Below are 144179 nucleotides of genomic sequence, written 5' to 3' on the forward strand. Positions count from 1 at the left end.
TCGGGTGTACAAGGCTTATATATTTTTGTGTGTGTGGCTTTCACAATCTTCGTCTTTGGCTATTGCGAGATTTGTAATCTTTGAAAAATCTGTGTTTTATCCTTCTGCGTGTGCTGAAACTGGTTCAGCAAACCTGCGTATGCGAACAGCACCTTCCAATGAATAACTTTGCAGTTCGGAGCTTCTGCGTAGGAACAATCCTTCTATGAGTTTTGAACAGAAGTCAGTTTTGACTTCAAGTGACTTGTCTGACTTGCAGAGTTGCATACTTATGTGACTTGCAGAGTACCAGAACTTACAGAACTTGAGTGATTTAGCAAACTTGCAGGATTTGTAAACTTTATAGACTTGCAAAACTTTTGTGGCTTGTGTGATTGGAAGCTTAAGTGATTTAGCTTATAGCTTATATGGTTGAAAACGGTGAATTTTAGGGGGGGGGGGGAGGGAGGGGGGGGTTTTCACCCGGCGAAAATCTCGCGGACCTCCTCTGATGCGCCGATTTGACGAATTGAATAATTTAAGCTTTTTAAGCTTAAACTAAGCTTATTAAGCTTATGAAGCTTACTTAAGCTTTTAAACTTGTGGATTTTGAAGACTTATCTCTCTGTGTAACCACGACTTGTATGAGAGGATGTAGGAGTGGTCCTCTGCTGTTGCAGGCCGGTCCTTCGCGATCTGAGGATGGAAACAGAGGTTCTTGACCGCCAGGAATCCACCCGTATCGACCGTTCGTGATGAGATTGACCGTAGAGCTCGATCGTTCCAGGAGCTCCGCCTTCGCACAAGATGGGTAGCGATTGGAAGCTCTTGATCTCAGCTTCGCTCTGATACCACTGGTGCGCATATCGGATGCCGTATGCTTGCGTAGTGAATGCCGGAAGGTCCCCAAGAACAAAAGAACTCTACTTTTTGCACAAAACTCAAGGTAAAAAGCATGCACGACATGAACAAGAGACCAATTGGGTGCAATCTCCCCCCATGCCTTGTGTGAGCGCTCCACAAAGCATGTATTTTATGTATTAATCATCTTCAAGCTCAAATAATAGCCCAAATTACAAAATAGCAAGCTTTTGGCTTTTGAGTTTGCTTTAGCATAAAATAGAAATAAAGCTAATGGACGGTGCCCAAAGAGTCAAGTGTACCCAATACAATGTCCAAGTAAAAATAACATAATCGTGTGCCCATGCGCATACAAAATAATAAATAAATATCCAACGTCTCAATAAATAGGAGCGACAAAATATAAGCGCCATGCCTAAGGTATGTGCCCATCAAAATATAAGTGATAACTCAAATACTCGCTATCCTTCAATGCTTTCCTCCGCTACTACTACTATCTCTACAGATCAACTGAAGCATTCACAATCGTTAGTAAAATAATACAATTAAACCGACAAAAGTGAATGCCTAGTAGTCTTCAGCTACATAAATAAATCAATTGGTTAGAAATCAATCCTAACCTTAATTTATTACGAGTGTGCACTCTAAACTCATAAACGTTTATTAATTTAATATGCATTTTGCGGAATCACCCGCTATGGAATCACCCATGTACACACTAAATTAATGAAACGCCGGAAAAGGATAGGCGTCCCTATCAACTTCTCACACAAAGAATCCACTTTGTGTATGAGCCCCGATCATCAAAGTTTACGGAATCCACCGTAAAACCTCACGGAATCCATCGTGGCACGGAATCCACCGTGAAATATGCCTCCTGGCATCAATAACCCTTACTTCCACTTACATGCTTCCACTCCGGCTCTACCTTTCAACTAATATTATAGCCAACCGGTCGAGGAGCTTCTTCATCCTTTGTTTCACCTCGGATTCAAAGCTTCAACTCAAGGTTTCATGGTAAGCATTATTTCTTCCTTTGGAAGTATGCATTGAGTCTTTCCTTCTTCCAACTTGTTTTAGCTTGCTCTGCGCTTATTGAGGAGCTTCCCGAGACTTAGGTGAGCCTTGTTGAGTGCTTATTGAGTTGAGCAATAGCCATTTTATCCATTTTGAGTAGATACAAAATATGTTGTAGAAGTCATAGATAGCTATTGGAGCTTGACAACACTATCATATTTTGGCCATAACATTTGCATACGGTATCGGATTTAGGCATTCTATAGCTAGAAATGAGCGCAATGAGAGCTACACATTTAGGTACTCACATATTTAATTATATGTAGTTTTCTATTCTCTATTTCACACAAAATATAACAGTTCTAGTTTGGATAGCAAACAATAAATTCCATAATACATGTTTGATGCTTTGAGGATGCTATTTTAGTGCTTAGATGACATAGTTGTACTTTTGGAATTGATTTGAACTTGAAATAGCTCAAATTTCACTGTCATTTCAGTGCTATAATAATATAGCAATAAGCATTTATTATTGAAAAGATTGTATCTAATACTCATTGATGCTTTACGAGATAATGGATGCATTACTACTTGAATTGTTATGTATTATTTCCTATATGTTATGTCATGCTTTTGAGTTGAGATTTAGGATCCATTACATTGATCTTGGCTATGGTTACTTCGATGGCTTACGTAGTTATGGACTTGAAGAATCTATTGGACTTTACACTCCCAGCTTATGCTTCATGTATCTGGGATACTCAAATGTCATGTACTTGATGTTTTGAGCTTGTATTTCTCATTTGGTATTCGATTTTATTCTAGTGGGAGTTACATGCATTAGTTTGGACATTACATAGAGCTTTGGACTTATGCGGTTGAGCTTGAGTTTACTTTCACTGAGAGACCATGAAGCACTTACTTCATGTACATACTCTCTTGATATGCATTGGATGCAATTACCGTACAATGGGCTAATTTGATCACCCACTTTAAACTTGGCACTTATGTCTATTAGTGTGTTATTAGTGATATTTATATGCTTCTAGATTATGTATTAATCTTTGCTCAATGGGTTATGCATTTGGTAGCTCTTTTCTATTTACCCTGAGATCTCCTATGTGCATAATGTATATGCCTATCGCATGTATGGTTATTGACGCACTGTAAATGTGATAACTTTTAGTGTTGATTGTTCCTAGTCTTTTTTTCTTGGTTGCTCACACTTGGTTGTTGGCATATTACTGCAATCTATTACAATAGACCTTGTCATTTTAGTTTTATGCATTCTATTTGAGGGCAATCACTTAGATTTAACAATTACTTGATTACAATTAGTTGAATAGCTTATCCTTTTGGTAGTTTCTCTTACTCAACCCTAAATTTGGCTATGATTTTAGGATTGTTTTGCTATCATTTACAATAGCCTATTTATCTTGGATTATGCTTTCATCTCTTGTATTATATGGCTGTTGGGTCAAATAACAATGCTATCTTTAACATTAAGAAGTTGGATGACACAAATTACAACTATTAGAAGGCATAAATCTGGTAGGTTCTAGTGTACTTGATGAAGCCATTGTGAGACATAAGGATGTAAAACCCAAACGCTTTGATGCACAAGATTGGGTTGAGCTAGATGAGTTATATAAATCTATAATCATTTTGTCACTCTCTAAGCAAGTCTACTATATAAGATTTGCAATGTCTATGGCAAGCAAAGCAATGCCTCTCACATGTATTGACTGAAGTAACTCATGGACCTTTGTACGAAGAAGGGGACCTCTATGTCTGCCCACTTGAATGGATTTCATTATATTTTCAGCCACTTATCTTCACAAGGAATTGAATTGAAGGACAATCTTTATCTCTTGTTCTCGTTGATTACATTACATGAGTCATGGGACACATTTCGTATTGCTATATATGCAGATATACCTACTGATGGGCTGAAATTGTAGGAAGTAGAGGGTACATTCTTGAATGAAAATGCTCATAGAAAAATTATCGATGCTTCCTATACCTTTCATAGTTAGAGGTAATAATGGTAGAAGCGGTAATGACTATCGCATGAGAGACTCTTAGAAGTCTCATTCTTAGTCATATAGATAGACTCGCAATAAGTTCCATGGCCATAAGTCAACATTGACTTGTCATTATTGTCGGAAACAGGGTCGTATTTGGCCACAATGCCATAAAATGTGTGATGATATGGAAAGAAAATGAAAATGATAAAGTGCATGAAAAGAATGATGATCATAGCATTGTCCCTAGCAAGTCAGTATCAAAATTAAAGAGATTAATGTCATACAAACTGATTCTAATGACAACCATATACTTGCAACTTAAAAATGCCTCATCTATTTACGCTCAATGTTGGCTTCTTGATTCAGAGTCTTCATTTCATGTCACCCCTTTTATCGAGTGTGATTCCACTCCTGTCACAACATGAAAAGATCTGTCAGATTGGGTAATGACTTGCTGGCATTGTATACTATTGGTATTAGAGATGTCCAGCTATGGTTTGCTTTAGGCAATATATTTGCTTTGCATAATGTACATCATATTTTAACTTTGACCAAAAGTTTGCTTTTGGCTGGACAGTTGGATGATGTAGGTTATGTTGTATCTTTTGGTGATTCCTCATGGAAGCTTACCCATGTAGGTCATGGAAATCTTGTTCTAGCATGAGGTGCCAAGTTTGGCACTCTTTACCCCTTGTATATGGATCTATTGACCATATTTTGGTAGTGGTGGCTACAGTACCACATGTCTTGTTATGGCATCGTTGCCTTGGGCATATGTTATTAAAGAGAATGAAAATAATTACCCATTTGCAATACCATTCACCTCTTGATTAGAAGTGTTTTAATTATTGTGATCTTTGTCTTTATGGTAGGCAAACTCGTAATTTGCATAAGAAGTATGGCATTACACACATGGGTGAGCCTTTGGTTGTTATTCGTTCTAATATTTGTGGACATATGCCCTATAAGTCATTAGATAGTGCAAAATATTTTGTTATTTTCATTGATGATTACTCATATAAGGTATGGGCATAGCCCATAAAGTAGAAATCAGAAGTCTTGGCTACATTTTAGTGTTAGCTTGCTTTCTTTGAGATCCAATCAAGGTATAAGCTCAAATGCTTACGATCTGATAATGGGGACAAGTGTGTATCTAAAGCCTTTGAGCAGTTTTCTAATGAGAGGGATATTAACATTAATTGACTACCTTGTACACCCAACCCTAGAATGGTATGGATGAGCACATGAATAGGATGATTCAAGAGTGAGTTCATAATATGCATAACTAGGTAGGCTTACTGTGGGACTTTTGGACTAAGGCAGTTACTACTATCATACATTTGATTAATCAATTCCCATACATTACTCTTGACTATTGGGTTGTAGATGAGGTATGGTTTGGAAAATCTCTATCATATGCTCTTTTGTGTGTCTTTGATTGTGAGCCTTTCTACCATGTTTCTAAGGATAAACATAATAACCTTGATTCTAAGTCTGTGAAATACATCTTTATTGGTTATGGGGATGTAGGTGAGATGGGCTACGCTTATGGGATCTGCAGGCTCGGAAGGTCATCTACAACCATGATGGTGTTTTCTATGAGGAGAAAATGCGTAAGTAGCCTAATCAAGTTATTGAGGTATGTAAGGTAATATTTCAGGAGGAGCTTTCTATTACTGTTCAGCAAGCTAGATAGCCTGCAACAACAACTAATGCTCTAGTGGCCCAAGACCCTAAGTTTAGACAGGATATACATGCCCCACAATCTATTTTGCGACAATCTATTAAGATAAATGTTAGCCTGATTAGTTTGTGCCCTCTATGGATCATGCTATGGTGATAGGATATACAGACCCCATAGCATGTTTTGCAACGATCTACTATAGATAGATGTTAGAATAATTAGTTTGTGCCCTCTATGGATTACATTATGGTAACGGGATATACAGGCCTCACAACCTGTTTTATGGTGGTCTACTAGAGATAAATGTTAGCCTAATTAGTTTGTGCCCTTTATGGATTACATTACGGTAACAAATGCTGGTGAGCCTCTTACCTATGATGAGGCCATGCACAAAGGTGATAGTCACTCTTGGGAGAGGGCCATGTAGTCAGCATACAACTCATTGTTGAAAAATCATACATGGGATTTGGTTCCTTTGCCCAGTGGAAAGTATGCTTTGTCACAAAAGTAGGTGTAAAAGTTGAAAAGTACCCTTCGATGTCCCAAGCCACAGCCTATAAGGCCAAATTGGTTGCTAAGGGTTTTAAGCAGGAGCATGGTGTTAACTTCTCTTATAATCCAGATGACTACCCCTATGCTTGGTATTGGCTTCGATTGCATAGCTAGATCTGGACCTCTACCAAATGGATGTCAAGACGGCTTTCTTACATGAGGATTTACATGATGAGATTTATATGTAGTAGCCTAAGGGCTTTGAGAAAAATGGTAAGGAACACCTAGTGTGCGAGTTGAGAAAGAGCCTTTATGGCACCACAAGTTCCATGCTTTCATGCATTCCTAAGGATATACCCGCCATAGTAATTTGGATCCGTGTTGATACACAAAGAAGGCCCGTGATGGCAACCTTATGATTTTGGTACTCTATGTTGATGATACGTTGATTGCAAGGAGCCCTCATGATGAGCTAGATGCCTTGAAAGATCAACTCAAGGAGAGCTTTGAGATGGACATAGAAGATGCCTCACATATTCTCAGGATGGTCATTATGTGCAATCACTCTAAGGGTCTCCTTTACTTGTTGCAGAAGGAGTACATCCAAAAGGTTCTTGAGTAGTTTCATATGCAGGATATTAAGCTTATTGGCTATCTTTTACCTTCTCATGTGAAGGTTAGTCAGGCCAATTTTCCATATTCTGATGTCAAGATGACCAAGATCCCTTATGCATCTACAATGGGCACTTTGATGTATGCCATGATAGCCACTCGTATTGACATAGCATTTGCAGTGGGAGTTGTGGTACACTATATGGATATACTTGGTAGCGAGCATTTGGAAGGCTCGCAACAAGGAGGCTCTCTAGTTAGGCCGTCTGGTCATGTAGACCTTAGTATTATTGATGTGTTCCTTATACTACATTTGAATTTTATGAATGTCATTTAGGTGGCCAAGAATTTTGGTCTTCCACGAAAAGACAAAGCACATTGAGATGTGCTATCACTTCGTCAAGGAGGTGGTAGAGGACAAGTCTATTGAGTCAAGATCTCAACTAATGATATATATATATATATATATATATATATATATCTCAGAGCATGATATGTTGCATAAGGATCAAGTCTTAAGATCAATAATACATGGTTGTTGCAAGAAGGCTAACACAACACACCTTTGATGGTGGATGTGATCTCTCAACTTCGCTAATCATCAATCCAATAGGTAAGAAACACTCACCAAATTCTTCAAGTAGTTTTATGTTTCTATTGCTATCTCATGAATCTAGAGCTTGCAAGCAAGCTCTAAAGGTACGGTGAGCTTGCCGTGAAAAGTGCATTGTTACTCTTGTACAATTTCATTGTGGTTCTTCTTCTATCAACACAAATAATCCTTTCAAAGTTGGAGACATGTTGATGAGTTCTTTTTTATTTTGTTCAGTGCCAAGGCATTAATCGAATGAGGGACTTATAATTTTCTTTGTGGTTTGTTTGATGAGTTGTTGTGCTTCTATAGGTTGTTTCAGTGAAATCCTAACCCTTCTTGAACAAGTTGATTTGGCAATCCCATTATCATCAAGCTAAAATAGGGAATGAAAGCAATCTCTCAAATGTGGATTGAGCCTTGATAGTGTAATGATGAGATTGAGCTCCAGGCCCCATCACTCAATAGATGGATGGGTACAAGTGTGCCATTGGTTGGTACTCAATATATTTGTAGCCTCTCTCACACCATCAATGATGCCAACTTCATTATCTCTAAATCAGTTTGGGACCTATCCATTACTATACTCACAAATGTATAATGTATGCATCGATGCTAACTTTGGTTACACTACTTGCCTCTGTTAACCAAAATCTCTCTCTCTCTCTCTCTCTCTCTCTCTCTCTCTCTCTCTCTCTCTCTCTCTATGCATGCAAAATAAAGAGATTTTATTTACAATAAGATAACCATCAGTGGAGAGGAGAATAAGGTACATCTATGAGTTAGATGAAGATACAAACTCCACAAATAGAAGACTTCCCTATTGGCTCACCTCATATCTCTCTAAATGGAATCATTCGTTACTTCTCTCTAGATGGAAACCATTCTTCATTCTCCATTTTTAGCACTAACCTTCTCTTTGAGACGTTTCATGTTTCCAATGGAGTTTTCTAAGAGTACAATTCATAACAATTGTTGTGCTTTCTAACTTTGACAAAGAAGCTCAATATGTTAAGGAGCCTTTTGACTTCTTCCACTTTCCATATGTTGAGCTAAGAGCGTTCCTAATCTATGTTTCAGACTTTCTATTATGACATGCATCACATTAACTTGATGGGGCTGGCATGTATTGGGTCATTATTGATACATAAGCATTTGAATATGTTTTAATGTGGGTGTTTTGGTAGATGTTAATACTTTTTGTATGGGGTATAGGCTCTATTCTCTCACTAACAATGTTCGTGTGTACAATGGTGAGTAGTAAGATATTTAAAAATATTTATGCACTTGGAAAGGTGACAATCACTAAACTAAGACAAGTACTCATGCTATTTTTCAATCTACTATTAAGGACAAGGTTTCCCTTTTAAACAAAAGTTTCAAACTTCTAAAACTTGCATGATATTGGTATGAATTGAGCTATTGGATAGCTTAATGTTGACTACTCCCCTTTCTCATGCAATTGCCACAACTTGGAATGTGTTGTAGGATTGATGATATTCACCATTAAATTGCTATTAACACATGCATTCAATGTAACTTATGATGTATCTTGAATTATAGCTTTGAGAAACACTTTTGAATGTGTTATCTGTGCAATGAACTATAGTTTTGAGCCACCAGTTATTGGTTAATGTTGTTTATGTGATGATTTGAAATTCTCCCACTTATTGTACCTTGTTCAAGGTATCATCAACGCAATGCATTTTGGAGACATTCCCAATTGAAGGTTAACTTGGGCTCTCTTTGGATAGGCAGATCCACGATTTGGGTAGAAGGGGACATGGCAAAAGTTTATCCTTTGAAGATATTCCATCACGGGTTGAGCTCTTAACAACGTGTCTTTTATGTCGGAAGGTTTCATGACCTTAAGTTGCCCATTTTCAAAGGTGGGTTTAGGCCTTGACAAAAACATGCTAGTTGTGTCATAATCATTTTAGGGACGTACTTCAAAAGGGAGAGGAAATGGGAGTAATACCCATCTATTGGTAGGCTTTGTTGCCTTAGACAAAAAAACTCATCCATTTTATGGATATGATAAGTTAGAGACGTATCTTTCATGGATGACTACCTTGATTTGTCCCAAGTTTGTGATGACTCAAAGGCAGCCTTGTCTTGATACCATTGTTTCCACCATAATTGGGCTTTACCAGTGAGGCATAACTGAGTGATCATAGCTTGATTAACTAAAGTTGTTTCGATTGCAAAAAAATAATCTTCCATTTGTTTGATCTAGGTTTCAGCATTAGTTTCTACCCTTAAGCATTCGTCATTAAATTTTGGTGGCTTAAACTATCTTAATAGAAATATATTTTCTTATTGATCGATCAAAGAAACTAGTAGGGGGACATGAAAGATGTAAAATATCCTTAGATAAGGTTATTCACTGACAAGATATAATTACAAATTTCCAAAGCTCGAGTTTTACTACTTTAATATGTAAAATATGTAGTTTATGAAGATAGCTTTGATACATTTAAAAAGAGGATTTAGTCATGAAACTTGGATGCTGGTATTTCTTTACACACACTAGCTTTTTATGGACTAAGAGGAGACAATAATGACTTGGTTGTTTAGGAAATCCTTTGATGATAGTCATTCTGTTTAAGCCTTTCTAGGTGAGCTATCCTATTTGGGGATAGAACATTAGTAACTCAATTAAAAATATAGCGGTCTTGATGGACTCTTTTATTATCCATAATTATGATAGTTTTTACACTCCTTCAAACAGAAATATCCTAACAAGCTCTTCTATCCATTGAATTATTTTGAGGTTAGCATTGAGATAGGCTAATCTTTTAGCATCAATGAAGCAATAGTCATTGTTTACTGCAAATTGAAGGAAGCAGGAACCGAGGCATAAGCAGGAAAAGCGCAAGGGAAAAAAAAAAGAAAAAGGCGCCCTACAAGAGAGTGGGCCCGGAATAAATCTAAAAGCATGGGAACAACCACCAGGAGTACAAGACGCAACCATGGAAGCTGCAAAGTAAGAAGGCACACCTTTAAATATGAAGGCGCAACCAAAGTAAGAAGGCACACCTTTAAATATGAAGGCGCAACCATGGAAGCTGCAAAGTAAGAAGTCACACCTTTAAATATGAAGGCACAACCAAAGCTTTTGTAAAAGAGCACCGGGCTCTCACCCGTGCGCAAATTGTAAAGGTAGATGGGCGGTAGGAAAGAAGCTAGAAAGATAGGAGAATAATGGAAAAAAGGGCCTAGGCTATGCCCAGGGCCATGTAAAAAAAGGGATAATCGCCCAAGGGAAAGAGGGTTTTGTATACAAGGTTCAAAAAGTGAATGAGAGGTCATTTTTTGGTGCATGGCAAAGTGGACTCTTCTTCTTCTTCTTCTCCTCTTCTTCTCCTCTCTTGCTTGCTTGTGAGTGCTTGAGGAAGGGAGTGTGAGTGAGTGAGGGAGTGAGTGTGTGAGAGTGAGGGATCTTGGAGGTGACTCTCTCTACCATCTCCCCTCTTCTTCTTCTCTTCTCTTTTCTTGCCTCGCATATGGTTATGGAGGATGGAGCTTGGAGGAAGAGGCTTGAGGATGCTTAAGATTGCATCACAAATTGTGGAGCTATCAGAGTGCTTGAGGGAGGAAGCAACTCAATCAGGCATCAATGTAAGCTTACTACACTCGTAGAGAGGGATAGCGCGTCGGCTATGTGAGAGGTAGCCATTAATACTCGCTTGAAACACTTGAACAATATGAAGGGGATGTAATGGCAGTGGAGAAGGAGAAGAGGAAGACACGGGAGAGAAGAGCACACACAATGTAGGCGCTGTCAAGAATGATATATGACAACCTTATTGCACTATCTCATATATATGAATAAAGAATATGGGCGGTCAGTGTACATGGGTAGGCCCAAGGGCCTTTTACCCCAACAACCTTCCACTGAAAGGCCAATGAGCCAGGGAGTGAAAAAACAAAGAAAAAAGGAAAAGAGACAAGGTGAGGAATCATGACATCTCACCCAACGTCCAATCGGAAAGCGAGCTGTGCAATAAGCGGGAACCTCTGTGAAGAAGAGTCAAGCATCCCCGAGTCGATCTTGTAGCTCCATACAGTGGAGCAATCCAAGAATGCTTCTATTGAAGCAAGCACAACTCATGAGTGCAAGGCTGTAATGCATAAGCATCAGAGTAGCGCATAGCATCAGCGTGGCACATAAGAGACAGCGGAGAGCACATAGACTCTCCAAAGTCAATCATAAAAGAAGGGCCAGCATCTCGAACACATGGCAACGGGGTCTCAAGATAGTATGCGGACTTAGTGAAGCGGAAGACTGACATATGACTGTAGCATCAACCATAAAGTGCACTAAACGCGCATCAAGAGGCTTGAGAGATGTCTGTGTCTCATAAAAGATAGAATGACTACTGCATATAACTTGTTGGGCATCCAAATCCCATAACCTATAAGCCTGAAAGTCACCATCTCCATAACCAAGGAGGATACATCTGCGTGACATAGGCATATCTGGCATGCATACAAATGTTTGGCAGCCAAACATCCTCAAGTAATCATAGGAGGGTCTCATGCCACTCCATGCCTCGTGTGGTGTAGCTCTTTATACAACCCTTCTAGCTTCTTGGTGCATTGTTGCATCATCACTAGGAACTATTTCTCCTCATCTAGCCTTGCCTCCCACTTTCCTTCTTTGCCTTCCTTAGCTTTGAGCTTTACCTTCAGCTCATGTACTTCTTTCTGGCACATAGTTGCTTGGTAGGTCTTCCTCTCTAATTGGAACACCGTCATGGACTCCTTTTTGGCTTCTAACTTAGCCACTGCCACCTTCTTATCCTCCTTCACTTTCTCTAACTACAAGAGAAGCTCTTTGACATACTCATCATAGTTTGTAGGTGGCGTCATCATTTGGTAGACTTGAACTTGGACAAGCGGTACCCATCTAAGTGTGAGTCGGCCATCCAAGGCCTGAGGTTTGACCGTCTAAGGCTAGGTAATTGGTCCGAGTCCAAGTGGACTATTGTCTTCCAAGTTGGACGTCCGAGTGGACTTAAGTGGCTTGGACATCTGAGCCCGATGGAAATTCGGCCATCCAAGGTCTGTGGTCACCATTCGAGCATGTTAAGGAAACACACCGAATAACATGAATATTGATTTTATTGACTTAATGAGTAACCTCCAATGCACCCAATGTTCTAACCTAATACAACAATCATCAATGAATACTCAAGGCATACATGGAGCCCGAATGTAATGATGCCAAGGATTGTTGCTACTACTACCTCTAGACTATAGCTCTTTGACTCTCTCTCAACAGCCCTCTCTCTCAATCTCACAGTTGCAAATGAGCCCTCTCTTCCCCCTTTTCACCTTTTGTGTTTTTTTTTTCACCCCTTACACTCTATTTTCCTTTCTAGACATAAAAAACATTTTTCCCTTTTTTCTTTGTTTTCCTATTTCTTGATTATACAGAGACTTATCTTTTTCTTTTTTTTCTTTATTTCCCAAATATTTATGTATCAAATCTAATCAAAACACACTTCTTCTACTCTAACCAATGCAGAAAAATCTTTCTAAACCTAAACTAATCCAAGAGAGATCGAATGGCCTCCAACTCCCTCACTTCCTACCTAAAAACAAGTGTTGCTTCAGAGATAAACTCTTACTCAGTCACTCGATTTGGAGTATGCAAGCACTTAAGATTGAATCCATTGGTCATGGCAATGGAACCAAAATGTCACCACTCTCATGAGCAAACCGCCAAGACCCCCAAACCACTTGTTGCTTCAAGCGTTTCAAGCTAAGAGCTATGGCTACCTCTCACATAGTTGCGTGCACTCTCCCACACACAAACGTAGTGAGCTTACTTTTGAATCCAATCGAGTTGCCTCCTCCCACGAATCTATTGATAGCTCCATGAACCAAGATGTGCTTCAAGAAAGCTCCAAGCTTTGACCTTCATAGTCATGCACATGAGAAAGGAGAAAAGAAGAAGATGAAGATGAAGAGAGTAGGAGAAGAGCTTCTCCATGATCCCTCACTCACACACATACTCTCTCTCCCTCCCTCATACTCCCTCTCTCCTCTCTCATGCACAAGAAGGAAGAAAGAGCAAGAAGCAAAAAGGAACAAATTTAGCCACATACCAAGAATGAGCTTCTTCATTCACTTTTTGACTTTTATGCATGCCCTCTCCCCTCCTTGGGTTTATCATCCCCTTTTTGGCGTAGCCTTTGGCCTTTGTCCATTCCTCAACTCTCTTTCCTCCTCCTTCCTATTAGTATAGGCCTTAGTCCGTGCCTCTCATTCTTTACAACTTGCATAGGAGAGAGATCAACACTCTTTTACAAAATGAACTATAATGTGAATGGTGCTCTTCTTGCTAAAATATTAAGGTGCGCTTATTCTTGGGCACTTCCTTCTACATTTTGGAAATTTTCTTATGCTTCGTGTCTTCAAAAATTTTTAAGTGCACATGTGTCCTTCATCTTCCTCTTGATTTGGGACTATCTTCCAGTTCTGATTTTCTGAACTTTTTCATTCTAGTCTTCCAAGGGTTGACATCAGAACATCAACATAGTTAGATATCTCTAATTGCTCCTTCTTGAAAGCTGCAAGTAGGCCTTTGGCTACACTAAGTTCCAAGCTACTTCTTGTGGATGCAATCTTGTCACTATTTCTCTTTTGATGCAAGTCATCAATGTGTAGGGCCATGTTAAGAACCTTATTGATCTTGGACCTATCCAATGTAGAATTGCTAGCCATTGCTTCATAGATCGTTTGTTCTCCCATTACCTTGACAAAAGCTTTTGTAATAGCCTTGGTGTTTGGCCTCTCTTCTATAGAGATTCTTTAGTCTAGGCTTTAAACCTTGGAGACATAATCTTGCATATTCTCTCCCTCTTGTTGCTCTAGGTTCATGATTATATGATGAGGTTATCTCCATATCCAACTTCTACGAATCGCATGATGAATAGGTCTTTAAGGTTAGAGAATTGGAAATTCTTAGTCACATCCCAACCCAATGAACCACATTCCTCCCTTATCATTGTCGAGGCATAGCCCTAACGCTTGTGGCTTCTTCAAACTTAAGGTGAGGTTGATACTTGTTAGAATTGCTCTATGGGGGTCATCCCCCGCTCTATAGTTTTCTAACTACTTGGCTATTTAGGGAACTTTTGCTTATTTTTTGGTTCAAGGTGTGACATCTAGCCCCATAAGCAGCATATTGGCGACATGAGTCCCAACCTGCAAGGTGTTTGAGTTGTCAAGAAACTTTCTTTGCACAAGCTTAGTAACCGAGCCATTTGAAGGTGATGCAAATCCAACATTAAGTAAAAGTCTTCTTATGTCATTGATTTCTCGTTGTATATTATCTCTCTTCTATTGAGCTAATATGTTTAGATTCATGAGTTTGTCAAGTGTATACTTGCTTTGATCAAGTGACGTTTGGTATCACTATTCTATGTTTAGTTACTTTGGTTGGTTGGTAGGGTCTTTTCCAATTGTAACATGGAAAGTACCCAAGGATTCACTCAATTTCTTAGGCATATTCTACAATAGCAGTTCCTTCTCCATATCAAGTATCATGTATCCTCACCTTTCTTCTTCGACGAGTCAAATTACCTTCTCTATTAGAAGAGTTATTGGCATCTAATTGATTTCTACTTTGTTAAGAGCACAATGAGGTATGAATGGTTGGCAATTAATCCAAAATGTAGAGTTTATGCAAGGATGTTTTGCCAATTGCATGTTCAATCAACATTTGGCAATTTTATTGGTTGGCTTTAGGATCATACTAATTGTGTAAAAGAATTCATGCACTTCTTAATGCTTTAAGGAGATTTGTTATAATCCAAGAAACTAGCTTACATATATTTGGGATGCTATTCATTTAAGAATCTCTTTGTTGATATGCTCATAATGGGCCCATGTGCTTGTTCATATTGCAAAAGAATCTAATGGGAATTTATCCTAGCCATTTTAGAGCTCTAATGTGTCGTTATGTGAAGTTTCTCTATAGTTACTTACTTTAACATTCACTTGTCTCGGTGGTCAAATTTTCATTTTTCATTGAACTTTTCAACCTACCTTGTACTCTTCTTTCAATGAGCCCTTGTGATACATGACCTTGTTTTCCAATAAATAAAGTTTGAAACTGTAGGAGGCTCAAATACCCTTATTCTCAAGGCAAAGTCAATTTCTTCCCTTTGAATGCCGTTGAAAAGCATAGCAAAGTATTTAAAGGGTGCTCCAAAGTGTTTGGTTACTAAGAGATCAAGATATATTTTAGTGGGCCACTATAACTTAGATTTAAATAGCCAAAATTTTCATGGAAATAGCTTCTCATTTGGGTTAGAAGTCTTTCACGGATCAATGAGTATGAAATAACCATAACGCATGCTTTTTTGTGCTAATTAGGATAATGAATCGTGATGTGATAGGTATGGGAATAATATGAAACATGTAATGTAATTCTATAATATTTTCTTTGACCAAACTTGTTATGTTCATATTGCACACCCAATTTCAATTTGCTTCATGTCAATATCCAAATTCATGCTTTCTCATGCATCCCAAATTGTTACACTTCAAAATTTATGCACCATGAGTTCCTATCTATTAGATTTTCTCATCCATACTCTTAACACAACATTTAGGCATGGTCTCTTGCATAACCCTTTGTGGTCAAATAGAAAACTTTGTAAGCCAAGGAAAAGTATGATTCAAAATACAAGATAAATTCTTAAGATGCATATATTCTATTCTATCTAAGATGTGGTTACCTTGCAAAGATGTGGTTGTTGTATGAGTGATACAATAGTCAATTTAGTACTTATACTCTTTGCAATTTTGCCTTTGAGCACCTTTGTGTAACTCCAAGTGAGGTGTATACCATTATGTTGAATAATAGTTTACATAAAATCCCATTTCTTGAGGTATATGAAATCCAGTTAGTATTGCAAATTAGGGATTTATATCAAAGTATACACCTAATGTTGAATAAATTTTCTCATGACATGTGATTCCTTTAGGTGTATGAATTCTAGGCACTATTGCAAGTTAGGGATTTATATCAATCTCACATAATCAACCAATTCTCTCTCTTGATATATAAAACACTCAATTACCTTCTGAAATGTACCCAGCCCTTCTTCGTAGGGTGAGTCATTTGATAGTTTATCTAGGGATCCGATCCTAGCTATTAACATCTATGCTACCCATGAGCATGTGGATTTTGGTGACTAGGTGTTCCCTAGCTCTACCTCACAAGCAAACAACTCCGACCTTCCCCCACGAGGATCAACCTACACATCTCCGACCTCTAACATCATACTTGTATCAAGCTAAGGAGGTTACTATTTATCTCAAGCCTTCTGACACTAAATCTCATCAGGCTTATATAGGTTTTCTTTCCTGATCAAGCATTAAGTCACACATCTAAGTGTGTGAGATTTCATTCTAAGCTAGAAGTAACATCTTCTTATGACACTTAGGGTTTTTGCATAGCTAGGATGTCTGACTACTAGGCTATCACGTGCTTTCCATAAAATCTTATTTTTTATATCACAATTCTTAGGTACATACAATCTTTGCTATTATTACAAAATTTCACCCTAAAGGTAATCATTTTTAACCTAGATTTCCCTGGAATTCTTCTTTTCTAGTTGGATAATCTTCTTGATCTCAAGATACTCCAAGTCATTAAGAGCTTCAATAGGGCCATAGCATAAAAAATGTGATTGTTGGGTATAGAAATGAGACTTGCAATTCTTCCTTGTCTTTAAGGGTCTTTAGCTATTAGGGCATTTAAGAAGGGTTTGCAAAACTAAGAGCATGCACAACATTTTCCTTGCTAGAGTGGTACTTAATCTTGAAGTAGAATATGCTTAAAAGGACTTTGATGCATATTCTTTGTCTCATCTTGAGATCTGCTTATTGAATATCTACTTGAGACTCTTATGATAGGTGATGAGAGTGGAACTTTGAATGACCAAATAAACACTGATGCCAAAGTTTGAGGAAGTCAATAACCACTAGCACCTCAAAATTATGAGTAGCATAATTCTTCTAATATGCAAGGTTCCCTTTACTGGCTAATTTTCATCAATTAGCTAAAACTTTTTATATTTTCAATTTTATTTTAACATTGAGCAGGTTGGGTGTCTACTTTGAGATTTTTTATCCGTTCATATTTCTAAGGTATCTTGAGGTTATGAAGGCTCTTTCGACATTCATGTGAAAGAATTATTCAAAGAAATAGGTTAAATTCACCCCAATGTTTATATGTTTTGGGGTATATCTAGAAACATTCACCACATTGTCCTATACTTAAGGTTTATATAGATATTGATCAATAGAGAAAGGATAGCTTTATTGATAAAAAGATAAGGGATTCTTGTTGTGAGAACATTAAGAGTAAGAATCCAAATTGTGAAAAATATAGATGGTTGGGGTTTGTAGGAATATTGATGGCCATATATAAAAGGCATCCTCCAATAGAGCTCACATACTGTCTAGAAGTCTAACTAAACTTACGATACATACACCGACCATCATTGCTCATGTAAAGATTTTAAGATGTTTGTGTTTTAACTACATTACATTATTAACTCTTCCATGCAGAGCTCAAGATTATTTCATATAGCTCACAAAAGAAACTATGTAGGTCAGTGTTAACTCAACTAAATTTGGAAGAAATTTAATATATCAAAAACATGAAAATACATTTGAAAGTTGTTCCTAACTATATGAGTAGCTTGAAGCTTTCCCTTTTATACATGGACATTGCTTAGAGTAATTAAGCATAGAGCCGTGAAACTTATTTTGGAAAAAATTGTGTTTAAAGAAAACCGTAGGATGACACTAGTGTCATTGAGAGGAGATTGAATTCGTAGAAGACCATTACCATGAAGATAAGCTTGCCAAGTTAGCATGCAAGTTTATTGTACTATGGCTTAATCTTAAGCTCTTGGAGCATCTCATTTTTTATCAATAAATGAGTCTCCTTGTAGGAGGCTTTTTATGATATTACCTTTTTGCCAATGGGAACCTTTGAAACAAGTATCCCTCATGTCCAAGTGTTGGCTCTTTTGTGAGTCCTTAAACTACCAATTTATAATAGCAAATAAAAGTACATGAGAATATATTTAGCTAGTTATTGTTAATCACTAGTAGCTAGTGATATGATACCTATTAATACCACCAAGAGCAAGAAATAATTCTCCCTCTTACCCTCTTGATATGGGCGAGCCACATTTTGGGTGGGGGGATATGAGAGCAGGGCAAGGGGGTATGTACAAGGGCAACACTCAGGGGTGTGTGGCAAAGGAGATTATGACTAAACTAGTAGTAGTCTTTGTGGTTATACGATGCAAGAGAGAGGAGAAACAAGAGGTTGCTAAAGGAGAAGACAATACAATGCTACTTCCATTCTGATAGTCTTGAATTCATAACAAGCCAAGTGTTTTAATCTTAGAGTAACTAATTTCCATTTAGAGTTACAAAATAGTTAATAAAGAGGGGAATCGTGGTTAGAGAATCAATCATGCTTTCTTGTATCATAGGTATACTTTGTTGGCACTAGACTTCCTTACCCTTCGCCTAGTTCATGGACATTAATGCTGAATATTTTCAAAATATCTTGATAATTCCTAGTTTTGGTGAACTTCATTGTATCCAATAGGTACATGGTTATGATTCTCTATTTGAGATTTCTTGATTTTCTCTCTTATGAATGGAAGAGGTGGTCTAATGGATTCTCACCTTGAAAATAGGTTCTACTAGAGGTATGCTGCAATGTGGGAGGGGAACCATCTTGTTCATGGAGCAAATAGCATCGATGCATGGCTTAACTAGTTTTGCAGAGTTGGTTGAATTTCTTGTCCATTGATATATAGGAAAATCTATTTTCTCCCATATTATAGCATTTTCTTGTGGTAGATATTCACCTAATGATGGTTTAAGGTCACAAAAAAAGTTTTGGAGACCAAAAATGATTTCCATGATATGTCTTTATAGCCAAGTTTATGATTTTGCTTTGGATATTTGTGGGGTTTTTGGTTATGAGGCTTCATTCTTGTGTGTTAGATGAAGTGTAAAGCCATTGGTTTGAGGGTTTCTCTCTTTGCTATGGTTGTGTCTCATTTGGATCGCAATCCTATTGAGTATTATATCACCTTGGTCTTCTAAGTACTTCCATGACTACCATGAAGAGCTAAAGTGTAATTCATTGTTTAGAGCCTGAAGTAGTTCCATGAAAATTTTGATCCAATTTATAAAGATGCAACCTGCTGTTTGGCTATGTGAATGTACATGTACATGTCAAAAAAAAAGTGTGCCAACAAGTGGTGTTTTAGTTCTTCTATTTTGATGTTTATTATGCTAATAGCATGTGGAAAGTTTCAATAAAGACTCTCTCACAATGCTTGGCTAAGGAATTTCAACCTCAAGGAATTGATGTGGCTCATGTAATCATGAATGGTTTGATTGTCTCTCAAAGGTCCTTATGGGGTCTACTCTTAACCCAAATTTCAAAATATACAGCTTTGTCTTAAAGAGAGAGCATGACATTTGTATATTGGATTGTTTCCTGATGTACGAAAGTCTCTTAGTGTCGGAAAATTGGCAATAACACAAACCTAATGAACACAAATGCCATGCTTATTGGCAGTACAATGTGTACCATTCAAGTGCATAAACTCAAGAGCTTGATTTGTGGCCTTTCATGGAGTGATTCTAAGCTCTTAGCTTGTAGATTGCCATTCATCTTACTTATTTAACCATGCTTTATTACTCTTTTCTTGTACATACAACAAAGAATGCCATAATCCAAATCAAACTTCACTCACAAGGTTGTAGTGGTGATTCTTGCTAGGTATCCCCTATTAGAAAGAGTAACTTATCATACATGTCAATGAGAGTTTGACACCCCCCTTTTCAATTCCTACCCAACAAGTGAAACCCTAGATGTTTCTATATAGTGAGGATTTTCAAGTATATGTTTCTAATACACTCACTAACTAAGTCTTTAGAATATCTTTGCAAGCATCACACTTGATGTGATGTCTAAAGTTGTAGGGATTGTCATTGAGGCACCTACTGAAGATTTTCTAAGAAGTAAAGGGAAGTAATGAGCTCATGCTTTCAAAAGTATAGAGCTAAATATCTATATGCTATAGCTTTAAAGGCATTCCACTTGACATTTGAGAATACTATCAATGGAAAGTTTTCAACGGACATTCATCAATCAATCATGGTGTAGTGGTTTGGGTGTGGGTTGAGTTTAAGGGGGGTGAGTTCAAATCATGCACGGCGCATCCCCAAAGACATATTCAAAATATCTATTTACTTGGAACAAACACTCATCACTCCTCTTCTTGCCACTATTCTTTGGCTAATGCAAAGTACCCCCCCCCCCCCCCCCCAAACACTTTAGCCATGTATGCTCTAATTCCTTTTGCATATAACATTGTTTACTATTAATGAAAAAAGTTGGGTTTCAATTTTAATAACATCTTGTTGATCATCAAATTAGGAGAAAGAGTGTTGATTATATATCATTTTGTAGCAAGGTTTTTGTAGTTTTGAACATCTTAGTGAAAGCTATCAAACCAAAAAAATGGTACTACAATTGAATCACGAAAGCTAGTTGGTCTTGTAAGACTAATAGGCATTAGAAGTAATTTTCACTTTGGATAAGCACAACCATTGTTTATAATAGATCCTCGACATGTTTTCAACATGATTTAATAGTCCAACAATATGATGCGAGTGTTTTGGGTACCAAGCACAATAAGGTTTGGTGTGTTATTTACTTTTGAGGATACATAATTGCACTAAGCATTCAATCTTAGCTTATCTTAGCAAGAGACTTACATTGTTGTCATTTTTGTTCACTTGGAATACTTGGAATGAGGATAGTTTATGGTGTCAATCCATTGGTTTGTATTTGTGGCATTGGAGTATACTTATAGGTATACATTTCAGTAGTAGTCTACTACAATGTTTGAGCCCATTTTCAAATCTCATCAAATAAGGATTGAGGATCTCTATTGTTGCTAGAAATGAAAATTTCAAATCAATCATAGTTGATACCTTGATTTTGAGTTTTAAATTCATGAATTTTCGGCTTTCATATAGATGAGAGTCTCTCTTCAATGTTCTTGTGGCTAGTTTTTCCCGATTTGTCAAATTGTGCCTTTGGTCTCCGGTCTAGATAATACAAATTGTTCATGTATACATATAGAAAGCTTCCAAACCTTCATCATTGTGAACACCTCTAGGTTCGCACTTGCATAAACATCAACATTCTACTCATTTCATATGGTGCAAGGAGCCTTGTAATCTTGAGATTAGTATCAAGATTCATCCAACAAAATTAGGCCATCAATATTTAGGCACCACTAAATGGAGAAGAAAAGTAGTAATACACAAACTTATCTTTCTTCCTTTTTTCTTTAGGAGAATTTGAAACATATCCATGATATAGGCTATAAGTTCATATCTCTAATTCATATTGATGCACGAAAGCTTTATTACAAGCTTTCTTGCTCATGTATTTCAATTCTATGGTGTCCATGAATTGTTTATAACTAATCAAGGTACCGAATGTATTGTAAAGAGCAATGAATAGTTTGAGTTCCAACTTATTGGCACATCAAATATACTTGATAGCCAAGATTTTACTATACAGATAGACGAACGAAGTAGATCATGTCTCATTAGCATCAAAGTAAAGTGATCTTCTCCACAAGAGAATCTTTAAATTTCTTAATGTTATCACTTTTACATTGCATTGTAGTGCTTATATAGCCCTGCTCTCCCTTCTCTTGTTAAGAATATGCCTCCATATGCTTTCTTTCTATCCCATGATAAGAAAGCTTTAGATGAATCTACAATCATTATCAAAGTGAGACAGTTCAAGGACTGACTAAACACATTGACCATGGAAAGAACATTCCTAGCTCATGGAGATTCTTTGGAGTGCTACCCATCTGTGCACAGGGTCTTCTACAGAAGGCAATCTAAGTGGAAACACTCTTTCTGCAACATCTTCATCATCTCCACTTCATTTTGTTGGCCACAATGTCGGTCTATGTAAGTGACCTATTTCTGGCTGATACTACAGATGTTTTTCTCCATAACATTATTTGCCTAGTTGTTTGTGGTCTTTCCCTATAGTTACTTCAATTTCCACCTTGTGATTCACTATTTCACAAACTGCCCAACATCTCAGTCATCTCTAGCATCTTAACTCATTCCTAGTTGTGTTTTGCTAACATGTCATTTATAGCAAACAGACTTGCATTTTCTATCTAGGCAAGCCGCCTTACTGTTTACATAACCATTTTTTGTGATATGAAATGCTAACATTGTCATCACATTGGTAGATGAATCAATGGCCGGTCTCTATCAACCCCAAGCCAACACTATAGAAGAAAAGCCAAGGATCACAAGTCTCAGGAACAACTTAAACCCTACACACTATCACAATCATGACCTCTTAGGTGTCCAAATCCAATGACCACATATATCAAACTTGATCACAAATAGGCTGCTATATATAGTATTGACAGGTTGAATCTGCACATAACTTTTGTTGGAAATCAAAAAACATTATTCAATGAAGTCAAAGCCTACAAGCTATGCTACAACTCTACAAAAGAAACATTTTCCTAATTTTAGAGTAGGTACCTCGATTTTCGCTCTGTTCAGACTACTGTCTAAAATTCCTGCATGTTGTTTTGTGCAGCAATTCAACTTCTAAGCTTCATAACTTGCAGGCACATAGTCCAAATGGTACCAAACCTAAAATGAGGATTCATAAAGTGCCAAGGATTGTTGAATAAGCATCTAACATGCTCAATTTTCTGTAACATGGGGAAGACCTATTAGTTCAACAAAATAGACTTTTGCATGCAATCTCAGTGAAATCAGAGTTGTTGCATGCTGATGGCTTTTGTAAGAAAAATGTCTTGCAATTTCTGTAGTAACCAGCATTGCTCTAGCTCATAACCTCTATTGCTTCTTCTAGTATTACTATTGTTCAAGTAAGAGTTGTAAAAACACATAAATCCCACATACCAATGCTTTAAACTACTGCAAGTGATTAGATGAAAATAGACTTCAACATCCCTCAGGCATAGTTCTTCACTTGTCCAATTCAGCTTACATGATTTTTTCCAAATACTATAGCCAATGAACTTATACCTCTCTTCAATGCTCTTATACCTCTTTTGGAAATACAGTTTTGGCACTTGGCGTCTAACGTACAGAATTTACTGCTGATGTTTATGTTGCATTTCAGTTTCTAAATTAACTCATGCTATCAAGAGGATGAGGATGCGTGCAGTCATTTGTTACAACCACTTTGGGCATATCTTAAGATCAAATTGGTCCTTTACAAAGTGTCAAAAAGTTAGATACAAGGTACAGTATGTGGCTGGCTCAATTCTGTAACAGAATTTGCAACGATGGTCAGCCAGACCAAGCTAAAATGGTTATCAGAAGCTCTTGTGCAAGTTGTGGCACTGACTCCAGACATGCTCCAAAAATTTTATGTGAATACGCATTATGGCTATCCCAATGAACACTCTTTTTCTTCCTGATTATAGCAGAGAGCTGCGCTGCAGTAGATGCCATGTAAGGGAGCTTTTGCCCCAGAACTTCTCAGCCTCATCGACCCATAAACCATGAGCATAGAAACACTAGAGCCAATCATAAACAGCATGCCCAAGACCCTGGGGCCAGGGCCTAAAAAGAGAAGACCTTAATTAACTGTCTTGCCTAAGATTAACCAGGCAAGGTACTCAGGCCACTGAGCTAGCACAAACTCCAGAACCATAATTTTTCAACACTGGCCTTACCCAGCTGCCCAAAAAGAAGGCTGTATACATTCCCTAAAACAAACAAGGGGTCTTTCCTCATGTGCACACTGTCACCACATAGAGGATAACTTGTCCCTGCCATTTACCATCATTCTTTAGCAACCACTTTACTGTCTATTGACATTTATACAGTTTCAAAGGTCCTCTCTATATCCCAGCTTGCAATCTTCAAAGATACCAAAACTCCCCAACTTCTAGGTATTCCAATTGTTAAGTACTCTGTGACTTCACAATTAAAAGGGGTTCAAAACCTATCCATAAGCACATTCATGTATTGCTACGGTGCGTTCTCATCAGTAATATTGCTACTTTGACCTTGGCATTCAATCCATGTTAGCTTGCTGTAAGCTATGGAATTGCACGAAACAGATCACAAGAAAGCAGACCCATCACCAATGCAAATTATATCTCCATCACCTCCTTTGACATCAACATTGCAGACCATTGTTCTTCTGTTCCCAAGATTGTCACAACACTGCAAACCACAGGGAAAAGTAGTATCTACCAGACCAAATTACAGGAACGCAAACCTGAATTTAGCATTTTAATGCCATTTTTGTAACTCCACAAAGTGGATATCTTTAAAGCACAAAACAAGTCAGGTAATTATCAGGCATAAGGAACCCAATTGCCTGCTGAACTCCATACATTCAACATATAACCATGATCGACTGAACCATGAGGCCTTTCCATGCCACCCAAAGGGACGCATATCATCCAACAAAAGAGAATAACTTATCTATATGGATATCTATGCTGGACCTTTTGAACAGAAAACTAGTAGCTACATACTAATGACACTTATTTGACAGGTCCCAGCACCCTATGGAAGCCAATCTCATTACATGTTCTCGAGCAGAGAAATTACACACAAATTACAGAATCCAAATGGCTGAAAAGCCAGTGTTGGGGGTAAAACTGAATACACTGAGATGGGTGAGGTTGGAGCCCAAGCGCGCTGCAGAATGGGATACATAAGCTATTGAAAGAAAACAGTGTTATCACAAGGAGTTATTGTTTAATCTGCCATTATGTGTCCTGCCAGAAGAACTTGGGACGTCATTGAGAGAAGAGACAGAGAACTAGACAGCTATGGAAATACGATGCAAAATTATCTTGCATCAATGGACTTGATCATGGTGGACTTTCAAGGTCTAGATAGGGCCCACTCATGGCATCACAAGCAGAAGCTTCAGCCATAGGACATCCCCCTACAAAGAGTCATTCTGCAAACATCAAGACGAGAAGGATGAAGGTTGAATATCAAATCCTTGCTGGGGCCTGATTGAACCTGGCTGGTTTGTAAAGGTCATTGAAGAGCTGCTGTTGTTTTTATCGAGATGAAGGAGCTGTATCAATGACAACAAAACATCAACTCGATGTACGTCCCTGTTTGCCTGTATCACCAGACAAAATTGTCAAATTTATTGAATCAAGACTTTATAACATGAAAACATTTCATCAAGTCTACAATGTTCTAAAACCAAAAGAAAATGCAGAGAATGAACAAAATTTTACAGGCATGTTGGCTTATTCCTTATTTTCGTCCACCATCAAAACAGTTTCCTTAATTGAAAGGAGCTGAAGCAAAACAGAGGTCTTTGTTGAAAAGGGGGGTTGGTTAGGCAGGACTCGGGAGATTCCTGTCAAAGACTAGGCCAGAAGAAATAATGTCTTTCCAGAGCCTGTAGATGCTGACGATCCCTCTATGACCTCCACAAATACTTGCATGACATTGTTTCATAATCTCAGTCTTTGCTTCATCACATTTCCTTAATCAAATAACGTAGCTTAGGATCTCCCTAGTGCAGGTTTTCCAAACCAGTCTCTAAGATAAAGCACCAACCAACCCATTATGTTCCCGCAAGCAATGTCAATATCAGCAAGACAGCATACATAGAAAACTGTAAAGAGTATAGAGTCTCATAAGAATGCAAATGCATCGATGCACAATGTAGGTTCAGAATTTCCCTTCAATGTTGCCTGAAATCTAGGCACTGTCACCCTTCCTACCATCAACTCAAGCTCTGACCTAAATATAACACTCACTCTCCCTCACAAAACACCCTTGCACTAGAATGGACAAAAGACGTTGCTACTTTGAGGAAAATATAGGAATAATCCAATCTTCACCAATGGTAAGATCCATTCCCAAATAATGGGAAACAATCTATACATCAAGTACGTCTCTCGATAACTCTGGCCAGGCCAGATAATGTGAAAACTATTGGACTGGTACACTGACCAACTTATCAGCCTGCTCTCTGGCACCAGTCAGACAAACCACATGCAGCTACATGGCCCTGCCAGCCATCAAATCCCATCTTCAGCAATTTTGCAGCAAGTAGCAGGATTGCATGTCCATCATTGTGGCATTTGCATATTGTTGTTAGGCTCCATTACCTCGTGGTTGCAAGCAGGACAGTGCACACCCACAAACAGTGCCAGTGTTTGGGCCTGTTTCACCTGTGCCTAGAGTAGTGGATTGCACACTGCCCCTAGCAAGATTGTGTGTGTCAAAGCAATACTGTCAAACATCCAGTGCATGGAATATAAATTCAGGGGTTCTTGTATGTCAAGTGATAAGTACTAAAGAAGTGCATAACTGGAAATTAAGTTTTGAACTTAGTTCAGATTCCATAGACACTTTTCTTCCAAATAATCCTCATCTGTTACAGAGGATTATCATTTTACCTTAACAAGAGACTGTAAAATTCTTGAGCACATGTCAACAGACCTTTACCTCAACAACAAATCGAGCCCAGATCTTGCCTTTCTGTGATTCCATGACACCTTTCAAAATAGTCAGGTCTAGGCTGCGAATAATATCTGCTATCTCTAGAAAGAGGCCCCTGTCCTCGCAAATCATCTGAAACTAAATTTTATTAGTTTGGAACAGAGAAAGCCAGAACCTGAAGCAAGTTTTGTAAGTGGCTTAGATGCAGAATAGCATACCTCTACAAGCATCTGACGAGGTTGACTCAAGTCCTTCACAAGTATGGGACACCCAGTCTCATGGCCATCCAATTCCAGCGCCCAGCTTGCCCCATTCTCCACATCATCCTGCATATACATTCTGTTGGTTAATTGGAACCCAAATTTAAAGCCTCTCAGAGATTGAGAGAGCAAATGTGAGCCCATGCTCAATATATTGTTGATACTAAGAGCAAGTAGAACAGTTCAAAACCCACTCAGCTACCTACTTTAATTTTTTTCTCACACTCTCCAGATTGTGCAAACTGTTCTGTGCTTTTTAATAGTACTAGCTTGTTTTGCTATTATAGGACAAGCAACTGCTTCATGGACAGAAATACTTTCTTTTTGAAAAAACAAGGTTTGAGAGGCCTGTTAAAGATTACAATCAAAATTCTAAATGGTTTTCTCTGTATGTGTTAAGTTATTTATTGTCATTTCACCTAAACAAATCTTGACCTTACTAAGCTAAAAGCTTGTTTAACTTTCAACTCCCTTCATGCTCTATACTACCTGTATTATAGCATTATATGTGCGTCAATCTATCTGGACTCATACAATCACATGCCTTTCAGAAAGTACGAGAGACATTCATATTTACCAATAACCAGCATATTTGTTAGAAGTGCAATAATCCATGCATGGACACATAAAATGGTTGAGATAAATCCAAGGAAATAAGGAGTTACAGGAAAAGTTGACATGAAACAGCTAACTGTGTTTGAGTGTCCTGTCTATTATATCAGCAATGTCAGTTGCATAAGGTAATGTGAGAATGCACAACAGGGCAGAAACAGAACAGAATTCACAAGAGAGACAAGAACACAAGATATGAGGAACAGATGCAGCTGTATAAAAGAGCAATACCAACATGGAAGCTCCACAAGACTCCACCTCTCCTGTCCCAACTCTCTAGGCATTGACCATGATAAACAAGAGGAAGGGAGGGGGCTCATATATGGCCAGAAGCCACAAAGTGGGCTTCCCTAAAAGTGTGCTAACAAATGTCTCAATAGCATTTTTCTGAAAACTGAAAACACCTAGTCAAACTATAGTTAGGTTTGGTTTTTGTTAGCTTGGTTGTTTGCGTGACAGTTTGTGTTGGCGTTTCGTAGTTGAATTTCCTGTGTTTATCTAGCTTAGGATTTGTTTGTGTCATTTTGTTTGGGTTTGTTGAGTGTGGAAACTTGATAGCCTTAGTCGAGTTTGGTATTTTTTTGGACAAGGTTATCTCTGGAGATTGCCAATAGCTGTTGAACATTGTGGAACAAGTTTGTTTTCTTGTCGAGACTTTTGCACATCATAGGGATTATGGGTTCGTAAGCACTTCACATTGCACTTGTTAGTACACTGCACTCGAGGGTCGTCTCCTGATCTTTCAAATACTTCCATGCCATGGGTTGGGTTTATGTACATTTTTCACCATCGTTGAGCACTTGCACGGCATGAGACCCGCTACACCTATATACAGTAAAGCTTAGTTGTACACGCATCTAAGAGAGCACCTTCATTGAGCACGCACAGTTTTCTACACGCACAAGAATTGGGATAGATCATCACCAAGTTAGGAACTTCTGGTTGAGTGGGAAAGGTGGTTGGATGAGTTCAAGGGTCGTGAAGGACGCCGCCAATTGTGAGACAGGCTATTTCTTGGTCAATATCTTGAGGACCATCGTTTTTCCTAAGTGACTGTGAGATTTTGGGTGGGTGGAGCAGAGATTGATATTTCTTGTTGAGTGTTGAGAGGTGAGGATAAGGATCTTAAATAATCAAGGAATTTTGTTTGCATATTGCATAACACATGAGCACATGTAGATAGGCTAGGCACGATTCTTCAATGCATACATTATTTTTGTGTGAAGCATAGCTTGATTGGTTGCATATCATTGATTTGTTATTGTATATTTTCTCGAATCATGAATGGTTAAGTCCATGAGATGCTCAACGCACAAAATAAAAGTGTGCTAACAGACGTCCAATACAAGATTACATAAAAGTTAAAACCCATGACATTCTCAATACACAAAATATATCAAATTGAAATAACATAGGGAAAAATGATGTGCAAAAAGATAGTGAATCAGAGGTACCTCGGATCACAGGAGGAGAAAAGAGCCAACAACAATGTCAACTGTACACAACACTAGTCAAACTAGTCAAAATACTGCACATACAAAGAAACGCGCAGAAACAGCTGTTAAGCAATATGAAGTTTGAACATGGCTAAAGTCAAAACACTTCAGTTTGAAATGTCACAAAGCAACTGCTAACACAACCAAGTGACAACTGTTGATGCAAGGGGGGCAGCCAGTTGTCAATGATGCAAGGATGATGCTGAAAATCAAACTGATGACAACAGCGACATGTGACAAAAGCATCCCATGCACATAAACGATGTCAGTAATATATGACTGCAAGTGTAAGTGCAGTGATCATGACCACAAGCAAAAACACAGGCTGGGTCAAACCCAAACCCAATGGATAGAGAAATTGCCACTGACACCTGTCAGTCAGGTCAGAGAAGCAGCCAAACATGTCACCATGGCAGCGTAAATGTAAACAAAGTCAAATGCAATGACACACAAGGTCAGGTGTCAGCATAGCAGCCTCAAACGCAAGCATAACTCCCAACATTGAAAACTGTTACCATGTGAGAATCCACAAAAGAGTAGAAGCAAAACAGTGTCAAGAACATGGACATGATAAGAAAGACGAGTGCAAGATCACGAGCAACTCATCTATAATAAGCAAAGAGACACAACAGCACACAAGAACCATACCAACATTACCATTCTCATCCCCCAGCTCTCCAAGCATTGATCATGAAATTAAACAAGAGGGAGAGAGGGGGTTCATGTGTATAGCCACAAGCCACATAAGTAGGCCGCCCTCACATAAGTGGGTGCCCATAAACATGACCTAAAAGTGCCCAAGCAAATGCGCCAATACAAGGCATACACAAAGCCACAAGATGCTCAACAAGCACAATGCTAACAGATAAAAGACACAAGACAAAAAATAAGCTCTGATCAGTAAAAGCAAGAGATCCAACACAATGATCAATACTACAGACATTGTGTAAGCAATAGAACAACACCTCCAATAGTGAAATGTCATTAGAATGTGGTTTATCTCTAGGGGCAATCTTTCTTTACATCCAGATGTAGGACCACTCTAGTTCCATTGTTCTATTTGGTTTTCTGTTGCTGGATTTCAGTTTTAAGATTAAGTGCTTGCAAGTTGATTTCATTTTCCTTTAACTTACCGAAGGCCAATTTCAAGGTTCCATTGCCAAGAGATAACCAACTTCCTCAAAGAGGGGAGTCCGCAATTGTAGGCTATCTCATGGTCTATGCATTGATGCCCTTTGATCCATGTGCCGAGCTCCCTACACATTTGAATTGTCATTAACATAGTAACATGGGATGGGTTTTGGGGCTGGGGACAGGAATAGGAACAAGGATAGAGACGGAAGAATTGCCATCCTGTGTCACCATGAGAGGGGGTTGTAACATGGGGATGGGACTAGGATAGTACAGGGACGGGATGGGGCTGGGAGGTGATGCTAGAAGATGGCCGTGCCCTAGGTCATTAAACACAGTTTTCGCTCCCTAAACACCAAGTGACACTAGGGTTAGGATTACAACTAGTGTCATGAGGACGTGGAATTTTAATGCTTTGCTTAGCATTTGATTAAAAGTCAACCAAATGTGCAAATGTGACTTGCACATGTGAGGTGCAAGTGCAATATTTCTTTAATTGTATTGCTCTAACTTGAAGTACAAAGAGTTATAGGCTGATCCCTCTTCAAATTCAACAAAATGGGCTGTCATGAATGATTAGCATTGCTTGGGCACAATTTTCCCCTTGATAGTACAACAATCTAAGCACAGATTGGGTCGCAATCTCTTGCATGCAAGCTAGGATAATTTAAGAATAGTTTATCCCTTGGTTCAGCTGCAAATATATTGCCTTGAGCTGTTACCCTAAGTTCTAGGTCTTTAGTAATTGGGCACAAATCCCAAAGTGTCCGTGGAAACCCTGATTTCTGCTACAATTTCTGCAATTGCTCTTCACCGCAAGCTGGAATTAGTTGAGAACTGCTGAGGCCTGATTGGTAGACAAGAGAAGATCAGCTGAAAGAAGTATCGTTGATTGATAGCTTTGATGGCAATTCTCATGGCACCAACAACTTCAAGGGGGAGTAAAACTCTAGTGCAACTGGCAGAGAAGAAACTGACTGCCCTTGTCCTCTCGCGTTGCGCAATCAGCTGTTGCCTCCCTCAAAGCTCATCCCATGGCTGCTCCTTCCTCCCTCAACACGTCAATCAACCCCCAAAGGGCCCTTCTCTAGTTTGCACGGGACGTTTTGACAAGTGGCAGCCTGTTTTGCCACTTAGCAGCTTTCCAAAGGTAATTTCCAGCTTTACTTTATTAATTTTCAGAATTTAATTTCTGAAATTTAATTAATTAAACCATTTGACCCTGCCCAAGAGCTGGCTAGTGCCCATTCACATCAATTGTGCTAACCCCTACTAAACATTTAATTGTCCCACACATTACTTGGCCTAGAACTAGCATTAATTACATAGTTAATGCCTAGTCCCAATGTCACCATTGGACATTTAATGGCCCAAATAATGGCCTAGACCCAAACTAAGACCAAGCGCCCACAAGTACCTCCCCAAACTTTGTACAACCTTTTGCCAATGTCACCCACTAATCACTTGGGTCACTAAGGTATTCACAGTCAGTCAACTAACTTTGCACTTCACATGTGCACCTCACATATGCACCAATGCCAAAGCTAAGCATAAAAAGACATGTCCTCACGTGACACTTATTCTCTCCCATGGCACCTCCCTACTATTCTACTGATGATAAGCTTCATCGTCTTGATTCCTTCAAGCATTTTTTGCATAAAAGTGCTTGTGGTAAGTGGTTTCAGAAGGTATTGTGCATTCTCGAATTCTAGATCCTCTTCCAAATGATTGGGACCACAACAACTATGAGGAAGCAATTCTCACATGGGACATGGATGATACATGTGCATATTCCACATTCTTTGATAGAAATGCAGGTCCTTCTGGCAATTACCTCTTGTCAAACAACTTTTAAATGTGTAGCAGAAGTTACAAATGTTGTTTGAGGCTCCATTGACCATGCGAGTGTTGAGAAACCCTTCACCCGCAGTTTGCGTTTTCTACGCTTTTGCATTTTGCATTTAGGGTTTGCAGCCCCAAAAAGGGGCGCCACCCTAGACTAGCTGTGCCTATTTATAGGCCACTCTCTCACTCATTCTTTACAACTGATTCATTCAATCCGTCACCTCTTCTCTCTAGCCTCTCCACCGCCCTCACACCCCTTCAAAGGACATTGTGGTTTGTGGTTCATAGCTGTCTTCATCATCTTCCTTGTGCTACGGCACCCTTGTTCCCTTGTATCACATTCACTCCATGATTCAGAACTTCATCATTCCATTCATCAGAGTTTCTTCTCTCTTCTCTTCTCTTCTTCATGTTTGCCGAGTTCACTCCGCATTCCTCCCCGCAAACCCTATTGTCTCGATGGTACGTCATCTTTTGACGTGGTATCAAAGCTTGATTTGCTCAAACAACGGCAAAGATCCTCCATTCCAGTGACGGCAAAGACCAGTGCCGGCATCCACTTCTCTTCTTCTTCCGTTGCATCAAAATCTCGTTTTTGCAGGATTCAGGTGTTTTCAGCTTGGTGCCCAACCCTTTTGCAGAGGACATCGCAGTCTCGGTTGTCCCTTGCTGCCATCTACAGTCTTGGCGCCTGTTTTCAGCCTTCTACCAGCAGTTTGCAGCTATTTACAGCAAAGCGACTGTTGCTGATCACTCTCTATTCAGAAAACAATCTCGTTTTTGCAGATTTCAAGTATTTCAGCTTGCTGCTCACACCCCGGACACAGAGCAAATCGTGGTCCAAGCCGGCCATTGCTGTCTACAACAGTTTGGCACCTGTTTCCAGCCTATCGCACACTGTTCGGAGCTGATTTTAGCATGTTGATTGTTGTTGCTGGTTTTTCATGCGTTTTAGTATTTCTCTCTCCTCACCTGCATTTTTCTAGTGGTTGCAACCTCTTACTACTGGTCGCATCCTCCTCTCACTGACATCTCACTTCCAGCCCTTCCACTGCCCTCCTATCCCTTGAGGTGGACATTGCAGTTCATGGTTCATGGCTGACCTCTTCCTTCTTCAGCAAGGCACATTGCTACCCATGGCTTCTTTACCAATAGACGGCCAGACTACTGGGTGCTCCTACTATGGCATCACCGGACACACTACCGATGCTTGCTGACTTCGACAATGATTGTTTAATACCATCTCCTCGTCACTCCACTCCTTCGAGAGACAATGACTGCTTGACTCCTTCCTCTTCTTCGGCTTCCCGGTCCACTCCATTGAGAAGCAGCGACTATTGCCCACTCATTGCTCAATCTGAGCCCCACCCTCGCCTACTCCATTGAGAAGCAGCGACTATTGCTCACTCATTGCTCTATCTGAGCCCCACCCTTCACCCTCGCCTACCCAAGTTATAGAGGCAAACTCTAAGCGTTCTTCACCACCCCAGATACCTTCTTCGGCACAACCAGCAGCACTTCCTTCATCCTCAGACATTTCGAAGACCGTGATCCATGAGCTTTTGGATTCCCTATCTACCTCAGAGGAGGATTCAGAGGGGGCTAATCTTTCTTTGCCCTTCGTGGGGGCATCTACATCTACTACGACTTCAAAGGAGGCTGCTATTTCTCCAGTTTCAAAGGGGATCCCCACCCACCACTCAATCCTTCACACACCCTGGCAAAGGCCTTTTACCTTCTTCTTCTACCCTTGGATGGGGTGGCTTCCTTCCAATAGTCATCTCACCTATTAATTCCCAGGATCTCGAGGATCTACCTAGATCGAGGCCTTGGAAGTTCAGCCGCAACTTGGTGACGAGGCCTTCATATTCGCTCTTGCATAGATGCATGGAGCTAGTGGCTTCTCTCCCGAGGTTGAGTTTCGAGTTTTCCATTTCACTCTGTCTACTGCTCTTTACTACAAGTTCCTTTTCAGGTGGAAATCTTGGATCTTAGGTATCCACTACATCTTCTTTCTCCTCTTCTTGCCTTGGTCACTTGGTCAGTATGGAGCCAACTCCTGAGATCAAGTACGGGCATATCCTCATGGTTCTCGAATCCACACAAAGTCCGACATTCCTCCTATGCATTGCATGTTTTCATCATCTTTGTACTAGGGAGCTTGGGCAAGTGAACAATTTTCCCAAGAGGGACACTTTCCAAGTGGCACCTATGGCATGAGCATTCTTCAACATGTAGCATTGCATCTCCGCCTCACTCTTCTCTTATTCCCCTTTTTGGGCCTAAGAGGGGGTGTTGAGAAACCCTTTACCCGCTGTTTGCGTTTTTGCATTTTTGTGTTTTGCATTTAGGGTTTGCAGCCCCAAAAAGGGGAGCCACCCTAGACTAACTATGCCCTATTTATAGGCCACTCTCTCACTCATTCTTTACAGCTAATTCATTCAGTCTGTCACCTCTTCTCTCTAGCCTCTCCACCGCCCTCACACCCCTTCAGGAGAACATTGTGGTTCGTGGTTTGTGGCTGTCTTCATCATCTTCCTTCTGCTACAGCACCCTTGTTCCCTTGTATCACATTCACTCCATGATTCAGAACTTCATCATTTCATTCATCAGAGTTTCTTCTCTCTTCTCTTCTCTTCTCCATGTTTGCCGAGTTCACTCCGTGTTCCTCCCCGCAAACCCTACTATCTCTCTTGTACGTCGTCTTTTGACAGCGAGCTATGACCCTCTATGGTCAACTCCAACAAATGAAGTTCAAGCCGAAGGACACCATCCAATTATTCCTACTTTGCATTATACACATCCACAGTCAGCTTCGACACATGCAATCTGCGCTTACAAAGGCTCCCTCATGGGGATTGTACTCTATAATCTCCCTCCAAAGTTTAATGGACTAGCCAACACTCTACATGTCTAAACATCATCAGCACAAGTAGCTTTACTCATATATCCTCCATGTTGCTTGAGCGTGAGCTTGTGATTATAGGAAAGGCTTCCATCCTGGTATGGTAGCCATGACAAGGCGTTTGCAGCTTCAAAGAGGGATGATTGGAAGAAGAAGAAGCCCAATGCTAGAAGGGACACCTATGCAAGGAATACAAGGAGCTAGCAACATTGCGGAAGAAGAAGAAGCAGCAGCAGCAAGATACAGGCTCCTCTGACAATCCTCATAATCCTCCAACTCTGTCTTAGATCCTCCAGCAAATGCGAAGGCCAAGGCACTGACGGATTCACCCTTTTGGCCAAAAGGGGAAGGGCATGGCTGCCCCTGCTATTGCTTTCTCATGTTGGTGATGCATTCATCCCTCACAACTCTCTAGTGCCAAAGGAGTGTGAGAGGGTGGTGAGGTGAAGCAATTGGGCCTTATCTATATAGGTATACAAGTGCACATGATTCAAAGAGAGCTATGCCCTAATGCATCACCTGAAATCTAGCAGGTTTTTAAATCTTGGAGTTGGGATTGACGTTCATGTTCACAATGGATTGTTTCTTGACAAAGAGGGGGACTGGTTCCTAGTCTTCCAGATTTGATGCTGCTACTACCTATCGTCAGCCTGTCCCGACATCTGCCAATGTGTCACCTAGTCTTCCATCTAATGCATTTGGTCTTCCACCTGCCCGATTGATCACGCATCCCTGTCACTTGCACCACACATGTGATGAACAACTCCAGCACCTACAACCAATAGTCCCCATGCCATAGCCAACAAACTGCATGTTGTTTCTGCTATGTAACAGCCTGTATGTGTGACGAAGCAGTCCCCAACAACCTACACCACTTTTTTTTAAAAAGGCCCAATACTTTCCATGTTCTAAACATCATTAATTACTAATCCTTAATCAGCTTTTGAGTCCCACAAATCCTTGTTCATGTGCAACCTCCCCATAGGCACAAAATTTGTGGATTTTTCAGCAACAAACATTAACTTCCACCAAAAATCTTCAAAAAATTTTGATGCTTTTGTCCAAAACCCCCAAATTTCACCAAAATTTTGGGGATTTTGTGTTTGGTGCACAATATTGCCCAATTTCATGCAAAAAATTTGGGGCTTTTCACATTCAATCCCAAATTTCACCAAATTTCATCAAATAAATTTGGGGCTTTTGCAAAATTTGTCTAAATCCATGAACATGGAGGTCAATTTCATCACCTACACCAACATTCAAGGAGATTGAAGCCTTTTCAGCTGCCAATTCTTCGTCAACACTGCCAAATATGCATAAAATAGTAAGTTTTTTAAAATCTTCCTTGTTTTTTCATACTATTGCACCTCCAAGTACACATTTGGCAGCCGTTTAAACTTTTCCTTGTCTTTTCATACTACTGCACCTCCAAATACACATTTGGCAGACATTGTTACAAAAATTCAGTTGTAGACAGCAAGCAATGGCAAGCCAAAATGACTTGCTAAACATGTTTGGGGACTCCAACAAATGAGATGGCAAAAATCACCTAAAGTAGGCATACATGATGAAGCATGTTTTGGTTGCTTGGGGTTATATACCTGGTTCAAATGTTAGGCCTACAAGCCCCGTTGCACAAAATGTTGCAAGTTCATCCAATTCATCCACTGTCACGAGTGGGTCTTTTGCTCAAGCTCCTAGCACACCTCCCACTGCTGATCAATTAAGATCGGATGGGAGAGATGCCTAAACACATGCTTTGATTGCATTGTCCTGCAAGAGACGGGTTACTCTGCACGTTCGATTGTTCACAATTCTTTATGTGGATGATATGATGTTGACTAGACTTCATGAGACGCAGATTGCAGCCTTAAGGCTAAATTTCAGTATGCATGATGCATTTGATGTCATAGACCTTGGCCACTTGCACTACTATCTTGGTATACAGTTTACCACCAGTAAGGGGGGATTGTTTTGTGATAGCCTAAGTACGTTGGGCGGCTCCTTGAGTGTTTTTAGATGCAAGACTTGTTTTGCGACAATCTAAGTATATTGGACAACTCCTTGAGCATTTTCACATGCAAGCCCACCTATCTACTCCAGTTGAGATAGGCCACAAGTTTACACTTGAGGATGCAAGAGATCAATTTAATGCTTCTCTATATCAGCGAGCTGGTGCCTGCCTATTGTATTTGTGCAATACATGGACAGATATTCAATTTGGGCTCTCTCAATTGGCATGCTTTATGCACAGCCCTAGTATTACACATTAGCAAGCAATCAAACATGTCTTTTGCTCTCTTAAAGATACTTAGACATTGGACCTTTTCTATCCTAAAGGCACTTCTCTTTGATTGCATGCATTCACAAACTATGAGACTGGGCTGGATATGTAGGTGTCCACTAGCAGTAATTATTTCATGCTTGGTAGTTCATGTATCTCTTGGCTGAGCAAGAAGCAGTCTACAATGGCCACTACATCTAGGTATGAAGCTAGATATAGAGCAGCATTTACAGCTACATTGGAATGTGTATGGCTCAAACACCTTTTGATCAATCTTAGTGTGGGACAACATGTCAGAAGTGGATGCAACAATGGAAGCATAAATAGATGCCAAAATAAACTTCTGGACACAAGGACAAAAGAGAAAAACATAGAGGAACACTCCAAAGAAGAGAACTCAAAAAAATGCTCAGAAAATGAAATCCATATACCAAACACAAGAATGACATGTACAATAGTGAGTCACTAGCTCGTAGGCATTAGCATTGCCTCCCTCTCTCCAATAGAACCTATGGTGATACTTACGCCACCTCACCACCTACTCACACTCCCTCTTTGGCACTTAAGAGTTGTAAGAGATGACCACATCACCTACAGAAGAAAGTAGAAGCAGTGGCTACCAAGCCCTTCCCGCGACTTGAAGATGTCCCTATCCATGCCTTGGCCTTGGCCGGAGGATCTGAGTCATAATCTGTATCTTGTTGCTACTTCTTCCCCTTCTTCTTCCTCGAAGCCGCTAACTCTTTGCAATACTTGTGCAAATGTCCTTTCTTACCACAATGATAACACTTCGACTTCTTCTTCCTATCACCCCTCTCTCAAGCTATAAAGGTCTCACTAGAACCACCAGACTGCGATGAAAGCCTCCCCTGTAACCATAAAGACATCTCATGCTCAAGGAGCATCGAGGACATCTGTAGAAAACTAATAGGTGTTGATGACACTTGAGCCCTCAAAGCATTGGCTACTCCATCAAACTCCGAAGGAAGCTTGTAAAGCACAGTCCCCACAAGATGAGCCTCTAGAAAGGCGGACTGCATGTATCAAAGCTGGTCCTATACCTATGTGACACAATATAAGTCCTATACCTATGTGACACAATATAAGAAAGACCGAATAGTATCCTTCAACTTGAACTTCATCTACTAGAGCTGTCCATAAAGAGTGACAACATGCATAGGTAAATGAGTCTCGTACAACATCTGAAGCTTCACCCAAATCTTTGGAGTAGTCCTGCAGGAGGTGATTGCTAGAATGACTTCTTTAGAGATACATCGAAAAAGAGTAAAATAAGTATGAGCATCATCATTATCCTGTGTAAGCACAACTTCTTCATAGTTATCCTTGTCAAAATCAACTCGAAGAGCATTAGGACGCTCACAAGCTCCAAACATAACATACCATAACTGCTTCTGCACAAGCCAATCTTTCATAACATCACTCCATGTAAGATAATCATGGCCATGTAATTTGTCATCAATGGAACAAAAGGAGGAGCCATCTGAAGATAGAAATAGAAGAATAGGAAAGAAGAGGAGGAGAGAGAGAATACAACCAACCAACAGCACAAAATGCACTACAAAGTTCACAACGCAATGGATGCATACGGATCACAAAAATCTCAATGCTAAAATCAGAAAAATCTGCATAAATAATAGCCGAAAATATGTCACCCAGCACTGAATGCAGTATAGGCAGGAGCTGTACGGCAAAACACAAATTAGGCAAGCATTAAATATAGTGAATAAGTAAAAACATCAGCCAAAAATGGAAATGCAACCAACTGGAGCATAAATGCAGCCTGCAAACAAGGCGATTGAAAGAAGACAACTATCAGTAGACTGGAAGGAAGGGGCAGCAGTCAATAAATGATCAGCAGAAGCAATTTGCAGACCTGTGATCAGTAGAAAGCAGCACGCAAAGAAATCCTGAGCTCTAATACCATATCAGAAGTGGATGCAACAATGAAGCATAAACAGATGCTGAAATAAATTGCTGAACGCAAGGAACATAGAGGAACACTACAAAGAAGAGAACTCAAAAGAATGCTTGGGAAATGGAATCCATATACCAAACATGAGAATGACACGTACAATGGTGATGTAGGCACTAGGTCCAACTCCCTCTCTCCAACACAACATATGGTGATGATATGACTAACTGAGGAGGGAGACCAATATATAAGGACAAAAATAATACCAAAATAGCAACAAGTCAGCCAGCAATAAATGCCCAAATACACATCATAATGACCTCAGAAAAATACCTAAAATGCCTAGCTATGCCCAGCATAACATAGACTCACACATGAGCTATCCAAACTACTAACACAACAATCACCCACTCCTATCTATATTGACAGCCAGAGAGCCATGGCAATTGCAAGGAATCTAGTATTCATGCTCGCACTAAGGACATTGAGGTGTATTATTATTATGTTAGAGAGAGGCTCCATGCACGAGAGATAGACTTGGTTTATGTCCCTACACAGGATAACTTGGTTTATGTCCTTGCACAAGACAACTTGGTAGATGTGTTTACAAAATCTCTCTCTAGAGAAAAGTTTGAGTCCTTTCGCAAGGCTTTAGGCTTACTACCATTTGAGGATTAATCTATTGATCCCCTGTATACATTCACATCATTCAATCGAGAGGGGTTTGTTACAACTTACACTTTTCATATTACTCCATAGCTTTGGTATGAATGCTTTCTTATCCACAAGCACTTTTTACACATCTGTTAGTGGGTGTGCTACTTTAGTACCTTAGGGATTGTTGTACTTTTATTAATCATTCTCACATAGCGGATGTGACCTTCCAACAACTCTCTTTTCTCTTGCTATTCACTTGTTCATGTAGGGACCAATTAAGCACAGTAGATCGAGGCAGACAGTCGTTACGCGCAATGAGAGACAAAGAGAGTGCGAGAGAGCAGAGTAGAGAGTGAACACGTTTTCAGATACAATGACAAGTGTGTACCTTTAGGTTTTTAGATAGATATATATGTGTAAGTATAAGTGCTAAAGATGTGTTCACACTTGAGCACATTTAAAAGGCACCAGGCCTTTAATCCCAACAATCTCCCACCTAAAGGCAATGTGCCTTAAGAGGAGAAAAGAATCAGCTAAGTCTAGGGTATGTACAAAGCTGAAATACATATATCTATCCAACTCCCATCATATGTCGCCAATGAGCAAAACGCTCTGCCTGCTGGAAGACCCTTCGTGAGAAGGTTTGCAGGATTATCATCTGTATGCACTTTGACAAGCTCAATGCTTTTGCTGTCAAGTACATCTCTAATGAAGTGGTACTTCGCCTATATGTACTTTGTCTTTGCATGAAAGACAGGATTCCGTGGTAGCATGATAGCACTCTGACTATCACAATGGAGAACAGATAACACTCTAATGCCAAGCTCTCCCACCAGACGTGAAAGCCATATAGGTTCCTTGCATGCTTCAATGGTAGCCACATAATCTGCCTCTGTAGTAGACAATGCAACACACTTTTGTAGCCTGGAGATCCAAGAGACTGCTCCTCCTATGAAAGTAGACACATACCCAGAAGTGGACTTCCTGCAGTCCGCATGACCAGCATAGTCTGCATCTGTAAAGCCAACAACAGATGCCTTCTACTTTCCAAAGCAGATGCACAACTCCTTTGTGCCTTTGAGGTATCTCATAATACCTTTCACTGCATCCCAATGCTTCTTGCCAGGGGTTGCCATGTATCTGCTAACCACTCCCACAGCAAAGGCAATGTTAGGACGTGTAGCAACCATAGCATACATCAAACTCCCAACAGCTGAAGCATATGGTATCTTGGCCATTTCAACCTTCTCATCATCGGATGTAGGGCTGTCCTATGCACTAAGTTTCACATATGGAGGCAATGAAACCCCAATTGTTTTTGTCGCCCACGCCTGCGCTCTGATACTAGTTTGTAGGGATTGATTAAGCACGGAGATCGAGGTAGACAGTCGTTACGCGCAGTGAGAGACAGAGAGAGTGAGAGAGAGCAGAGTAGAGAGTGAGCACGTTTTCAAGTAAAATGACGAGTGTGTACCTTTAGGTTTTTAGGTAGATATATATGTGTAAGTACAAGTGCTAAGGGTGTGTTCACACCCGAGCACATTTAAAAGGCACGAGGCCTTTATTCCCAACAGTACACTCTAAGTGTGTGTGAGTATATGTGTACTAATGAACCCTAACCTAAGATTCAAGGTCCATTTTGATGGTCACTATTGTATGCAGTATGATGAGTCTTTATCATTGTATATTGAATTGTACCAAATCACCAATTATCTAAGAGAGTAGATCAGTCAAGTCATGAGTGAGTCTAAGCATTCAATGGGCAACTCATTTGTTATTATCTTATTCCATGTATTTTAGGTGTCAATTTTATAAGGCCACTTGGAAGGGCCCAAACTTTCTATAAATAAGTATGCTCCCCTCCATTCAGTGAAAGATCTCGTTTTTGTAGGTTTCAAGTGTTTTCAGCTTGCTGCCCACACCCCTTTCGCGTAGAACATCGTAGTCTCAGCTGTCCCTTGCTGTCATCTACAGTTTGGCGCCTGTTTCCAGCCTTCCACCCGCAGTTTGTAGTTGTTTACAGCAGAGTGACTGTTACTGATCACTCTCCAGCTGCCGCTGCTATATTTTCTCTCTCCTCCCTGCTGCTGCTGCTGTTTTTCTCTCTCCTCAGCCTATCACAACAAATTTTCTATCTCCACCGCCTGAGTTTGCTGTTTTCTCTCTCCTGCAGCCCGCGTTTTTTAGTCTTTCTCTCTCCTCACCTATGTTTTTAGTCTCTCTCTCCTGCACTATCGTGTGCATCAGATCTAGCCTTCCTTTGCTGTGTTTTCTGGTGTTCGACATCTGGAGGCTGCATCCATTCGAAGTACAACACACTCTCCAGCTCATTTTTATGTTAGTTCATGGTTGAGTCTGTGCATGTGATTCGGTGGGCTAGGGCACCACAATATTATCTTGATTATTTAGGCATTTTTCCTGGAATTTTATCATGGTAATTTTAGCATTTATTGCTAGCCAACCTAACATGATTTATGGCATTATTTGGCCTATTTATTCAGGCTTCTCCTGTCAAAATGACTAAGTGACCAGAGAAACAATAGGGTTTGCAGGGGAAAACACAAAGCGTGTACAGCAAACACTGAGAGGGAAAAGAAACACAAAAGATGATGAAAGATGAATTATGCTAATGAAGTGAATCTGATACAAGGGTGTCGTAGCACAAAGGAAACCCTGGAGTGCAGGAAGACTGCCCAAGAAGCCTCTGAGTCTACAAACACAAGATGAGGAGGTGTCGCCTGGAGCAGAGAGACTGCTGTCGAAGGGTGAGGAGCCGCTGAATCTGCAAATGCAGGGATAAAGAGTGGTACCTACTAGCAGGGAGACAGCTGATGAAGCCTTTGTCTGCAAACGCAAGCCTAAAGAGCTGACGCCAACTGCTGGGAGTGATGCTAGGTGGTGTAGGAGCAGTCAGGAACCAAAACGCAAGGTAATGGAGCCGCCAAGATGAGGAGAAGCTGATGCCAAGCTGCCAAATCAGCAAACGTAGGATGTGGAGTGCTGCCAACAGCTGGATGATGATCGCCAGGTGAAGAGGAGCAAAAACTCCAGCTATCTGATGACGCCAACAAGTGGAGAGATGACGCCAAGCTGTGGGAGTGACACATGGAAGAGAGGAGCTAACGCCAAGAGTGTGATGGCTGACACTAGGTGAAGAGAGCACCAAACGCAGGGAGGATGGGCTCAAACAGCTTCAAAGATGGTGGAGGCTAGTGCCTAATGGTAGGAGATGAAGGTGATGGAAGGAGAGTGTTAAAAGACTGATGGAGAGAGTAGGAGTGACGGACTGAAGGATCAGCCGTGAGGAATGAATGAGAGAGTGGCCTATAAATAGGCACAGGCAATCTAGGGTGGCGCCCCTTTTTGGGGCTGCAAACCCTAAACGCAAAACACAGAAACGCCAAAATGCAAACTGCAGGTGAAGGGTAAAGGGTTTCTCAACATCTCCTCCACGTTCATCATTATGATCATTCATCACCTGGCTGGTTTTGGTGGAGGGAGAGGAGCATGTGCCAGTGCCTTCACAGCCAGTGACTCACATTGGTTCTGTATTGCCTCATATCTTGGTATATGGATTCTATTTCCCAATTATCTCTTTGTTTTTGAGTTCTTTGTGCAATCTTCTCTTCTTTTGCAGTGTCTCTCTCTCTCTTTCCTTTCTCTCTTGTGTACAACAGTCTATTACAGCAGTTTTCCGCACACTTCCATCACTGCATCCACTTCTAACATGATATCAGAGTGCAGAATCATTGTTCCTGCTCTTGTTTTAAATTGTTTCAAGTCTGAGGTTTGACTTATTGTCTTCTAATTGGACCCCTTCTGATTGTTGTGACTTATTCACAGCCTGGGCGACCATCTTCTGATCATTTTCGGCCTGTTTTCTCAACATATTGTAGATTGCCATTTTCGTTTTCAGGTTTTTGGGTCTGTTTCAAGGCTGAGGACCTATTACTGACCCTTCCAAATCTGTGTTTTGGTGTCTATTGCCTACGTTTCACTGATCTGCACTTGAGTTTTGGCTGTTTGCTCTTATGCAAGGTTGGGCAACAGTATTTTCAGGCTGTTTCTTGTTTATTTTGGTTTGTTTTCTCACTGTGGTACACTGCTCAACTTTAGAGAGGGTTCATGTGCATCCAGTTGTCATGTTCTCATCACTACACTCTAGTTACTCTGATCTTTTGTTTATGGGCTTTCTTTACTACTTGGAACTCGTGCAATCCTTGTGAGTCTGTATTTTTGGCATATTTTTCTCCCTAAAGATCTCATCTTTCTTCATCTTCTCTGTATCTCCCTCATCATGGCTCCTCCGACATCTCCTCTTAATGGTCAACATGAAAATATTCTTTACTCATCTACAAGTGTTATGTTGGAGACATGCTATGTTCAGCTTCAAGTTTCTGTGAGAATGCTATCACTTGGTGCTTCAAACGTTTCCATTTCAGAGAGGGGTGCCATCCGGCACAAGAAGAAGTCTCAATGCTATTATTGTGGCACGAAGGGACACCTCCGAGAGGACTACAAGACATTAGCAGCTTTACGATAGGAGAAAGTGCGAACAATGACGATGGATGACGACGCTCCCGGTGAGTCTTCCTCTTCTCCCCAGGTCCCATCTCTGGGCCCCAGCGATGTCTGCAAGGGTCTACCTTCCAAGCTGCTAGTACAGGTGATGGGATCATCCCTCACAACTCTCCAATGCCAAAGAGGGAGTGTGAGGGTGGTGAGATTGGGGTAGGTGAACCTCATCTATATACGTATATAGGTGCACATATTCTAGAGCAAGGTTTCCCTGACGCACCAACAAAAATCTAGCAGGTTCAAATCCTGGAGTTGGGATTGACATTCAAGTTCATGATGAGTTGTTTATTTGACTGCAGAGCAGGATTGGCTCCTAGTCTGAGCTCAAAATGAGGGGACACTTTGGCAGTTTGGCCAAAGGAGAGAAATCCATGGTCACATATGTCCAGAGGCATTATTGACAAGATGGTCTTGTATGCTACTACGAGACATTGTTGAGAGATATTGAGAGTTGGTATGCAATCTCTATTTTCAGAAGCTAATACGATCGACTTCGACATCAAGTTATCTCCGAGGCACCTTGGTGGTGGCTTGCGTACCCATTGCTTAGATATCCATGGTTCTACTCTAGTGGTCCTTGTTGTATGTACTATGATGGGAGATTATCATTGCATATTGTATTGTATCAAATCACCCATGATCTGAGAGAGGATGTTAGCAAATATGTCAATTCATGGCTCAGTCTATGCATGTGATTCAATGGGCTAGGGCACCAAATATTATCTTGCTTATTTAGGCATTTTTCTTGGCATTTTATGATGGTCATTTTAGCATTTATTGCTGGCCGACTTAGCATGATTTATGGCATTATTTTTACCTATTTATTCACGCTTCTCCTCCACATTCATCATTATGATCATTCATCACCTGATTGGTTTTGGTGGAGGGAGAGGAGCATGTGCTAGTGCCTTCACAACCAGTGACTCACATTGGTTCTATATTGTCTCATATCTTAGTATATGGAATCCATTTTCCGAGTATCTCTTTGTTTCTAAATTCCTCATGCAATGTTCTTTTCTTTTGCAATGTTTCTTTTTCCTCCTCTCTTGTGTACAACAATCTATTACAGCGGTTTCCCATTCGCTTCCATCATTGCATCCACTTTTGACAAATATTGGCCTCAAATACTAGATGTTATTTTAAGGATTTGACAAGCTGAAGTGTTCGTTCATATTAGTGATTGAAGACTCTACAATTGATTGGAGACCCCTTAGATCAACATAAACTTGAACCTTCGGTATCCCACTAATCCTAGGCCTATATACTTTCCTAGATCCTTCCTCATAAGCATTTCAATTACTTCCACATGTTTACCTACATCCTTAGGTTAAAATTTATTACAGCTTTACCTTGTTTCAGTTGGATCCATCGACTTCAATCCGAGCTCAATCAAGCTCAACAAAGTGCAAATATAGAGCATTGCATGATATTCAAGAAAGAGGTGGTGCTCCTACTTTCTTGCTACAAATATGCTCACGAGCCTAAAGGCTACTTGGAGATCTTTCAAATTCTATATAGACACTTCTATAATCAGCTTTACTAAACAATAGTTATGCTTGACTATTTACCAGTACAAAGAGTAACATTTTAATCATTGCAAATTTGTATAGTTATGATTGGTTGTATACTAGTGTAGTAACTACCACCTTGGAAAAATATACATTGTCAATACATGGAGTAATAGCAATGTGCTTAGTTACTTGGAAACATGTATGGATAATTGTACATTGACAATATATAGAGTAATAGCAATGTGCTTGGTTACTTGGAAACATATATAAAAAATTGTACATTGATAATCCATGCAACAACAATAGTATGTTTGGCCACCAAGAAACATATTTTGGTCATTTCGTATGCTATGATGCATCTTAACTACATCCAATTGGAGTTGCTTTCAATACTTCAATAGGGGAGTATGTCAACAAAATGAGAAGAAAACTTAATGAGTTAATTTATCTTTACAAATATTTTTAATTTAAAATAACTTTAATTCTCATGCTCCTAGCTCTTGGCATGGTGACCATGGCACCGACAATGAAGAATTTGACATTGGACATGCAGTGGAAAAATATACAATCTATGTGATACAAAAGTAAGACAAAAGTAATAAGACGCAATGTAAAAATTTCATTACATTGACAATTTGCAATTGAAAGTTTCATCCAATAAGTTGTTTACTTACGATACTTAAGTTATAAAGCAAGCCTTGAGTTTAAGTTTGGTCCAATGACCAACTCTCTTATGATTAATGACCAAGTTGTTAATTAGCCTTGAATCAAGAACAAGATCTAATTAAGAAGCAAGTAATTACTCATTTAGAAACTTGACCTTGCATATTTCGAATCTCCTTTTTTTCATTTGAGCAACCCAAGATTTGAAAATTTGCACCTTAGAATTGAGTAACATTGAAGGTTTCACCTAGTAATAAGCAACTCAATGTACTTAAGTTATAAAGCAGACCCTGAGCTTAAGTTTGGTCCAATGAAAACCTCACTTACGATTAATGGCCAAGTCATTAATCAAACTTTAATAAAAAACATAGATTTGATTAAGCAGCAACCGATTACTCGTTTACCACTTAACCTTGGCTATTTAGAGCCTCCTTCTCTCTCATTTGAGCAAGCCAAGTTTGGAGTCAACCATTTTTCTCTTCTTTGCTGCAGAAATGTAGATTTCAACCATGGAATCTAATAGCATGAATGGAGTATGGTGGATAACAACCAACCTTCTCCTCTTGATATAAAGAATCCACTGGACAACTTTTAAACTCCATTTACAAAACTATATACTGTTGTTTTTAATCTAAATATCAAAAAAACAAGTTATTACAGCATTATGGACTGACATCCATCTTTTCTCCTTAAGATCTCAAGCCTATTGTACTCTAGATAACTTTGTAGCAAAGAAAATCTTATAGTTTCATCACAAGAAATCCCTCTATTTGTGAGAGGAATAGTATAGGATTTCTGCTTAACAAATGTTCCGCAAAATTGGGCTCAAATACTAGCTATCATTATTAAAATTTGGCAAGCTAAATTTTTCATTCGTATTTTTGAACACTTTACAACTGGTTGAAGGCCAACATTAAAGGTGAAAATGTCATTGTATACTCCTAGATCAATTGTGTCACGCGAAATCATTAAAATAAAACCATTTATAACCAACTTCGAGTATACTTCAATAATCAAATGAAATACCAAAACTAGTGCCAAGCTTTGGAGCCAACAAGTGTCATCTTGGTGTAGGAGCTCTCTAGCTAAAGTTGTATGGAATTTTCTTGCTGAATTTATAGTTATGTTGAATTAAGTGCTTGCTAAAATTCGGTGTATTGCCCCTTTGGACATCCAAAAGCCATTTTCAAGTGACTTGGCAGATTAGAATCATATGTTACAGCTTTACCTCAATGCATTTCAACTTGAGTGGCCTTATATTAGGCTTCTTCATGTTTGACAAAGCAAGAGGTCTAAAGTATTACCTGATACTAAAGGGGGAGATAGCATTTTCACTCCTCTAGTGATGAACAGCTAACTTATATAGTGGATCTTGGATATACTTAGTCTACATCCAAGTATTGTTTGCTAACAATATTTCTACCAAGAGGTCAATGTTCAACTACTAGTCACAATGGTTGCTACACAAATGATATAGTTTTTCCCATGGCATTGAGATTATACATTTGCATCGGTTATCAGTGCTTTTTTGCTGATGTGATTGGATAGGCATTGTGTTTGCTCTATTTATGTTTTGGTTTGCCTAATGGATGCATTCCATATGATTCTAACAATAGTTATGATTTATGTGTGTGAATATAAGTTGGATTTGTTGGCTGGAAATTTCAGCATATGCATTTGATATACACTTGATTAAGCAATAGTTGTAGATATTGTTCAACTATGATTCCACATACTTTGCCAATAGTATTCATATGATCTTGCTGCATTGTAATGCAATCGAGGATGATTACAAGAATTTAAGGGGAAGGTCTATCGAGGGGACATGAATTTTCAATTCAGTCCTTTAGCATAATTAAGTTAAGCCCATGTGAGGTACACATGTGAAGTGCAAGTTATTTCGGACATAGTAATAATCTAAAAACCTAGTTGAGTTGTGGGGAACACTGGCAAAAGTTGTAAAAAGTTATGTTGAATACGTGCTAGAGCGTGCCTGGAGACATCTTGCCTCTAGGCATTAAATGAGCCCTTAGAAATGACTTGTGGTATCATTGGGGTGAGAAAATTAAACATTTAACGCTTAGACTAAGGTCAATAAAAGTTAAAAAGACTTTCAAGTTCAAAGGGCTTAGAACATTAAATTGTAGATCTGTAGTGACAATATTTCAAGGGGCACCAGTTTTGGGGCCAGTCAACCTTTAGTTGTCCAAGATTTTTGCGGTAAAGTTTAATTTCAGATTTGTGAATTCATTTGCTTGCTGTAATGTGTGTTAAATCAGGTTATCTATCACCCTCTCCACGAAGGAAGACTGGTTTCACACCACATATGCAAGGCATCCAAGTATAGATGCAATCATGAAGGCACTTGAGTCTTTCCTCTGTTGGCCAGCTTTGAGATGTCAGGTTGATGCCTTTGTGCATACATGCATTGTATGTCAGAAGGTTAAGTACAACCGACAAGGAGCACCAATTTCCTACATCCATTACCTATTTGAGGTAAACTGCAAAATAGGATAATTATGGATTTTATCTTTGATCTTTCCACAATTCCTACTTGGAATGATGGGATTTGGACCAGCATATGCAAGTTTAGGAAGCATGCCCATTTATTCAAGTAAGGAAAGAGATAAAAGCACATCATATGGCAAAGTTGTTTATGTATGACATCTTCAAGTATCATGGTATTCCATAGTCTATCATCATTGAAAAAGGTCCAAGCATGGCAAGTTTGTTTGGAAGAGGGATTTTTGAGAATATTAATAGTTCTTTTAAGTCCTCATCTTTGTTTTATCTACAGAAAATGGACAGTCGAAAGAGGCAAACTCTACTATTTTAGAACTTCTGAAGTGTTGTCTTTGAGCTTAAGACTACATGGGAGCAATTCCCTCCAATGATAGAGTTTACTTGTCACATCATCATTCATAGTTCCACTGGCAAGGCTCCATTTGAGATAGTTGAGGGTAATAAGAAGATTCCACCTATTTTGTACACAAAAAATCAACTCTTTGATGCATATAAGTACATTGAGAGTATGAAGAGTCAAAGAAAGGTTCCACCTATTTTGTATACAAAAAATCAACTCTTTGATGCCTATAAGCATATTGAGAGTATGAATGAAGAGTCTAAGAAAGGAAAGCAAGCACACGCGTACATGTGTGCGCACACGCATGCACGTGTGCTCACATGCTTACATGTGCATGTGGGTGCATATCAATCTCAGGCTGAAATTGAATACATGGTCCACCTAATTAACTCCTATGTCCTTACTGTACACAAATGCAAGGCAATTTGAACTTCTGTTTTCTCTAATATGTATTGACTAGTAACCTACAGCAGAAAAGCTGCACCTACATGAAAGACACTTAACATAATTTCAAGCATATAACCAGCACAATGTACAAACTCATGGAAGCCACCTGCACCTGACATCAAAAATTTCTTACCTTAAGCTCTCCACTCTCCTTCAGTTTGTCAGCATGCAGAGTAACACTTTGCAAGAAAAGCATGTGCTTTATAGTTTTCTCCAACAACGCATCAATGCTACACTGCAATTACTGATGAATCAGCAGGTTTCGGACACAAAATCTAAAATGACATTTTCCCATAAACTCATTCTAGTAATACATATAAAATGATCAATTTTAAACTAACCTTAGAACTATTTGGTACAATCTCTCGTAACTCTTTGACACGATCCTGAATCTGTTGTCTATCCTTTGGGCGTGGCCTGTTGCTTTCACCAGGTCTTGCTCTCTTCTTACTTACTTTCCCAACTTCCTCTAGCTTCTTTAGTTGGGAATGGCGACTGTTATCTGACTTCAAACTATGCCCATCACTCCAGCTACTCATCACTATCTTTGAAGATGAGTCACTTGACATGCAAAAGTTCAACTGTCCTTGCGAATCGTTCAGCTGAGTTGTAGGGTAAACATCTTTCTTCTTTTTGTCATTGGGGCCAGCATCTGCATTGCTTTGCAGAAAAGCAGCACTGCATCCTACACTTCCAGATTCTGTATTTGCTGTTGCAGTAGGCGTACACATGCCACTGGTTACTCCAGAAAAAGTACTTCTACAAGAGAAACTGTCATCTGCTCCTGTTGATACAGAGAGGTGATTGCTGGAGGCATTGCGTACTATGGCATCTAACAAAAATTCTGGTTTGCTGTCTGAAACCTCATCCCCAAATATACTGGTACTAAGATTGTCATTCATGAAAGTAGGGTCTACACCCCATTTCTGGAACAATCCAGATGTGACAGATTTCGGCATACTGTGGATACTTCGTGGTGTGCTGTCATCTATTGCACACAAGTTTTGATCCTTCCCAGGAAAAGATAATGGCTCTGATATCTTGTCATGTGACCTTCGAAAGGCAGGGCCCAAAGCTTCTGATAGCTCATCTCCAATGGCAAAGGAGTAATCACTGATGGCATTTTCATCCTTTGCATTAGACACCAAAAACTTTTCAAAATCATCCACAGCATAAACAGCAGCGTCCTTGGTGCCAAGGGGCCCTATGTTCTGTTCTTGATCACTAAACACAGCTTGAGGCATACAACCAGAACTAATCACACCCTTGCTATTGTCCCAATCATCTTGGTTAGGGACCCTGCATGAAGAGTACTGCATTTGAGGCATCTTAGTAGAAGCAATCCCAGCCTGGGCAGCTTCATTGAAGCCTCCACGATTCCTCATCCCTTTATTATCTGCCAGTGGGTCACATAAGGCACTCTCTTTGCCAAATTTAAGAACACTGGTATAGACAGAGGCTTGAGTTTGAGCCAAATGGTGATGTTTAGGCATATTGGTAACATCTGCACCAGACTCAAGTGATGGGTATACGCTAATAGGCACATCTGCTTTCAATTGCTGATGAGTACCCCCATCATAAAACACTGGAACACCCTGATCTTTTATGGTGTTGAGCACATGATCATGTGAAAGTGTTGCTTTGCTGATGGCACACTGTGGAAGGTTCAGTGTGCTACCACTTATTTGTGAACCCTTTCCTGGCATCAAATCTGTGCAAGGTGGCTGGGTACTCAGTATTGCAGAATTACTTCTCATTTCATCTGCTTCTATTTTGGGGATGAAAACATTTCCTCTTTGATCATAAGATGATATGAACTTTTGATTGAAAATTGATGGCCCATCAAACTGCAAGACCATAGAGCATGGCTGTGAGGCTTGAGAGCTTGAATGTGCACTCGCTCCTTGAGCACGTCTATCAAACATATGCCCCAGTTTGGGTTGAAGAGGCACTGCTCCAGCAGTTTCACTTGCTTCGCTTATAGACTTCAAATTTGTCCTGTTTAACAATCCGGAAACTGATTCAGGCCTTCCTTGGTAAGTGCTTTCATCTGCCTTTGGTTCAGTAATGGTATGCACAGGTTGACTCTGCCGCAGAATATTTTGCCTTTTCTCTGCCGCAGATACATGCAAAGAATGCCTCGACAATGCACTTGATAATGCTCTCTCTGCTTGACCCTCCACTGTAGTGCCTGGCAGAGTTTGGAGGGTTCCAAATATTGACTTGATTTGATCAACTAGCTCTAAGTCTTCCGCCACCTATAAGAAGCAACAAACAGCAGCTTAGAAGCATAGAGAATTGAATAACGACATTCTACAAAATGCATAATTGAGACTGGTCAGCAAAGCAACTATATTTGTGACAAGTAACAATGTCTTAAAATCTCAGTCGAGAAATCCTAATGGGTGTAAGGATAGAAGGAGAGTAATGGTAAAAATCTTCTACAAGTATGGTCTATTGAGTCACCAAAAATTAAGAACAGCATTCAGACCAAATTATCATGCATTAAGTCCTATTTTACTTCAACAATTTCATTTGAGAAGGCTTTTTATTTAGCAGTAGGACAAATGCCCAAAAAACCCCTATATAAGGGCATGTTGTAAGCATCCATCCTCATCCCCAATCATTGGATCACTGCACTATCACCTTTACCTTCGGATCAGCCTTCCCTCTGCAGTCAGTTGCTGCCACCCTGCTGCTGCACCCATCCATCCTCATCCCCAATCATTTGATCACTGCATTATCACCTTTACCTTCAGATCAGCCCTCCCTCTGCAGTCAGTTGCTGCACCCTTTCGCCATCATCCAGGTGTCACCAGCCTCTCCAGGTGCCACCCAGCTGCCACAGGAGCTCCCACTGCAGTTGCCCGCCGCAGATTGTGCCACGCAGCCTGTGGAGGTCTCCTATAGTCTGTGCATTCTGCTTCAGTACTCGTCTTCTTCATCCAGCTGCTGGCATCCACCACTGGTGGACTTTCGAGCTGCTGCATTTCCATCATCAGCATACATATTCATCATCTAGGTTAGCTATCTCCCTTCCTTGGAGGCTGTGTTTCTTGATCCCAGGCTGCTGTCCAGAATCCACATGTGACATCATCTACTGCACAGTCACCTAGTCACACTCCAAGAGGCCTGACTCTACCCTGCCCGCCCTATTCTGCCTACCCAAATCACTGCCCAAACCTGGCGACTGCCGGAAACTGCTGCCTGACCTGCTCTTGTACAATGCAATGCTGCACAAACTGCCCTATACATGCCTATGCCCATTCTAGAGGTAACCAAATCTCTAGCACCCCCTCTCAAATCCTGGACACAGCATAAGGCTGAGGGATTGGGAATGCTAACAAAGAACAGCCTGAGGAAGTGCTTTGGCGAACAAACATGTCAGATTTTCCTCTATATAATACTCCATATCAATGCTCCCATCCAAGATTTTCTCACGAAAAAAGTGATACTGCATCTCCATGTGCTTCGTCCTAGCATGAAATATGGGATTCTATGCAAGGCTATGCAACTGTCATTGTCACATAGAAGTGTAGAAACCCTTGTTTGAGAACAGCCAAGCTCCTCCAACAATCTCCAAAGCCACAAGGTCTCACAAGTGGTAGAAGTTAGAACAAGCTGCTCGTTACTCAACCTTTGTAGATGAAAGAGCAGCTATAGGCTGCTTCTTAGTGCTCCAAGAAATAGCACATGTACCTAGAAGAAAGCAATAGCCTGCCATCGATCATCTATGATGATCAACATCACCAGCCCAATCTGAGTCTATGCAACCTCATAACACCAAGGCCGAACCACGTATAACTACAAGATAAAATAGACCTAGATTGGGAATCCCCCTTAGGAACCTCAGTATCCATAAGGCAGCCCACAAATGAACCTGTTTAGGCTCACTCATAAACCTGCAAGCAAAGCTTAGCAAACCAACTACAAAGCACAAATCAATCCTAATATTCAAAAGACAAATCAATAACCCAATCAACTGTCTATAGCAGGAAGCATCTACTGCAAGTGATCTATATGAGTTGTAACCTTCCAATTCAAATCCATGGGAGTAGCAATGAACTGACACTCCAACATCTCAAATGTGGCCAAGAGCTCCTACACATACCACTACTGGGAGAGAAAAATCCCCCTCTCAATCTGCCATATCTCATGACCTAAGAAGAAATGAAGAAGCTTCATATATGTCATCTCAAACATTGAATGGAGTGCTTCCTTAGTCTACTTGCCCATCTAGGTATGGTCACCTATTAGAATGATATCATCTGCATAAAGCACAAGCATTGTCATCCAGTTAATATGTGGACATATAAAATTGGATTGAAGGTAGATCTCCAATACCCCAATTATCTCAAAGGAATGAGTCTATCTTCTCATTTCAAGCACAAGGAGCCTGTTTGAGGCCATAGAGGGCCTTCTTTAACTTGTATACCTTACCATCTGAGATAGAAAATCCAAGATGTTACTCTACATAGATCTGCTTGTTTCAGTCACTATCCAAGTACACAAACTTGGCACTCGCTAGTAAACCAGCCATCTCATATGGCTAGCAAAAGCAAGTATTGTCATAACGATGGTCATATGAGCTATGAGGGCAAAAGTATCATGGAAGTCAACACTTGGCCGCTGTGCAAACCCTTTGATAACCAATCGGCCTTGTGCTTGTGGAGTGTGCCATCACTAAGATACTTGGTCTTCAAGACCTACTTGACTCCAATCACCTTCCGATAAGCAAGAGAAGGACAAGGTACCAAGTGTCATTCCTCTCAATGGACTCCAACTCTTGCTCCATGGCCTTCTACCATCACATTGTAAGGCCTCCTTTGCCAATATCAGCGCCCTATTGTGCATTACATGGGTCATCAAACCATAGTAAGTGCAAATAAGCTCGATGGACTATGCCTAGTTCCTCCAAGATCGCCACGCGCCATCCTATGGCTTGTTGTTGGGTATTTCACTTACGTCTCACTTACGCCTACGCTCACATAGGAGTGTCGGTGATCAGTAGGACACTAGGGCACTTTTTATTCTCAGTACGAGAGGTTTTTTTCCCCAGACCTATTGTCTTATTTCGTATGTGCTTATATCACACACTTATGGACACTTTTCGTGTTCGGGTGTGAACACCCCCTACAACCCTAAGGTTTAACGGTCATACCTTGTACTTTTAGTCTACACTCTTTCAGTCTATTGCATTGCGTGTCGTGCTTCACTCTAGTCTCTCACACTGTCCACTGCACACTAAGCTGAGCTTTGATCCTCTCTCAATCTCACATTTGGTACCAGAGCATTGGCTTTGTTCAGCTCAGGTTCACCTCTGCTCCCAGCACCTGCCGAGTGCCTCCCAGTGATGCTTGTTCTGCAGTCTCCCAGCCAGCACCAATCAGAAAAGAAGCCCGTCAGCCAGTTCGTCCTGCACCCACCAGGCCACTGCTCACATTGCCTGCTCAGATAGCCTGCACCAGACAGCCCGCCACTAGTCTCGTTGCGATGCCCAGTGCCACCCTGTCCAACACCCGCTAGCGACTTCGCGTAGCAGCCCGCCACCTCGTCTAGGAGCACCGCCCATCGTCCGTGACTCCTGCCCTGCGCCGTTTCGACCCTGCATGTACAGCCCGTCTACTTGCCCACCACTGCCGCCTGCGCCCGCAGCACTACCTAAAGCACCACCTGTTCACCTTGTGCCCACCCATCAGGGTTCAGAACCTCATCAACAGCATTGCCTGCGCCTGGACTTGCGCCACCCGTCCCCGCCTGCGACTGATCAACCTGTGACGTCCCTGCACCACGCCTATGCAGTACCGTCAGAGCTGCCAAAACCTGTCACCTGCCCCCCCATCACTCCTCAGCAGCGCTTGACCACGTTAGCTGCACACGAGGCCATTAAAGCATGTCTCTGCATTGGCACCTATCTCTGCATTGACTGCCCCCAGCTCGACATTTTTAAGGTTTTCTTTTTAATTTACCATTTTTCTCCAGATTCATCTCTAGAAGAGGGGCCTTTTGCCCAACAGATACAGCGGTCTGGATACGTGTCAAAGACACAGTTGATGCAAATTTCTGGGCAAATTTATCAGAAATTTTGGAGCTTTTGATTTTTTTTAAAGGACATTGACACATGTATTGCAATCTCAGTCAATGGTAGATTGTTTTGGAAAATTTTGAAAAAAGAAATTTTGGGGATTTTGCTCATGCAGTGTTGTTGAACAATGTCTGCACCTTGGACTGCGTGCATTACAGATAGTTTTGACAAAGTGCACCTGAGTGTACTAATTGCAACAAGTTATTTGCTGTAATTTTTGAAATTTTTAAGATTTCCAATTTAGGCCTGCTTGGACATTGCTCTTTTGCTTCTTTTGGTAATTGATTATCATGGCAAATCAAGGAGAAGATGCCTTTAACTATGTATCCAAGGAGGACAGATTGGATGGTAACAACTACTCACTTTGGTCCTTCATGATGAAGAATGTGCTTGTGGAGAAAAATCTTTGGGATTATGTCAGTGAAGAAAAAGTTAGGCCCGGAGTTATGGCTCCAACTACTCCTCCTCCAAGAGGACATGGACAACGGACACCTCAACATGCTCCACTTCAGCCACTTCCCCAAAGATCAGCAGCTCAAAAAGCATGGGATACACAGGATGCACGAGCTTTGTCACTGATTGCATTGGTAGTTCAGTGGTCCATCATCCCCACATCCATTCAGCAGCTTCTTCATGAGAAGCTCGACTAACTTTAGAACAGATGTTTGCACGTAAGAATGAGACTCGCATCTCTTTCTTAAAGAAAGAGCTAAAGACATTGAAAATGGATGAGGGTGACTCTATTTAGGATCACTTGAACAAAATTCAGGACTTGCATGAGTAACATATGAATGTTGATGAATACTATTCAGATACACAAATGATATCTACTACATTGAACTCATCATCTCCTTCATACTTGGCTTTTCGTACGGCCTTAAACCTCACTATGAGGATTGCCACACAACCAATCACTTTTCTTCAATTAGTCTATTTGCTTCTAGAAGAGGAGCAAACAAGAAGAAATAGTGGTGTGGATGTCATAGCCTCTAACCAGGCTTTTATGGCTAGACAAAAGGACAAAGGCAGCCAAGTAAAGAATACTCCGCAAAGCTCTGGGACTTCTGGCACTTCACAGGCAAGTAAAAAACAAGGGGACATGCAAGCCAAAAAGAGCAAATGCCATTATTGCGAGAAGCCAAGCCACTACATCACTGAGTGCAGAAAGCGCATCGCCAAGGAGAAGAAAAAGTCAAGAATGTCTGTTTTTTATGCTTCTTCCATTGCTACTGAATCCGCGTCCTTTGTTGCAAACACGGACTATGGACTATTGCTTTTACACATGCAGTTATGACACTTCTGGGGCTGATTGAGCATTTAGCTCTACTAAGGATGCAAGCACTTGGTTTTTTGACATTGGTGCTTCTAGACATATTACATCTCACAGAGATTTATTTGCTTCTGTTGGTGCAGCTCCACTTTGTGAGAAGAAGGCAGGACCGAAGCTTAGTTTGGAAATCAGTAGACAAGTGAGAGTGAAGCACGACACCCAATGCAATAGACTGAAAGAGTGTGAGCTGAAAGTACAAGGTACAACCCTTAAACCTTAGGATTGTAGGGGGTGTTCACACCCGAACACGATAAGTGCCTGTAAGTGTGTGCCATAAGCACATACGAAATAATACTATAAATTTGGGGGAAAAAACCTCTCCTATCGAGAGTAAAAAGTGCCCCAGTGTCCTACTAATCACCGACACTCCTATGTGAGCGTAGGCGTAAGTGAAATACCCAACACAATTGGCAAGTCTATCAGTGTGCCAACAATGCATCATACCCTATTAGAGGTATTGGGGAGATTGTCCTCACAGCAATTGATGGCTCTATTCTCCGCCTATAGGATGCTTTCTTTGTGCCAAGCATAAAGAAGGATCTGCTCTCTATTTCTTCTTTGGCACGTTGTGGATTGCAGGTCACATTTGATGATGACAAATGCATGGTGAGAGACAAAGAACACATGACTTTGGTCTTGACTAGCACTTTATGTCATGGGTTATATGAGTTGGATCCTCTTTCAGTTGATTAGTCACCGTACTTGGCATCCACTCTTACTCCTATGATATAGGCAGAGTTATGGTAAGCTCGGATGGGGCATGTGAACTTTGGTAGCTTGATGCTCTTACAGCGTACACATGCAGAGGCGAAGCGGAAGCAGATAGAGAAAGAGAGCTGAGAGCTGAGGAGTGTTTGACATTAATGGAGTGAGAGTGAGTTGTCGGATGGGTGTGTACCAGTGTGGTAGACACAAAGAGTAAAAGAATGTATTTATACTTAGGGTACGGCACACTTATACCCGTTAGGGTGGGTTCACATGTGTGAAGTAATATATACATGAAAGAGCGCGTAAAGGGCCTTTACACCCAACAACCTCCCACTTAAAGGTCCTAAGCGAACCTTTAACCAACTCCCACAAGTCTAATGCAATGCTCATGTGGAGCCTTTGCAAGACTTTCAGTGAGAACATCTCCAGGGTTATCTTGTGATTTGATCTTAGTCAGGGTGACTAGACCATCATCCAAAACCTGTTTCATAAAATGATACCGAACATCAATATGTTTGGTACGTGCATGAAACATGGCATTCTTAGCCAGGCATACAGCACTCTAGCTATCACATCTAAGTGCAGGTGTTTTGATGGGCAGCCCAAAATCCTTGACCAGACAACCAAGCCAAACTACTTCTTTTGAAGCCTCGGTAGCTGAAATATATTCAGCTTCAGTGATAGAGAGTGCTACTATTTTTTGCAATCTAGAGCACCAAGAAACCGCCCCACCCATCAAGGTAAAGATATACCCACTAGTAGATTTGCGAGTATCCAAGTCACCTGCTATGTCTGCATCACAATACCCCTGCAGATCCAACGTACCCTTGCCGTAGCAAACACATTTTCTTTGTCTGTCCTTAAGGTACCGTAAGATACATTTCATTGCTTCCCAATGTGCTTTGCCAGGATTTGACATGAACCTACTTACAACTCCCACTGCATAAGCAATGTCAGGTCTAGTAGCAACCATAGCATACATGAGGGAACCTCAAGCTGAAGCATAAGGAACACCCTTCATGGTACTGGCTACCTTGTCATCTTGTGGGCAATCTGCCCTGCTCAGCTTAAGATAGGGTGGAAAAGGTACACCAAGAGGCTTAGCATCAGACATAGAAAACGATCAAGTACTTTGCTGATGTACTTTTCTTGTGAGAGAAATAAGAGTTGTTGCTCTCTATCTCATGTGACACGCATGCCCAAAATATGATCAGATGCACCCAAATCTTTCATAGAAAAGGCTGAATTCAGCTGCCTTTTCAGTGCATTAATCTGACTTTTATGCTTACCAGCAATAAGCATATCATCCACATAAAGCACAAGTACAATAAGGCTTCCATCATCAGCCTTCTTAATATATAAGCAGTGATCTGCACTACTGCTTTTAAAACCATGTGAGAGTATGAAGGCATCAAACTTTTTATACCATTGTCTAGGAGCCTGTTTCAAACCATACAAGCTTCTCTTAAGCTTACATACCAAATGCTCCTTTCCAAGTATAACAAAGCCTTCAAGCTATTTCATGTACAACTCTTCTTTCAGATCACCGTGCAAAAATGCAGTTCTAACATCCATCTGATCAAGTTCAAGATCCATAAATGCTACAATGATAAATAACACTTGAAGAGTGGTCATTTTGACACCACGAGAAAACACTTCTTGAAAATCAATGCCCTCCTTTTGTGTATAGCCCTTAGCCACAAGTCTGGCTTTGTATTTGGGTTTGCCATCCACACATTTGATTTTATAGACCCATTTGTTAGGAATGGCTTTTCTATCCTTGGGCAATGTAACCAAATCCCAAGTATCATTCTGATACAATGACTTCATTTCTTCCTGCATAGCTGACTCCCACTTTTTCTTTAACTCACATGATAAGGCCTCTTTATACCTAAGGGACTCACCTTCATCTGTGAGTAAAATGCAGTCCAAAGAAGAATCAAATCTTTCTATAGGTCTTCTGACACGTGTAGACCTTCTTACCCAATGATCTAGGTTATCAGGTAGTGGAGCCACATCCAAGGGAATGTCAATGACCTCATTGTTTGGCTGCTGAACTGCATGTTCAAGTTGCTGTAATACAATTTCAGGATGCTGTAATTCATTTTCAGCATGCTGATTTTGGTGCTCAAACTGATGTTCAACCTCCCCTTGCTGCCCATTTTTATCTAGCTCAATAATAATACGCCGATGGCCATAATCAGTATCAAAAGGAGCTGAATTTTCAGTGGCTGATGGCTGCTCAAGTAACTGATCATGCTGAAATTTAACTTTCTTTTTGTCTGAGTCATTAGATGTGACATTTTTCAGCAGCTTTGGCTCATTGAATATCACATCCCAGCTGCGTAGCACCCTTTTTATGCTTGGAACCCAAACTTAATAGCCCATTTCACCCTCATCTTCATAACCCATGAAGATGCCTCTATGAGATTTCATGTCAAGTTTGGTTTTGCTATCAACCGGCACATGTACGTAGCATTCGCAGCCAAAGACTCTTAAGTGGTCATATGAAGCAGGTTTGGCAAGCCAAACCTCTTCAGGGATGCCACTTTCAAGTGCACGATGTGGAGATCGGTTGCAAATATGCACCGCGGTTTTAAGTGCCTCTCCCCAAAACGATTGTGAGAGATTAGCTGTGGACAGCATGCACTAAATCTTCTCACATAACATACAATTCATTCACTCAACCACACCATTAGAAGATGGATTGTAAGGAGCTGTAAGCTCTCATTTAATCTCATTGTCATCACAAAACTTATTGAATTCTTTAGATACATACTCTCCCCCATTATCTATTCTTATGCATTTTAACTTTAGGCCTTTTTTAGTATTAACCAATGCATAAAACCTTTTAAAAGCATACAATGCCTCACTTTTCTGCTTAAGCAAGTAGACCCATAGCTTCCTAGAATGGTCATTAATAAAAGACACAAAATAACGGAAACCACTATGAGTTTTTATTGGCATGGTGCAAACATCAAAATGGACTAAATCCAGAATACATGCCTTCCTAGAGGCTCCATGAGAGTAGGGACTCTTTACATGTTTACCAAAGACACAATCGCCACAAAAATCAAGCTTTCAACTTTTCACATCAACTCTTTCAAGTGAAGAGAGTGTGTGCAAACCCTTTTGGCTCATATATCCAAGACACTTGTGCCATAACTCCATGTGCAACTGTACTTCAGCAACTGCAACAAACTTTCTAGGAAGTGCCTTGCAGTAGAGATAATACAAAGTCCCCTTTTTACCACCTCTAGTGACTAGCATAGATCCTTTCTATATTTTCCGCATACCACCACCAAAAGTAGTGAAGTAACCTTTGCTGTCTAGCTACCCAACAAAAAGCAAGCTCTTCTTAATGCCAGAAACATACCTAACATCATGAAGTATCAATGCCTGACCATTTTCTAGAGCTAGGTGTATGGTGTCCATTCCTTCAATGTCACATGCATGATTGTTGCCAAGGTAAACTTTTCCAAGATTACCTTCTGCATAAGTAGAAAAACACTCTAGAGATAGAGTTACATGAAAAGAAGCACCGCTCTCAACAATCCACGATTGTGACAAACCATCATGAGCTAACAACAAGGCATCTATCACATTTGTTTTATGATATATATGTCCTCCACTGTCATAGCAAGCGGATCTGAAAATGCAACCAACAAATCAGAATCTTTATCATCTTCTATCTCCTCAATAACAACACTAGATACCACATTTACTTTTTCTATCTCTTTAGGGGTAGAGCTATCATTCTTTTGCCTTTTGCATTAGCCTGCTTCTTACGTTCTTGTTCCTTTTTAAAGTACTTACAATCGGGCTTTTTATGCCCTTTGCGACCACATTGATAGCAAGTTACATGTTGCTGTTTTTCCTTGCTTTTGTTGCGATTTTTGTTTTTATTTGCAGCATTATACATTTTCTCAGTTCTCCCTCTTACATTGTAGGTTGATTTACTGTTTTCCCCACTTGCCCTACAGCTAATCTCTTCATTCAGAATAAAACCACGCACACCATCAAATGTCAAGTTGGGGTTATTGCTCAATGACACAACCAATGCTTCCCATGAATCGAGCAAGGTCATGAGCAAAAAGATAGCCCTCAATTTAGGATCAAAAGCTGGCAAACCTGCATCCTATAACTAACTCAAAATACCAGTGAAAGCATTCAAATGCTCTGAGGCAGGTTTGTACTCATCAAGCTTCAAGTTGACCAACTTCCGCATGAGATGTACCTAATTGACAAGAGTTGTATTCTCATAAGTAGCCTTAAGCTTTTCCCAAACTATATAGGCAGTATCAAGCCCCTTTATATCATCCGAGATATCATCTATGACGGCCAATTTAATGTAAGTAATGACCTTTTTATTCATTTTAGCCCAATCCTCATCTGACAAAGCAATAGGCTTATGTTCTTCTAAAGCATCATCACAATCCTTTAGAAAGAGTATACCTGCATACGATCTTTCCAAAGATCAAAATCATTTTCGTTAAATTTACAAATCTCAAAGAGATTCTTTGTCACGAGGACGTGAAATTTTGAGATGCTTTAATCTTGCTAGTAACATTTGATTAAGTTATTAATCAAATGTGCAAGGTTGTTTAGCACATGTGATGCACATGGAAATTATTTCATGGGAACGGGCCAAGGACCCCTAGGATGCAGTGGGTGTTAAAAACAAAAGTTGTGTTAAGTTATTCCAACTGGATTTTGGTGGTCAGTTGGTACCAAGATGGACCCTAGGACAATTGTTTCGCCATTAAGTGTCAGTGGTGACACTAGGGACTACCATATGCTAGTCTAAGGGTCAACAGAGGTTGGGAATCACTCCAAGTTGCAAATGGCCTAGCCAATTTCATTACAGATGGGCATGTTTAATTTTGGGCAGGGTCAAAAGGGCTGAAATTAATTTTTAAAATTAATTAATTCTGAAATTTTAATTTAATGTCTGAAAATGCATTAGAAAGGCTACCACTTGGCAAAACTTTCCCATGCAACTAGGGAGAAGGCTATTGGAGCGTGGTGGAAGCTGAATGGCAGCCGTTCGGAGCTTGGTAGAGGGAGAGGAGGTGATCAGGTTTGGCTGTGAGAGGTGACGACGACTGTTCGCGCGCCGCGACAGGACAAGGGGGCAGCAGGATTTCTCTTCCGCCTCAAGAGAGGCGGCGGTAGAAGAGGAGGGCTCACCAACCGAGCTGGGCTAGTATTTCCCCCCCCCCCCCCCCCCCCTTTGAAGCTGTTGGTGCCATCAGATTCGTCATTAGAGCTACGAATCAAAAGATACATTTCAGCTGATTTTCTCTCTTTCTACATCATTCTCTCGTCTCCTCTAGTCTATGCTCACACATTCTCAGCAATTCTCAGCCATTGGTAGCAGAGTACAGCCAAATTTGGTGGACAACAGAGAGTTTACTACTGTAAACCCTAAATTACAGCAGTAATTAGGGTTTACCAGCCACCTTGGGACCCGTGCCATCAATCAAAGGCATTGTACATTGAAATCAGCACCGGAAATTCGTGGAATTGTGAGGATTTCAATTGCCAGCCCATCTATTGTGAATTTGGGGCAACATTTGACTAGTTGGGGTTCCATTAGAGCAAGTTCTGGGTGAAAATCAAGGGGCAATTTGCCCGAATGCTTTGCTAATTATTGGAACAGCAAGGGGCTTTTGAATCAGCCAAGGAGATCGTGAAATCTCGACTTGTAATTTATCCATCAGAAATTGAAATTAAAGAAATACCGCAAGGGGCGCCAGTTTTGGGGCCAACAGGGTGTCCACTGTCCAAGTTTATGAAGGTAAAGTGAGCATTTCGGTTTATGTTCATTTGCTGATTGCTCTAATTAAGTGCTTAATCAAGTTAAACCACCGTATCCGAGAAGGAAGGCTGGTTTCATGGTTCCATTGCCGGGATAATCACTCAATCTCTTGATTTGGTGAGCCCGAGGCACCTGATTGCAAGCCAAAGCTTTGTGCTAGTGCTGATTTTTTTGCTCAGCTGAGAAATTACAGCAACATGTCTTCATACAGTGAGATGGAATCAAGCAGTGATGATGCCTCTCAGTATGGACATTCTCATGGGAATGAAGGAAATGCAAGACCTAATCTTGGACAAGGCTCTCATAATGCACAACAAGCTGAAAATGTTGCTGTTGGGCAAAATGCAGGGCCTTCGAGCCGTAATGAGGTAGATGACCAGCAAAGTGAAGAGGAATTTGATAACCAGTTCAAGAATCGGATGAGGACAGCAACAAATCTCTTTGCTGAATTGGCAAAGCATCCTCAGTTCACCCGATTTTTGAATGCTCCAAAGAAGGATAGCAAGGGCAAAAAGAAGAAGTCAACTTCTACACCTTCGGGACAGCAAGGTGCACCGAAGGTAGTGCCAAATCCTTCACTTGAAGCTCCTAAAGAGGCCAATGAAGCTAAACAGTTGGTACCTATGGGGCAAGAAATGCAAATGCAAGACCATTATGGAAGTGCCAATCCAATGGATTTTGGACAGCCGGGCATGCATACTATGATGGGGCAGCCAGGATACTTTGGTGGTAGCACGATTTTTCATGCAATGATTGGCCAAGGGCCGCATACGGGAATGCATGGCACAAATCCCTATGGTATGCAGCAGCCAATGCATGGTGTGCAAGGCCCATTGTTTTCGGGTATGGCTGGAAATGTGCAAAACCCTATGTATGGTAGAATTGGCTTGATGCCTGGGGCACAAAGTGGAATGTTTGGCAATGCATCTGCACCCCCGAATGCTTATGGGACTCAAGGAATGACTGCTGGTCATCCAAATGCTTCATTTGGGCTTAGTCATGATGTAAATACAGCAAATGCACCCTTTTTGCAGCAGCTAGTGTATGACAACTTGACTCCCAAAGGGGAAGCAAAAGACTATGACGAGGGTGGAAAAGCAGTGAAGTTTGAGTCCTTCAGTACTGCACAAGATAGGCTGAAAGCTTTGACCTTCATTTAGCAGTTTGATGCAGCCTATTCATCACGGGAAAACTTCACTGAATCCTCTAAGATTTGAAAGGCAGCCACTTTCTTGAAGGGGAATGCATTACAGTGGTGGTCCATGCTCTTGATGCAAGGTAGAGCACCGTCAACATGGGTACAATTCAAGCAAATGTTTGCATTGAATTGGTTGACTAGTACCTTTGAGGTGGACATCATGACAGCTTCGAACAAGCTTGATGCAAAGGAATGCAAGAATTTAGAGCAATACAATAAGAAGTTTTGGGATGCATTGCTGCCCGTCACTTCTTATCGTGCCATACCCCTTCATGAGTAAGTGGAAAAATATGTATATGGGCTGCCCAAAGGAATCAGGGATTTTAGCATGCAATCCACCGTGTCTAGCATGTCTCAGCTCATAGAGATTGCTGCTACAGCCGATGCTTTGCTGCGTGGAAAGAATTCCGGTTTCCAAGAGAGCGGGGAGAAGCCGAATAAAAAGTTGTTTAGGGCTGAGAAAAGAGGCATATCTGAAAACCAGTCTGAAAGGCCAAAACAGCAAAGAAAGGGCTCGAAAACATTGGCACAACGTAGGGAATTCATGGCTGCAAATAAATGCTTTATTTGTGAACAGGAGGGTCATATTGCAAAGAACTGTCCCAATAGGCAGCAAGCTGCAAAATCAGAAAATCAGGGAGATCCTAAGGGTAAAACGCCCAAAGCATTAGTGGGATTGGTGCCGGATATTGTTAGTGATCAGCCCAATGATGATGCTACTGAGTTGTGCAGAGCATGGGGCAGAATTAGAAATCAGCATGCATTGATCTTCTTTGATAATGGCGCACAAGCCAACTTCATCTCTATTGACATGGCAGCCCGTCTAGGCATCAAAGAGGATGAGATGGGAGCCATGGGAAAAGATGGAATGGCATGTAAGGGTCATGCAGAACCTATCACACCACTCATTGGAAAGCTTCGATTGCACATACAAGGATATGTGGACAGCAAAGAGTTTCACATTGCTCCATTTGAGGGTTGTGATGTGTTGCTTGGTATGCCACGGTGCCACCGTATGCATAAAGTGATTGATTCATATGCAAAAGAGATCACTATTCAACATAAGGGAAAGACACTCACACTTGATGTAAAGTTGAAAGGGGAATATGTCCCTATTGTATCCGCAGCTGCTATTTCTTAAGTAATGAAAAATCATCTTTCAGCGTATTTAGTTTTTGCTAAGGATAAGGATGATAGTGAGAATGTTGGGAATATGTCTAAATTAGAGAAGGATCGCATGTCATTTCTGAAAATGTATGCTGATTGCTTCTCTCGGTCACTTCCAAGGCACCTACCACCTGAAAGAACCGAAGATCATGGCATAGACCTTATCCCTGGATGTAGCCCTCCTAATAAACCACCCTATAGAGTCCGTGCAGCTCAACAGGAGGAGATTATGAGTCAGGTAAATGCGCTGTTAGAAAAAGGGCTAATTCAGCCCAGCTCATCTCCTTTCTGTTCTCCAGTGCTTTTGGTGCAAAAAAAGGATGGTTCATAGCGTATGTGCATTGACTATCGTGCTCTGAACAAGATCACGATAAAGAACCACTTTCCGATCCCTCGGATCGATTATGTTATGGATAGATTGCAAGGGGCAGCAATATTCAGCCGTATAGATTTGAAAAGTGGGTATCATCAGATACGCATTAGACCGGAAGATGTGCTTAAGATAGCTTTCAGGACATCTTTTGGGTTATATGAATTTCTTGTCATGCCTTTTGGACTTACGAATGCCCCTGCCACTTTTAATCGGATGGCAGATCGCATCTTTCAGCCACATAGAGCATTCGTGGGTACTTTCTTTGATGACATGATTGTCTATTCAAAGAATGAGACGGAGCATAGAAAGCACTTGGACATTTTTTCAATGAGCTACGTAAGCATAGGCTGGTTATCAATGACAAGAAGAGTGAATTCTTTTTGCATGAAATCCACTTCTTGGGACATATTGTATTTGCTGATGGTATTCGTATGGACCCTGCTAAGGTTGAAGCAATACGTTCATGGCCAGCTTTGAAGAATGTTCATGAGATCCGCAGCTTCTTGGGTTTATGTTCTTACTATAGGAAGTATGTACGCGGGTTTGCTGAAATTGCATCTCCATTGCATACTTTGCAAAAGAAAGATGTGCCATTTAGATAGACAGCAGTGGAAATTTCAGCATTTCAAAAGTTGAAGGAAAATATGACTTCAAATCCTGTGCTTGTGTTGCTTGATCTAAGGAAGTCATTTGTGGTTCAGTGTGATGCATGTGGTAACAGCATTGGGGCTGTCATTATGCAAGATGGCCGAGTTGTGGCTTATGAGAGCCGAATTCTCCACGGTGCAGAGAGGAATTTACAAGTTTATGAGAAAGAGCTCTTGGCTGTAATTCATGCACTGTCTACATGGAAACATTATTTATTGAGGGCTGATTTTACAGTGCAGACAGACCATCAGACTTTGAGGTACTTTCTAACGTAAACAAAGTTGTCAGAGAAGCATATGAGATGGGAAAATTTTCTCTCTATGTTTCATTTTCAGATTGTACACATTGATGGTAAAAAGAATGTTGTGGCTAATGCACTGTCACGTAAGCCACAAATTTCAACCGTTACTATGGTTTATCACACTGAGTTGGCTGCCATGAAAGAGCAATATGCTGCTGATTCGGACTTTGCTAATGTTTATGATCAGCTTTGCAATGGCCAAAGATATGAGCATTTTATGCTAAGCGATGGATTTCTAATGATGCATGGATGACTGCGTGTCACAAAGCAGTTGAGGCCTAGAGTAATCATTGAAAGTCATGCTCCTCCACATGCAAGACACAGAGATATTGATGCCACAGTCAAGGTAATGGAGCATTTCTTTTATTGGCCAGCTTTAAGGCATGATGTAGAGCAGTATGTTAGGACATGCATCATATGTCAAAAGGTAAAGCTTGATAGGCAAAAGATTCCAGGCTTGTTGTAGCCCTTGCCTATTCCAGATAAGCATTGGCAGAGCATTGCTGTGGACTTTATCTTTGAGCTTTCTAGGACACCTACAAGGAATGATGGGATATGGACTATTATTTGCAAGTTTAGCAAACAAACCCATTTCATTCCGGTGAGGAAGAAGATAAAGGCTGATCATATGGCACGATTATTTATGCAACACATTTTCAAGTATCATGGTATGCCTCAATCGATCATTAGTGATCGAGACCCTCGAATGACCAGTCTATTCTGGAAGGAGTTGTTTGAGAATATGGGTACCACGCTGAAATTCTCATCATCCTTCCATCCGCAGACAAATGGTCAGCCTGAGGAAGCAAATTCCACAGTGTTGGATCTTTTGAGGTGCTATGTTTCAGACCACAAGACACAGTGGGAGCAGTATTTGCCATTGGTTAAGTTTGCATACAACAATACGGTGCATAGTTCCACTGGCAAGGCTCCATTTGAGATGGTTGAGAGTGGCAAGAAGGTTCCACCTATTTTGCACACTAAGAATAAGATATTTGAGGCTGATCGCTTTGTGGAAAGCTTGGATGCAACCTATGCAAAGATAAAGTATGCACTTCAAAGATCACAGGACAAGCAAAAGCAGGCAGCTGATTGCCATAGATGTGCTTTGTAGTTTGCAGAGGGCGATTATGTATTGCTGCGTTTCGAAAAGACAAGGCTGAAAAGTATGAAGGGAAGAGAGAGGTTGTATCCTAAGTTAAGCATAAGATACTATGGGCCCTTTCAAGTATTGGAAAAGATCAGCGATGTTGCATATCGGCTGAAATTACCTCCACATTGGCGGATACACAATGCCTTTCATGTCAATTTGTTGAGACCTTTTCGTGGTGATGTGCCAAAAGATGTATCTACTGAAATTCAGCCAAAGGTTGAGGAACTAGATGAGATCTTGGTACCCAAGCAAATTTTGGCACATAAGGAAAGGAAGGTCAGAGGTAAAGTTTCTAGAATATATTTGGTGAAGTTTCAAAACCATTCACCAATGGATGCAAAATGGATGGAAGAGGATGACTTGGAAGACCATCTTCAGTTGTTGCAACTTATCTCGATGCCTTTCAGTTAGAACCGACTTTGGATCGGGCTTACTCAGGTTCAGCAGAGCGGGGGTCCAAAGCATTGCCTGATGCTTAAGGGGGAGGTAGCACTTCCACTCCACCGATTTTGGACAGCTCTCATATGTAGTGGATCTCGGATGTATTCAGCATGCATCCAAGGTACTATGCTGATAGTATGTCTGCCATGAGGTCACTACTCGGTGTACTAGTCACTGTGAGATATATGTATATGAGTATGGTTGTCACCGCGGCTCGGAGACTATATACTTATGCATGAGTTTTCAGAGAGTTTGGCATGAATTTTTGCCTCGGTTTTAAGATCAATTTCTGATTAGTTTCAGCTCAGTTTTTGATCAGTTTGAGAATCGTTTATGATCACTTTGGGATCAGTTTTACATCACTTTTTGATCAGTTTTTTTTACCATCAGCTTGTGATCAGTTTCTAGTCACATTTGCAGCCATTTGTGATCAGTTCTCATATCAGTCCATGACCAGTTTATGATCAGGTCATGCTCAGTTTTTAATGGTTTACAGCTGATTCCATAGACAGCCGCATGAAAACGAATGTCATTGACAGTTTCAGCCATGGTTTATGCTAAGAATATGCTTTACTATGGTTTTGAAGTTAGAACGGTCGAGAAACATGAGTTATGGATGCATCCAATGGTTTCTAGCAACAGTTTTGGACTGTTTTTCAATTTTCTATTATGTTTTGCTCGCTGAAAATTTTCAATAAGTTTTGCGCATATGCAACAGTTCGACAACAGTGGCCAATGTTGTGGTGACTGTCATGCCAAATTGAAATTCCAGTGCTATATACTTTTGCTTTGGCCCAATGCAATGCAATCGAGGACGATTGCAAGGTTTTCAAGGGGGAGATATGTCACGGGGACGTGAAATTTTGAGATGCTTTAATCTTGCTAGTAACATTTGATTAAGTTATTAATCAAATGTGCAATGTTGTTTAGCACATGTGATGCACATGGCAGTTATTTTATGGGAACGGGCCAAGGACCCCGAGGATACAGTGGGTGTTAAAGGCAAAAGTTGTGTTAAGTTATGCCAACTGGGTTTTGGTGGTCAGTAGGTACCAACATGGACCCTAGGACAATTGTTTGGCCATTAAGTGTCAGTGGTGACACTAGGGACTAGCATCTAAGGGTCAACAGAGGTTGGGAACCACTCCAAGTTGCAAATGGCCTAGCCAATTTTATTATAGATGGGCATGTTTAATTTTGGGCAGGGTTAAAAGGGTTGAAATTAATTTTCAGAATTAATTAATTTTGAAATTTTAATTTAATGTTTGAAAATACATTAGGAAGGCTGCCACTTGGCAAAACTTTCCCATGCAACTAGGGAGAAGGCTGTTGGAGGGTGGTGGAAGCTGAATGGCAGCCGTTCCGAGCTTGGTAGAGGGAGAGGAGGTGATCAAGTTTGGCTCTGAGAGGCGACGACGAGTGTCGCACGCCGCAACAAGACAGGGGGACAGCAAGATTTCTCTTCCGCCTCAAGAGAGGCGACGGTAGAAGAGGAGGGCTCACTAACCGAGCTCGGTTGGTGTTTTACCCCCCCCCCCCCCTTTGCAGCCATTGGTGCCATCAGATTCGTCATCAGAGCTACGAAACAAAAGATACATTTCAGCTGATTTTCTCTCTTTCTACAGCATTCTCTCGTCTCCTCCAGTCTATGCTCACGCATTATCAACAATTCTCAGCCATTGGTAGCAGAGTACAGCCAAATTTGGTGGACAACAGAGAGTTTACTACTGTAAACCCTAAATTACAGCAGTAATTAGGGTTTACCAGCCACCTTGGGACCCGTGCCATCAGTCAAAGGCATTGTACAATGAAATCAGCACTGGAAATTCGTGGAATTGTGAGGATTTCAGATGCCAGCCCATCTATTGCGAATTTGGGGCAGCATTTGACTAGTTGGGGTTCCATTAGAGCAAGTCCTGGGTAAAAATCAAGGGGCAATTTGCCCAAATGCTTTGCTGATTATTGGAACAGCAAGGGGCTTTTGAATCAGCCAAGGAGATCGTGAAATCTCGGCTTGTAATTTATCCATCAAAAATTGAAATTAAAGAAATGCTGAAAGGGACGCCAGTTTTGGGGCCAACAGGGTATATCCACTGTCCAAGTTTATGAAGGTAAAGTAAGCATTTCGATTTATGTTCATTTGCCGATTGCTGTAATTAAGTGCTTAATCAGGTTAAACCACCCTATCCGAGAAGGAAGGCTGGTTTCATTCTTTGTGTCAGATATAGATCCACTACCTGCCATCTTCAACAATACACAACTGCAATAAAGGGCTGAATGCTTTCAGCCAATAGCAAGGTTTCTGAATTGTAACAGCAAGGACACACTCTTGTACTTCCAAAGTGTCCAAGAAGCAGTTGTTTAGCTGCAAATTTCAGTCTCAAGTACTGATTACAGCATGTGCACTAATCAAATCTGATATATTTGCATTAAGGATAGCTCCCACTTCAGTAATACATCACCAAAATTCCCAAATGCAATGACCCAAATGCTGTATTTACCACTGTTTCACTGCATAATGAGTATTCAGCAATGCATGTACCAAGAGAAGCTGCCCTTTTTCAACATTTGACGCATCCAAAACTCTAAAGACTCCCACTCAGCAGTGAACTTGCTGTGCAAATTTCACTGTCCAGTCTCAAAACGACTCAATAATACATCACCAATGTGAAAAGCCCCAAAATTTCTGCAGTGAATCTACTCCAATTTCATAAATACATCATTCCGAGCATCAAATGCGGGCTAATGTTGCAGAAATTTCACAATTTTTGCAAAAGCCCCAAATTTTGGGGTCCAATAGTGCACAATTTCCAAGAAATTGGCTCATCCAAGCAAAAATTTCGCTTGCATTTGAGAATCCCCAAAAATTTATGAGGCTTGTGCACTCAATGTCTGCAATCTATGGTCCAAAGGTCATTGCAATATGTGTCAGGCACCAAATTTGGGAAAAGCCCCAAATTTTAAGACATAGATTTGAACAGATTTGCACTCTGTGCTTGTAGGTGTGAACCCATGGTAGAGAGGGGAAAATAAGGTGAAGAAATTTTTTTTAAAAATATATGCCGTTGACCTCCTGCCCGTCGTTCGTGCAACGGGATGACTTGACGCCCATCACGTGGAAGCCTTCCTGTCACGCAACGATCGTCGTGCAGCCCCGTCGCGCAACAGCACCCTGTCATGCAGCAGTGTTGCCTCCAGCCCCATCACACAAAAACATTTCATAGAAGTCACCTCAATCAATCGCAAGTCTGCCGTTGACTGTTACCTGTTCACCTACTCCCGAACAACCCGATTAACTTGTTGTGCAGTCTTCGTCTGCCGTTGACTGTTACCTGTTCACCTACTCCCGAACAACCCGATTAACTTGTTGTGCAGTCTTCAACTGACCTGTCGTGTCACCTACTCCTCAACAGTCCGCGAGACTATTACGCCTGTTAGTCTACTCCTCAACAGCTTGCGTGAGCCATTGGCTCCAATACCACTTTACAGAGGCGAAGCAAAAGCAAATAGAGAAAGAGAGCTAAGAGCTAAGGAGCGTTTGATAGTGATGGAGTGAGAGTGAGTCGTTGGATGGGTGTGTACCAATGTGGTACACACGAAGAATAAAAGAATGTATTTATACTTAGGGTACGGTACACTTACACCTGTTAGGGTGGGTTCACATGTGTGAAGTAATATGTACACGAGAGAGTGCGTAAAGGGCCTTTACACCCAACAACACAGATACTAGATGGGTTACCTCTTCTGGAGAGGCCTCCTAAGCACTTGCGCAAAGGATGTATTTTGGGGAAAATGCATCAGTTTTCGTTTCCCTGTGATGTTGCTTTTAGAGCAACACCCAAGTTGCAGTTAGTGCATTCAAATGTCTGTGGGCCTATACAAACAAAGTCATTGGGAGGATATTACTAATTTGTAACTTTTATTGATGGCTTTACACGATTCTGCTGGGTCTATTCTTTGGTAAAAAAGTCAATAGTGTATGATGCATTATTGGCTTTTGTTGCACTTGTTGAGAACCAATCTGGTTGTAAAATTAAGACTCTCCGTTCGGACCGAGGGGGGGAATACATGTCCTCTATGCTGAATTCCTTTTTGAAGCAGAAGGGCATTGTCCATCAATACACTATTACTTATACTCCACAGCAGAATCGGGTTGTAGAGAGGAAGAATTGGTCACTCGTGGTGGAGATGGCCAGATGTATGCTAAAAGCAAAGAGCTTGCCACACAGTTTTTGGATGGAAGCTGTCATGTGTGCTTGCCATGTTTTGAACACATGCCCCACCAAAGCATTAAACAAAATTACACCCTTTGAGGCTTGGAACAACCGGAAACCTTCTATTGGGCACTATCGTACCTTTGGGTGTCTTGCATACGCACACATTCCACAGGTACTCAGAAAAAAGTTGGATAACGAGGCTGTCAAATGCATTTTTGTGAGATATAGTAGTGAAAGCAAAGGCTGCAGACTATATGATCCCGTCTCTAAAAAGGTGTTTGTCAGTAGGGATGTACTATTTGATGAAAAATCAGAATTGTCCCTTGTTGGTTTAGACACATATTAAGCTGCCCATGATGTATTTGAAGGGCTGTTGCCCATTACATTTGCTGATTGAACTGGAGTTTCAGCAAGTGAACTCAATGTTCAGCCAGCTGCTCCATTGGAAAATGCAGAAAATCAGCCATTGGCTGATCTGAATACTCAGCAAAGTGCTGAAACTGAAATTCAACAAGAGCTTATGCACAATCAGAAGGCAAGACAAATGCCTAGATGGTATTTACAAACTATGAAAGATAGTCATCTGAATGCACCCATGGCTGGTCGTACTAGAAGGCAAGCTCGTATGCATGATACTGCACATACCATGGAGTTTGTTATGGCAGCAAGCACACTTGATGATGAGGAGCCTAAATGTTTTGAGGATGCACAACAGAGTGTGCATTGGATGGCAGCAATGCAAGCTGAATTGGATTCTATAACTAAGAATCAAACATGGGATTTAGTGTCTTTGCCCTTTGGAAAGAAAGCCATTGGAACAAAATGGATCTACAAGCTAAAACAAAATGCAAATGGATCCATTGACATATATAAGGCAAGGTTTGTAGCTAAAGGCTATACACAGAAGAAAGGCATTGACTATGAGGAGACATTTGCTCCTACCTCCCGAATGACGACCATCAGATCTATGATTGCTTTGGCTGCCCATTATGGATGGACTCTGCATTAGTTGGATATTAAAACTACATTTTTATATGGGAAACTTCATGAGAAAGTATATGTACAACAGCCCATTGGTTTTGCAGTTGAGGGATAGGAACACTTGGTTTGCAAGCTGAAAAAAGCTTTATATGGCTTGAAACAAGCTCCCAAAGCTTGGTATGCAAAGATAGATGCTTTCTTGCATAGCCAAGGGTTCATCAACAGCTCATCTGCGTCTACCCTTTACGTATGTAAAGAGGGGAAATCCATGCTGATCATTTGTCTATATGTTGATGATCTCTTACTTATAGAGACACATGCTAATCAGATCTCAGCGTTGAAACAAAATTTGCAACAAACTTTTGACATGTCAGACTTGGGGTCTTTACATTATTACTTGAGCATTCAGTTCATACATGATGCTAGAGGTATTGGTTTATCACAATCAAGATACATTGGTAAACTTCTTGAGAAGTTTGGCTTACAGGATTGCAAGCCAGTCTGTACACTAGTGGAACCTGGACTAAAGCTATCATTACATGATGACAGTGATTTGTTTGATATATACACATATGCTCCAACAGTTGGATGTCTTATTTACCTATGCAACACTAGGCCAGACATATAGTTTGCAGTTTCAGCCCCAAGCAGATATATGCATCAGCCATGCATGTCACATTGGCAAGCTGTTAAGCGTGTCTTTCGTTACTTGCAAGGTACTAGATCTCTTGGATTGCTTTATGCCAAGGGGAGACCACTACAATTACATGCTTACAGTGATTCTGATTGGACTGGTGATTATGATCCACGTCACTCCACTAGTGGCAATTGTTTCTTTCTTAGCTCATCCTGCATATCTTGGCTTAGCAAGAAGCAATCCACTATTGCCACATCATCATGTGAAGCTGAATACAAGGCAGCTTTCACTACCATAGTTGAATGCATATGGATTAGATGCTTGCTAGCTGATCTGGATGCATCTGTTACAGAGCCTACTCCTTTGTTCACTGATAGTCAGAGTGCCATTGCAGTGGCACGGAACCCAGTGTTTCATGCACACACGAAACACATTGAGATACATTATCACTTTGTCAGAGAGAGGCTACATGCAGGTGATATCAGCCTTGTCTATTGTCCTACCACCAGTAATGTGGCAGACATCTTCACCAAAGCTCTTCCTCGTGACAAATTTGAAGCATTTCACAATGCTTTAAATTTGATCTCCTTTGGTGGCGGATGATCCTTGTACTCTTGATCACTCTTCACTCCAGGAGGGTTTGTTGGGTATTTCACTTGCGCCTCACTTATGCCTACGCTCACATAGGAGTGTCGATGATCAGTAGGACACTGGGACACTTTTTACTCTCGGTACAAGAGGTTTTTTCCCCCATACTTATTGTCTTATTTTGTATGTGCTTATGTCAAACACTTACAGACACTTATCATGTTCGGTTGTGAACACCCCCTACAACCCTAAGGTTTAAGGGTTGTACCTTGTACTTTCAGCCTACACTCTTTCAGTCTATTGCATTGGGTGTCGTGCTTCACTCTCACACTGTCTACTGTACTCTAAGCTGGGCTTCAATCCTCTCTCAATCTCACGGGGCTACCAATCCTCATGAAGCCCCTCAATCCCTCATCACAAAGTGTCTTACAAATCCAATAAGGAGAGGGCCAATACTCTCCTTGTCGATCCGCCTTTGTTGAAGACTCTAGAATATCCAGCGGTAGGGAATCTGATGCAAAAGCAACCCCATCGGTAGGTGGAGCCTTAAGAGGCATAGGCTCCACAAGCAATGGCTCCAATGCCCAACTATTCCTTGGATCTCCTAGAATGGGGCGCTCTGTCAAAAGATGACGTACCAGCGAGACAGCAGTGTTGGCGGGAAGAAACACGAAGTGAACTCGGCAGACATGGAGAAGAGAAGAGGAGAGAAAAAACTCTAATGAATGGAATGATGAAGATCTGAATCATGGAGTGAATGTGATACAAGGGAACAAGGGTGCCGTAGCACAAGGAAGATGATGAAAACAGCCAAGAACCACGACGAACCACAATGTCCTCGTGAAAGGGTGTGAGGGTACTGGAGAGACTAGAGAGAAGAGATGATGGACTGAATGAATTAGCCGTGAGGAATGAATGAGAGAGTGGCCTATAAATAGGCATAGTCAGTCTAGGATAGCGCCCCTTTTTGGGGCTGCAAACCCTAAACACAAAAGGCAGAAATGCAAAAATGCAAACTGCGGGTGAAGGGTAAAGGGTTTCTCAACAACCCCTCTCAGGCCCAAAAAGGGAGAAGAGTGAGGTAGAGATGCAATGCTACATGCTAAAGAATGCTCATGTAGCAGGTGCCACTTGGACAATGTCCCTCGTGGGAAAATTGTTCACTTGCCCAAGCGTCCTAGTACAAAAATGATGAACATGCAATGCATACGAGGAATGTCAAACTTTGTGTGGTGCCGAGAACCATAAAGATATACCCATACTCGATCTCAGGAGGTGGCTCCATGCTGACCAAGGGATAAAAGAAAGAAGAGAAGAGAAGGAAGAAGATGTAGAGGATCCCTAAGATCCAAGATTTCCACCGGAAAGGGAACCTATAGTAAATAACAGTAGACAGAGTGAACTAGAGAACCCGAAACTCAACCTCGGGAGAGAAGCTACTAGCTCCGTGCATCCATGTTGGAAGGAATATGAAGGCCTCGTCACCAAGTCGCGGCTAAACCTCCGAGCACCCAATCTAGGTAGTACCTGAAGATCCTGGGTATCAGTAGAAGAGATCACTGGTCAAAGACAGCCACCCTAAGAAAGTAGACGATAGGTGAAGAACTTCATGTGGAGTAGGTTCCCCCTCTGAGGTGGAAGGTGGAGGGGTCCCCCGCTGAAGTCGAAGAAAAAGTAGATGCCCCCTCTGAGGGCAAAGAAATAACATTCCCCTCTGAAGTAGATAGGAAATCCAAAAACTCATGGATTACGGACTCCGAAATGTCTGATGACGAAGAAAGTGCCGCCAGTCGTGCTAAAGAAGGTATCTGGGGTACCGAAGAGCTCCCAGAGGTAGCCTCTCGAACCTAAGTAGTCGAGGGTGGGGAAGGGTGGGGCTCAGAATGAGCAAGAGGTGGGCAACAGTTGTTGTCTCTCAGTGGAGCAAACTGGGTAGCCGAAGAAGAGAAAGGAGTCGAGCAGCCACTGTCTCTCGAAGGAGCAGATTGACGAGAAGACAATATTAAACAATCACTATCTCTCGATGAAGTAGGCTGCAGATCCGTAGGTCATGGAAGCCACTGTACCTGAAAATAAGTGGAAGAAGACTGTCGCTGACATTGCGACGATCTCCAGGAGGTCATAGTGCCAATCGATCCTCCATGTGCTCGAAAGGACTTAGTGTGCATCGGATGCGTCTTATTGCCTTGAGCATAGTACTCTGATAGCCGATGTAGAACGATCTCTGTGGCCCAGAAAGGAGAGGTGGCACAAGGAGTGCCTGGTGGAAGATGCATATACTCCGAGGGGTTGAGGAGCAAAGGTCAAAGTCGGCAAGCATCGGTGGTGTGTCCGATGATGCCACAGTAGGAGCACCCAGTTATCTGATCATCTGTTGGTAAAGAAGCCATGAATACCAGTGTGCCTTGCTGAAGAAGGAAGAGGTCAGCCACCATGAACCACGAACCGCAATGTCCGCCTCAAGGGGTGTGCGGGCAATGTGAAGCACAAACCGCAATGTCTGCCTCAAGGGATGGAAGGGCAGTGGAAGGGCTAGAAGTGAGCTGCCTGTGAAAGGAGGATGCGACCAACAGTAAGAAATTGCAACCAGTAGAAAAACGCAGGTGAGGAGAGAGAAAAACTAAAAACGTAGGCAGTAGGTGAGAGAAAGACTAAAAACGTAGGCATGATAGTCTACAAGAGAGAGAGAGAGACTAAAAACGCAGGTAAGACAGCCTGCAGGAGAGAGAAATACTAAAAGCGCAGGCAACAAGACTGTGATGATGTGGCAGGCGGTACGACAGCAGGTCTACACAGAAACAGCAGTCGCCTGGCTGGAATTAGCTCCAAACTGCGTGAAGAGGGCTGGAAATCAAGCGCCAACTGATGGAGACAGCAATGAACAGCTTCGGTTGAGATGTCATCCACAAACGGAATATGGCAGCAAGCTGAAACACCTGACATCTACAAAAACGAGATTTTGATACAGCGGAAGAAGAAGAGAAGTGGATGCCACCCGCCACCGATCTTTGCCTTCATTGGAGTGGAGGATCTTTGCCGCTATTTAAGCAGATCCAGCTCTGATACCATGTCAAAAGATGACGTACCAACGAGACAGTAGGGTTGGCGGGGAGAAACACGGAATGAACTCGACAAACATGGAGAAGAGAAGAAAAGAGAGAAAAAACTCTAATGAATGGAATGATGAAGATCTGAATCATGGAGTGAATGTGATACAAGGGAACAAGGATACCGTAGCACAAGGAAGATGATGACGACAGCCACAAACCATGAACCACAATGTCCTCATGAAGGGGTGTGAGGGTAGTGGAGAGGCTGGAGAGAAGAGGGGACGGACTGAATGAATCAGCCGTGAGGAATGAATGAGAGAGTGGCCTATAAATAGGCATAGTCAGTCTAGGATGGCGCCCCTTTTTGGGGCTGCAAACCCTAAACGCAAAACGCAGAAATGCAAAAATGCAAACTGCGGGTAAAGGGTGAAGGGTTTCTCAACACGCTCCTCACCCCCTCTCTAGCTAGAGACTCAACAAACCGCACATGTCAACTCATGTAGACATCCCATGAGATGGAATCATAAATCTTGTACCCCTATGACTTGAGTTGTAGCCAACGAGCACATGTCATTTAGAAGCTAGCTTGGACTTATCCCATTGCTTCTTTGAGATGTCAGCATAGGCATCACTTCTAAATACCCTCAATTTTAGTCCAAAACATGCCTCAAGGAGTCATACCAGCAATGACGGATACGGTTAACTAATTTAGGACATGCATTATGATGGCCACTACTTCAGCCCATAGATGTTGAGATGTCTGCCAATGATCCATTGCCATCTCAATCGCACTCCAGTTCTTCCACTCCAAAATGCCATTCTCTTGAGGAGTGTTGGTTTTGGCAAACTCTTGATTAATCCCTTAATTTGTGCCAAAACCAAGCTAAATCATTTGAGATAAACTCTCCACCCTTGTCGAATCTATCAAATCTCCCTATCTTAAGCTTCCACCCTAAACAATTCTCCATGAAGATGAATCAATCCTTACAGTGAGAGAAACATTCCGATTCAGTGCCAAAAGCCCATGTCATCCTCTTATACTCATCCACAATAGACATAAAGTGAAGAGTCCCCTTAAGGAACTTTGTCATGGGGACATGAATTTTTAATGCTTTTCTTAGCATTTGGTTTAGTTATTAATTAAATGTGCAAATATGAGGTGTACACATGCTATTCAAGACAATTAAGTCACAATGACAAGCCTAGGACCCTAAGAAGTTGATGGGTGTCAAAGACAAAAGTTGCAATAAGTTGTACTTGACAGGTACTAGGCGGTACTTGGTGATAGATTTTGACCTAGAATATTTTATTAGCCATTAATGTCATGACATTAGGAACTAGGCATTAATTAATCAATTAATGCCAGTGAGACAGTGTAACAGCAGCAAATGACAAATTTTCTTCAATTCTTCGCAAAGAAAGTCTAAATTTTCTTTCTTCTCAGCATTCTCTCTCATCTCCCAGCCTTTCTACAACCTTGCTCCAAAGATTACAGCATTGAGATCACTAGAGGCTGAGCAATTTCAGATTTCTTTGCTGTAAACCCTAATCTAGCAAAAATTAGGATTTAGCAGCAGCCTCGAGAAGCATGCCAAAAATTGATAGCTCCAAGGCTTGGATTCAACTCAGCTAAAACTATTTGTAGTCAAATACAAGTGGAGGACTAGCAAATCGATAAATTTGGGGCATTTTTCATCTCCATCAAAGCGGATGAAGACCAATTGACTGCCCAAATCAAGGGGCAAATCAGATTGAAGACTTCATGTCATTTTGGACAACAAGGGGAGTTGGAATAACAAAAGGGATTGGGAGAATCCCATTGTACATCAACTTCTTCTTCAATTAAGTTAAATAAATACCGAAAGGGACGCCAGTTTTGGGACCAACAGGGTATTCATTGTCCAAGATTGTAAGTTAATTTGCATTTCTCAGTTTTGTAATAAATGTTACTACTATAACTATGTTGTAATTAGGGAATTACCACCCATCCACGGAAGGAAGGCTGGTTTCAAAAGAACTACAAAACTCCACATCATGTAGACGCCATTCTCCTCATGCGCCTAGCAAAGAACTTGTTTAATTTTTCCATCAAGAACCCACAAGGAACCCTTATCAAACTCAACTGTGAGGCTAAGTCTGCAACTTACTCATCGAAAGGAGATGATATCCTAGGCTTGGAACATAGAGAACCTCCAATGTATAGGCACTAAAATGCCCATCCAACCTCGAATTCATGAGAATTTGTACCCTTCAATTGCTCTTCTTGGTCCAAGACCATAGGAACCAACTCTTTGGGGTCTCTATCCCTCCACCCTGAAACAATCAAGGTGGAATAGAATGCACTAAATCTGGCAAGCGCCATCACTCGCCAAATACAGTAGTTCTGTCCATTTAGCTTTTGATCCTACGGAAGAGCCAGTAACGCCACGACCTTACGGTCCATGATAGCCTGAAACTCCATGTCCAAGTCACCTAAATAACCTGCACAAGAAAATGGGCAGCCCCCTCTGACTCCAAAAGGCAGCCTACTAGGGCTTTCTCCACTTGCCCTAAACCCACTTTAACCACCGAAGGCAATTAAAATCTGAAATCTGTTGCGAATGGCTGAAAACGCAGCCTTTCCTCTTTCTTAAACAAGAAATCCTACACCAAAACAACAAAATCACTTCTTTTCCAACGTATCTCAGCTTGGCTTCAGCCTTGGTGTCATGCTGAAACCTCCTCTTCAAAATTACCCCAAATTGATCAGCCCTTCAACACAACTTTGACACCATGTGAGACAACATTGAATGTGAAAGTGTATGACTAGACTGAAAGAAAGAACTGAACACAGAGAGGAGAGAGGGAGAGAGACACAGACAGAGGAGAGAGGGAGAGAGACACAGACAAAGAAGGAGAGAAAGAGAGAGGGGGGCAATTGAAAGCTAAAGACTACAAAGGATAAATGTTGAATACTAAAGGCAGATATATACAAGGGTTGTGCGAGTATAACCAACCAAAGATCTATCTCAACTTGCATGAAAACTGAAGTAACTATGACCCGAGGGCAGGCCAGCCTAAATAAACAAAAAAAGTAAAATAATCCTATCAGGTCGGCCAATCAAAATCGGTTGACTGTTGCAAGAAACAGACCGACTGCTGAAAAACAATAAAATGATGAAAAAAATGCTGTGAAAAATGCACTTGCAACGAGGCAAAGCTATCCCCCTACCTACCCTGATCCACCTACCCAAATTGCTAAAACCTGGCAACTATCCAAAACTACTGCCCGATGTCCTCCTATACAATGCAATGCTGCACAAACTGCCCTAATCTGCCCTATACATACATGTGCCTGTCTTCAAGGTGACCACATCTCTAACAAAACTGTGTCAAGAAGCAGTAGGGTTTGCACAGAAGAACACAAATTGCGTATGGCACGCACTATGACAAAGAACTCAAAAACGCAAAAGAGGAATGAAGTGACAAAGCATGCTCAATGAATCATATTGAATGTTGATACAATGGAGTGAGAGCCTTAGGGTTCCATGTCTCTGGGACCGGTACTGAGGTGAGTAAAGTCCAGTCAATGACACCCATCAAAGCTCAGAGATGACTCCATTGTCCCAATTGATCAGCCGACAACACAAGTGAAGGAATGCCTGTGGAGGCGGTGAAATGCAACCATCCGAACAAGGGGATATCTAAGAAGACACCGGACAACGAAGGATAGCAGTAGAGGGCATGAAACACAGTCCTCGTGAGCTCTCATTGATGATGAGAAGCTGATCTAATGAAGATGGCAGCAGTGTAGAGTGACCAGCAGCAAAAACCTAGGTTTGAGCAAGGGCAAAGATAACATCAACTCTCAGGGTGCCAAAGGTTGTGCAGCTTCTGGAAAGGGCCTGCTGAAAACAAAACACAGGAGTTCTTGCCCAAAGAAGACTATAAACTGCAAAATGCAAATGTACAGAAGCAACCAACAGCAGTATAAGCCTTGTGGGCTGCTGCGCAGCTTGTCAACAACTTAAGGAAAGTGTTGTCAGCAGTGGGAAGACCACCGCGCAGCAGGGCAGCATTTTGCTAAAAACCCAGCCACATAGACGACACTTGGTGCTCCATGGTCAAGACTCTTAGACCCACACCAAAAATCAACCCTTCAACAGCTCAATGTATTCTACCCACAGCCTAAAGATCTAGCTAGACTGTCCTAAGGGAAAATGAGCCTAACTTAACCTATACAATTGTAGCGTGACTTACCCTAAGGATCCTAGGGGAACCTAAGAATCCTAGGTTTTTAGTCTAATGGTGGATGATGACCGAATAAGCCCCAAGGCACTGGCTGAGGGGTCAATTGAGAATGCATTTCAATAATGGCCAACCACTGATGAACTTGGAAACTAGGGGGTGGATAAACTACTCTATTGCCTTGGGGAAGACCCCCTCTCAACCATGGGGTGGCACTACCCCATTTAATGGGGCTGAGGTTGTATACCGTGCAAGGAACTGTGATCTTATTCCCAAGATCTACAAGTTAAGAATTGGTTTATGTGTAACGGAGGAGCTTGCTCCTTGTCAATAATATTAACTCCACAAGGGGGGGGGACTGGCCCATCTTCCAATCCCTAGTGTGTTGTCAATCTCTCTATCTCTATCTCTTTCTCTCTACATCTTTCTTTTCTCTCATCTGTTCTCTCTCTGCGCCAGCATAATATTCACCATATATCTTTTAAGCATATAAGAAGGTCAAGTGTATATCTCGGATCTTATAACACATTGTATTGACCATGCAAATAAAAGCTAACAAACCCTTAGAAGTAGACCAACTTTAAGGCTTAAAAAACTTTCACGCATCAATATATGACCTCTTAGTTGGCCCCAAAATCAAAAAGTGTTCAGATAAGGATACCATAACATTTCTTCTTTTGCTGCAACCATACATACCCGCTCAGTAGAGCCGAGCTGCAAAACACCCTGAGGCACAGCTATGACTGCAATAGTCTGAAAGCAAGTGTCTAAGATTAGACTTAACAAAGTAGAATCAGAATAAAGAAGAAGCATAGCTTTATTACAACTGGCTCCCTTTCCTACAATACCACTGTACTGTGAACCTAAACATATCGGCTTTCATTCACCTTGATCCCTACTGCAAACTGATGCTGCCACTCATCTGGGTACTGCAGTAAAATGTGAGAACTTTAGCTGAGCACATTTTAAAAGAGAACTGATATACAGCAATAACACAATATGACATCCAAAAGATGACAAATTAGACAACGTAAAGAAACAAAATTTCATTATCATTTCAAGTCCTTCACTTTAATGTCTTAAAAGGTAGGTTTCCAATCTGCTGTAACAATATCTTTAGCATCCTCAGTAGTAGGTCCCCTACTTGTGAATACATAGCCAATATGAACAGTCCCACTTACAGTTTGGCTTGAAAAAGGAACTGCTCACCTTAGGGTCAATAAACAGTATCAAGATCCTTACAAAGGTGCTATAATTTCTACAAAACTGCAAAACCATCTATCCCATTCTAACAAGGACAATCATATTCTCAATAAATACAGCAGGCAACTTTTGCATGGGTAATCCTCTAAAGAATTCGACTTGTTAAGCACTGGAGTATATACATATTAAATACTACATCAGGTAAAAATGATCGTACATATGCATGTGACACACAAGGACACCTCCCCATTCAGTATTACAGTCAGAACAGATAGGGAAAGTCATGATGTGCATGCCACACAAGTATCCATAGACTTTGGGAGTATCATTAAAGTTGCTTATAGTGACAGTATGATCCACTGGTATAAGTGAGCAACAAGGCAGTGATCAAGCTGAGGGTCAAACATTTTGTCCGTCACTTTAATGCCTAAAATGTTGGGTTCCCAACTGTGTTATTGCATTAACTTTAGCATCCTCTCCACCAATAGGGCCCCAAACTGTGAAGGCATAGCAGATGTGAACAGTACCATTTAAAGTTTGGCCTCAAAACAGTGATAAAAAGCATCAAGATGTTTAGAAAGGCACTATAATTTCCACAAGTTCTGCAAAACCATCCATCGAATTCTAACAAGGACAATCAAATTCGTCAATCAATAGTGCAGGCAACCTTTGCATGGGTAATCCTCCATTATTTAACTTGTTAACCATTGAACAGTTCAATATCAAGTACTACATCAAGTACCACTGGTCATCCATATGCATGTGAGCCCTTGTCATCACAAGGACAACTCCCCATTAAAGTAGGGACAGATAGGGCAAGTCTTGTCTCTGCAAAGAGTAGTGAGTATCCATAGACTCTAGGAATGCCTTTAGAGTGGCTTATAGTGACAGTGTCATCTGCAGGTATAAGTGGGCGCAACAGGGCAGTGATCCAGCTGAGAACAGACCAATCTTCTACAGCGTAAAACAGGCAGCCTACATAGAATCATTCAAAAGTACATCTTCATGTTGGGACTTTGCATATCACCACTCAGCCACCTATAATAAGTTTTCTGACAGGTACAAACTACACAACTTCGGGCATTGCTAAAGAAAGTTGTTATATAGAAACATAAGGATAGGCAATTCATAGGCTGCTTATTCATAAGCAAGTTACTGAATAAAGTATATCAAAGATATGAGTACAATACTACCTTATACTAGAGGCATTCTTTCTTTTGCTAAGGTTTTGAATAGCACAAAATACGTAGCCTTGATATCGATACATAATCCAAATTTAAGATATCACTGCACAAAATATGTAGCATTGATACCGGTACATAATCCAATTTTAAAAAATCACTGCACAAAAACCATTGCGAAAAAGGCACCACAAATACCTTTTCAAGCATGGAATCATTACTCAAAGGCCCTCTCCGAACAGCTTCCTTACACTTGTTCTCTCCATCATTATAAACCCACTGCTGCTTGCCACTGAATGCAACTCTTCCAATAATGCTAGATCCAGATAGAAACACATTTTAGAGGCAAACAATTGGCACTGATTACATCAAGCAACTACTAATTACAATCAAAAGTAGTTGTGGCTTGGATCCTATTGACCTAACACGTTTAAGCAAGATAACAAGGGCATTTGGGATACTTCAAACAGTAGTCCACATTTCCACTAGTAATAATGCTGCCTCAAATCAAATTTATGACCCCCATAGCATCAAAAGACGTTTTGAAGTCATGTTAGAAGTGCACCAGAAACACCCTAACCTCTGAAATAGAGAGCTCACCCTTCACCCATCGAGTACACACAGTATGACATTTTTGCAATAGCCAGGCCTATTTGCCCTTCCAAGTCTCCAGAGCCTCCTTGATGAAGAGGATTGCCCCCCTTTCCAATCCAGTCATTATGTGGTAACACACAAGGGCTTAGCGAGGACCTTGAGTATTTGTAATATCCATCCTCCCATGTCAGCATCCTAGAATTTACCAACTAAGCTTTGTCAGCTCAACCCACTCAAAGAAAATTAAGTCACATCTTTGTGAAGCCTCGAAAGGACCACACTATCATGTGCATCAGCCAAAGGCGAGACAGAAAGAAATCCATACATGCGGCTTCTGCGCTTCAACTTCCAGAAGACTGCATAGCACCAGCTACTCTTCACACAAAGGTTCATCAAAGTTTGATATAAATTTGTCATTGCCATAGTTCAACACCTTCTTTAAGAAGCGCCTTGCAATCTGGCAATGCAAACCCTGTTCGGCGCTTTTCAACTAACTGCCACAGCATGAACCCCTCCCAGCAAGCTTGCGGCCCAAATTAGATCTCCTCTTCCATGGTGGTGCAGAAGGAGGCAGATCTTCCATCTCGATAACTTTCATCAGAAATGACTGTGAGCTCCACAGAAGAGCATGAAGATCACTACCCAAAGACCCTTGAGCAATGGCAACCGAATGAAAAACCTTTGATCAAAGGGAAACATCTACAAGTATACCCAGTTTCACTCAGTTTCCAAGACCCCTGAATCCATTAGATTTGATCAAGGTTCTAAAGAATCTGCTTTGTGCCCACACATGAACTGAAAAGTATTGTGACAATAGTCTCTGCGCAGCTCTTCCGAAGAAAGCAATGCTGACATAGGACATGTCAGAAAATGAATTTCTGCTTTGTCTGCCTGCTTGGCTTAGTAGAATGGAAGGGGACTGATGAAGAGGCAAGACAGCGCAGAGGTTCTTCGCCTGCTTTTGCAAAAGCTGTCCAAGCTTACTCACCTGCTCTGCTGTTGCATGGAGAAACCCTTGTGGAGTTCAATTGGGAGACCCGTAAATTTAAACAAACGATTTTTCCTTTTCTGGGGGGTGAGGAACAATGTAAAGCTGTGCCTTTGAAAAGCCCTGCTTACTCGATGGGGAAAAACATCCCGTAGAAGAAGAAAAAACCACAAATCCGACTAGTGACAGTGATGATGGAGCCGCACCGAGAGGGGAAAAAGGTGTCCTTTCGGAAAAGGGGAAATTTTTTTCTGAGACCTGGAACAGAGGATGAACAGGACAAGGCAGATGTGAGAGAGAGAGAGAGAGAGAGAGAGAGAGAGAGTAGCAAAGAGGTCACAATTGCAGTGATTTCCTGTAGCTTGACATAGCCCCAGACAGTGCGCTGCAGAAAGTAGACAAGGGCTCCATTGAGTCCATCCTTTTGGTTGGTGGGCGGAACTGCCCCCGAACCAAAACATTAAAATTTTTAAAATTAAAAATTAAAATACAAATCTCACGTTCTCCAGATTAGGGTAGAAGAGCGTCTGAAGAGTGGGGGAGGTCAACGATACTTGTTTACATGTGCTGTTTCAAAGAAGAGCTCCTCTCATCAGCAGTCACAGCAAAAGATAGGAAAACACGTGGATGTAAAGGGTGGGAGGTCAGGCATCAAGGGATGCCAATGGCAGAGGAATTGAATGAGGTGAAAATATAGCAAGAATTCTGGTGAATTGTGTGTGTGTGAGAGAGAGGAGAGAGAAAACTCACGTGAGAGAGGAGAGAGGGAAGGATAGAGCTTAAAAGAGTTTTAATGTCGAAATTTGCGTGCAAGAGACAGAGGGAGAGACGTCTGTTATGAGATAGGTATTAGCGAAATCTGGGAGTCGTGACAGAAAACTGTATAAAAATCCGAGAGAAAGGGAGGGAGGGAGGGAGGGAGATATTAATCAAGAAATTGGTTATGAGAGACAGAGTACAATTTTAATGGAGAAAAAGACGAAATGTATGAGATAGAAAAACCTGAGTCATGAGAGAAAACTCCGTAAAAATCCGAGAGAGAGAGAGAGAGACAGGAGAATATTAATGAGGATACTATTAAGAAAAGAGAAAAAGAGGAAATATGTGAGATCGGAAAATCTGAGTCACAAGAGAGAATTCAGTGAACATCCGAGAGAATTTGATGAGAGGAGGGAGGGAGGATTGTAATTTGTCTGTGAAAAGGAATCTGAGAGAGAGAATATTTGATAGAAAAAGAGGTTTAGGACAACTTGATGAGGGAGAGTGGCATGTGAAACCGCATTGAGAGAGAGTATATACGAGGCAGCAGTAAGAGTGAGAGCTCAGAACACTTTTGAAGAAGTTGTTGGCGACAAAACAAAGCTGGGCAATGAGAGAAGATGTACTTTACAAAATTCTAATACCTCAGCTTTTGCAAAACGACAGATCCTAAATGTCCACATACATGCATGATGCTCCTAGGCTTTTGATGACATGCAACACAACAAAAGCTAACTTATATGCCTAGACCCACCACATAAAAACACCCAACAGCCCTTCCCACTTGGCATCCCTAGGCCCCAAGTAATTGAGTGTGTTGCACAATTGTGGTTACAAACAAAGCCCTTGTTCTCATGGTGTCGGTTGGCATTTATGATGGCTCAACAAACAAACTACTTTCGCAATCAGATCCATTTGTGCTAACACAAAAAATGCTCAAATCCCAATAGCACCAAGCTATAGCCAGAGCTCCAATCTGGCAGAGTCCCAATGTTCAAGAGTAATATCATTTTTGCAAAATAAGTTTCATCAAAGGCCATCTTTTTGTAGACCTAAGCCTTGCCTAGAGATCGACATGGCTTGTTGAAACCTGTTAAAACAAGGTGAAACATTGTTTGATTTGATATCCATGTTGATAAACTCCTCATTATAGGTTCTTCATTGGATCTTCTACCTTGAACTAATGACATTGTCAGATATTGCCAGTTAACACACGTTTGGATCATTCAAGGATTAGCATCCCTATCCACCAATCACCCGATTCATTGTAACCTTCCTTTGCCCTCAAAACTTTTATGTGTTTTCATTATTCTATGCATGGATCCTTGTGTCTTCTAAGGGGATTCATTAACATTATGAGATTGTACCATTTCGTATCACATAATAAACCAAATAAAAACAATTTTTTTTGTAGATTACTAACTCATTACATATTAGTCACAATAGCATCCATTCTAAAAACAAGCCCTATAATTGACAAAAGTTAGAAATAACATCTGCACCATATCTCTTTAGAAGCTCTTTTTCTTGTGCAATCTTGCCAATTGACACTACGATTTTGTTTATGATGCTTGGTTTACTTAAAGGTAGGAGTATAGGAATAATGCTACTACTTTAGGGAAATTGAGCACTTATGATAGAGAGAATGTTGAAAGTGTTCAATATCTCTCTCACTTTGGATGACGAGGTGATGGATGTGGTTTTGATCATTTCACCACCTGACAAGATAGGCTTGCCTCTGTGGTGCTGCCAACCATGATAAGGACTTTCCTCTTCTACCACCCTAAACAAACACCACACCATACACAAACATTGCTTCACATGGTTAACCTTTTTCTCCAATAAGCCTTGCTTAACAATGGCTATGTAGTTTCTCATTAGTTATGGCACCATAATGCCTAAGCTAAAGAAGGTAATAGTAGTCTCCGTTGTTTGGAGTACAAAGAGAAATAAAGGAGAGAGATTTATTTAAGTTTATATGAGAGATCGAGATAAGAAGATGAGTTGCAAAACACAAATAAACCATTCAAGCTCAAAATTTTGCCGGTGCCCACGAAAACCTTATACAACAACTTCTTCATTCTTAAGGTGACTTCAAATTCAAGATTCCATGATTATTTCTTGTCAATACTTGTAGGTGGTTATAAAGTTTGATTGCATGGAGGCCCATTGCATACATTTCATAAATTTAATTGTCATTAGCTTTTATAATTTTAATTTGATTATTAAGATGTTTGGTATTAATGGGCATTAGAAGGGACCCACAAAACTCCTATGACATACAAGGGGGTGAGCAGAGAATGGTTGAGCGGATGTAGTAGAGACGAAGGGTTTTGAGAGAGAAAGGAGATAGAGGGATATGGGGGGAGCTCTACGCTTCATGAAGATAGCATGAGATGGAGAGAGGCCTAGGGTTGAGGGATGTACATAGGGTTGTCAAGAGGTTTGGGGACTTAGGGAGATTTAGGAAGCTAGGGATTGATGTAACTAAATGAGGGACATGGAAGGGTATTGAGGGTTACATTGAAAGGGGAGGGACGAATGGGGATTAGAATGAAGAGGTAGAGAGAGGTAGATGGCATGTTTAGGAATGGAGACATGCAACATGTTAGTACTGATTCAGGCTCTTTAAGAGACTTGGAGGCTTCCAAATGGATGGGAGGATGGACAAGTGGATGAGGTTTAAGGGGTGGAAAGAGCAATTGAGGGAGGTATACATGTGGGAGATGGACTAGAGGAGTGTGATCTCTCTCTCTCTCTCTCTCTCTCTCTCTCTCTCTCTCTCTCTCTCTCTCTCTCTCTCTCTCTCTCTCTCTCTCTCTCTCTCTCTCTCTCTCTCTCTCTCTCTCTCTCTCTCTCTCTCTCTCTCTCTCTCTCTCTCTCTCTCTCTCTCTCTCTCTCTCTCTCTCTCTCTCTCTCTCTCTCTCTCTCTCTCTCTCTCTCTCTCTCTCTCTCTCTCTCTCTCTCTCTCATATTCTTTGCTAGCCTCAAATCAAACACACATACATTTAAAGTAGAGGATTATTCCAAATATAACAAAATTGTATTTGAATTTTGAAAATTATGAGCATGTTTCCTTGATGTAGTCTTTAGAAACTCGAAACTTTGGTTAATAATTTATGAACTATTATTGATGCCTTGTCCCATGTTGCATAGTATAATATTCCCAAGTCTCTCTCATTAAGTATTTCTAAATTATTGCATCAAATAGTATATATAAGATGTATTCTAATAGCAACTTGCATGCACATATGGAATTATACAAATCACAATACCAAAAACTTATATATATATATATATGGGGTCTGAATTAAGCACCAAAAGCTTGGTACAAGAAGATACATGCATACTTAATTGCATGTGGTTTGCAAAGTAGTCCAACTAAATGCAGCTTATACACTAGGCGTCAGGGTGATGTACCTCTAATAATTGGTTCATATCAACAACATATTGCTATTGGTCGTAATGAGATTCATTTTACTAATTTTAAGGTTGAGTTGAATACAACTTTTGACATTACCATTTTGGGCCTATTGCATCGTTGTTTGGCGTTCCGTTGAAGTAGTGTAACGGAGGTATTGCTTTGTGCCAAAGAAAGTATGTTGAGTCATTATTACAAATATATGGTCTTGAGAATTACATGCCTATTGGTATTCTTATGGAAATAGGTTTAAAGTTGAGTCTTCATGATTTCAAAGATTTCTTTGAATGTCTTTCTATATCGCAAGTTGTTGGATGCTTGATTTTTGTATGCATAATGAGGTTGACATTCAGTTTGCATTCTCATAGATGAATAGGTTTAATGCACATCCCAAGCACCAAGCACTAGCATGGAGTGAAGTGTATCTTTGCTAATTGAATGGTACTCGACACCTTGGTATGATTTATCCCAAGAAGGGATCATTACCACCATCTTTTTTTTGGGGGGCGGGGGGGGGGGGGGGGGGGGGGGGGTGGGGCAGGGAGATTTTGATTGGGCTAATTGTTATGGCACTTGTGTATGCACAAGTCATTTTTGCTTAATGCTTGGCAACTCACGTATATTATGGTCAAGCAAGAAGTAGCCCACTATGGCCACTTCTAGTTGTGAAGTCAAGTACAAGGCAACTTTCATGGCTATGGTTGAGTGTGTTTGGCTTAGATGCCTTTTGATTGATTTGGTTGTTGGATAGTCATGTACCACCACCATCTTCATTGACAATCAAAGTGTATTGGTAGTTGCATAGAACCCTACGTTCTATGCTCTATGACAATCAAAGTGTATTGTTAGTTGTATAGAACTCAATGTTCTATGCTCATACCAAGCAATTTGAGGCACATTATCATTATGCTTATACTAAGAAAATTGAGGTGCATAATCATTATGTCAAAGAGAGACTTTATACACAAAATATTAGCTTAGCCTAAGTGCCAACACAAGACAACCTTGTAGATCTTTTCATACAAACTTTGCCTTGTGAGAAGTTTGAAGCTTATTACAAATATTTGACATTACTCCCCTTTGTGGATTGATTATAATCCACTAGGCTTGGCACTTCCCTATGAACAAGTGTGAGATTTTGTTCACTACATCACTCTAGGGGGGATTTGCTACTCTATTTTGGTAGTGATGCATATGAACACACTCATTAGGGCACTTTTTCACCTCTCTAGGAGGTTTTTTCCTCCCTGGCCTTGTATGTATGCCGATTCACTCTAGGGCATACTTTGTTTGTAAATCTTTTACTTTGGTACCACTCAATACACTTTTCTTTGTGTAACTTCAAGCTTCTCCAAGCTATGTGTGTGCATTCTTGCAAACCTAGCTCTAACAATGGCAACATTAAAAGAAGTCTTTTTTGAAAGTGGTGTTTAGGATGGACTTGGGTGCAATACTTGTTCAAGAGCAAAAAATGCATAGTGGAAGTGGATCAAAGTTTACATATAAAGAATATGCTTGTTTTGTGGGAGGAAGATTAAGGTCATGAGTCTAGGTGTATGCCATCAATAGTGGAATGCAAATACCCAAAATTCAAACTTAGCTTACAAGATAATAGGCTACTAGCTATTTCTATCAAATGGATCAATGAAATGCTTGATATAATCAATATACATGGGTACAATGAAGTAAGGTTAAGGAAGAAGCTATGGCATATCCTTGATAATTTGAATTCTTTAAATGGAGACTTCAATATGGCTCTACAAAGAGAGAGTAAGAAGAGTGGAGCTATACATGTCAACTATTGGGATTCGTAGATACGAAATATTATTTACAATTGAATAATAACCCCCCTAACTTTCAACTCCTTGAGCATCCCAAATATTGGGCTATGCTTGATAGATGGTACTCTACAAAGGAGGGAGTTTTGTTATAGCTATTAGTGACATTAGCAGTTGGCTTCAAAAGTTTGATCTTTAATCATGTTTTTGTAATTTTGTCTCTCAATAATTTTTTGGTTTCAAGTGGACCACATTCAAGTGTATAATGGAGGGTCCAATTTGAATAGGAAATACAAAGTAAAGTACATGATCCTGAGTGGTTTTCTTCACATAGCTTAGCATTCTGCCAATCTACAAGGAGCATGGGATATGTGAGAACAAGAGAAATGAGTTTTTGTGACCGAGAGAAATTTTCAACATCTACCAAAAAGTGCAAAAGATAGAAGACCTTACTTGTACAAAGTAACACTACTAATTCAAGCTCAAGTCATTAGCCAAGCTATTATTGTCAAGGATCTAGAAAGAATGAGTTCATTTACAAGAAGACAATGGTAGTGGACTTGCAATTGTTTTTTAACTTCACAAAAAGCTTGAGGCAAAAGTGTTGAAGGAGAGTTTGGTGGTAGGATAACTAACCAAAGGAACATTATGGGTTTATCTAGAGTTGTTTCATATTTCTATATAAACAAGATAAACCAATGGACCAAGAGGCTCTAAAAACTTAGACATAAAAACTTGAAGGAACCCATCAGTAAAGTAGGACCAGGCGAATAATGCAACCAAAGAGCCAGACATGACCCCATCTGGGAAGTGGAACTATGCGACCTCATTCACCTAATCGACAACTTGGTGCAACAGGAAGCCCTAGACATGAAAGAGGGTAGCTCAATAGGTCGAAGAGGCTACGAGGAGCTTGACCTAGGAGACCTTCCTAAAGCTGTCCAGCAATTTGCGAACAAATACAATGCTCAAACCCAGCTAGAACACCGCGGTAGACCTACAAAGAACATCATAACAGACTCGAGGAAGAGAGGAAGTTGGCTCGCAGGGCTCTACAAGGCCTAGCCGCATACAACCAGGACTAGCAAACTAGGAGCTTGCACCAAAGCTTGGAAATGCGAGAGATTCACAGAGTGCTAGCCTTAGCAGGCAGGAATCGATTAAAGAGTAAGAGAGCGCTAGAAGGGGACCTCACACCGAGCAAGCTTTTGACGAAGCGGCTGCTAGATAGCACGACAGTAGAGCAAAGCACTGCAGCGTTAGCAACATCGCTACTAGCGGGGTTAGGGGTTAACCAAGGATCTAAGAGCTAATCGAAAATTCCTGTGGTGGCAAAGCAGCTAAACAAATACCAAGCAAATGACGACCCATACAGCTTTGTGGAACAGTTCGAGCAAGTTTGCTAGGCCAATGACCTTACCGATCTTACTCAATGCTCCTAAGCTTTCAGACAGTGCTTAGGCAACAAGGGCCAACTTAGTACACGAGTTTGGATGTTGCAGAGTGTGTCAATTTCAATGGCTTAAAAAATCTCTTCATTAAGAGATTTTTCGAACCTGGTTACTTTGATAACCTACTAGTGCGACTCATGAACATCAAGTAGAGAGAGAAAGAGGATATTCAAGATTATATGACCCATGCGAGGAGCCTCTTCAAGAGAATCCCCATGGGCGAGAGACCAACTGAGAGAGTGGTATCCATGGTATTCATCGATGAAATACGAAATGAAGAGCTCTACAAAGCCTTGGCTGGTAGTTGGAGCTTCCAGCAAGATGCACTGGCAAGGGTCTTTGAAGAAGCTATTAGAGTGGATGACCATCTCAAGGAAAGAGGCTCCAGAGGCTTGGATCAAGAAGAGTCCAGTGCCAGGAGTTCCGGGAGGGCCTCAACGCCGAGTGAGAGAGTAGACCCAAGCGCGCAGGACAAAGGGAAGGGCATCAATTCAGGACAAGAGCTAGCAAAGATTAGGATTGACATAGCCAAACTATAGGAGATGATGAGACGGCATGCACTTCCATATGTTTAATGTGCACATTGTGGCGGAAGCCACTTGCCAGCTGAGCATCAAGACCCTAGGTCATGACCTTGTGCTAATTGTGGTAGGTTTGGCCATGACACCATGCATTGTCGATTACCATGGAGACTCCCATACCTGCATCCTTACAGTTAACCCTACCTTGCGAACATGCCACTGAACCTCTTTGGAAGGGGAGCCCCATTGGCTCTCCCGGCACCTAACAATGCCAAGCCATCCATCCCTAGGATGGAAATAAATCCTACATGTATCCCTAAACCACTAGGACCCTACGTGACCCACCCATCGAGTGACGCTCCAGTTCACTATGTGGGCGAAGCCTAGCAGCAATGAGCCTTATGTAAACCCATACGTGTCATATGATGAGGAAGGGAATGCAATCCTTATGGACTACCAAACAGTACTAGTGATGGCATTAGGAAGAGGGAGAGGCAAAGGCCTAGGAGCACAGACCCAAGAGCTAATCGTGTGTTGGACTTGCAGTCACCCAAGGCACATTTCTTTGTGGTGCCTCGAGAGGGAGCAAGAAAGTAGAGATAAGACTGACTTGAGATGTGCTGAGTGTGGAATTACTCATCTCTTTGTCGATTGCCCTAGGCAAAGGTCATCTTCTGGTTTTGCAAACGAGTCATCGATTCCATTGGGGCTGTTTAGTGTTGAGACACTTGATGGGGAGGCCATGCCTATCCCGTTGCATGTCATGACCCATGCGCAGACAAACTAGGCCGGCATATCATTGCCAGGGTCTAGCAACCTTGACACAACCTTGGTTGGAAAAAAGAGCCGAAGAAGAAGGAAGAAAAGACCAAACGCTAAGGTCACCCTTAAAACAGAAAGTACCACAACACTACCAGTTGGAAGGAAAGTCATTGACACAGAGGAAGAAATGTCGGCCCCACAGATAGCTGAAAAGGGAAGTACAAGGTTGGGGAGTACCCCAATCTGAAGTGCCAACTCGAAACTGTCAAGAAGGTGAAAGAGTTGGTGAAGGAGGCCTAGGAGCACCTAAAGGACGCTGAGCCCATACTAGAAGATGAGATGATATCTCAAGCATAAGCATGCCAATCTCTCTTCCACGACCAAGATCAAGTGAGGTGATGGCACCACAAGTTAGGCCGCCTAGACAAAGTCTAAATTCTTCGAGCCAACAAACCAATCAGAGCCATTGGCCAAGGACCATAGAATTAGGAGAGAGGCAAGTGACTAGCAACCTCCTCATTACACTGGTGACCACCCCTGTAACTCTAAGCTTAGGTGACTTGCTTAGGCAACATCTAACGCTATGGCTAGACCTAAAACAGTGGGTTGAAGAACCAAATGAGCCAATTACCATAGACTTGCATGAGCATGATGTAGAAACTCAAATACCGAGTCTGACATTGCACTCCATATCTAAATCCTTGCACGTTAATGCATTTTGGGAAGGCACAAAAATGCATGCAATTTTGCTAGTCTTAGCACTGGGAGACATCACCAGAAAGGGGATTGTGGATACGGGGGCAGAAGTGAGTGTGCTAAGCCATGCGGTATTCCAAGCTTGGGGTAACCCACAGGTCAAGATTGCTAGGTTCAACGTCACACTAGCTAACGGAATGAAGGTGAAACTGTTTGGAGTGTTGAAAAATTGGCCAGTGAAGATCACGAGAATCCAATTCTCTGTTGACTTCATAGTCATGAAGGGAGTGGACTACGACATCCTGCTAGGTCGGCCCTGGATGTGCAATGTGAGAGTTGTATAGGACTGGGGTCTTATTTTCCTGGGCAATCGAATGGAGTCCATAAGAGTAGAGATGGACACATGGAAGACTACGCTTGTCAACCTGGATGCCATCTCCACCATGTTGAAGGGTGAAGGATAGACTAGCGGATCCTATGGGGCCCTTACCAAGTAGATCCTATGCCCTGAGGACGAGCAAGACTGGATGTATGTTCTTGCTACCATTGACTTACCATTCTTAGACACTGAGGAGTACAAACAAGCCATCAAGGCAACCAGCAAACTCGAGGTCACACCCTCAATGCCAGTCTGCATGATGACTGGAAGTCTACATGGAAGACACAACCCTGTTGTGTTCTAAGTCTCGAACAATAGACGAGAGCTCCTAAAGATCCTAGGGTACTTGATCAACAAGTTGGTTGGAAATCCATAAATGAATCTTAAGCCACTCTGAGATCTCTGAGACGAGCCTGAATGGCGATGGTCTAAAGTGCATGATTTAAACTTGAGATACAATTGGGCCTTAATCCTTGACCAGCAAGAAGAAATATGCCAAAACCTGGAGAATGATGAGCAACTAGACAAAGACAACTTTGATGACAAATACGGGGACTCTTGTTCCTTTAGTGATGAGAGTGAAAGGAAAACTGATACCCTAGAATACGGCACTGGGGGATGTATGATCGAACAGATACGAGTAGACCCCAGACCACACAAGCAGAGTGCCCTTAGAGTAGCGAAATGAGTCCGACACAAGAACTGTGTTCGAACTTGGTTGGAGCACATAGGTGCAATCAACTATGAGCAGGCAGGCCTAGCCCCGCCAAGTGACACACCACTACTGCGAACGTACTCACCTTCTAAGCTACGACCACTAGGAGAAAGCCCCTCTTCTAACAAAGACGGAGAGTTTGATTTTGAATCAAAAGTTAGCTCAGATAGTGATCTTGAAATATATCAACCCCCAAGACTAGACGTACCAAGGGGGACCTACCCGTCCACCTAAGACACCGACGGTTAAGGGAGGAACGACGGAAGTTACCTAAAGAAACATAGACAGAAGAATAACAAAAATCGTAAGACCTGCCAAAATGATTCATGAAGTTTAAAAAGGGAGATAGGGTGGTGATATTGTTGGAGGCAAACGACAGGGGCAAGCAAGCGAACCAATCGTGGACCCACCAAGGTAAAGGAGGTCAATTTAGCCAGGGAAGGGGAGACCCCATGACCGGTCTTTATAGCTGATGACTTGATTAAGAAAGAGGAAGCAGGTCTCATTGCTCTCTTACGGGAGTATATAGACGTCCTTGCTTGATCCCTACAAGAGCTCAAAGGGGTAGACCCGAGTGTGGTGACTCACAACATATCCATCACACTTGACGTAACACCGACGACTATATCCTATGAATTCAAAGCACGGTCATGCTGTCAAAGAAGAAATGGACAAGCTAATGAGAGCAAGATTCATCTATGAAATTGAACATACGGATTGGATTTCCTCCATAGTCATCGTATTAAAGAAGAATGGAAAGATTAGAGTATGTGCCAATTACAAAAAGGTAAACACAACTAGAAAGAGAGATAATTATCCATTGCCGTTGTACACCAAGCACATGCTTGAGAGAATGGCTGGCAAGGAGGCCTATAATTTCCTAGACAGCTTCTCTGGATACAATCAAGTGCAAGTGCATCCTAACGATATGCATAAAACTGCATTCACCACACGGAATGGGGCATCTTTGCCTATATAGTCATGACTTTTGGATTGACTAATGCACTAGTCACCTTTTAATGATTGATGTGCACAATTTTCAAAGACATGCTGAGGAAGAGTTAGAGGTCTTCGTGGAGGACTTCTGTGTTCACTCTACTTGGTGGGAACACTTAGACAGACTTTTTGAACGTTGTCGACTATATCGTCTCTCCTTGAACCCCTCGAAGTACCAGTTTTGGGTGAAGCATGGATGTATCCTAGGACACACGGTGTCAAAGAATGGCATTGCTACAGATTTCTTAAAGATCAAGGTCATTGTCAATCTTCCACTCCCAACTGATTTCAAGGGTGTTCAGTGTTTATTAGGACACACAAGGTATTATCGACGGTTCGTGTTGAGCTATGCATTGATTGCTAGACCTCTATACAAACTATTGATCATATTCAAATGGATCGATGAATGCCAAAGCGCGTATGAGGAATTGAAAAAGGCTCTGACCACAATACCAATTCTATGAGCCCCAGATTGGACACTCATGTTTCATGTGCACATCGATGCTTTGAAATTCATCGTAGGAGCTGTGTTGTGCCAACTTGGTGAACACAACCTGGATTACCAAGTGAGCTTTGCTAGTAGACAACTCATTGAGACCAAAATAAATTACTCGACAATGGAGAGAGAGGGCTTGGCCATGGTGTTTGCCATAAAAAAAATTTGACACTATCTTTTGCTACACCTTTTACTTTCTTTGTTGACCATCAAGCCTTGTTGTATCTTGTTAACAAACCACATGCTACAAGACGCATCGCTAGATGGCTTCTTCTACTTTTGGAGTTTGACTTCTCTGTGGTGGTGCACAAAGGGAAGCAGCATTATATGGTTGACCATCTGTCTCGTATCCCCACGAACATGAGGCCAAGCTACAACCTAAGGAGCAAACCAAGCTATGACCATTAGCTTGTTGAACTCTCTAGTGCTGCCAAACCTCAACCACCTACTACCAGGCTTAGACCCTCTTATGAGTGGCGATCAATTCTAACCTTGGCTGTATACCTTAGCTGAAAATATGGGGGATGACTTGGTTGCTTGCCTTAGACGCTTGGACGCAACGTTCATGTTGCTCGCTAAAAGCTATGACTGCTTAGACTTGGGGCTCTTAGACGAACCTTTGGCGATGGAAATACGGACACTCCCTTGTTCTTGGGAAGAATTGGAATTCGTATTTGTCAAAGATTTTGAAGCAGCTGCGGAGCTGATTGCCACTGAGGTCTCCCGCGAACAAGCGCAATGACAATGCCTAATCACTACATATGACAAGCGCACAGCTTGTGTCAATGATCAAGAAATAGACGACTTGAAATAGTTTGTAGCCAACAACTTCCCTTTCTTGAAACATGGTATACTCTACGATTGCAATGGGAGCTAGAGGGCTACCAATTAATGACCAACGCTGAGTAGCGACACGCAATCAAAGCATCGGAATACGACCCAACCTATGTAGCTCCAACTTCATATAGGGTGTTGACTACCCTTCGTAATCGACCCCTCAAAGAACATATTAAGGTACATCCTTATTTAGATTGTATTCTCAATGAGGAGGAGTTGCATGTTGCTAGTCGAGTGACCTCTGATGACTTCTTGCTTGATGTTCTCACTTACATTATGCATGTAGGCATTTGCCCTTTCGATATGGATAGCTATGCTAATTTAGAATATAATCCAAATTTCTATGCCTGGCTTATGCGCAAGTAAAACACTAAGATTATGTGCTAAAGACCCTTCATCCTCTAACCCTTTAATCCTAGGAAGGATTCTTCTCATTTCAAAAGGGGGGTAAGGTTAATCAAATCAAACATATAAGGAAAACAATAAAGGAAAAGCATACATTGCAAGGGTAGGATGCAACAAATTGTGATTGAGGAAAATGTCAATAAAATTGGAAATCAATAGACTAATGGGAGGAAAAAGTCTACTTTTGTACTCAAGCATTTCAGTTCAATAAGTATGTAGTCGTTTCTTGTTACTTGTAATTATTCTGAAAAACACTAATGGTGAATATGGCTTCATCACAGACACCCATCATGGTAGGCCAAGAAAAGGCTAGCAAATTGCATTTTTCAAAAGAAGAACAAGCAAAATACAGACTTTCAGCGGAAACACGAGCCTTCAACCTGTTCAAGTTCTGGCATATCTTTAACCTAGAAGATGTGGCCATTGAAGAGCAAGTTGTGAGATAGATCATCGAGCAATGCAATCTACAAAAATACGTGGAAGCAGTAAGCCAGGGGGTGGACTACTTCCACTGTGTAGAGTTCCTAAGGACTTTCCACAAGAACCACGACAACGTAACTGTGCATGAGGGAGAGGGAACTTGTCACGTGCATATTGAATTGACCCCAAAGCTGGTGGAAAAGGCATTGGGATTGGTGAATAAAGTAGAGAGGAAGCCGAAGAGAGATGTATATGCATTGCTAGGAATGGACAAGGTAAAGGTCCACACCAACGACGTCATTAACTTAGCGTATATCCCGGATCCCGAAGTCCAACTCCAAGCCAAGATGGTGCACATGTTGTTATCTAGTCAGAGATACAACACCATCATGAGCCGCATCAATGTCCCCCTACTAGAGAGCATCACAGCAAGGTCGTTGGATGAGGTGAAACTCAATGGTTTTGTGAGTAAGACCATTGAGACCTCAGCAAAAGCTTTGGCAACGGGAGGATACCCTACCGGAGGAGAATCCCCTACCATCAAGGCTAAAAGAAAAGCTTCGTCCTCAAAGGTTGTAACCATCTAATTCGGTGGGGCCCTACTGCGATCATTAGGGAAGCCTTGGGACAAGGGCAAAAAGAAGTAGGAGAAGGAGTAGATGAAACACCAAGCAGGTCGCCACCTCACCAGGAACAGGGGGCGTAGTCCAGTGAAAGGACACTGAGTGAGAAAGAAGAAGACACAAAACGAGAAGAGTAGACTAGCCTAGGGCACGCTAAGAAGATAAAGAAGAAAATTGTGCTAAGAAAGCAGGAAGAGGAGAGGAGAAAACAAGAGAAGGTGGACTTGAAGAAAGCCCATAGGAGTCCAAAAAGGCCGAGGAGGAAAGAAGGAGAAAGCAAGAAGAGGAGGAAGAGGAATTGAGAAAAAAGGAGGAGGAAGACATGGCCCTTGCCATGCACAGGTCCATTGAGCAGTAGTCCAGGCTGGACAAGCCGAAATCTATAAGCCCAATCAAAAACAAAGGGTCTCCTAACACCCGCCACCACCACCACCACCATCTCCACTCCCAGTTCTATGACCTAGGTGGATGCCATCAATGTAATGGCTTGGGTCCAGTACTTCATGAATAAAGAAATGGGCCAAGAAGTAAGAGAAGGAACCCCCTTAGTAGGAACCAAAAGGCTGGCTGCGGCGGGCAGACGTCGAGTCGAGACAAGACCCTAAGAGATGAAAGGTGGCAGGCTCCATAACCTCTGTCCTCCCCGCAATAGAGAGGCCATCCGAAGAATATGACAAGTATGTCAAGGAGCTCCTCTCTTAGTTAGAGAAAGCCAAGGAGGAGAAAAATTTGGCGGTAGCAACCGAAAAAGAGGCATTGGTTGCATCCCAATTTGAGAAAACATGCCAAATAGCCATGGCCCAAAGGGAAGTTCACGAGCTGAAGGAGCAGCTACAAGCTAAGGAAGAGATAGAAGCGGAATGGCAGGCACGAACGATTGAAGAAAATGAGGCTATACGACACCTACAATGGCACAATGAAGAGATTGTGGCATGCTACAAATATCTACAAGCTAAAATGGAGAAAATCACTAAAGCAACAGAAGAGTTGGAGGAGCTAAGGGAGGAAAGAGCTCGCAAGTACAAAAGAGAGGTGGAGAAACTAATCCAAGAGGCTGCCTCAGCAAAGCTAAGGAAAAAAATGGAAGTTCAAGAATGAAGGCTGACAGTGCTAGCTCAAAGGTAGGGGGAAAGCCTCAAAGATATGAACAGGAGGGCAAGAGTGGGCTAATCAGAACAAAAAAGAGTCACAGCCTTGGCACGCTGTCTCACTCAAGTCGAAAAAGAAAATATACTTATTGAAAGCACAGCAGAAGCCACCCAAGTGAGCTTCCAAACCCAACAACACACCTTCCTGGATACCCTATTGGACGTCACCCAGGTAAAGGAGGGAGAGTCCATAGAGGCAATGAAAAAGAAACTGGGAATGGCTCGTAGGGCACTGAAAGGAGGACTGTAGATGCCACCACAACCTAGTGGAGTTGGCCCAAGCCTGGAAGAGCAACGCCATTATCTCCTATTGGTAGGCCTAAACCTCGCAAGAAGTGGACGCACTTGGGTTCCTCAAAGAAGAGGAGTAGGAGCCAATCCAGGAGAGGGAGGTGGATGTGAACTTTGAAATGAGATCATATGAAGAAGAGCTTGTCCCACCGCCTCCTTCCCTGCAGATTAAAGAGCAGCAGCACGTAGACACCTCTGTTGCAGAAAGAAAGGCGGCACTGAGGGAAAGAAGAAAACAAATGATGGAGGACACAAAGGAGAAAATGGAATGCCAAGGGAGTGAGGGCACCCCATGCACTTATCCCACCATGCGAGGATGATGCCCCAGTGAGCTTCCAAGCCAACATTGTAAATTGGGAGAGGCAAGAAATGTCTAGGAGCCTCTTTGATTTTAACTTCTAGTTTCCCACCACCTTGCGTAGGGTCTTGCCCATCAAGGTAGTGGGGGAGGTGATTAACATCGAAAGCAGGCTCAAACAGAAATGGCTGCAGGAGAGAGAGCAAAATCCCACCTTATGGGCCACTGAAGATGCCAAATTTTGGTAGAATAAGATTTTTGAAGTGCCAAGGTCTATGGTCTACGAATGTCAGCCTAAATGGAGAAGAAGGGTCTGTGACTCCAACCTGGACACTTAGATGACCTTTAGCAACACTCAACCCTTCGAGTAGAACAACCCAACCTTTATGCCTTACCCTCAAGGGGTGAGAGTGGATTTTGACTCCAGTGTCCACGATCGCTACGACTTCCCTATAATCTACAATCCTCATTGTACTACATATGAAGAGGCCCTTGTCTTCACGCCATAGAACTTCTATGATACCCTAATCCAATTCACTAATGAATTCTCTTCATGCCATGAACCCACCTTTATTACAACTTGTAATTACCTTAGACTGCTTAGGCAAGACCCCACCCCATAGGAGCATGGCCGTCCAGTACTCCATTGTGATCCTAACGCTATAGATAGTTGCGGGATGGCTCGACTAATGATGCGGGTTGCTTTATTACCTTCATTTTGCTTAGCCCTTCTAGAGGACATGAACGATAGCCACTTCACCCGCTACAATCATCCATTCCTCTCCACCACCACCCTTCAGGTCCACCTAAACCTCAAGGGGTATCTCCAAAGCCACCAGTTTCTTAACAAATCTATTAAGCCCCCTTCTCCACCTCACTTCGATGACGAAGATTAACTTTTGTCATGACTATGTAATTTGGCCAAATATTTATGAAATAAAAAAAAATCACACGTAGATACCGCAAGCTGCACATCAAACATAGTCACTACACTTAGGGGTTCTCAAGTTAGGTGCGTCCAATGGCCTCGATCGGCTAGCTCCATGCTTATAATTCCCTAGCCCTTTGGATTCCCCACAACACTTGCTTAGGGCACATCAAGGGAAGGACATACCTAGGCAGATAATTCTTGCCTAGGGTTAGACTTGTCACCCTAAGCCCCTTGCATCGTGAAAGGAAAGTGGAACCCATGAGGAAGAAGCTTGGCAGTGAGAGCTATGGTGGATGGAGAGCAAGAGTCAAGAGTGAGAGAGACTCGAAAGTGGGAACTCCAATAACCACAATGTGTGGTTGAGCCTTCCTTTATTCAAACTGTCACTAAAAGAATAAAGAATAAGTGACTGTGACGGGCGCTCGCCGCATGTTGTATGCTATGGCGGGCACTATTAGTGTAGTAATACACGAGTGACTAGGCAGAGGCGCCTTTACCCCTAACAACCTCCCACTTAAAGGCGAATTTGCCCCAGTGAAAGAGAGAAAAAAGAAAAGATAGTACAACATGTACACATGTACAATAGGATGAGGAAAAAAACGTCATCTCATCCACTGCCCATTAATCTCTTGAGGAAGGCAAAGCGCTCAGTAATGAGGCTCTTCGTGAGCAAGTCTATAGGATTCTACTCAGTTGGAATCTTGACAAGGTCAACAGACCTGTCCTCAATGACCTCATGAATGAAGTGATACCTCACTTCAATATGTTTCGTCTTCGCATGGAAGACCGGATTCTTGGCCAACTAAATGGCACTCATAGAATCCGAATGCAGTGTGGACATAACATCTGTCATACCAAGGTTTGCGATCAAACGGCCTAACCAAATAGCCTCCTTGCAAGCCTTTGTGGCTGCAATATACTCGGCCTCTGTAGTAGAAAGAGCCATACACTTCTGCGCCCTGGACATCCAAGAGATAGCCCCTCTAGCATAGGTGAACACATAGCCAGAAGTGGACTTCCTACTATCTGCATGTCTTGCATAATCAGAGTCAATGTACCCCACGACTCCTATATCCTGGCTGTCATAACAAAGACACATATCTGCTCTGCCCTTCAGGTACCTCATGATACCCTTCACGGCATCCCAATGTTTCTTGCCAGGTGTATCCATATGACGTGCCACAACCCCAACTGCAAAAGCTATATCTGGATGGGTGGCTATCATGGCATACATAAGACTGCCCATGGCTGATGCATAGGGAATCTTGGCCATCTCAGCTCTCAGCTCATCTGTCTGCAGACAATCAGCTTGGGAAACCTTCACATGAGAAGGTAATGGACAGCCAATAGGCTTAACATCTTGCATGCGAAAGCGCTCAAGGACTTTATGAATGTACTCCCTCTATGACAGATAGAGTAGTCCCTGAGATCGATCGCGCATAATGCGCATACCAAGTATATGAGAGGCATGTCCTAGATATTTCATCTCAAAGCTCTTCTTGAGATAATCCTTAAGAGCATCCAGCTCCTCATGAGCTGTCCCTGCTAAAAGCATGTTATCCGCATAGAGTACCAAAATCAGTAAAGAACCGTCACGGGCTTTCTTCTGTACAAGTACGGATCCATAGCACTGCGGCTGTAGCCCTGTGACTGCATGAATGCATAAAACTTATGGTACCATTCTCTAGGTGCCTACTTCAAGCCATACAGACTCTTCTTTAGCTTGCACAGTATTTGTTCCCTGCCAGGGTCTGCAAAGCCCTTAGGCTGCTCCATGTAAAACTCATCATGCAAGTCCCCATGTAGAAAAGCCATATTGGCATCCATCTAGTACAAGTCCAGGTCAAGCTGTGCAACCAAGGCCAAGACTAAGCGTAGGGTGGTCATCTTGACCACAGGAGAAAAGACATCATCAAAGTTAACACCATGCTCTTGCTTAAAACCCTTAGCAACCAATCGAGCCTTGTATATCAGCTTTGGGTGTCCAGGGGTACTTTTTAGCTTGTACACCCACTTGCATGGCAAAGCCTTCTTACCCTGAGGCAAGGAAACCAAATTTCAAGTTTGATTCTTATGCAATGAGTCAAGCTTAGACTACATAGCCCTCTCCCAAGAGTGATAATTACCCCTACGCATAGCCTCATCATAAGTGAGAGGCTCGCCTGCATCTGTAATCAGTACATAATCTATAGAGGACACAAAACGGTCAGGAGGTCGTCTATCTCTAGTAGAAAGCCTCAATCCAGGCTCTACTACATGACTGACATCCTGTCTAATATCAGGATGTCTAACATCTGGGCCATGAGCATCAGGTGATGTTGTACGCTATCTAGCTGGCCATGGAGCGGGCTGAACGGGAGTAGGTGGCTCCTCCTGAAAGATAACTCTGTGTACCTCAACCACTTTCTCAAGCTACATATGCATTTTGTCCTCATGAAATAAAACATCATGGTTGCGGATCACTTTCCACGCCTGTGGATCCCAGAGTGGTAACCCATCTCTCATGCATATCCATAGCCAATGAAAATGCATTTGACACTTTTAGGATCCAGCTTATTGCGTTTGTCCTTGGGCACATGGCAGAATGCCTCACATCCAAAGACACGCAAATGATCATAAGAGGGGGGCTTGCCTGCTCATACCTCCTCTGCAACTTGAAAGTCAATGCCACTATTAGGCGGCCTATTAATGAGATGTATTGCAATAGTAATAGCCTCAACCCAAAAGTGCTGCGGTAAGCCAGCCTGGCTAAGCATGCTATGGACCCTTTCTTGAATGGTCCTATTTATGTGTTCAGCCATACCATTCTGGGGTGGGATATAAGGGGTGGTCAATTGACGCTTAATACCTTGCTCATCACAAAACTGCTCAAAAGCACGTGATACATACTCACCCCCATTATCTGACCTTAGGCATTTGGGGATTTTCCCAGACTGGTTCTCTGCCAATGCAAGCCAATGCTGAAATGTGTCTAAGACATCGAATTTTCTATTTATGGGATAAGCCCAAACCTTATGCGAGTAATCATCTATAAAAGTAACAAAGTTGTTAACAGTTAGATGAACAAGGTGAAAAATCTGGAAAAGCTAAAGCAGAAGACAAAGGCCAAGGCAAAAGTGAAACATAAGACGAAGGCGCGCCAAAAAAAATATGAAAGCACAAGAAATGCAGAAAAGTCCACAAGGAAAAGTGCGAGTCAATATTTTTGTAAAAGAGCGCAAGCACATCATGGTTTAATTCAAGGAGCACCGAGCTCTCACCCGTGCAATTTGTAAATGTAGATGGCCGGTGGAAAGGAAGCTAGGAAGATAGAAGGACAATGGGAAAAAGGGCCTAGGCCACGACCGGCAATGTAAAAAAGGGGATAAGGGAATGACCGCCCAAAAGAGATTTAGGGTTTTGTATATAAAGTTGAAAAGTGAATGAGAAGCTCATTCTTGTGTGTGGCCAAAAGTGGGTCTCCTCTTCTTCTTCTTCTTCTTCTTGCTTGCTTGCTTGAGCTTGTGCTTGAGGGAGGGAGTGTGAGAGTGTGAGGGAGTGAGTGTGTGAGGGTGAGGGACCGGGGAGGAGAAGCTCTCCATCATCTCCTCTCTTCCTCTCTTCTCTTTTCTTCTCTTGTCTTGCTCGCGACGATGGAGCTTGGATCATGGAGCTTGAGGATGGAGCTTGCTTGAATCTTGCGCTTGGATCGTGGAGCTACTGGAGTGTGCGGGAGAGGAGGTAACTCGATCGGCATGGAGGTAAGCTCACTACACCCGTAGATATGAATGGCGCGTCGGCTATGTGAGAGCTAGCCATTAGTGCTCGGCTTGGAACACTTGAAACAATAAGCGGTCTGTGGGTCTTGGTGGTTGAGTGAAAGTTCTCACATTTTGGTTTCATTGCCCGGACTAACGGATTCAAGCCTTGAGCACTTGTGAGCTTCGAATCGAGCATTGGAGTAGGGTTTTTCCTGAACCGGTGCTTGAGGTAGATAGGTAGGAAGTGAGGGAGTTTGAAGAGGTATTCGATCTCCTTAGCAAGTAGGTTTTTGTTGTTTTTGGATCTGGAAAAGCATGTTGGAGTAGGGTAGTTGATTGCTTTGTGATTTGTATGCATTTAGGGTAGGAAAAACAAAGAAAAGGAAGAAAAACAAGCATTAGGATTTTTGCTGTCATAACAGGGTACGAGGGTTTGATTTGTTTGGTGATTTGCGTTTTGGAGTTTATTGGCCATTCTATACAACTCTTCCCCTCCATCCATAGCTTTGATCTGGAGGTGTGTGTGATAGGCCGTGACCTGAATCGTGTGATTCGAGCGATTTATCGTTGCGTCGGCCAAAATTGTGTTGCGTTCGGACCATCCGAGTGATGACGATTCTGGGCCAAGTCCCAGAATCGGCGCTTGACCCACTACTGCTCAGACGACTCAACTCGAACACCCACCGCTCGACCCGTCCGAATCGACCATTCGGACCAACTTTGAAATTCGGCCCTCGGCCCTACCGACTCGGTCCACTACCACTCGGACCACCTGACTGGCGCGGCCCTCGACCCTCTCGACTCGGTCCAACCCCACTTAGACAAGTTGACATTCAGCCCGGTTGAATTCACCAATCGGCCCTCGGCCCACTTGGCCACTCGGCCCTCGGACAACCAGACTCGGACTGGCTGAATTTGACATTCGGACCAGTTACATTCGGCTCTTTCCACTTGGGCCTCGGACGGGCCGAATCGGGCATTCGGCCCCTGCAATTCGGACTTGTTGGGTTGAATTTAGATTTTTTTAAATTTTAACCTGAAGACACTAAAACTAACTGAGAGACCATATAGAGTCAAAACCATATCATAGATCGATCACTAGGCTGAAACTTAGAGTAAGTAGTTCAAAATTTGGCTATAAACGGTCCTCCAAATTGCGTATGGCATTTACCATAACGGCCCTGCGGGCCGGGGGGGACTTCCCCCCCGGACCCTCGCAGAGGGGGCTCTGCCCCCTCCGCACCTCCCCCAAGTAGGTTGGAGAGAAAATGCGTGCCGTGACAGGTCCTCCAAATTAGACCCTAGTATAGTAATGGCTTTACATGAGCATGGATTCTCACTTACAAAAGAGCAATCAAAAGGCCATACCCGAACAGAGACAAATAGAGACCCTAGAACGTCAATGGGCCAATCTAGCCAACAAGGGAAAAAAGGCCACACTGTAAAAACACATACGTGTTGCATTCGGGCTGCATCTAGTCAAAGTGGAAAGCAACAATATCAAGCTACAACAGCGAGAATGACTAGATATGACAGTCCTGACGATAGATCCTCCTTGAATAGCACTGCACTGACAATCCAAAACATCAGTGGAAAATCCACATCAGGTCATGCAGCTAGGGAATCAAAGGACATTTGTCAGAAGGCTTAAATTTATGAGCCAAGACCCGAAAGATGAAGACATAGTACCGCCTGCTTATCTTAGGGTCAAACTCATCGCGAAAAGAGAGCACACTATCGATGCTCTGATTGATGAAGGAGCAGATTTTAATATCTTGACCTATGAATCATAGACCCTACTAGGCCAACCAGAGCTCACACAGACTAATGCAACTCTTAGCCCTTACGGGGGACACCCACAAGCACTCATAGGGAAGTGCAAAATCCTTGCGACAATCGAAACTAAAAGCTTGCCTATCCTATTTCATGTTCCTCCAAATAGTGCTAATTATGGGAAGGAAACTCTCCTAGGAAGACCCTTCAAAAGGGTGACCAAGTGTGAGGTTGACTATGTAGCATAGAGGATACACCTGACACTATCAGGAATGAGGATAGTCACAACCTTTAGCAAGGGTGACCTCATCGAACCTCGAGGGAAAGGTAAGGAAGGTGGTGACATAACAGTCAAGCCTGCTAACGAGAGCAAGGACTTGTTGGAAGAGTTGATACAAGCACAAGTCGAACAACGAGAACCAGTGAGTGAGGCCATGCTTGAAACAAGAAGGTCAGGAGACAATGCCAAGGACAGCCTTTGGACTTACAAATATCATAGAAGATCCCAAAAGAAGCCTAAGCCTTATAGACGAAGGCATCGATGGAGAGCCAATACAACGCCGAGATCAATATCCAAGGCATTGCTACATGCTCAAGGGTATTACGCAGGTAACCGATGGATTTGGGTGCCAAAACCCCCTGCTAAACCTCCTCTGTCAATTGAAGGACAGATCATATCAAGAGTAAAGAAGCGTAGGGGGAGATCCAAATGAAAGACCAAGTCTCGAGTCAAAAACATTGGAGTGACCGAGCCCCTCATTGTCGAAATCAAGAAACCAAACGGGACTAATTGGAGGGTAGATCCTTAGCCTAGCATGCTTGACAAGCAGATATCAGATGTAATCATCGGGGATACACAAAATCTACTAGTGCCCAAGGAGCCTTTGATTCCCCAAGAGGATAACAAGCATCATAGGCACAACATTGCTAATGGCAAGGTTAAATGCTCAACAAAGCAAATGGCACAATCATCTAATAGCATCGAGCAAATCATTCAGCTAGTGCCAAGTCCACCTAAGAGTCCTAGATCTCCTACACCCTCTTTTCCCAAACGGACACAGGAAGCACAACAGCAGTCATCAAGGGCGGCTACTCAATCCCAATCTCTATCTCCATCTCAGCTTCCAAATGTCCAAGAGGTGGGACATGACACTAGCCGTAGCTCTCGACCCAAGGATATGCCTGTGCAACCTAATGTGACTATATCAACTCATGCTCGATCTACATAGGTGAATGCTCAAAGGGCAACAAAAGACACCACTACTTTCAATCGCCCTAGGGACTTGACACCGCAATCCACCAAGAGTAGCCAGCCCACAGGACTAGCTGCTACTATTTCCAATCAGGGATCACAACAGTCACAGCCTTTGGTCGTGACAACGACCCTTGCGGAACGCGTCCTTAGCAGTTTACATGTGTACGAGGTGCCGCAACTAGCATCCTTGATAACACCAACACTTCCAAAGTGCTTAAAGCCTAGGCTAGAGGAGGTAAACAGAAGGGAATTGGCTGAAGAGCTAGACTCTCCAAAAAGAGAGGTAGTTGTAACCTCACGACCTAGCAAGGCTATTCAGCAGGCTGCGGCTATGTCCCATGATGAGGACACACTAGAGAAAGAGAATGCTGAGGCCCAACCAAACACATCAATGGTTGACCTTGTCCAGGGTCCTGAGTCGTTAAGAGATGCACCTTCACTGACCAAGAAAAAGAGGAGAAAACAGCAAAAACAACAACAATTACAGGTGGTTGTGGACCCCAAGAGCATTGACACCAAGAGTGCTGGAGAGTTGAGGAATAAAGCATCGAGTCCATCCACCAATGAACCCATTGATGCCTCCCCTAATAGCGGTGAAACCTCAGACACATTCGTGTGCTCTGAAAAATCAAAGCAGTCGTTACCATCAACGGTTGCTTGCAACACTTAATCCAAATCCACCGACAACAGAACTCGCATTGACCAATCAAGAGTGGATATAGTGCTGTCACAACAAGCTGACAAATTTGTACCGGTTACATCCAAGGAGAACCATGACGCAATAACAAAGCCTTAGGAGAAACATGGAAACCCCAAGAGCATAAGAAATCCTAGCGTTGACCAATCTTGCTCGTCTAGGCCTGAGCCCCTAGCTATGCTAAAGCCTAGGCAAACTCCTAGAACCTTGCATGAGATAGCAACCAAGCAAGCCCTTGTTGAACATAGAAGTGTCATAGAATGCTTAATCGAGTTGGATGCTAAGCTCAAAGTGTTCGCACGTATCTATGTCCTGGCAGACATGGGCGCATTTCCTAAAGAGCAGCTTGAAGAATACTTGCAATTTCCCTTAACTTGGGAAGAGCAAGAACATCTTGACGAGCACTATAACAGGCTCCTACATGAACGCATGCGACTCATCTCTGATGAGGAAGCCGACGAACTACACTTAACTGTAACATTCAATGATGTGCTCTGCCAACCAAATCTCTTAGAGATAGAGCAACTAAAGCGACAATTAGAGGGTCGAAGTCAATTTGAACAATGTTGGTGTGAAAACCGCATTGCAATGGCTGAACTAGGAGCCTAGATCATGACAGTATCAGAGGAGCGATTTGCCAAATGGCGGTCTCAAAGAGACCCAACCTATGTGGCACCAACTTCCTTTCGAGTGGTGACTGCCACTCAGGGTATGGACTTAGCTGAAACTAGCCAAGAGAACTCTCTGTCTTATAAGGTTCTCACTGAGGAGGAGTTACATGTTGCCAGTAGTTTAACGTGTCCACCTGTTCGCTCGCAGGACACGTTTTAGCAGCCCGTCGGGAAGAAAGTCTAAAAAGCACTGCCCAATACTCCCACGGAATGTCCCGGGGTTTGCGATCTAGGTCCTCTCGAGTTTGCCACGAAGTGGAAGCATTCCGGCCGTTCCCACTTAGGACCGACCTGAATCACGGTTTGCTAGTGGTAAAATTCCTAGAGAGTAGCTAGTGTCGAACCCCAGGCAAACTACTTTACGCAGAAACGTCAGGGTCAAACATAAATCGGGATTCTAGTAATCTAGACTCTAGGTCAACGTTCTTTACTGTTCATTTCCTTCAAGAAAAGTTCCCTGCTGTTGATTTCATTTGAGAAAAGTTCCCGGCCAACCGGGACCACCCATCCGTAGGACGGACCATGGCCACATCCACCGCACTTTCCTCAGGGTTGCTTTAGTTTTCTAATTACCTATCACATTTAGTTGGACACGCGTAAAATAGCTTCCTTAATTAGCCAATTAGTCACCGGTTCCTTCACGTAATCTTAGCACTTGATATAGAAAAATAGTTTCAAACAAATTCCTTTACACCAATTGATCTTATTTATCTTTGGAATACATCCAACCCGTAGGCTAATCCATAATCCGCCCGAAGGCAATCCAGCAATCCACAAGGATTACTAATCCAAGATTCCACCCGTAGACGAGTATGCGGGCCTTGAGATCCAATCCCGAGTCACGTGGGCCTCTTGTGTAGGGCTCGAAAGGCAAGGGATTTACAGCCAGATCCCCCCTTGGCACCCAAGCATCCTCCTGCTCTCCAAGTAGCGCCCAATGGAGAGACCTCTTGCGACGGGTTTGGTCCACATTCCCGACGCGGCTAACAACCCCCTTGGGTAGGGTTAGGCAGACAGTCAGGGGTAACTGATGCTGCCACTCCCTTCAGGCCTTGAAGCTGAAGCATTAACTATCTTTCCATCCTTAGTTCATTGAGTAAAGCAATACAAACAGTGCTCCTAACTTATATAAGCACAAAAAATCCAGTGGTCGTTTTATTTGGCCAATTGCTAAGGAGTGAATCCTTCTCTCCAAATGCATCCAGCATTCGATCTGGGATCAATTGCGACTTGGCAAGATCCTCAAGGGTTTGTTTGTTTACCCTTTTGTCCTTGGGTTAGGGTCATACCCTGTTAACCCAAATTAACCGATACCTTAGGTTTCATAAATTAAGACAGTAAATCTTGGCGACCATGTCGCTCTAACTTGATTGATCCTTTGCTTACTAGGCAATACATAACTTCCCTTAACTTGGAAAATCAGCCCAAGAAAGGTGATGTAACAGGATGTGTACTCATCCTCTTGCAAGTTAGACTTGTGTTAGAACCTGCCAACCTTATTCCAAGGAGTGGCAAATTTATCTTGTGGTTAAACCACAAAGCCATGCGATGTTGCAACTTATTGCACAAGTGTCGCATCTAACTCATGGTATCATTTTACCTATCAATGGCGTTTCTTATCAAGGAGTATGTTTAGTCAAGATGTAGGATTTGGGGTGTCTTCTTACCCAACGCAACGCGAATCTTGCTAGGCCAATAACATTTGGGCCTAGGGTTTGTAGGCTCAATCGGAATTTTAGTATTAGGTCGTTCGATTCTTAAGGTAAAAACCCTAGTTCGTTATTGCATGGGCGTTCTCTTAACCCAACCATTCCGTGAATGTGGGTAGGATCCTTTAGGTTTGAGGGTCTCAACTTGGCATCCAAGTACGATACTAGGCAGAATTTCTAACGTGCTAAGCCCTAGCTAGCACTTGAGGTGTTCATCATATCGACTAGTTATGCCTATACGAATCCCTTGAGGGTTATAACATTGCAAGGGGTTTAGCTAAACTGGTCTACTTGTCTTGCGACAAGGAACGATTCTTTCTTAGAGATGCTAAACTTGATCTAAAGGCGTAAATAGTTGCAAGACATCACATTACGCGTAAATATGTGATTCATTACTTTTATGCACTATAAGGTTCGCAATAACCCTTTCTTTTCTTGCTAAAGTCATAATGAATGACAAATTGGAGGGATAACTTGCATAAAACCCACAAATATTTACATCAAGGAATTATGCCTACAACCTTTCGTTTAATGCAAACAAATTTCGGGCTTCGATATGATATGCAACTTCGATGAATGAAATTTATGCATGATGAATATGTAACATGCAATCTTAATCCATTCTACAAGCGTCTTTGCATGCAACATGCAATGTCCATGGTTTCATTTTCATATCGTGCAATAGATGTTAACAATTTTCTCATGTGAGTCATAACAAAGGAAGTTATTGACTAAATGCAAGATACACTTGTTCTTTCACGGCCAATCAAGGATGCACTTAACAATTTCCTCTTTTAACCCTAAGCAATATGCGTTTAGGCTTATCACTTTGGAAATGCACAAAAAGGCAACATGCAACTAAGCTCGTAAAATGGATAAGTAATTTGCATTCACAAATTTGGAAATGTAAGCAATCCAATTGCATGACATGCGCCAACCCTTGTCCATCGTTCAAGGAGATAATTTCTCAAATGTACCTTTATCTTTACTACATGAATTAGCGACAAGCGTAAATGCATTCTTCCTATGGAGTTAAGCGTGCTTAAAGCATTTCTTTTATGTGGAATTAAACTCGTGGAACTTGGGCTTGAGGGCTCGTGGGGATGTCCACGTGTATGCTCGGGGAAGAGACCTCCGCACGTGCGCCTTGCACCTTTGGTTTTGGGGCCATTTATGCATCGTAGTTTTTGTTGCAGTGGGTTCCCTCGGGTTATTTGTGCGTCCTAAAGACTTATAGCCTGCGATCTTCTCTCCTGCGCGGGATCAGGCCCTTGATGGCTTGGATTTTTAGGCCTCGGGGATAAGCCGTATGCACAAGGCTTAAGGGCTTGCCTTTAGAAGCTTCTATCTCCTAGAATTATGTGGGAGAAGGGGGGGGGGGGGGGGGTAATGATTGGGGGGATAATTATCATGATGCAAAAAGGGGGGAATTATGATGATGATGGCGAGGATGGGTGGCGGCAGCAGTGCTGTAGGCGGTCCTCACGGTAGCGTGTCGATGGCGGGCAGCGTGGCATTGGCAACGGCGGCAGGCAACCTTTCCTCCTTATCCTTTGTTCGTCAGCACGATAGCCTCCTCTGATCCTCTTCTCTCCCTTGTCCCTCCCAATCATACCACAGGGGGGGGGGGGGGGAGGAAGCTCCACCACGTGGAGGCTTCATGCCTTCCCCCTTCTCCCCATGCACTCCACCACTACGTCTCCTTCTTCCACTCCCTCTCCCCCTGCCATGCATCAGCTGAGGGGAGGGGTAATTAAAATTTTTTGTCTTAATCTTACCCATTTTTCAATTTCCCTTTTGTATTTTCTAGAAGGGAGTTCTCACGCGGCTTTGCAGTTTTAAACCCCGGCCTCATTTGCACAATGCGGATGGACTCATTATTGCGCATGCAGGTTAAGGATTTAGCTGCCCATATTTACGATGTGGGAGATAACTTTGCATAGGTTTTTGCGCAAGTATGCGGTGATCAAAGCTCTTTAATATTTTGAGCGAAAATATTACAAGTAGACTTAGACAAGGTTCCATGCTACTCGATGTTGCAAAATATCTATCGGTATTGAGTAAGCTGCCACGAGTTCTAGATGCGTGTACCACACTCCAGTACAATCTCGAGTTCTACAATTGGTTTTTATCCTCGTGAAGTGACACAGCTTCGTAAATATGTATATAAATAAACAATGATTTTTGTGACCCTGTATAGACAATATCAACACACACAAGCAATGATAGTCAAGGGTAGGGAGAAGAGTTGGGTTTGACAGGCTAAGCTCCTCAAGTCCTTCTCTCATCACACATTTAGAAGTCGTGTGACCATTCCCACCTCCAAGTGAAGGGCATGCAACCCTCATTACTGCCATAGGAAGCCTTGACCAACAACTTTGATGGTGTAGACGGGGTACCGTCCCTTTCTATACACCTTTCCCCTTTTTCGATCTATCTTTCCAGGGATGAGCCGAGCTCCACTCCATGACAAGCAGTCCACGCAACTTAGCATAAGCCAAGACTTGCTAATAGCTGGAGGTGAAACGGACATCATCATGGGGGCCATCCCTCTTCAACAAACACTGCATGCCTCACCTCTCCCCTCCTCATCATATGCGCTTGATAACTCACTGTATAATCCCTTCCATGCGAATAGTTTTATCCTGTCTCAAGGCCTAATCCTTGGTTCACATTTTTCAAGTCCCCCTACGGTAGCCGACATGGAGCACCCAGTGCAGTTGGCTTGCAAGGACGCTATCCTCTGTCGAAGGGAGCATGTAGCAAAAGTGCCTCCATCAGAATGCTACGTATCTACCCTTAAAAGGTATGCAAAGAAATGAGGCCCCAAGCGACACCGACCTGGACATAGGTCAAAAAATCCTCAGGCCAGGGGAATATAAGCTCAAGGGAGCACACGGGGTGTGGCAACACCGGTTGTGCGGGCCCCCACCAGACGCTCGGGCACTAGGTGCTTGAAAGAGGAGAGGGCAGCTCGAGACAAGCAAGAATTTGATGCATTGTTCAAAAGCATTCTGGAAACAGTTGCGGCCAGTGACTACACCATCCAGGTCCCAGCCGACATTTTCCCTGCCTAGCCTCACAGGAGCCCCTCACTAGCACAGCCTTAGTCACCTGACCACCCAGACTCGCCCCGCCTCGTACAAATAGAGTAGCCCTATGTTATATAAAAGGCTTATCAAATCCTACCTGGCCATGACCTTTTGTCTTTAAATGAGGAAAGTGTTGACATGTTCCCCCATTGTACAATAAGTGATGTCTCCTTGCATTGCACTGGTTTATTATAGTTGCGACATATACCGTGCATGTACTCTCATGAAGTGACAAGTGGATGCAGGATGATACATGTCTTTGTGCGAAAGTGTTCAACGCCCAAGTCATTGCAAGACCACCGAGCCCACAAAGAGCCGTGATGAAGCCATGCTGTCGAAAGCGAAAATCACCCTTGCTGTGACCGCCCACATGGTATGGCCCAAAGCATAGTCATGGGCTATACTCTCTTTCTAGGTCAAGCTCTACAGTTGGCTCACGACAGTTGTTACCTCAATTGTACCGACATCGAGTATCCCAAAGAGGTTTGCAATATCTCAAGTGTATCTCTCCATCTCAACAACTGTTTCTCTAACAATGAGGCTAGGGCACAATAATCACTGTAATATCCATTTCCTGAGCCTTCGAAGCTTGACATTTCCCAACCCATTGAAAGGCTGATAGCCTCAACATCTTGCAATGGTTGTACTCAGGCAAGTCTAAAAAAAAAAGGGAGACAAGAGAAGAGAAAGAAAGAAAGAAAGAAAGAAAAAAAAGAGCACAAGAAAAAGAAACAAAAAAGAAAACAGAAAAGAAAAAAGAAAAAAATAAAAGAAAAGAATGAAAAAATAAGAAGCACCCACAATCACAGCACAACACCTAGGGGTCCTCAAATTAGGTACGACCAATGACCTTGGTCGGTTGGCTCCGTTCCTAGTCCCCTAGCCCTTTAACATCACCCACAATTGTTCAAGGCACATCAAGGGCAGAACATACCTAGGGAGCTTGTCTCGCCTATGGTTAGACCTGTCACCTTGACCCATTTGCACAATTCCCTCTTGCACTCTGCCTTAATACCATTGCAATCAATTGTGATAAGCACCTCACGAATGGCTATGAAAAGTGCACCGTCCTCATCAAGAAAGTCCGATAGCTCCCAACTACCGAAATTGCGGTGTCCTTGTGTTCAATTAGGCTATGTCGTGCAGTCACAATGCAAAGGATGTCTCATACAGCTTCACGTGTACTTCTCAACATGGACAACTTTGCTTCATCCACACATTGTTACGAGAAACCAACCCACGGTCTTCTAACTACGTAATATCTAAGTATGCATGAGCACTCACATAATATCTGCACCGAAGTATATACACAGTTTGGGTCCTCAGTGTAGGACAATACTCTCAGCTTGCTTAGAGTTCAACCTGTCTCCCAAACTAATTGAACTATGTCTTGTGCACGATAGAGAAGACTAATACTATCCCTAGGGAGACACCACCTATGAGAGGTTTTCAATTGCAGGTATTGAAAACTCCAACGAAAGTGTCGTTGGCTCTTCATCAAAACCCAACTCTGAATTCTTATCCTTTATCATCCTGCAAGCCCGCCAAGAATTGTCATGTGCAGAATCCCCAACAAACCACCACTTGTGCTGGCCATCAGTGCAATCCCCAACAAAGAACAGCCCTACCATCAACTCCAACAACCCTACCACCAACCACCTAGGCCACCAACGTGCCCCCAACGACCTTCCTCCACATCACCACCAACACTCCTCCACGGCAACACCGATGTCCCTTCCACCCATGTCCAAAGCCTGCTACCTACGACAGTGAGTGCCATGGGACTGGCACTCGTCTAGGAGGGGGGTAATGTTAACCGTTAGATGAACAAGGTGGAAAATTTGAAAAAGCTAAAGCAGAAGACAAAGGGCAAGGAAAAAGTGAAATGGAAGATGAAGGCGCACCAAGAAAAATATGGAAGCACAAGAAATGGAGAAAAGTCCACAAGAAAAAGCGCGAGTCAATACTTTTGTAAAAGAGCGTAAGCGCATCATGGTTTAATTGAAGGACACTGGGCTCTCACCCATGCAATTTGTAAATGTAGACGGGTGGTGGAAAGGAAGCTAAGAAGATAGAAGGACAATGGGAAAAAGGGCCTAGGCCACGGCCAGTCATGTAAAAAAGGGGATAAGGGGATGACCGCCCAAAAGATATTTAGGGTTTTGTATATAAAGTTGAAAAGTGAATGAGAAGCTCATTCTTATGTGTGGCCAAAAGTGGGTCTCCTCTTCTTCTTCTTCTTCTTCTTCTTCTTCTTCTTCTTGCTTGCTTGAGCTTGTGCTTGAGGGAGGGAGTGTGAGAGTGTGAGGAAGTGAGTGTGTGAGGGTGAGGGACCGGGGAGGAGAAGCTCTCCATCTTCTCCTCTCTTCTTCTCTTCTCTTTTCTTCTCCTATCTTGCTCGTGGCAATGGAGCTTGGATCGTGGAGCTTGAGGATGGAGCTTGCTTGAAGCTTGCACTTGGAACGTGGAGCTATCGGAGTGCGAGGGAGAGTAGGTAACTCGATCGGCATGGAGGTAAGCTCACTACACCCGTAGATATGAATGGTGCGTCGGCTATGTGAGAGGTAGCCATTAGTGCTTGGCTTGGAACGCTTGAAACAATAAGCAGTCCGTGGGTCTTGGTGGTTGAGTGAAAGTTCCCACAAAAGTACTTTGCCCCACCAAGTGACTGATAGGGCATGGACCCACATACATCTGAGTGCACAAGAGCCAAGGGCTCACCCACGCATTTCTTACCAGACTTTTTATGCGTATTTCTAGTCTGCTTGCCATAAAAACAATGATTACAAGAATCAAAATGCGAAGAGTCAAAAGGCGAAAGATACTGCAAAGCATGGAGCATTTTCATTCCTTTAAAAGACATATGCCCCAAACGAGCATGCCAAAGGGATACATGGGGAATAGAACCCACGGACAAAACATAATCCAATGTAGCTCCTAATACAAGTAAGGGATAGAGGCTGCTAGACTTGGCACCTGTTACAAGTACAAGCCTGCCACCCATGAGTAATCTTCCATGCAGAGTCTCCAAAAGACACAAAATACCCTGCATCATCAAGCTATCCAACTGACATAAGGCTGCGAGTCAACATAGGTACATGGCATACATCATGCAAAACAAAAGAGGTGCCAGAAGGAAACTGTAGCCTAACATCTCCAATGCCACAATGTTGAGAGACCTATCATCACCAAGATGCATAGAACCAGACATGGTATGATAGGTATGAAACCAATCTCTATAGGGTGTCATATGAAAGGACCCACCCGAATCCAAGAGCTAGCATTGTGCATACATAGAATGTAACTGACAAGTCCATAAGGCATCGCATGAAGAAGTTGCATGTATGTAATCATCATCTGAATCAGTGGCATGCATGACATTAATCTCTTCTATCTTCACATTGGACTTTGTAGGTACAATACTGCGTTCAGAAGACTTTTCTTGAACTTTTTCTTTTTCCTTTTCCTTGCGCTTATCATTGCGCATTTTATGGCACTGTGGCCTAATATGTCCTGCTTTTCCACAATAATGACAGGTAAGATCAGACTTCTATCCCCATGGGACTTAGTACGACCATGTGATTTGGACATGGACTTCTGAGAGTCCCTGCCCTTATGATCATTATCATGCCTACCATTTCTGCCACCTCTAATGGTCAATGCATGTGAAGAGCAGGAAGCATCATTGTTTCTCTTGTTGATTTCCTCAGTCAATAAATAAAGCACTCTCAACATCTTTGATTTTCAGTCCATCAAGCTTGCTCGTGCATATGGCAGTACGGAATACATCCCATGATTCAGGCAAGGTGCCAAGCAGAAACAACAGGTGCAAGTTATCTTTGAACTCAATACCATGTGACAATAGACTCTTCAACACCCTTGAAACACAAGGGTTTAATCTGCAATTTTTGCACCAAAACCTGCCATATTTGGGACTTCCAATACCCATACTTGGTACCATCCAACTTGGCAATGTTAAAGAGAGTTGTGCCTTTCAGATAACCAGCCATATTGTCCCAGATCAAAGCCAAAAAAAGCAGAATTATAGGTTGCTGTAATGAGTAGAAAATGCACTAAAACCACTGCTAAGACTGGCTGAAAGAGTGGATTTTACCAAGAGAAGCACCCGTCCACTAAATATGACCAATACAGCATTAAATAGTAAGCATTACCCTCATAGAAGTGCTCAAAATCTGTAGATTTCAACTTGCTATAATAAATGACAGTATTATGTAAAATTGTTCCAAAGTGAAGCAATCACTGATACATATGTCACTACAACTATCAGGTAGCAAGATACATCCAACAGTGAGTTTCCAGGGGCAAGAAGGTACCAAGAACTGCCAAACCAATCACTTGTTAGGCAAGAGACATCTCATAGGTCTAGAAGTCATGCATGTAATGGATCTTAGGTTAAGAGAAGAGACCAAGCGCAAGCACAACTAATAGAGCAAGAAGCTCAATACATAACCATTCATGATGCATACAAAACTGACAAACCTGTGAGACAGAAATAGGTGCTTGCCCCAATAGGCGTATCAAATCAGCCCACTACAGACTAACTGCAGACATAAAGCTCTCAAGAGAGCAAATGTATGTAGCTGTCTCACAAGCTCAAGCTCATTTGTAAATAAGACTCAGTGTACATTCGAATATACCAAGAGTTTCCCACTGGAAGTGAAGTAAGATGCAAACAGAGCAAGCAAACATCTAATACATCAAATACATAGCATCAGACATGCCAAATCCCAGTAGGGTACATCCGGAGCATAAATCCCAAGCTATCTTAGACCCGTAAAGCATAAGCTTGAAAGCATTCAAAGAGCATGTAACTGACAACCAAATGTAATGCCCAATAGATCCAAAATGCTCAGATATATCTGAAGAGGAAGCTCCAAGTAACTATCAAGTGTGGGAAACCAAGTGGCATCCATATTTGACCGAGGATAGACCAGTCTAAAGCATGCCAACTGAAGCCAAACCAAGTTAGAGCTTTATACAAGCTCAAAAGCATTCCAGAACCACGAAGAAGCATTTGACAACCTTTAAATACATCGGTATGATCATTCAAAACCTCTAGGAAGCACCCCGTATCCATGAACCAATGCATACACCAAGTAAATGAGCTTCAGCCCACTATATTATAGCAAGCAATTTACTGTTATATGAAGCTTAAACTGTGCTCAAATCTACTCCAAATCAGTCCGAAAGCATAGACATAGCATCCCATAACATCCGAGCATCACCGGGCATCAATATGCATCAAATGGGCAATGCCAAGAAGCATTAAATAGTAAATGTCAAGTGCTGCCCTGTTTTGACGGTCCTGGGACTGTGTATACAGGAAAGGGCTGAAGGGGGAAGCACTCGAATCGATCATCGAGAGTCAAGCACCAATGCTAGGGAGTTAAGAAATGCTTGGGAAGGTTGCTAAGAGTGTCAGGAAGTCGAGGAGGAGGAGGGAAATGCCGGGGAGAAGATCAGGTTAGCCCCCTAAAAATGCGCCAAAAATTACATTGGCTGCTCCTGGGGGCTAGGGATCTTCAATAGCCCTTGGGGCCACTTGTTTGGCAAGGTCAAGGGGGCTCCAATGCAGCCTGGCAAGAAGTTGATGAAGGCCTAGAAGCTCGGGGAGGAGGCAGGAGATCAAAACATACCTGCAAACGAAGGTGCCATGGCTGCCATTGAAGCTCGGGTTGAAGCTCTTCAAATCCGGGCTAAAGAGAATGCCGGGCAAGCTCCAATGCCTTTGTTCTCATACCAGTTGAAAGGGAAGTGAAACCCAGGAGGAAGAAGCTTGGTGGTGAGAGCTATGGCGGATGGAGAGCAAGAGTCAAGAGAGAGAGAGACTCAAAAGTGGAAACTCCAACAACCACAATGTGTGGCCGAGCCTTCCTTTATTCAAACTGTCACTAAAAGAATAAAGAATAAGTGACTGTGACGGGTGCCCGCCACCTGCTGTATGTTGTGGCGGGTACTGCCAGTGTAGTAATATACGGGTGGCTAGGCGGAGGTGCCTTTACCCCCAACACACTGCACCTTCCTTATGCACACATTGGGTCCTCAAGTGTGGGACACCACTGAGGGCTTGCCCAAGGTTAGTAGACCCATCTCCGAGTTTCACAAGCATGGACAACACACACTCCACGATAAGGTAGAAACACCCACAGGTAGTGCACATTTCTTTTCTTTCCAGGTACAAATAAAGGCCTCGCCACTAGCTCCAGAGGCTCCATCATCTATGCAATGCACTCCCCATCTTATGTGATATGTTACCATGTAGGCACAACAAAGCACGGGGTGGATGCAATAGCCCCAGTTGAAAAGTGAATGAAGAAGCTCATTTGGAACAACATAGTAAGGTGATATTACTAATCAAGGTGGTGAGCTACTTAGAAGGTTGGCCAGGTGGTGAAAAGGTCAAACATAAGGGATGTATGCTCCCTTTTTACATGGGAAGCTAGAAAGGCTCTAGCTAGTAATTCCCCTTGTCCTAACAAAGCTAAGAATGGTGAGCTATCATGTATCCTAATGTCTTAAGGTTGGAAGTAGACACACATATTGTATAGGGATAAGTAACCTAATCAAGCATTACTTTCTTTAGAGAGCGGTGGATCGAGTGTAGGGCCAAGTAACATTCTCAAGGTTACTTGCTTTGGAGATAGAGAGAGATATATTAAAACATAAAAATTTGAAAGGACTATTTGACTTGTTTATATGTCATATATCTATAGGATATGCTAAGGAATCATATGTAAAAGGATTAATCAAGAAAGTTATCTTTATGTATCAAATAGTGCAGTAGTATACTATGTTTAAATATTACGTCCTTATGTGCATTGAGTGAAAAGTGGGTGAGTACATCCCAGATGGATGTACCTTTTGTATGGGTGAACACCATTATTTTCATGATTTTCCAAGATTTAATAATGTCAGTTATTAGGATAGATTGGTAAAACCATGGATTGACTTGTTTTGAGGGAATGGGTTGGTATAGTCTTGGTCCTAGTGATCATGGAATTGATTCGATTCCATTTGAATGCCCTTTGCAATAAAGGGTACAACATTTTTGAACTAGTCACCGCATATTGGATTTGATCTAAATCACCAATGTTCTATGATAGTTTTGGTATCCCTCGATGGTCACCAATTAACAAAACTTTCTTTGCAAGCCTAGTTAGTATGTGTCATGTGATGGATTTGGTATAAGAGGACTAGAAATTCATTGGGCCTCAAGGACAAATAATCTACTATCTCATTGCCCAAAACAAGTTGATCTAGGGCTCTATCATCCTATCATATCATCTAAGCTATTGCAATCATGTTTGGTTGCCCAACTAATTAGGTCCACCCATATGTAGGGTGTATTTATTAGAAGATGTATCCAATGTACTATTTAGTTTTCTAAACAATGACCCCTATCAAGTGGGAATCCCTTGATTGGGATACTTGACTATATATTGAGCTCCTACCCACTATCTAGAACATGGGTATTCTAATACATGTTGTGTCAAGCTTATACAGGCTTATTCTCCATCACAGGTGATTGGTGACTAGAGTCCCACTAGTTTCTTTATTTCCATAAGAAGGAATCATTCTTGGATAGAGGCATTGTACCTACTTGAGTTTTTAACCTCGAGGAGTGAAGAAGACTACAAAGTCAAAGTCAAAGTGTTCTAAGTATGCAAGCCAAAGCATCGAGATTTAATTTTGAAAATGTTTATTTTTTCAAGCTTCATTATATTAACTTAGGAGTTATTTATTACTTTTGGATGAGAGACTATCTTAATTTTGTAACATTATTTGAGAGTTAGGTTCACTCTTTTGTGTGTGTGTGTGTGTGTGTGTGTGTGTGTGTGTGTGTGTGTGTGTGTGTGTGTGTGTGTGTAAATGTTAGGTTAGAATACTTGAAATTGATGGTGGAAGCCTAACCCTAACCCTAATATATAAAAGGAAAAAAAAAAGAATAGAAATCTCATTGTTTTGTGTGCAACTTTGAGAGAAACCATTCTCTTTGCTACTATCACATCATCTTGTGCACCATGATTTGAGAGTGAGGGATTTGGGGAGTAAATCTCTTCTTCTCTTCTTACTTTCCTTTTCTTCTCCCCCCTTTTTTTCCATAGCCCAAACGGTTAGAAGTCAACTTGGAGGATAGCAAAGGAGTTGTTCAATATATTTTGAACATAGTAGGGTCTTCGATCTTATCCCCAACATCAGCACTCAACTTCACATTTTTTTCCAATGCCACTAAAAGAGGCTTACATGTTGTCATACAATAATTGAATAACATATTCAAGCCATACTTCCTTTGGGATAGCCATATACCATCATCACATTTGATCACCATAATACCAAGAAAGTACCTTAGCTCACCCAAATCCATCATCTCAAACTTCTTCTTCAAATGATTCTTGACTTCTATGATCTCACTATCACTGTCACTTGTAAAATAAGCATCTCCCTTTCTTACATAAAGTGAATGATCAACATTAGAAACATAAAAGCTGATGTTGACAAGATACTCTTCAATCTTGTCAAACCATGCTCTAAGTGCTTTCTTCGGCCTATAGAGCACATTCTTTAACTTGCACACATATATGGGATGCTCTACATCCTCGTAATGTGTTGGCTACTCCATATACACCTCTTCTTGCAATTCACAATGCAAGAAGGCATTCTTTACATCCATTTGCAATAAACTCCAACCTTTGGTTGATGCTAAACCAATCACACATCTAACTGTTGCCATCCTAGCAACTGGATTGAATGTCTCTTTATAATCTATGCCATACATTTGAGCATAGCATTTTACAATCAGCCCAATCTTATGCTTGTTAATATAGAGCCATTTGCATTATGCTTAGTTTTGTAGACCCACTTACAACCAATAGACTTTTTGCCCTTAGGCAATGGTACTAGATCCCAAGTCTTATTGGCTTCTAATGTAGCATCTCCTCATCCATTGCTACATTCCACAATGAGCATGACCAACAACATCCTCTAAACAAGTGGACTCAAAATCCTCAACCACCTTTACCATATAAACATAATGGTGAGCTGTATAACCTTCAAAAGCAAATCTTTTAACAGGGTATTTGACATTGCTAGACCTGCTTACCATTGGATCACTTAGTGGAGCCTTTACATTACCATGTGCTCTTTGTACAACTAGTATCTTGACTAAAGAAATACCATGCTCGTCGTCCAAACTATTAGAACCACTAGAATCTCCATCAAACCCCAAGTGACTAGCAAATGAATCATTACCATCTAACATTTTCTTATTTCCTTTGTCTTTACCTGCAACACTAGTAAATGCATCCAAAGATGTGGGATTACTCAACCTCCCAAACCGAGGGCTAATTTTAGATATAGTACCAAATGATGTGGTCCACTAAAGCTTCGTGATTATTGCTTTTCTTTCTACACATAACTATCATAATCATCATCATCATCTAATGCATCACCACTAGACGCATACCAATTGCTCATCTCATAAAAAATAGCATATGTGCTCACTCTGAACTCACTTGTGATAGGGTTATAATATACTCTTTGTGCTCTAAAGAGTATCCAATAAAAATACATTTTTAGCCTTTGGATCAAGCTTCTTTTGCATCTCATTTGGTACATGAGTGTATGCAATACAACCAAACACTTTCAAGTGTGGCGCATCAAGCTTTTTTCTTGTAAAGCATTCTTTAGGGATCATCCCATGAACTGCAACTATGGGAGTTCTATTCATAATATAGACAGCAATATGAACAACTTCAAACAAAAAATACTTTGGCATATTCTTTTTAGTCTAATTAGTGCTCATGTAACTTCTACAATATGCCTATTTATTCTTTCTACAAGCCCATTTTGTTGTGGGTTATACTTGCAACAAGTAAACTATCTCTTTATCTCATGAGACCTCAAGAAGTCATTGAACTCATTAGAGAGGTACTCTCCCCCTCCATCTGACGTCCAGCACTTAACTTTCAAGCTTGTTTATATTTCAATAGTAGCCTTGAAAGTTTTGAAGTGCTCGAATTCATCACTCTTTTTTTTCATGAAATATACACATACCTTTCTTGAACAATCATCAATAAATGTGACAAAATGTTTACTAGCACCAAGAGATATGTTTTATATAGGCTCCCAAATATTCATATGCATACAATCAAGTACATTCTTGCTCACATCTCTATCATGTGAAGAAGGCTGTCTTGCTTGCTTACCAAATTGACATGCTTCACACACTTTATAAAATTCTACAACTCTAAAAGCACACAACCCTATAATCAACCCTTTGGATTGCATTAATTTTAGTCTTTACATATTTGCTTTTCCAATACGTTTGTGCCATATTTCGATGTCTACAACCACTCCTTTGCCTTTAGCATACATAGCAGTATTCATAGCAAGAATTTCAACATGTAAAGTGAACATACAACCAACACTACTTCCTTTTGCGACTAACCTGCACTTATCATTAAAATCTTTCACAAATTAACCTTTTACATTAAATCAAACCTACAACCTTTACTCTACCATTTGACCAACAGACACTAAATCCTTTGTGCTAGATGGCACATATTATACATTTGACAAACTTTGTTCGACCATCATGCAAGGATAAAGGGACTTTTCTAATGTGTAAGATTAGGTGAAATGAATCATCATCTGTCTGCACATATCTTAGATTTTATAAATCTTGTATCTCTCCAAATCATTTAGTATGATTGGTCATATGATTAGATGTGCCTAAATCAACATACTATACATCATTATGCGTCCCCTTTCTTATAACAAAATTCATCATATGTTGCATAAGAAATATATGCTCATTTTTATCTTCATTCTCTCATGAAGACAACACATATTTTTCTTATTGCAATTTACTAATATGGATATCATCCTTCTTAGCATAACAATAGGCTATAATACGATCTGTTTTGCCACCATAATAACAAACAATACTAGAATCACTAGAACCTCTATTTTGCCATCCATCTCTTTCTCTAGAGCTCCCCTTGCCTTTAAAGTTTCCATAACCTCCTAAAACATGCATTTCACCGAACTGTTGATTTAACTTGTTTTGCTGGTTATCACCAGCACATCCCATACCATGCCATCGTCGTGAAGAGGATCTACCACGTCTTCTTCTTAAACTTGAGTAAAATGCTTAGATATGTTCACCACTTCTTTTAGATGATTCATCTTGCATCTTCAGTGATCATGAGAGAGACCAACTCATGAAAAACTAAAAACAGCTTTCATATATATGTAGAAGTGACAAATGATTTTCAAGCCTTCTCATTATTGAGGCCACGCAAAGTAGATGAACTAAATCATCATCATCATGCATTACATTAATAGCTGTGAAGGCATATTCACTTTCAAAACATACTTATTTATAAACATATTCTCTTTATTCAAAGTATTCAACTATTTGCTTGAGTTGAATCTTTGGTGCCTTTGTACTTACTAAAAATATATTTTCAAGAGTTGTCCAAGCTATATGTGAAGTTTTTACATTTTTGATATGTCCCAGCATAGTACTATCAATGATAGTAGATAGCCATTACATTACCTTTTTGTCTTTTGCATTCCATTCTTTCCATGCCTTTAATTCTTTTGCAGTTGTAGGATTACTTAGCTTTGGGTCATTTTTTCACTTGAAATGAACTCGTAAGCACCTTTTCCAATAAGGAAGTTTGTCATATGAAACTTTCATGATGGATAATTGTTATTGTCCAACTTCTCAATGATGGGGTTTCCATTGTTCTATGTTATTTGTATAAAATTGATACAAAAAAATAAGCAAGTCTTTTGTAATCTTTTACAACAAGTGTACAACAGCAACACACCAAACAATCTCTTTCACTAAGACTGATCAATAATACATATAGTCTCCAACTTGTTTTTAGATAAAACATATGTTTACTTCTTGGCAAACACATTAGAAATTATAGATTTGAAATCCGTATACTTCCACTTTCGCTTGACACAACAATTGAAATCCTAGTATACCTTGAAATCGATGTTGGTAACCTTGGGGATCTAAAACAAGACGTGAAACGGCCTTAAATGACCAAAAAAGTAGTGGGCTAGCCCTAATCTTCAGAGTATATAGTGCTCTACTTGCACACTAAATCTTGCACCAATGTGAGATTTTTGCTCTACCCTGCTTTCAGTGCCTCCACACGCTCTATCCAAGAGAAAGGGTAAAAGAATGGGAGAGATTCTTACCCACTACTTGCTTGCTCAAATCCTTGCTTTTTCTCCTTCACTTAAACATTCAAAACCAGTCTCTCTTATTGGCATCACTTTGATACCATGTCACAAATCACATGGTGGGGGGACTTTCTTAAGTTGCTGTGCCAAACACTCACCATACACATAAGAGGAAGCTTACTCAAGAACAAATAAGAAAGATGGAGGCCAAAATATTTTCCTGTTGGTTTCTTCTTCTTCTTTCACTCACAATACAATGTACACAAAGTATAAATAAGATACAACATAAAGGAAAGTGGCCTACTAAGTTAAACAATGGATAACTAACTATAATTATTGACTCTAGTAACCTCCATAGCTCTTGCTTCCTTCTAGCTTTCATTCATGCTTCCCCTTTCACTTCACACTTCACATTTCACATTTCATTATGAAGTGTACTCTCTAGTGCAGCTTGAATCTCGTCCCTTTGAGGGAGATCGATTGAGAGTGCACAATAGACCTATGTGGCTCACTGTCCTCAAAACAACACACCTCCTCTAGCCATTAGCTTCTCAATGCACCCATAGGCGATGTTGATGTGCCCATAAGCTCTATTCTTGGTGCTTTATATCTAGTTCACATATTAGTATGAGGACTCCACAAAGGAAGGAGTTAAATCCACCCTAAAGAAGCTCCTAAAGACAAAGGGTAAGGAGGGGATGAAATCTCCTCAGAGCATCAAGACATCATGGTTTGTACCAGAGGAGAACCAAACCCTAAACACTCGTGCAAAAGGTTGCATTCAAAAAATTAACCACATCAATTTGTACACTTCATATGTGTTTGTGGGAGCTCTCGCTCAACCACCAAGACCCATGGACCGCTTATTGTTTCAAGCATTCCAAGTCGAGCACTAATGGCTGCCTGTCACATAGCCGACGTGCCATCCATCTCTACGGGTGTAGTGAGCTTACCTTCATGCCCGATCGAGTTACCTTCTCTCCTGAGCACTCCGGTAGCTCCATGATCCAAGTGCAAGCTTCAAGCGAGCTCCATCCTCGAGCTCCCCGCTCTAAGCTCCATTGTAGCGAGCAAGAGAAGAGAAGAGAAGAGAAGAGAAGAGAAGAGAAGAAGAGAGGAGAAGATGGAGAGCTTTTCCTTCCCAGTCCCTTACCCTCACATACTCACTCCCTCACACTCTCACACTCCCTCTCTCAAGCACAAGCTCAAGAAAGCAAGCAAGAAGAAGAAGAAGAAGAAGAAGAAGAAGAAGAAAAAGAAGAAGAAGATGAGAGCCACTTTTGGCCACACACAAGAATGAGCTTCTCATTCACTTTTCAACTTTGTATATAAAACCCTAAATCCCTTTTGGGCGGTCATCCCCTTATCCCCTTTTTTACATGACCGGCCGTGGCCTAGGCCCTTTTTCCCATTGTCCTCATATCTTCCTAGCTTCCTTCCTACCGTCCATCTACCTTTACAAATTGCACGGGTAAGAGCCTGACACTCTTAAAATAAATCATGGTGCGCCTTGCGCTTTTTTACAAAAGTATAGACTCGCCCTTTTTCTCGTGCACCTTTTTCCTTGATTTAGGACTTTTTTGCACTTCTTGTGTTTCCAAATTGTTCTTGGCATGCCTTTGTCTTCTGTTTCACTTTTGCCTCTTCTACTTTAGATTTTTCAGCTTTTCCACCTTATTCGTTTGAGGGTTAACATTACCCCACTCCTAGACGAGTACCAATCCCATGGCACTCACCGTCGTAGGTAGCAGGCTTTGGCATGCACCAAAGACGTGGGTGGAAGAGACATCTGTGGTTGCTGTGGAGGAGTGTTGGTGGTGGTGTGGAGGAAGGTCGTTGGGGGTACATTGTTGGCCTAGGTGGCTGGTGGTAGGGTTGTTGGAGTTGGTGGTAGGGCTGTTCTTTGTTGGGGATTGAATTGATGACTGGCACATGTGTTGGTTTTTGGGGGTTCTGCAAATGACGATTATTTGGTGGGCTTGCAGGATGATAAAGGGTAAGAATTCAGAGTTAAGTGTTGATGAAGAGCAGACGGTACTTTCGTTGGAGTCTTCAATACCTGCACTTGAAAACCTCTCATATGTAGTCTCTCCCTGGGGGTAGTGCTAGTCTTCTTATCGTGCACAAGACGTAGTTTGATTAGTTTGGGAGACAGGTCTAACTCTAAGCAAGCTAAGAGTATTGTCCGATGCTTGAGGATCCAAATTGTGATATATTTTGGTGCAGATATTATGTGAGTGCTCGTGCATACTTAGATATTACGTAGTTAGAAGACACGCGGGTCTTGTTTCTCGTAACAATGTGTGGATGAAGCAAAGTTATCCATGTTGAGGAGAAGTACACATGAAGATGTCTGAGACATCCTTTGCATTGTGACATCACGATGTAGCATAATTGAACACATTGACACCGAACTTTTCGTAGAGCTGGTATCTATTGGGCTTGCTCGAGGAGTATAGTGTACTTTTCATGGCCATTTGTGTGGTGCTTACCACGATCGATTGCAATGGTATTAAGGTAGAGTGCAAAAAGGAATCGTGCAAATGGGTCAGGGTGACAGGTCTAACCATAGGCGAGACAAGATCCCTAGGTATGTCTTGCCCTTGATGTGCCCTAAACAATTGTGGGGGATGTGAAGAGGGCTAGGGAACTAGGGACAGAGCCAGTCGACCAAGGTCACTGGGCATACCAAATTTGAGGACCCCTAGGTGTCATGCTGTGATTGTGAGTTCTTTTTTTCTTTTCTTTTCTTAAAAAAAAAGGAGAATAACTTGAGTACAACCATTGCAATACGTTGAGGCTATCAGCCTTTCAATGGGTTGGAAAATGTCGAGATTCGAAGGCTCTAGAAATAGATATTACAAAGATGATTATGGCCTAGCCTCGTTGCTAGAGAAACATTTGTTGAGATGGGGAGATACATTGGAGATTTTGCAAAACCTCTTTGTACCGTGCGATGTTGGTACAATTGAGGTAACAACTGTTGTGAGTGCCAGCTATCCAGAAAGAGAGAGTGGCCATTGATCATGCTTTGGGCCATGCGATGTAGGCAATCGACAGGGGTGATTTTTGCTTTCGAGGTGAGGCTTCCGTCATGGCTCTTTGTGAGGTTGGTGGTCTTGCGATGACTTGGGCATTGAACACTTTCATACAAAGGCCTGTGGCATCTTGCATCCACCTAACACTTCGTGAGAGTATATGCAAGTCACATGCGTCAATTATAATGAACAAATGCAACGCAAGAAGATATTACTTTATCTAAATCCTATGGTGTTGACTGCAATGTATATCATCGGTGCTTATTAAAGACATGACATGTATTAGTAGTCGGTAAGGGAGGTTTGTATAGTTAGGGAGCCTGCCCCTTTAACCACTTAAGGACAAAAAGTTATGACAAAATGGCATTTGGAATGCAGCTTATACAACATAGGGCCTATTCTATTTGTATGAGGCGGGGTGAATTTGGATGGTCGGTCGACTGAGGCTGTGTCGGTGCAGGACTCCCATCAGGCCGGGCAGGGAAGATATCAACTGGAAACCGTATGATATAGTACCTGGCCGCAGCTGTTTCAAGAATGCTTTTAAATAATTCATCAAATTTCCTCTTGTTTCTAGCTGTCTTCTCCTCTTTTGAGCACTTGGTGTCTGAGTGTTTAGTGAGGGCCTGCATGGTCGGGGTTGCCAACCCTCGGGCATTCCCTTGAGCCTTTGATTTCCTGGCCTGGGAAGTTTTTGGCTTGCGTTCGGGGCGATGTTGCTTAGGGCCTCTTTTTGGTGCGTACCTCTTAAGGGTAGGCACATATCGCTTTGGTGGAGGCACTTGTGCCTTATGCTCCCTTCTACGGAGGAGAGCTTCCTTGCATACCAACTGCATTGTGTGCTCCATGACGACTACTGTGGGAAAATTTGCAAAATGTGAACCAAGATTAGGCTTTGAGGCAGGATAGAATTATTTGCATGAAAGGGATTAAACAGTGGATTATCAAGCGCATATGAGGAGGAGGGGTTAGGTGAGGCATGCAATGCTTGTTGTAGAGGGACGGCCCCCGTGATGATATTCGACCTGCTTCGACTGCGGGGCATATTCCAGCCATTAGCAGATCTTGGCTTATGCTAAGTTGTGTGGACTGGTTGTGATGGAGTAGAGCAAGGCTCGATCGTCCTTGGAAGGATAGGTTGAAAAGGGAAAAGGTATATAGAAGGGGACAACGCCCCCTCTACACCGTTAGAGATTGTTGGTCAAGGCTTCCTATGTGGTAATGAGGGTTACGTGCTCTCCACCTAGAGGTGGGAATGGTCACATGACTTCTAGACATGTGGTGAGAGGAGAACCTGAGGAGCTCAGTCAATCAAACCCAACCCTGCTCCTTGCGCTTGACTATCATTGCTTTGTGTGTTGATATTATCTATACAGGGTCACAAAACTCATTGTTTATTTATGTACATATACTTAAGAATCCATGTCACTTCATGAGGATAAAAACCAATTGTAGAACTCACGATTGTACTAGAGTGTAGCACACACATCTAGTACTCGTGGCAGCTTACTCAATAACAAGAGATATTTTGCAACATCGAGTAGCATGGTACCTTGTCCGCGTCTACTGGCAACATGTAACTCCTCCTCAGTGAGAACCTTATCAGCCATAGAGTTCTCTTGGCTAGTTTTGACTAAGTCCATACCCCGAATGGTAGTCAGCACTCGAAAGGAAGTTGGTGCCACATAGATTGGGTCTCTTTGAGACTGCCATTTGGCCAATCGCTCCTCTGAGACCATCATAATTTGAACGCCTAGTTTGGCCATTGTAACATGGTTTTCAAACCAACATTTTTTGAATTGACTTCGACCCTCTGATTGTCGCTTTAGTTGCTCTATCTCTAAGAGATTTGGTTGGTAGAGCACATGATTGAATGTGATAGTTAAGCATAGCTCGTCGGCTTCCTTGTCAGAGATGAGTCACATGCGTTCATGCAGGAGCCTATCATAGTGCTTGTAAAGATATTCTTGCTCTTCCTAGGATAGGGTTGGAGGACCTGTTTTTGGTGTGTGTTTTCTCTCTAGCCTACTTGGGGGAGGTGTGGAGGGGGCAGAGCCCCCTCTACGGGGGTCCGAGGGGGAAGTCTCCCCAGCCCGCAGGGTCGTTACAGTAAACACCATGTGCGATTTTAAGGACTGTTCGTAGCCAAGTTTTGAACTACTTGCTTTAGATTTTAGTCTAGTAATAGATCTATGATATGCTTTTGGCTCTCTATGGTCTCTGGTTGGTTTCAGAACCTACAGGTTAGAATTTTGAAAAAATTCAAATTCGGCCCAGCAGGTCCGAATTGTAGGGGCCGAATGCCTGATTCGACCTGTGCGAATGGTCGAGGGCCGAATACAATTGGTTCAAATGTCAAATTTGGCCAGTTTGAATGTGGTTATCCAAGGGCCGACTGGCCGACTGGCCGACTGGCCGAGGGCCGAGTCAGGTGGGTCGATGGTAGGATGTCAACTTGTTCGAGTGGGGTTGGGCCAAGTCGACAGGGCCGAGGGCCAAATTCTTCACTTATCTGAGTAAGATGGGCGGAATGGTTGATTCAGCCCCGGGCCGAGGGCCGAATACAGGATGGAGCCGAGTGCCGATTCTGGGACTTGGTCCAGAATCACCGTCACTCGGACAAGGCCGAGTGCAACGTGATTTTCGTCAGACTCCACAGAATTTGTTGCGCCAAGCAATCAAGGCCTTCTTATTGGTCGAGCACCTCCAGATCCAAGCTACTCATGCGGGGAAGGTGTGGAATTACTTGTGGTGGGCAAAGAACTCCTCGATGGCAAGATCGAAGCAAGTCTATGTAGGCTATTATACAACAACAGAAAACCCTATTGCGTGCTCCAATGTTTTGCTCCTATCCTTCCTAAATGCAAGAAAAAATCATAAGGAAAATACCTACACTACTCCAATATGATTTTCCAAGTCCAAAACCAAAAATCTACTTGCTAAGGAGATTGAATACCTCTTCAAACTCCCTCGTTTCCTACCTATCTACCTCAAGCACCGGTTTGGGAAAAACCCTACTTCAATGCTCGATTCGAAGCACCCAAACACTCAAGGCTTGAATCCGATTTTGGTCTCGGCAATAGAACCAAAATGTGGGAGCTCTCACTCAACTGCCAAGACCTATGGACCGCTTATTGTTTCAAGCATTCCAAGCCGAGCACTAATGGCTACCTCTCACATAGCCGATACGCCATCCATCTCTACAGGTGTAGTGAGCTTACCTCCATGCCTGATCAAGTTACCTCCTCTCCTGTTAACCCCAACACGAAGAAAGCAAAATGAAATAAAAAAGACGCAGGGCAAAGGCGGAAAAAAGGTAGCCTGACTGAAGAAAGAAGAGGAGAAAAGGCCAAAAACGCAAGGGAAACCTTAAAAAGTCCAAGGCAAATGCAAAAGGGGAAAGGTGCATTTTAAAATACAAAGGCGCACCCTGAAATCTTGTAAAAGAGTGCCAGGCGGTGGAAAATCCGAAAAGCTAAAACAGAAGACAAAGACAAAGGCCAAGGCAAAGAGAAATGGAAGACAAAGGCGCACAAGGAAAAGCGCAAGTCAAAACTTTTGTAAAAGAGCGCAAGCGCATCATGGGTTAATTCAAGGAGCGCCGGGCAATTCGTAAATGTAGAGGAGCGGTGGAAAGGAAGCTAGGAAGATAGAAGGACAATGGGAAAAAAGGGCCTAGGCTATGGCCGACCATGTAAAAAAGGGGAAAAGGGGATGACCGTCCAAAAGGGATTTAGGGTTTTGTATATAAAGTTGAAAAGTGAATGAGAAGCTCATTCTTGTGTGTGGCAAAAGGTGGCTCTCTTCTTCTCCTTCTTCTTCTTGTTCTTGCTTGGTTGAGCTTGTGCTTGAGAGAGGGAGTATGAGATTTTGAGGGAGTGAGTGTGTGAGGGTGAGGTATCAAGAGGGTGAAGCTCTCCATCTTCTCCTCTCTCCTTCTCTTCTCTTCTCTTCTCTTCTCTTGCTTGCGGTGATGGAGCTTGGAGTGTGGAGCTTGAGGATGGAGCTTGCTTGAAGCTTACACTTGGATCGTGGAGCTACCGGAGTGCGCGGGAGAGGAGGTAACTCGAACGGCATGGAGGTAAGCTCACTACACCCGTAGATATGGATGGCGCGTCAGCTATGTGAGAGGTAGCCATTAGTGCTCGGCTTGGAACGCTTGAAACAATGAGTGGTCCGTGGGTCTTGGCGGTTGAGCAAAAGCTCCCACATTTTGGTTCCATTGCCGGAACCAACAGATTCAAGTTTGAGCACTTGCACGCCTCATATCGAGCATCGAAGTAAGGGATTCATCCCCGAAACGGAGCTTGAGATAGGTAGGAAGTTTGGGTGTTTTTGATCTTAAAAACAAGTAAGTATTTTGGGATATTTTATTTGTTTAATGATTGGGAAATATGGAGAAATCATTTCAGTTTTTTGCTTTCGATTCTTGTTGCATTTAGAGTAGGTTAGGATTAGGAAATTGCATCGGAGAAGGGTAGGGTTTACTGTTGCAAAGTAGGGCAAAGCAGGGAAAAAATCGTGCAAAAAATGGTAAAAAGCTCACTTGTGATGCCTAAGATCGGCAAGTGAGTGATTGGGAGCATCAACACCATACCCGAAAAGGGGCATAAGAGCTAAGAGACCAAGGTAGAGCTCATTTGTGACCATTTCAGAGAGAGAGAGAGAGAGAGAGAGAGAGAGAGAGAGAGAGAGAGAGAGAGAGAGAGAGAGAGAGAGAGAGAGAGAGAGAGAGAGAGAGAGAGAGAGAGAGAGAGAGAGAGCCATCGCACGATTCAATCCGATGGCACCATCGAAGAGCCTACTGCTCTATTCAGGTATACGAATCCCTTCCCCTATCCCCCTAGATAGGATCTGGAGGTTTATGCTTGCTAGGATTGGGTAAATTGCACGAATTGAGCAAGATCGACATCTCACTGTTGTCGTCGTGCCGCGTTCGGCCTGTCCGAATGGCCGCTTCTGGGCCGAGTCCCAGAATCGGCCCTCAGCCTAGACCTACTCAGCTCGTCCGAGTCGACCATTCGGACCATGGACCAATTCGGCCCTTGGCCGTGTGTCATATTCGGCCCTCGGCCCAAGTGCCTCGGCCTGTCTGAGTGACCTCATCCGAATCGACCATTCGGCCCGTCCGAGTCTACCCTGTCTGAGTCACGAATTTGGCCCTCGACCCGTTCGAATGACCCACTCGGAACGTGCAATTTGGACGAGCTGAGCCGAGTGTAAATTTTTATCAAATTCTCAGAAATTTGACCTGACCTGGCTATAGCTCAGCAGCGCAAACTGTCGGAAGTCCTTCTGGCGCTCAGAACTTGGTTTTGGCACACGGAATAGACAAAATCTTAGGGAGCAGCCGCTTAGTAGCTTGAAGTGGGCAGCAGCGAGACCTAGAGACCTAGACACAAAATGCTGAGCAGTTAAAATCTGATTGGCCAAAAACAAACGAGGCAACATATTAGAAAAACCCTGAATCCCGAAATTGACCCCAAAGGCTACATAGAGCTAAAGGCATATCATAGACCCATCACTGGGCTAAAACTTAGAACATTAGTTCAAAATTTGGCTAAATGGTCCTCCAAATTGCGCATTGTGTTTACCGTAACGATCCTGTGGGCCGGGGGGGGATTGCCCCCCCCGAACCCTCGCAAAGGGGTCTGCCCCCTCTGCGCCTCCCCCAAGTAGGTTGGAGAGAAAATGCGCGTTGTGACAAGTCCCCCAAATTAGACCTTAGTGTAGTAATGGCTCTACACGAACGTGGATCCTCATTGACAAAAGAGCAACCAAAAGCCCATACCCGAACCGAGAGAAATAGAGACCCTAGAACCTCAATGGGCTAATCTAGCCAACAAGGGCAAGGAGGCCACACTGCAAAAACACATACGTGTTGCATTCAGACTATATCTAGTCAAATCGGAAGGCAACAACATTAGGCTACAATAGCGAGAATGACTAGATATGACAGTCCTGACAATAGATGCTCCTTGAATAGCCCGGCACTGACGAGCCAAGACATCAGTGGGGAATCCACATCTGGTTGTGCAGTTGGGGACTCAAGGGCATTTGTCAGAAGGCTTAAATTTACAAGCCAAGACCCGGAAGATGAAGACATAGTACCACCTACTTATCTTAGGTCAAACTCACCACGAAAAGAGAGTATACTATCGATGCTCTGATTGATAAAGGAGCAAATTTTAATGTCTTGACCTATGAGGCATGGACCCTACTAGGCTAACCAGAGCCCACACAGACTAATGCAACTCTTAGCCCTTATGGGGGACCTCCACAAGCATTCATAGGGAAGTGCAATATCCTTGTAACAATTGAAACTGAAACCTTGTCTATCCTATTTCATGTTCCTCCAAATAGTGCTAAATATGGTAAGGAAACCCTCCTAGGAAGACCCTTCAAAAGGGCGACCAAATGTGAGACTGACTATGTAGCACAAAGGATACACCTGACACTACCAAGTGTGAGGATAGTCACAACCTTTAGCAAGGGTGACCTCATCGAATCTCGAGGGAAAGGCAAGGAAGGTGCTGACGTAACAATCAAGCCTACTATCGAAAGCAAGGACTTGTTGGAAGAGCTGATACAAGCACAGGTCGAACAACGAGAACCAGTGAGTGAGGCCATGCTTGAAACAAGAAGGTCAAGAGACAATGCCAAGGACGGGATTTGGACTTACAAATATCGTAGAAGACCCCAAAAGAAGCCCAAGCCTTATAGACGAAGGCATCGATGGAGGGTCAGCACAATGCCGCGATGGATATCCAAAGTGTTGCTACGTGCTCAACGGTATTACGTAGGTAATCGATGGATGTGGGTACCGAAATCCCATGCTAAACCATCTCTATAAGCTGAAGGCAAGATTGCATCAAAAGCAACAAAGCACAGGAGGAAATCTAAGAGAAACTCTAGGTCTTGAGGCAAGAGACTGGACATGAGTGTTCGAAAGAAAGAGCCTCAGCCTAGCATGCTTACTAAGCAGATGTCATATGTAGCCATTGAGTGTGCACAAAAGCCATTAGTGCCCAAAGAGCCTTTGATTTTCCAAGAGGATAACATGCGTTATAGGCACAACATTGCTCATGGCAAGCCTGATCGCTCAACAAAGCAAATGGCACAATTGTCTGATAGCCTCGAGCAAATCATTCAGCCAGTGCCAAGTCCACCTAAGAGTCCTAGATCTCCTACATCCTCTTTTTCCAAACGGACACAGGAAGCACAATAGCGGTCATCAATGGCGGCTGCTCACTCCCAATCTCTATCTCCATCAAAGCTTCCGGATGTCCAAGAGGCAGGACACGACACCACCCTTAGCTCTCAACCTAAGGATATGCCTGTGCAATCCACCGTGGCTAGCTCAACTGATACTCGATCTACGCAAGTGAATGCTCTAAGGGCAACAAAAGACACAACCACTTCCAATTTCCCTAAGGACTTGACACCGCAATCCACCAATAGTAGCAAGTCCATTGAACTAGCTGCTAGTACTTCAAATTAGGGATCACAGCAGTCACAGCCCTTGGCCAAGACAATGCCCCTTGCGGAATGTGTCCTTAGTAGTTTACCTATGGAGGAGGTGTTGCAACCAACTTCATTAACAACTCCAGCACTTCCAAAGCGCCTAAAGTCTAGGCTAGAGGAGTTAAACACATGGGAATTGGCTGAAGAGCTAGACTCTCCCAAAAGGGAGACAGTTGTACCCTCACAACCTGGCGAGGCTAATCAGCAGGCCACAGCTATGTCCCATGAGGACACACTCGAGCAAGGAAATGATGAGGCCCAACCAAGTACATCAATGGTTGACCTAGTCTATGGTCCTGAGTCGTTGAGAGATGCACTTTCACTGACCAAGAAAAAGAGGAGAAAACAACGAAAACAACAACAGTTGTGCAGGTGGTTGTGGACCCCAAGAACATTGAGACGAAGAGCACTGGAGAGCTGATGAATAAAGCATCGAGTCCATCCACCAATGAACCCATTGATGCCTCTCCTAATAGCAGTGAAACCTCAGGCACATCTGTGTGCTCTGAAAAATCAAAGCAGTCGTTACCAATAAATGGCTGCTTGCAACACTCAATCCACCAACAATAGAACTTGCATTGACCAATCAAGAGTGGATATAACGCTGTCACAATAGGGTGACAAGCCTATACCAATCACATCCAAGGAGAACCATGACGCAATAACGAAGCCTCAGGAGCAACATGGAAACCCCAAGAGCATAAGAAATCCTAGCATTGGCTAAACTTGCGCATCTAGGCCTGAGCCCCTAGCTACACTAAAGCCCAGGCAAACTCCTAGAACCTTGCATGAGATAGCAATCGAGCAAGCCCTCGTTGAACATAGAAGTGTCACAGAGTGCTTAACTGAGTTGGATGCTAAGCTCAAAGTGTTCGCACGTGTCTATGTCTAGGCAGACTTGCACGCATTCCGTAAAGAGCAGCTTGAAGAATACTTGCCATTTCCCTTATCTTGGGAAGAGCAATAACATCTTGATGAGCACTATAACAGGCTCCTGTATGAACACATGCGACTCATCTATGGCGAGGACGCCGACGAACTGCGCTTAACTGTCACATTCAATGATGCGCTCTGCCAACCAAATCTCTTAGAGATAGAGCAACTAAAGTGACTATCAGAGGGCCGAAGTCAATTTGAACAGCGTTGGTGTGAAAACCGCATTGTAATGGCCGAACTAGGAGCCCAAATCATGACAGTCTCAGAGGAGCGATTGGCCAAATGGCGGTCTCAAAGAGACCCAACCTATGTGGCACCAACTTTTCTTCAAGTGCTGACTGCCATTCGAGGTACGGACTTAGCTGAACCTAGCCAAGAGAACTCTCTGTTTGATAAGGTTCTCACTGAGGAGGAGTTACATGTTGCTAGTAGACTCGGACAAGGTTCCATGCTACTCGATGTTGCAAAATATCTATCGGTATTGAGTAAGCTGCCACGAGTACTGGATGCATGCGCCACACTCCAGTACAATCCAGAGTTCTACAATTGGCTTTTATCCTCATGAAGTATCATGGATTCATGGATATGTATGTAAATAAACAATGAATTTTGTGACCCTGTATAGACACTATCAACACACACAAACAATAATAGTCAAGCGTAGGGAGAAGAGTTAGGGTCAACATGCTAAGCTCGTCAGGTCCTCCTCTCACCACATATTTAGAAGTTGTGTGACCATTTCCACCTCCGGGCGGAGGGCATGCACCCCTCATGACCACCATAGGAAGCCCTGACCAACATCTCTGAGGGTGTAGACAGGGTGCAATCCCTTTCTATACACCTTTTTCCCTTTCCGGTCTATTCTTCCGAGGATGAGCCGTGCCCCAATCCATGACCACGAGTCCGTGTAACTCAGCGTGAGCCAAGATCTACTAATGGCTGGAGGCTAAATGAACATCATCATGGGGGCCATCCCTCTATGACAAGCACTGCATGCCTCACCCCTCCCCTTCTTGTCATATGCACTTAATAACCCACACCATAATCCCTTACATGCGAATGGTTTTATCCTGTATCAAGGCCTAATCCTTGGTTCGCATCTTGTAGGTCCCCCTACGAGGAAGACATGGAGCACATAGGGCAGCTGGCTTGCAAAGACACTCTCCGTTGTTGACGGGAACATGCAACACACACCTCTCTGCCAATGCGCTACGTGCCTACCCTCAAAAGGTATGCAAAGAAACGAGGTCCCAAGTGACATTGCCCCGGAAGTAGGCCGAAGAATCTCCAGGTCAGGGGAGTAGAAGCTCAAAGAAGCACACAAGGTGTGGCAACACCGGTTGTGCAAGCCCCCAACAGGCGCTCGGGGACCAGATGCTCAAAGGCTAAAAGGGCAGCTCGAGACAAGGAAGAATTCGATGCATTGTTCAAAAGCATCTTGGAAACGGTCACGGCCAGAGACTACACCATTCAAGTCTCGGTCGACATCTTCCCTGCTCAACCTCATAGGAGCCCCTCATCAGCAGAGCCTCAGTCGCCTAACCACCCGGACTCACCCCGCCTTATGCAAATCGAGTAGCCCCTATGATATACAAGCTTAACAAGCCGTCCTGCCATAACTTTTTGACTTTTGATGATTAAAGGGGCAAGCTCCCCACTTGTACACACTTCCTTTACCTATCATTAATGTATGCCACGTCTTTAACAAGCAATGGAATAGGCATTGCAATCAACATCATAGCATTTTGAAAAGTTATATCTTAACATGATTGCATTTGTTTGTTGTACTTGACACAAGCCAGCATATACTCTCATGAAGTGACAAGTGGATGCAGAATGACACAGGTCTTCGTGCAAACGTGTTCAATGCCCAAGTCATCGCAAGACCACCTACCGCACAAAGACTGCAACAAAGCCACCCTACCGAACACGAAAAATCACCCTTGCGAGTGCCCACATCGCATGAACCAAAGCATAGTCATGGGCTAGGCTCTCTTCTTAGGTCAAGCTCTACAGTGAGCTCACGGCGGTTGTTACCTCAATCGTACCAACATCGCAACAACGGCTTCTCTAACAACGAGGCTAGGGCACAATCTTCACTATCATATCCAATTCCTGAGCCTTCGAAGCTTGACACTTGCCAGCCCATTGAAAAGCTGATAACCTCAACATATTGCAATGGTTGTACTCAGGCAAGTAAAAAAAAAAAGAATGAAAAGATAAGAAGCACCCACAATCACAACACTGCACCTAGGGGTCCTCAAATTAGGTGCGTCCAGTGGCCTTGGTTGGCTAGCTCCGTCCCTAGTCCCCTAGCCCCCTAGCATCACCCACAATAGTTCAGGGCACATCAAGGGCAGGCCAGACCTAAGAGCTTGTCTCAACTATGGTTAGACCTGTCACCCTGACCCATTCACACAATTTCCTCTTGCACTCTGCCTTAATACCATTGTAATCAATTGTGGTAAGCACGGCACGAATGGCCATGAACAATACATTGTCCTCATCGCACAGGCCGAATGTCTACCAGCTACTGACGATAGTGCAGTATCCCTGTGTTCTATTCTGTTACGTCGTGCAATCATAATGCACAGGATGTCGCATACACCTTCACGTGTACTTCTTCCCATCATGGACGACTTTGCTTTATCCACACGTCGTTATGAGAAACCAGCCCGCGGTCTTCTACCTATGTAATATCTAAGTATGCACGAGCACTCACATCATATTTGCACCGAAGTATATACACAGTTTGGGTCCTCAAGTGCAGGACAATACTCTCATCTTTGTTAGAGTTCGACTAGTCTCCCAAACTAAGTAAACTCTGTCTTGTGCACGATAAAGAAGACTCGCACTACCCCTAGGGAGAAACCACCTATGAGAGGTTTTCAATTGCAGGTATTGAAGACTCCAACGAGGATGGTGTTCACTCTTCATCAACACTCAACTCTGAATTCCTATCCTTATCACCTTGTAAGCCTGCCATTGTACTCCATCAGTGCAACCCCCCCAAAGAACAGTCCTACCACCAACTCCCATGGCCCTACCACCTACCACTTAACCCACCAACGTGTCCTTAACGATCTTCCTCCCCACCACTACCAACACTCCGCCATGGCAACCATAGATGCCCTTGCCACCCACATCTTTGGTGCATGCTAACGCCTACTACCTACGACGGTGAGTGCCATGGGACTGGCACTCGTCTAGGAGGGGGGTAATGTTAACCCCAACACGAAGAAAGCAAAATGAAATAAAAAAGACGCAGGGCAAACACGGAAAAAAGGTAGCCCGACTGAAGAAAGAAGAGGAGAAAAGGCCAAAAGCGCAAGGGACAACCTTAAAAAGTCCAAGGGGAATGCAAAAGGGGAAAGGTGCATTTTAAAATACAAAGGTGCACCCTGAAATCTTGTAAAAGAGTGCCAGGCGGTGGAAAATCCGGAAAGCTAAAACATAAGACAAAGACAAAGGCCAAGGCAAAGAGAAACGGAATACAAAGGCGCACAAGGAAAAGCGCAAGTCAAAACTTTTGTAAAAGAGCGCAAGCGCATCATGGTTTAATTCAAGGAGCGCCGGGGCTCTTACCCGTGCAATTTGTAAATGTAGATGGGCGGTGGAAAGGAAGCTAGGAAGATAGAAGGACAATGGGAAAAAGG

At 42.1% G+C, this 144179-nt stretch overlaps 1 protein-coding gene across 1 annotated transcript; it reads right to left on the reverse strand.

Annotated features, from left to right (window-relative positions):
• Positions 1–24924: 24924 nt before the first annotated feature.
• LOC148039756 (transcription factor bHLH155-like) lies at positions 24925–87813 on the reverse strand. Its single transcript, XM_087693644.1, has 10 exons — positions 86274–87813; positions 85955–86143; positions 85553–85670; positions 83858–83899; positions 83667–83723; positions 50387–52303; positions 50179–50280; positions 27079–27186; positions 26867–26992; positions 24925–25520 (listed from the first exon to the last, which is right to left on the reverse strand). Exons 1-10 carry the CDS (start codon positions 86369–86371, stop codon positions 25359–25361), a joined length of 2919 nt encoding a protein of 972 aa, XP_087549770.1. The 5' UTR covers positions 86372–87813; the 3' UTR covers positions 24925–25358.
• Between the last annotated feature and the right edge of the window lie 56366 nt (positions 87814–144179).

This window comes from Lygodium microphyllum, chromosome 2 (genome assembly GCF_053477565.2).
Source record: "Lygodium microphyllum isolate KBCC chromosome 2, Lygodium_microphyllum_v1.1.10, whole genome shotgun sequence".
In the NCBI taxonomy this organism is placed as follows: domain Eukaryota; kingdom Viridiplantae; phylum Streptophyta; class Polypodiopsida; order Schizaeales; family Lygodiaceae; genus Lygodium; species Lygodium microphyllum.

What these genes read in the sequence shown, in the direction of transcription:
- LOC148039756 (XM_087693644.1), bottom strand. Translation starts at nt 86,371, where the DNA reads ATGGCAATGACAAATTTATATCAAACTTTGATGAACCTTTGTGTGAAG. An exon ending in TTGAAGCGCAGAAGCCGCAT is followed by an intron (nt 86,144 to 86,273) that starts GTATGGATTTCT and finishes GGTAAATTCTAG; the next exon opens with GATGCTGACATGGGAGGATG. An exon ending in GTGTACTCGATGGGTGAAGG is followed by an intron (nt 85,671 to 85,954) that starts GTGAGCTCTCTA and finishes ATCTGGATCTAG; the next exon opens with CATTATTGGAAGAGTTGCAT.